This window comes from Balaenoptera musculus, chromosome 11 (assembly GCF_009873245.2).
Source record: "Balaenoptera musculus isolate JJ_BM4_2016_0621 chromosome 11, mBalMus1.pri.v3, whole genome shotgun sequence".
NCBI classification, from domain to species: Eukaryota; Metazoa; Chordata; class Mammalia; order Artiodactyla; family Balaenopteridae; genus Balaenoptera; species Balaenoptera musculus.
Window position 1 is genome coordinate 55,335,141 of NC_045795.1, and position 133,191 is coordinate 55,468,331.

Here is a 133,191-nt window from a genome sequence, read left to right on the forward strand (position 1 = left end):
GCCCCTAACACCTGCATTGTTCAGGGGTCAACTGTAGTTATTTATTTATTTATTTATTTATTTATTTTGGCCGTGCTGCGCGGCATGCAGGATCTTAGTTCCCCAACCAGGGATCGGGACCTGCGTCCCCTGCAGTGGAAGTGTGGAGTCTTAACCACTGGACCACCAGGGAAGTCCCCTGTAGTTATTTTTAATACTTTTGTTCTTTAACCTTTATACTAGAATTAAATGATTAACACACCACTATGTTACAGTATTAAAGTATTCTGAATTTGATTATATACTTACTTTTATTTTATATTTTCATATTCCTAAGTAGCATCCTTTCATTTCAGCTTTAGGAATACCTTTCAGCATTTCTTGTAAGGCAGGTCTATTGGCAATGAACGCCTTTGGCTTTTGTGTGCCTGGCAAAGGCTTTATCTTTCCTTTGCTGCTAAAGGACAAACAGCTTTGCTGGGTAAAGTGTTCTTGGTTGGCAGTTTTTTCTTTCAGCACTTTTATGTATCATCCCACTCTCTCCTGGACTGCAAAATTTCTGCTGATAGCCTGTTGAGGGTTCCTTTGTATGTGAGAATTTGTTTTTTCTCTTGCTGCTTTAAAAATTCTCTCTTTGATTTTAGACAGTTATATTGCAATGTGTCTTGGAGAAGATCTCTTTGGGCTGAATCTGTCTGGGGACCTATGAGCTTCATAAACTTGGATGTCCAAATCGCTCCCTAGATTTGGGAAGTTCTCAGCCATTATTTATGTAAATAAGCTTTCTGCTCCTTTCTCCCTTTCTTCTCCTTTGAGGACTCCAGTAACGCATTTTTTTGTCTGATGGTATCCTATAATTCACATAGACTTTCTTCATTTTCACTCCCTGTGATAGCTTCTTTGCTTTCTGGAACAACAAAGTATCCCAGGATCAACCTGTACATTTCTGCCCCCAACATGGAATTAATGATTTTCTTTAAAGAGTCCTGGCTCCTTGTATTGATAGAAAGGAATGTTGTTTAGGGATCACCTCCTGGGTGTCAGGGATGCATGTGGCTATTAAACCCAGCAATAATGCATCACATCAAGGATGAATAGAATGTACAGAGCCAGACAATAAACTGCAAGTTCATACTGATATTTCCAATTTAGTTTTCAGATTATAGAATTTTCCCTAACTTCTTTGATTTTATATTTGTATTTCTTTTCTCTTACACTGAAAATCTTGATTCTGAATGAATTTACTATAATTGATTATTTGCTTATTCTAACTTATACACATTACTGAGTAATAAAAATATTTCCAAGTAATATCTCTAAATACATGTTTTTAAGAATGTTTGTAAAACATACCAATATTACTTAGTAACAATAAGACTATGAAATTCAAGATTTCTCTGTTGATTCTTTCTTTCCCTTAGGGTATATCCCTTTGGTAAACAGAACTGTGTTTTAAAGTCACTTGAAATAATTTTTGTTTGGTTGTGCTACCCACTTGATATACAGTTAAGTTCATTTGTCTCAGTATGGTTTCAATTTTAGGAACTACTCTTCAGATATTAGATTTAACTTTTCAATTATATTAAAGGTTCCCATGGTTTCAAAGTCAAAACTATAAAACAAGGTGTATTTAAAGAAGCCTAGCTTCCCTATCTTTCCCCTCTACTCTGTTCCTCCTTATAAGTAACCACTTGTCTTAGTTTTTGGTTTTCCTTCCACTGTTTCAGAAAATATAAGCAAATGCATAAAAATATCCACCTCTTGTTATTTCTCTAAAGGTAGCATACTATAAACACTTTTTCCCACTTAGTATTTTCTGCCCACTAGCCCACAGTGTTTTATCCTAGTGATCCTCCTCATGACTCAGTGCACAGTTCTCTATGGTGTGAATATATCATGGTTTATTCAATCATTCTCTATTAATGTACATCTGGTTCCCTCATTCTTAATCCTGAGCAGATAACCATCTGAGGAAAATCCATAACAAGGAAAATAAAACAAAAAACAGAAACAGAAAAAGGAACCCGGAGAACAGAGCCTATGTAGAGAAAACAAAAACTACTATATCTGCAGGGAAATTAGAAAAGTTATGTAACCATGGAAAAGAGAACAGGGTACTCCAACAAAGGAATGCTTACAGAATAAGAAAGAGCTCTTGGAAAAAATCAAAGTGTGGAGTCAGAAATTAAAAAACAAAACAAAACAAAAAACTTCATTAAGAAGGATCAGAAGATAAAGTTGAGGAAAGCTCTCAGCAATTAGAGCAAAAAACCAAAAAACCAAAATCCCATAAAGATGGAAAATAGGAGAGAAGTGATTTGAAAATCAGGGGACTACATCATAGAGATCAGTCCTGGAAGTCCAATATTTGAATAATAGGATTTCCTAAAAGAGAGAATAGGGAAAATGGAGGAGAAGAAATAACAAGATTATTTAAGACAATTTCCAAGAACCAAAGAGCTTGAGTTTCAAGACTGAAAGAACTCACTCAGTATACAGTGGGTGGGTGAATAGGCTTGCATTACAGAATATCATTGTACAACTTCAAAACATTGGGGAGAAAAAGAAGATTTTTTTAGGCTTCTTAAAATTAAAAAAAAAAAGAGGTCACATAAGATGAGTAATTGAATGTTTTCAGAATTTGCAACAGCAGAAGTGGAAGCTAGTGGTCATTGGAGTAATAGCTTCAAAGTCCTGAGGGAAAATGATATCCAACCTAGAATTTTATACCCAGCCAAACTATATTGAGGGTGAAGGTTTTCAGACAAGCACAATCTAAAAAAAAAATTACCCGATGATGCATAAAACTGGGAAAAAAAACCCCCAATAACAAGAAGTAGAGTGTTATTTAGAGACACAAACACAGCCATCAAAATGATCAGCTAACAGAGGTAAAAGTGATTGCCCCTGGGAATAGATCATGTGGGAGGGGGGGAATGCTCTTTTAACTGTGAGAATGAGTAATTTTGATAAAAATATAAAAATAGCAGATAAAAAATATCAGAGAGAGAAGAAACAATTTTTTTTTAAAAAGATGACTTTTGAGAACTGTTTTAAGTTGATGTGACTGTTTTGAAGACTATGATAAAAGATACAGAGGAAGAAGTATGACTCTGAGATGTTTATGGAAACTGGTTAAAGCATCAAAGTTTAGAGGCACCTTTTAAACCATCTGCACTCACCAATCTCCTGGCTTGCCCTCCTTGATGTAAGAACCTGACTAGGCCTTCTGGAAAAAGAGACTCCTTGCAGTTGGCAAAAAAAAAAAAAAAAGAGAGAGAGAGAGACATGCTGGAAGAGGTGGCATGGGCCTTTCCTAAATACAGAACTGGGAGATGTTGGGAAAAACATTGAAGAAAGGATATGTCAACTTTCTTAAAAGTGAAAGGACCAGTGATGCCAGGGAAATGCCAAGTAGCTACAATGATTTGGAGACTAACAGTGTTTCCCAAATTTATTTCATGTTATAATCACCAGGGGAGCCTTTAAAAATCCTGAGGCCCATATCATACCCCATACCAATTAAATCAGATTAAGATTAAGTAGGAGTAGGGGCCAGACATAAGTATTTTTTTTCTTTTTTTTTGGCCATGCCGGGGGACTTGCAGGATCTTAGTTCCCCCACCTGGGCCCTCAGCAGTGAAAGCATGGAGTCCTAATCACTGGACCACCAGAGAATCCCCCGACATCAGTATTTTTTGAAAGACCCTCAGGTGATTCCTGTGTGCAGTCAAGTTTGGGAACCACTAGGGTAGAGTGTGTGTATGAGGAGGATAAGACTGGAAGGATAGGGTAAAATTGTGAAGGGTCTCAAATGCCCAGCTACTAGAGGGCAATGTAGGTGCCACTGAAAGCTTTTGAACTGGAAGTGATTCAGTGTGGTATATGGGGAGATTAATGCATAGAAGAAGTGGGAGGAGGTGAGTTCCAGAAGCACGGAGAACACTGGCTAGACTGATAGTCTAGTTCTTAAGTCAGAGGAAGCAGCGCAGAGAAGTACGCAGGCTGTGTGCGTTTGGTGTGTCCACGGGTCACCGAGTGCTCCCTGCCTCATTGGAAACTACTGTTCCTCTCTCTCAAGCTCCACGGGGCCCGTCCGGTGTAGTGGTCCGCCAGATGGGTGGGAGAACCACCAGGAGGCAGTGTCAGCCACAGCCCCGCCCAAGAGAGGGCGGCGGGCTCCGCTCTCTGATTGGGCCAGATCCCCGGCGTGGAGGAAAGTGATCCCCGTCCCAGAGAAGTTGAGGACCAAGCAGGGGCGGTGGGTAGGAGGCTGTGCAGCTTTTTGCGCCAACAACCGAAGGGGCAATGACAGCCTGAGGTCGTCCTAACTGCCCCCCAACTCCTTAGGTCGTCACTGCCCTTCCAGGAGGTTCCTTGCTATTCCCGTCTGCGGTGAGAGGTTCACTCCTCTGCCGGCGCCGTGAACAAGCCAGTGAGCGTCTAGAAGTCGGCGGCCTCGCCGGGCTCTTCCCACCCGAATCCCCAGCACCCCTACAATGGAGGGCCGAGCGCACAGTAAGTACTCCATATGCAAGGAAAGACTCAACGGAGGCAAACAGGAAGTGGGAGCTGCTGGGCACGAGGGGCGTCGACCCCGGGCTTGTCCCCATAGCTTCTTTGTTGTCGGGGACGGGAGGCCAGGGGCAGAGGCGGGCCAAGGCCGTGGGCTGACCATTTCCTCAGTCCCCCCGACAATCGCGGCGACCTAGCTAGGGCGAGAAGTCACGGTGACCGAAACCTGTCGGAGGGGTGCTGTATGCTCGCCCGGTCCCTCGTGGTGACCGGCTCGAAGCACTCGTTTTCCAAAGGCGGCCGAGAGCCACCCTATTGGAGCGCTCGCCCGCAAGATGGGATACATCGAAACGCCTCTTTTGAACACACGGTGACAAAGACCCCCTCCCACCCAGCGGCGACGTGCACGTGACAGTTTTCGGGCCGTCGCAACTACGTGGGAACATGGAATAGGTCTGCGGCTGCACACAGCCGGGCGCCGGGGTCCCCGCACCCACACCCCGCTCGTCAGGGCCCGGGGGCCGAGCCACTGCGGGCAGGGGACCCCCACCCCCACCCCCGCCGCGCCTGTCCCCCAGGAAGCGGCTCCCGAGGCGGCGGCGGCGGCCATGTGGGACTCTCGGGCAACCAGGTGCGTAGCGGCGCGGGAAGTGCGGGGGGCGCCTCCGGCCTTCCGGGCCCCGCGCCTCTTCCCGGAAGGAGGCGGACCCGCGCTGGGGCCGGCTACCCCCGAGGCGGCGGCCGTGCGGGCTGCCCTCGCGCTCATCCAGGTGCAGACTCCGGCCTGTTGCGCGGGGTTGGGCGCGGGGGGCGGCTACGGCCTTCCAGGCGAAGGGGGACCGGGCGCGCGCTGCGACAGGACTGCGACGGCGTGCGGCCTGCCTCGTCCCCACCCGGGCACCTAAGCTGAGGCTCCAGGGCCCACCTCCCGCCTCCTTCCGGGGACCCCGGGGCCGCGAATGAAAAGACCAGGGAACGCGCCCCCGGGGCACGCCTCGGGCTGGCAGGCGCCTGGGCGCGGGGCGGGATTTGTGGGGAACTTGGGAGAGTGCTGGCCCCTTCCCGGCCGGAGGAGGTTGGCGATTCCAGCTCCAGGCAGGCCTCTCCCCCAGCCTGCTGGATCGTGAGCTGGGCTTGCCCGAAAGGGGCTTCACGGCCCACCGTCCTCGGCTAAACGAGTGGGGGGAGGGGATTGCAGTAGGGGCTCGGGGCTCAGAAGCAGAGTCCCCAGAAGCCCAAGCTTCTGCTTCTGAGCGTTTGCAAACGCGGGCTCCCGGAGCGTGAGAGGCGCAGTCCGCCCCCTTGCCGCGCGCCCACTAGGAGCCCCGAGCATTTGCAACCCGGATGAAATTGTGCCTTTCTGCAGCCCCGCTCCCAGCTGGGGGCGTTTCTGGGAGGCTGCAAGCTTTGGTGCTTCCTAGGGAAAATTTTTCAGGAGATGTGCAATTTGAAAAAAACCCAAAAATTTAAAGAGGAGAGAGAATGGGGGGCTCTGAGGTCTCTAGTCCCCAGCCCAGTTGCCTGTGGTCCAATCAGTCCATACTCGGGAAGAAAGCAGGGAGCCAAGGGCCTTTCGTTCCCAGCACCCAAGGTTCTGCCCCTTGCCTGGTGCTGAGCCTCCAAGGTGGCAGACACCTTTCTGAAGAAAGGCTGTTACCCGGATGGCTTGGTCTTTTGTAGTTCACACTGTTTTGTGCTTTATAGGAAGTACTACCTTGTAGGAGAGTCAGAAGTTTGTTTCAACTGTTTTGTAGTCAACTCTGTTTTGTAGAATTGCAGGATGGATGCTTGAGTTCTAAGTACCCTGTGCCGGTCCTTGCATCCTCCACAGGGCATGGAGGTGGGATGGGTGTGTGTGGCATTCATCCCTAGGGTCAGATCCCTCTGCTTCAGGCCTATGATCTTTTCAGTCTTTTCCTGATCAAGATCCACAATAGAGAAGCACACCCACCCACATACATCTATCAGTACAAAACTGCAAGAAGAGCTTCACAGGATATTTTTTCTCTCTACAGGGAGAGGCACAGTGATATTTTCTATTCTATTTTCTGTTTTTTAAGAAAGCTAGTCATAATCCCTTAACTTGATTTGATGACTGACTAACCAATTCTACGTGGCAAGCTTTCTTTGGGGCACCCCCAGAGGGTCTGAGGAGAGAGCATCAGCATTTCCCTGGGAACTAACTTTGGAAGGGATAAGCTGGTTGACGAGGAGACATGAAGGAGGCTGAGATTCAAACTTGAGTAAGGAAATTCCTACTTGAGTAAGGAGAGTACTATAGGTTGTGGCTGCAAAGGTGGGTTGAAGGGTACTTCTGGTTACTCTGGTTCCATGTGCCTGGCCCCACCAAGCTGTCCGCCTGCCATAAACACAGTGAGAGGGGTCTTGTGTGAGTGCTGGGAAGGTAGGGGAGTAATGGCTTCTTGCCATTATGTCTTTTTTCTTTTCTTTTTGAGGAAGAAGGAAGGTGAGTGCTGAAAGGCTGCCACAAGCTCTGGATTCATAAATTCGAAAGGGAACTCTGTTAAGTCTCTGCGCAGAATTTCACAGCAGGGTCAGGAGCAGGACTGTGAATATTTTATAGATGAAGAGGCTAAAGCCCATCACCTGGTAGTCATTATAGCTAATTAGTAGTAGATCTGGGGTTAGACCGAAAAGAGACTTTGTCTTTGTGGAATTCTTAAACTTCTCCTTGCTGACCAGTTCTGTTTTCCTGCACTTGCTACCGAAGTCCCATGGCTATGCTGTGTACCCTCTTATTATTTTATTTTTGCTTCTTGGGATGAAGATTCTGTTAGCAGCCAAAGTAGAGCCTGCAAACCCCATGTTTGGGTGGGGAAGGTAAGTGACCCTGAGGATGTTTTTAAAAACTGAAGTGGGGTTGGGTTGTGGGCCTCTGGTCATTGTCATGGTGTGGCATTGCTTTTATTGACCTCGAGGAACAAGCTCTCCTCTGCCTTTCCAGATGAAGAAGTGGAGCTGACAAATCAGTGCCCTGCCTCTGGGTTTCCAGTCAGTGACACAGCTGACCATGGCTCCTTTTGTAGTAAGTTTCCTTGAAGTGTAGCCTGAGGTTCTTAAGGCCAAGAAATCTTTGTTATGAGAAATCTTTACAAGAAAGAAGACTTTGGGGGAAATGGACAGTCTCTTTAGCAAAGATGACACTTTACGTTACTGCTGAGATTGATGGTGTGGACGGTGGCAAGGGTGGGGAGAAAATTTGGGTTTAAACTTTATTTTTCTATTTTTTATTTTTGGCCATGACGCATGGCTTGCGGGGTCTTAGTTCCCCGACCAGGGATTGAACCCGTGCCCTCAGCAGTGAAAGTGTGGCGTCCTAACCACTGGACTGGCAGGGAATTCCCTGTTTGTTTGTTTTTTAATATTTATTTATTTATTTGGTTGTGCCAGGTCTTAGTTGCAGCACGGAGCTCCTTAGTTGGGGCATGCAAACTCTTAGTTGCGGCATGCATGTGGGATCTAGTTCCCTGACCAGGGATCGAACCCGGGCCCCCTGCATTGGGAGCACAGAGTCTTAACCCCTGTACCACCAGGGGAGTCCCTCCCTGGGTTTAAACTTTAAAAAAAAGGTATTGAACCAGGTAAACAGACATCTTGTGAACCCCAGAATCTCACAGTGCCCAAACCAAGAGCAGTGTTCTTCCTTTGGTTAGTGAGGTTGTCCATTCTGCCTGATCAGACATTTTTCTTTGTCTCAAATTTCCTAAGTAAGCATTGCCTTGTTTCCTTGATTTTGTGGAAAATCTGGAAGTGTGAATGAGCCTTACCTGTGACCCCCTGACCCAGCTTACCTGATCTACTCCATCTTTTGCCTGGGCGTTGAACGTCAGCATCAGTGCCCACCTGCACCCCCGTGGCACATTTGTCTGAGCTTCCGTGAGCCTGGTGAGCTGGTGGGACCTCCTGTGTGTCTGTTGGAGACAAGCCACGTCTGGGTTTAGCTATGTCTGTGTTTGAAGTTCCGATGACATCTAGACTGAGATGTTTTTATCTTTTAAGCACTGAGTCCTCCCATCAATGGGGGCAGCACTTGGAAAGGGGGCGGGATTGCTAGCCTTAGAAAATGGTGATGACCTTTTGAAGGTGTAGGGGCAGAAAAATGTTCCCTTCTTCTCTTTTATGTTCTTTGGCTGGTTCTAATAATTAAATTGACATAAGAGATTAACAGGAAAAAAAACAAATTTAATTTCCTGCATATGGGAGCCCCATAAAAAATATGAGACTCAAAGAAGTGACCAATACAGGAAGCTTTTATACCTTTTAGGCAAAGAAACAATACATTTGTGAAGCATTGACAAGACAAAGGGGCTTGGGGTAATAAATTGGTGAAAAAGTAACAAGGTTTGTTTATACAGCCCTCTTGGCCCTAAATTCCCTGTCTCTGGTGACAAGGATGCCTTCTACCCTCCTGGTACAGGGAGGGTGCCTTTCACATGGGAAATTTATTTTCTGCTTCCAGGGGGACAAAGGAGGGTCACAGTGTCCTTTTCGCACTGGCTGTTTGTCAAGTACCTTTAATTCGAAATAATCACTATGCCAGAGGGGCATATTATTGGGTGGCATATTCAGAGGAAACCATTGCCATTTTGGGGGAAACTGCACAACAACAGAAAATATAGAGAATTACGTGCTGTACTGAGCAGGTGGATTTACTGTGGAAAATACTCGGATCACAGCCTTGAACTGGGATGACCTTCGTGTCCACCTGCGGCCCCTGGGGCTGTCTCCTTTGGTCACCCTCGGGCCAGCTCATCCTCCGCCATCAGAGTCCACTCTACCTGGAGGCTCCAAAATGGGTGACTTCCAAGGCTTATTGGCGTCTGGGGTCTGAACTTACTGTCCAGGTACTAAGGGTCCCCGTAATCTGGCCTCAGACTTTCTCTCTAATATACCCTTTCTTCTCCCGTCAGTATCTCACCTCTTTTTGCTTTTCTGTTTTCCAAGGCAGTTTCTCTCCTCATATACCTGAGGGCCCGTACTGGCCGATTTAGGGTGTAAACACCCAAGACGTAGGCGCTGCTAACGGGGTCAGAACAGAGGCAGTGCCAGGCAGCCCTGTGAGAAGGGGTGAGTGGACCTGCAGACAAGCCCTCCAGGAGGGTTCCCAGATCGTGAATCCTTCCCAGGACGAAGTCTGGGAGGTCAGCTTTGAGCTGTGCCCGGACAGGTGGAGGGCACTTCCAGCAGGCAGACTGAGGGGCTCCAGGAGCGAGAGGGGACATTGCAGGTAAAAGGGGCAGCTTCTTATGAAGAATAATGGCGAGCACTGTTTCCTTACATACAGACTCGAGGTAATAAGACCTTGAGAGCGTGTTTGGAGGTTCTGACTGAGGAGCGCAGCCGCTTTTAAACCCTGACTGAAAAGTGGTCCTCCTCTATGGGGGAAGGGCGTCGTCTTCCCCGGGGCATGCGCAGGAGGCCGTGAGGGAGGAGCCGCGGCAGATGCCGTTTAAGGGTACAATCTTAAAACTACTAGTTTTGGAGACCTAATGCACAGCCTAGTGATTATAGTCAACAGTATTGTATATAAATCTAAAAGTTGCCAAGAGACTGGATCTTAGTTGTTCTCACCACAAAAAAGAAATTATACTTGTGTGTCATAATAGAGGTATTAGCTAATGCTATCGTGGTAGTCATATTGAAATAGATAAATATCGGGAATTCCCTGGGGGTCCAGTGGTTGGGGGTCCAGTGGTTAGGGCTCCATGCTTTCACTGCGGAGGGCGTGGGATTGATCCCTGGTCCGGGAACTAAGGTCCCACAAGCTGTGAGGAGGGGCCAAAAAAAAAAGATAAATATCAAATCACAGTGTACACCTTAAACTTACAAAAGGTTATATGTCAGTTACATCTCAATACATTTTTTTTTAAAAAAGAATAGTGGTGAGCAAAAGGCCTTATACGCACCAATATAATAATAATAATAATGATAATAATAGTAGTTGACTCTGTGCCAGGCTCTATATTAAGTGTATTTCATATATTATTTTATTTAATCCTCATAAAAATATTATAAGCAGTCTCCATTGTACAGGTTTATCTGCACCAGAATGTAAGCTTTATGAGGGCAGCAGAGGTTTGGGTCAGTCCTGCTTATTCCCATGTCCCAGCATCCAGCAGAGTGCCTGGCACACAGGAGGTGCTCAATACTTGTTGCCTGGCGGAGGAAAGAGGGAGTCCAGTCATGTAGGTGATACTGTCCCTGTTTTGCACTGAGGAAACTGAGGCCCAGGGTTAAGGGAATTGGCTACGTGACACCAGGCCTGGGAGAGGCCCAGTGGAACTGGATCCCAGGTTTCTGGACTTTCTCTTCTGTGAGGAGGAGAGAGACACTCCTATCCTCCCCGTGGTGCTGGCCCCGGCCCTGTGACACGCTGTGCAAAGGCACGTGACAGGGAGAGAGCCAGATGAATTTGGGATAATGTGGTTACAATATGGAGAAGGCTGGAAAGGGAAGTTGAAAGGGGTGTGTGTGTGTGTAACAGCTTTGTATTTTATTTAGAAGGCTGGGAGAGTGGATGACCACATCTTTTCAGCCTGGCCCAAGTTCGTATTTTTTTCAAGGCCAAGTGCAAAGCCCTGTGTTTCAGGAAACTGTCAGCTGGTGTTAGAACTTGGGCTAGACCTCAGGTCCCCCCATCACTGCTAAGGGATCTCCCTTCGAGGGGGTGCCCTTCAGGGACACCTGTAGACTCTTATTTATGCGGAGCTCCTGGGCACCTCTAGATCCTTCCCATGCCCCAGTGGATGGTGTGTCAGGCTCTCCGCTGGGTTTGTCTTGCCTTTCAGACTGAGGGGAAAGCAGGTTGCTGTGGTCTTAGGGGTGGGAGGTGGGACAGAGGCCATTAATCTGCATCTAAAGTATTACAGAGGGGCTTGGGGAGGGATGCGGAGGTGAGCCTGACTGGGCTGCTGTTATCCAACTTGAGTTCTCCTCTGAATGAGAAAGCACCTTTGTTCATGGGCTGTCACGGGGGCGGGGTGGGGGTGGGGCTTATGCCCTCGTAGGGGCTGCTCCAACTTCACAACTGTCTGTAGCTCCCAGGTGCTCTGAGGGAGAGCGGGAAGCCTAAATGAAGGGATTGTGGCAGTAGTTGGGCAGCCTGGATTTAGCACAGATACTGAGTCAAGACTTACGAGCAGCCTGAGCTGGCCGATGTGTAACTTCCTCATTTATCTTGGGGCAGAGTGTGGAATGCCAGCTTTTCATGGTCGCTTTTTTGCAGGTTTGATTTTAATTTCCAAGGCCACCCTTCCTGTTTCCCCCAGTCCGCCTGACTGCTTGTTCACCTCATCTCTCTGGGGTATTGTGAACACAGATTTTGGTATCAGACTTGGCTTTGTGCCTTGTTTGCAGAAGTCCCTTTTTTTTTTTGTCCTTTTTAAAATAAATTTATTTATTTTATTTTTCGCTGCGTTGGGTCTTTGCTGCTGCGCTCGGGCTTTCTCTAGCTGCAGCAAGCGGGGGCTACTCTTCGTTGTGGTGCGTGGGCTTCTCCTTGCGGTGGCTTCTCTTGTTGCAGAGCATGGGCTCTAGGTGCGCGGGCTTCAGTAGTTGTGGCTCACGGGCTCAGTAGTTGTGGTGCATGGGCCTAGTTGCTCTGTGGCATGTGGGATCATCCCGGACCAGGGCTCGAACCCGTGTCCCCTGCATTGGCAGGCGGATTCTTAACCCCTGTGCCACTAGGGAAGCCCCCCCACCCCTTTTCTTTGATTAAACCTGTTTTCTGATCTGTAAAATTGGGATCATAATTATACTTCCCTCACTGGCATTGTCAGGGACGTTTGATGAGAAAATGTCTGAGAAGGGCTTAGCACAGGGCCTGGCACATAGTAAGTGCTCCGTGAATGTTACCTGTTACCACACAGCTGCCTGGGACTACTCTCATTCGAACTGAGCAGTGCAAAAAGGCCAATCTGTGACACACATGGAGGAGAAATTGTGCCCACCCCTAGCCACCAACTGGGAGGGGGGGCCTCCTTATGGCCTTCGTCTTTGGAGGTCGAGTGATTGAGACTCCACTTCAGAGCCAGGAGTTGAGATGCATCCATCTTGGCCCTTCAGCGATATTTCTTGAGCATCTTCCAGGGACCCGGTGGTTTTAGGTACTTGGAACATCTGCCTCTCAGGGTCCAAACCATCTGCACTCTAGCCAAGACTAAAATGTGCTGGAAAGCTCTTAGCTCTTCCTTCCTTGAGAATGAATTTCTTTAGTCTGAGTTTACATTCTTCCTCCTATTTATTTATTTATTTATTGGAGTTAAAATACTCCTTCTCTTGTGAAATTATGGGGACAGCAGATGGTACACCTTTATTTATTTCTTTATAAAGATGGTACACTTAAAAAAATGTTCTGATTTGGCAAATTAAGGAGTTGGCAACCTTATTTAGATTCCCTTCGATTTCTTTTCTGTGTGTGCAAATGTTACTGTTTGTCAGTTCCAAAAGTCTACCAATGATCTACAGGGTTATTCTTTGCTTTTAGCATTTCTGAATCTCTGGGACTATCATTTCACAGGTGATACGTGGCCCTGTTTGCTGACTGTGAATTTTCAACAGGTGCTTATAAATTTGGGTAAACATCTTTCTCCTTTGTTTTCCCCAAATTGCCAACAGCTTTGGCAGTTTTATTTTGGTTGGAGTCATCCAGTTGTTTCTGGTTTGTACTTTGTGTGGTTGGCTTTTATTAAATTTGTGTCCTTCTCCGAGGGAACAATTGACGTTTCTTGGCTTTCCCAGAGATGGCCAGAAAGCCAAACCACCAGTGAAATCGGCTAGTTTAAATGAAACCCCCCAAAACCTTTCTTCCGCTCCCATTTCTCCCGCTTAATCATCTGTTTCTGATAGGTAAAGAAAGCCAGAGAATCATTTATTCAGGCAACAACGCTGAGTCCTCGGTTGCAGAAATAATAAAACTTAGTAAAACTTAGTTTCTGCCTTAAGGGTTCAGGCTACTGGGGAAAGGCAGAAAAACAGTGTCTAGCATGGAGCTTTTGAGACCTAGCACAAGGCCTGCAATATCGAGGTTATGGGGGAAATACATGTTGAAAGAATGATTAGATCCTAACTCAGAGCGTTAAGTGGTTATAAAAGCTACACACAGGGCCTGACAGAGGCGTTCAGAGCAGCAGTGGTGACTTCAGCTGGGGTGAGCATAGCCCTTGACAGGTTTGCAGGGATGTAGAGTGTAGGGGAGAAGGTGTCTGGGGAGAAGGGCCACAGAGTCTGAAAGTCCTTTGGAACTTTCATGGAACTTGTGCTTGAGAGGAGGTGGGGGTGGAGGAGGCCTCATTCATGATCCTGGAGGCTTTTTTAACCTGGGCACAGCACATGATCTGATGGATCTGGGGACTGTCTTGCTGATGGCGATGAGGAGGCTGAGCAGGAACTGGGTGAGTGCGGAGCAGGGAGAGCTAATTACAAGGCCGGTATTGTAGCAATGCAGGCTGATGGGGACGATGTCTCTGGAGGGTGTGTCTGAACCCAGCTTGGGGACACCTGTTCCGGGGCCTGCATGCCTCTTTAGGGGAGACAAAGCTGAGGGTGAGGTGGGGAAAAAGTGACTCGCTGTAGGGCACTTTGGGTGTTCATGCTTGGATGCACAAATTGATTTTGGCCCAAGTCTTTGTTATGCAAACTAGGAATGGCACACAGGATTCATCTGGGGCATGAAAGTGTGGCCACCTAGAATGAATGTTGCCAAAAGGATTCTGAGGCCTCCTCAGGCCCTGTGGGCATGAATACTGTGACCAGAGGCATCAGGTGGGAGGGGCAGGACCCCGGATAGGGACCCTTGCCTAACGCGAAGTCGTAGAGAGGGGTGAAATAGGCAAGCCATTCTCACTTCCTTCCTTTCTAGTGAATGAAAGAAAAAACTCCAAGGACTTAGGCCAAAGGTGGAAAGTTCTGGAAGGCTGCTGCTGTCTTTGGCAACCAGGGAAGGTACAGGGCAGCTGCTGGGCCTCAGAGGCAGGGGAATGTGGACTTGTGGGGCCCCAGAAGGCCCTCCTTCTCCCTCTCCTCTCTCCAGGTATAGGAACTGTCATCTCTCTCCCAGAGTGGTTTCTTCTCTGGGTTGGGGGTAAGGCCACATACACCCCTCTGGAGCCTCCTACCCAAGCGGCCACCACCAGAGCAACTTTTCCCAAAGTTCCAGTCCAAAACCTCCCCGGAAGGGGGACTCTCTGGCCTGGAGGTCTGGCACCCAGAGCCCACTCGAGGCCCTGGGCCTGCCTCCACATACTTGGGCCCGCCTCCACATACTTGGGCCCATCCTTTCAAAGGAGCAGTCCCAGTAGAGAAAGATTTGGGGCCATTTTCAGATGTTAACACCGCTGATCCCTCCCACCCTTCATTCAAGGCCTTTCTCAGCTGCTTAACTGGTAATTTCAGGGAACTCTGTGAAAACCGGCAAATCCTAGGGCTATGGCTTTGCCCCCCCTCCCCTCAGGGCTATGTATATATGCTTGTGTGTGTGTCTATATATATTTTTTTTTTTTTTTTTTTAATTGGAGTATAGTTGATTTACAATGTTGTGTTAGTTTCTGCTGTACAGCAAAGTGAATCAGTTATACATATATATATATATCCACTCCTTTTTAGATTCTTTTCCCATATAGGTTATTCCAGAGTGTTGGGTCGAGTTCCCTGTGCTATACAGTAGGTCCTTATTATCAATACTTACCTGTTTTAAGCCAGGACATGGAAGCAACCTAAGTGTCCATCGACAGATGAATGGATAAAGAAGATGTGGCACATATATACAATGGAATATTACTCAGCCCTAAAAAGAAACGAAATTGAGTTATTTGTAGTGAGGTGGATGGACCTAGAGACTGTCATACAGAGTGAAGTAAGTCAGAAAGAGAAAAACAAATAGCATGTGCTAACACATATATATGGAATCTAAAAAAAAAAAAAAATGGTTCTGAAGAACCTAGGGGCAGGACAGGAATAAAGACGCAGACGTAGAGAATGGAGTTGAGGACACGTGGAGGGGGAAGGGTAAGCTGGGACGAAGTGAGAGAGTGGCATGGACATATATACACTACCAAATGTAAAATAGATAGCTAGTGGGAAGCAGCTGCATAGCACAGGGAGATCAGCTCGGTGCTTTGTGTCCACCTAGAGGGGTAGGATAGGGAGGGCGGGAGGGAGACGCAAGAGGAGATATGGGGATATATGTATATGTATAGCTGATTCACTTTGTTATACAGCAGAAACGAACACACCATTGTAAAGCAATTATACTCCAATAAAGATGTTAAAAAAATAGTTTTCTATTTTATATTCAGTAGTGTGTATATGTCAATCTCAATCTTCCAATTTATCCCTTCCCCCCTTCCCCCCTGGTAACCACAAGATTGTTTTCTACATCTGTAGCTCTGTTTCTGTTTTGCAAATAAGTTCATTTGTACTGTTTTTTTAGATTCCACATATCAGCGCTATCATACGATATTTGTCCTCCTCTGTCTGACTTACTTCACTCTGTATGACCCCAGGGCTATGTTTTTAACAAAATATTTTCTTTTTGCTGGGTAAACAAAGCAAAGGTTCTGTAAATGCTTCAGGGATCACCATGGCCTGTACTGCTAACCTGAACCTTCCTGAACTGGGGGCAAGACCAGGTTCTGGTCCTGGCTTTCCTGCCCACCCACAGGCGGTGTGGCCCAGGGTGCTGGGTGGGGGCAGGAGTCAGCCCGGGTCTCACCCCTGGTGCTCACCCCAGTGTGACTGTGGTCAGGCCCCCGAATCTCTGAGCCTGGGATTCCTTGCTCTGGAAAGTTTAGTCCAATCATCTCACTTTCTGAAATCCTTTCTCTTTATATAATTCTGGGAATATATTCAGAGAGGTGTTGTATTATGTTCCTAGGTCTGCAGGAAGAAATTGTGCAACCACAAACTGGGTGACTTGACAGAAAGGTATTCTCTCCTCGTTCAGGAGCATCTTCCCCATTTTTTTCAGATTTGCTCCTCAGAGATCACCACTCGTATTCATTTCTTAAGTGTCTTTCCAGAAATTCTCCCAATAGATCAAGTCAACATATACACGTCCACAAATCTATCCTCACTCTCTCCAAGTTGTTCTACAAATTGTTCTCCAGCTGGCTTTATTCACCTTCATTGCATATCTTGGCATCTCCTCCTCTTCCTTTAGATCAGCCTTATATTTTTAACAACTATAGTGTTCTCTACTGAGCTGTACATTCTTTATATAAACGTCTCCACTTGTTGGACTTTTGGATTTGTATCCTTTTTGCCTTGACAAAGAATGAGGCAATTAACATCCTCATGTACTTGAATGAAATAGGTCTGTAGAACAAGTTCCGAGCGGCTGTGTGAGAAGTTTGTGCATTTCTGAAGACAGATGCTGCACCACTTAATCTTGCCATTAGCTGTATGTGAGAGTAATTCTCCACCAATAATCTTGCTACTTAGGGTGTTATTAAACTATTTTCAGGGCTTTTTGATGTACAGAAATTTTAAATTTTTAATGAATTCATGGCTATCACTATATGGTTTCTGCTTTTGGTATCATTAGAATGGCCTTCTCAAATGTGAAGATTACATACAATTTTTTCATTGCATTAAAACCTTTTCGAATTTATGTAATTCAAGAATCAAAAAATACAGAAAGGTTACAATGAAAAGGCAGGATTAGGTCTCCCCGCTCCCTCCTCCATCTCATACCCCAATAAAGGTAAATAATTTTATTTCTGGTGCATCCTTCCAGAATTTCTTTATGCATATATAAGCAATTGCAAATATATATTCTTTTTTTTTTTAAATGTGTACTCACAATTTCTTTTAAAATTTATTAATTTATTTATTTATTTTTGGCTGTGTTGGGTCTTCGTTTCTGTACGAGGGCTTTCTCTAGTTGTGGCAAGCGGGGGCCACTCTTCATCGCGGTGCGCGGGCCTCTCACTATCGCAGCCTCGCTTGTTGCGGAGCACAGGCTCCAGACGCGCAGGCTCAGTAGTTGTGGCTCACGGGCCTAGTTGCTCCGCGGCATGTGGGATCTTCCCAGACCAGGGCTCGAACCCATGTCCCCTGCATTGGCAGGCGGATTCTCAACCACTGCACCACCAGGGAAGCCCCAAATATATATTCTTATTCAGCCCTCCCCTCTGTCTTTTAAAAATTTTGCAGAAAATGGAGCATAATGTATACACCGTTCTGCATTTGCTTTGTGCAAATATATTTTTCAGATTATCCCAGATGAGTAAATACAAAGAATCTTCTTTCTTTTTTTAAAAAACTTGTGTAATACTTCACTGTGTGGGGGGGGGGTGCTACGCTATAATTTATTAAACCAGTCCTCTGTTGATGGGCATTCAAGCTGGTCCCACTCTTTTATTATTGTAAACAATTTGACAGTGAATAACGTTGTACATCTACCATTTCCTGTGTGTGCAATCGGTTTGTAACATTGATTCCCAGAAGTGGAACTGCTGGGTCAAAGGCCCTATGTATGTTGCACTTGATTAGATCTGACCAAGTTTCCTCCTGGAGCGGTTGAAGATAATCTAAAATTTGTAGCTGTGGTTTCTTTCTCTCAATGCTTTTTAAAAAAAATGAGATATTTGCATCTAATAAAAGGCACAGATTTTAAGGGCACTGTTCAATGAGCTTTAAGCAATGTATATACCTGTGTGACCACCATCCCAATCACAGTAGAGAACATTCCCATCCCCCAGAAAGTGCACTCACACCCCCTTTCCAGTCAGTCGTCCTCCCTCCTTCCCTAGGCAACCACTCTTCTGGTTTCTTAGATATGCCAGTTCTAGAGCATCAGCCAAATGGAGTCACACAGTATATAGTCTTCTGAGTCTGGCTTCTCTTGCTTAACATAATGTTTTTGAGGTTCTTTACGTGCTGTGTGTGCCAGCAGTTTCTTTTTATTGCTGTGGTGTCTTTCATTTTTTAACCTTTTTTTTTTAAACATTTAAAAAAATTTTATTTATTTTATTTATTTTTGGCTGCGTTGGGTGTTCGTTACCACACGAGCGCTTTCTCTAGTTGTGGCAAGCGGGGGCTACTCTTCGTTGCGGTACGTGGGCTTCTCATTGCGGTAGCTTCTCTTGTTGTGGAGCACAGGCTGTAGGCGCGCGGGCTTCAGTAGTTGTGGCACACGGGCTCAGTAGTTGTGGCTCATGGGCTCTAGAGCGCAGGCTCAGTAGTTGTGGCACACGGGCTCAGTAGTTGTGGCTCATGGGCTCTAGAGTGCAGGCTCAGTAGTTGTGGTGCATGGGCTCAGTAGTTGTGGCTCGCCGGCTCTGGAGCGCAGACTCAGTAGTTGTGGTACACGGGCTTAGTTGCTCCGCAGCATGTGGATCTTCCCGGACCAGGGCTTGAACCCGTGTCCCCTGCATTGGCAGGCAGACTCTCAACCACTGCACCACTAGGGAAGCCCCTGCCATGGTGTCTTTTTAACACTAGCATTTTTTTCATTGACTTAAACGAATTTTCGTATATGATGTATTAGTTTTCTACGGCTACCATATTAAATGTCCACGAACAGTGGCTGAAAATCATGCAGATTAATTACCTCACAGTCTGTAGGTGAGACATCTGGGTTTGTGCAGCAGGTTTTACAAAGCTGAAATCAAGGTATTGGCTGGCCGGGCTCTTACAGGGAGGGTCTGCCAAGAATCCTCTTCTTTTTTTTTTTTTTTTTTTTTAAATATTTATTTATTTATTTATTTGGTTGCACCAGGTCTTAGTTGTGGCAGGTGGGCTCCTTAGTTGCAGCACGTGGGCTCCTTAGTGTCAGCACATGGGCTCCTTAGTTGCAGCTTGCTGGCCTCTTAGTTGTGGCAGGCAGACTCCTTAGTTGCGGCTCACCGGCTCCTTAGTTGTAGCACATGGGCTCCTTAGTTGCCGCAGGCGGGCTCCTTAGTTACGGCTCCAGGGCTCCTTAGTTGTGGCATACATGTGGGATCTAGTTCCCTGACCAGGGATCGAACCCGGGCCCCCTGCATTGGGAGCGCAGAGCCTTATCCACTGTACCACCAGGGAAGTCCCCAGGAATCCTCTTCTAAGCTCAGTCGTGTTGTCGGCAGCATCCAGTTCCTTGCAGCTGTAGGACCAAGGTTCCTGTTTCCTGTCACCCAGGAGCCTCTCTCTGTTTCCAAGGCCACCTGCATTCCTCCCCACGATGCCTCCCCTCCATCTTCGAGGCACGAAGTGATGGGGCTAGTCTTTCTCGGGTTTCACATCTGCTGCTGCATCTCTCTTGCCTTCCTCTTCCCCAGCATCTTTCTGACTCCAGCCAGAGAAGGTTTTCTGCTTTAGAGGATTCATGTAATTAGATTGGGCTCACCCAATCCAGGATAACAGCCTTGTTTTACAGTCTGTAATCCTGATTACACCTACAAAGGCCCTTTTGCCACACAGTGCATTGACAGGTTTTGGAGATTGGGGCATTGACATCCCTGGGGAAGGGGGTGGGTGTGTGTGTGTGTCTATTATTCGGCCTATCAAATAGTATGAATTAGAAATTTAACTTCTTTTCCAGATATTTCACCAGTTGTGCCAACGGATTCATTCTTTCCCTATTTTAAAAGCTACCTTTTTCACACATGGAATTCTTTTATAGTGTATGTTTATTTCTGGATATTCTGTTTTGTTCCACTGATCTGCTTGCTTTCACGTTAGTATCAAACTTTAAAAATTAGTTGTTTTATGAATACATTTTAAAATGTTAGAGAAGGTTTTTCTCTCGATACTTTTCTTTTTGTTAAGAATATCTTGGCTATTCTGTCTTGTGTATTCTGAGATGAAATTGAGAATTCTTGCATTAATTTCTTTAAATATCCTGTTTTTTAATTGGAATTTTGTTGAAAATACATTAATTAATTTAGAGAGGATTTGATATTTTATAATCGTGAATTTCTCCAGACAGAATAATGAGTATTAAAAGTTAAAATTCAAGACTGTTTTTTTGCAGTAAAGTTTTATTTGTTTTTTTCCATATCAGTTTTGCAATTTTAAGAGTGCTAGTGGCTATTTCATAAGGAGATTTTTTTTTTAAGTTTCTATGAGAATTTTATGTGTAATATATACTTACTTTTTTTAGTTAAAATTTTTCTTATTACTCTGTTTTTTCTTTGAAAATCTGTGTCTGTTGCCTCAGGCTGGACAGATACAAGGTTTTTGTTTCTGCTTATTTGGGTTTTTTTTTTTTTTTGTCCTGTGTTAATTTAAGCCTGCAAACATCAAATTGTAAAGCAGTGTAAATATAACTGACTTCCCAGGAGTCCTGCTTCTGCTTTTCTCCACATAGTGACATGTTCCATTTGTAATCGAGAATTTAACAAAAAACATGCTTTGAAGTACTGGTTAGTTGCAGGACAGGAGTGAGTCAATCTGAGGTGAATCGAGTCTTAATATGAATATCAGGGGAAACAGGACTTTCAATTGGCAGTATTGACAGGTCTGAACAGTAGGGATCAAACTTGAATAGTGGACTAAAACTATTCTGTCCCCCTCAGACAGAAACCAAGCTGCTTCATGAAATCACGTCAGAACCTTTCCTTCTTTACGCTTGCTTCGCAAGGTCAGTAACAGCTTAATTGACTTGTATCTTGCTTTTGCACGTCTTTGCTCTGTTTAAGGGAATAAGTAGGATGGAAACTTAAGGTTGTGTATGTATGGGGAAGCTATGGAACAGTGAGCTAGTTTCTAGTTGTACTACTGCGGTCACTAAACGGAGGATATATGGCAACCTGTGACCCCACGTTATATGCCGAAATGTGGTGCAGAAGTAATTCCATGAGAACTTAGCTCCTGATGGCAGATATTATTCATCCCAATGTGTTAGATGTTGTGTGGGATAGAAAGACAGCACGGTGCTCAGAGGTGGGAATAAGATAGTGCAAGGAGCGTGGAAATTGCACCCCTTCCCCCAAGAGAAAAAGAAAGAAAAACAAAGAAAACAAATTGGAGTCCCTAGAATGAGTTCTGACTTTCGATATTTATCCTGGACTGTCTGTACCCGCCTTCCTGTGGGGAGCAGGAAGGAGTCGGTTTTAAGAATTGCTGTCTCTGGCCTCAGTCTGGAATTGTCTCTACACCCAGCTTTCCAGAGTTGATCTTGGATCATCCACTAATTTGGGGGTGTTTTGAAGGGATTTTAATTTTTAAAACAACCACCACCACCAAAAACCAAAAAAAGTAAACACATTTGCTGTTAGGATGTCAAGTCATACCCAGATAAGGGATAGGAGAAAAGTGTCTCTCTGCCACTTTCAGCTGCTCCGAGCCCACCCCAGTTTTCAGTTTTGCTCCTACAAGTCAGTTATAGAAAACTTCATGTGTGTATACACAATGGAACTATAATGGAAAAGAATTGAAAAAACAAGAATAGATATATACATATATATGTGTAACCGAATCACTTTACTGTACACCTGAAACTAATACAACATTGTAAATCAACTATCCTTCGATAACCAAAACAAAATAAACACACACACACACACACACACACACCCCCACACAAAACTACAACAACCTGCATCTGCTTTGTTTCAAACTTGCTTGTTTCAGAACCTCCCCAGTGCATTTGCATTTTTCTTGCATCTACTTCCTCCGTTGTTGCCAGGCAGCCCTGGCCACCTCCCAACAACTGGACCTTGAATCCAGTTCCACATAGTGAAACTGAGCAAAAGACAACTCTACCCCTGTGAAACTGCCTTTACATTCTAATCTTTTAGCTTTAGCTCCGCTGACAAAACTGAAAGTGCAGGGGTGTGATCGCTCCGTGCCAGCAAGTGTCCCACTCTGAGGGCTCTGGCTGCCTGCTGACCATTTAGCCTCTGCCTTGGCTCTTCAGAGTGGAGTCGAGCTCCCAAAGTCAGCCCACCTACGTTTGGATTCCAGCACTACCACTGTCCCTGGGACTATGGCAAGGCGCTTACCTCTCCTTGCCTCAGTTTCCCCATATTGTGTCAAATGGGGACACAGTCAAGCCTACCTCCTGGGGCTTCTTGTAAGAATGAAATGACGTGATGTTGTAAAGCATGTAGCAGGTGCTAACTACATATTCGTTCTCAAGGGTATTGGCATTATGGTAAATTATTACCACTTGTATTTAACGGTTTCATCCTATAAATAGACTGCTCACTTGTTAAAAAGAAGACTCAATAGCTGAGCCCTAAGTATTCGAAGACAGAGATATAAAGCATTCTCCCCTGCAATGAGGATGTAACTGTAAATAAATCCTACTGAGAAACAAAAAGCCTTCCCTGTGGTTGGCAATCTCCCTTTCCCCTGTCACGTGATTGCACCAAGAAAAAATAGAGATGTAAGTGGATGAATACATTTGATGTCTACTCACATAACGTTAAGAGCTCACTCTTGGTTTCTAGAGGAGTATGAAAAAAATTTCTGATGTGAATAGTTTTTATTGTATTTGTAAATACAGTGGAAAGGTTTTGTGTTTGAATTCTTCAATTAAGCCCTTAAAGAGTCTCATTTTAATAACATTTATGGTCTGATTATGAAGGTGGCACATTCTTGGGCAACTGGAAATTCAGAAAAGCACGAAGAGGAAGATTAAAACCCTGCCTAATCCCTATGGTGTGGCTGTTAACATTCTGGCGTGTTTTCAATACATTAGATGTGTTTAAAATTTAATTTGGGATTATACGCCTTTTTATGTAGACCATATCTTTCATTTACTAACTTAGCCTATCATTAAGTGTTCTTTTACAACATGACTTTAAAAATAACTGTGTGGTGTTCTACCATATGGATCTTGTACAACTAATTCAAATCCGTTATACATTATGGAATATTTAGGGTTATTTCTGGTTTTTCACTGTGGCGAACATCCATGAGGCTAAAAATATATCACCAATGTAGTATATTTACCCTGTAAGCAGGATACGACCGCTCCCACCATTTGGGGTCATTCTTTTAAGTATTTCCCAGTGGTACCTTGTCATTTTAATTCTTCATTTCTTTGCTTACTAGTGACGGTGGACCTGGGTATCCACTCTCCATGTATTTAGCAATTACTTGTATTCCTTTGTGAATTTTCTGTTTAGGGCCTTACGCATTTTGGTCAGGGTTGTTGGTCCTTTCTTGCAGTGAAAAGGTATTTATAAAAGAGGGGTATCGGGAATTCCCTGGCGGTCCAGTGGTTAAGACTCAGCGCTTTCACTGCCGTGGGCCTGGGTTCAATCCCTGGTCGGGGAACTAAGATCCCACAAGCTGAGTGGTGTGGCCAAAAAAAAAGGGGTGGGGTATTAACCCTTTGTCAGTTGTTACAGCCATTTCCTTTTTCTAGCTGTCCAAAAATGGCCAGTTTAAAATTATTTATTGGACACACTGGCCTGCAATATTTGAAAGAGAAACATGTTTTTATTCTCTATTCAATCAATTCTTTAAATTTTTTTCATGTTCTGTTCTGTCATCTCTGTATAAATGTGAGCCATAAAATTGAGAGATTATTTAATGCAAAGTCTAGGTGGAATTTCGTATTCTGACTTGTTTAGCAATCACGTGCCTCATTCTGGTACAGCTCTGCCTGAGGAACGCAGGAATGCAGTTCAGAAGCCCAATAAGCTCATGTGGGTTTAAAATAAGCCCCCACTTCTATCTGCTTGAGTCTGCTTCCCCAGCCCCAAAACCCCCCTCAACAAGATTTGAAATAAGAACAATAAGAATTATTCTCTATCCAAGAATTGTGCTGGTCGAGAAGGCCTTTTTTAATTGTATGACCCCACAGGTGCAGGGCCTATGCAGCCACCTGAAGTGTCCTCATTTTTAAGACCCTCCCTACTGCCTTGCCTTTGCTGCTGCCGTCTTGGGAGGAGAAAATTCTAAGGGACATCTCTTCTGACCCCTACCTTTTTTTTGGCCACAGCGCGCGGCGTGCAGGATCTTAGTTCCTCCAATAGGGATCGAACCTGTGCCCCCTGCAGTGGAAGCACATAGTCTTAACCACTGGACTGTAAGAATGAAATGACGTGACGGAGGTCCCTGACCCCCACCTGTTCCCTGCCTCGTTGGCAGCTGCTTCTCAGGGCTCTCCAAGGCCTCCCCTCTCCACTACCTTGGTTCAACAAACACTTGCTGAGGCCCATCAGGTGGGCAGGGCTCCAGGCCCTTCTCTCCAACCACCCAGGCCACACCAGAGAGAATCAGTAACAGCCTGTCTGAGTCTGGCATTCAAATTCATTACACCACAAATATTTAAGTACCCGTTCTGTGTTAGGCCATAGCATTACAAAATAAATAACACAAGAGTCATGAAAGAGGCAGGTGCTTCCTGGGGGATGCAGACAGGTAAGCGGGCAGTGGCAGTCTCAGAGACAAATACTCTGAGGCTTATTTTACTAGTGTTTTTAGGAAGAGAGGAGGGTGGGAGAGGCAGTGGTGGTGGCCCCGTGTCCTAGCCCCTTGAGGCCTTTAGGACTGTACCTCCCCTCCCCTTTCCCTCCTTCTAAGAGAGTGGAAGGACTGTCAACTCCTTGTATGAGTAGGTGATGCAGGACAGGGTCAAGGGCAGAAACTTGGAATTGGAGTCAGAATCAGGGAACGCCATTAGCAGATCCTTAGGCAAGTGACTGGAACCTCTTTGAGCCTCAGTTTCCTCATCTGAACAGTGAGGACAGAGCCTCCTTCTGGGCTGCTGTGATGGGTAAATCAGAGAGTAATACTAGTGGCGGTTATGGGAAGAGCTGCCACTAGCTGCCAGCTTTATGTCGTCTTGTGCATGGAAGCAGCCTCCTTGCTCAGAGCCTAGCTGGTCATTAACACAGAATAAATGGAATCATTCTGGCTGCTGCTCCTGAGGTCAGAAGAGAACTGAGGAAGAAACCATCTCATCAGAGCAGACACCCAGTCTGGTTCCCGGGTGGTGAGGGGTGTGGTCAGGGTGTAGCCTAGGCCGGTGGGAGGGGCCAGGATGAACAACCTGCCTCCCCAGACTCAGCGATGCAGATGTGGAGGGGAAGGAGGCCTGTTCAGGCGGGCAGCCAGCCTTTCCTCCGTCTCCTCACAGGATGGACCCCACAGCTTACGCTGAGCTGTTGAAAGAATCTGGCAACCAGGTTTTTAAGAATGGGAACTTCTCTTTGGCCATCAGAAAGTACGATGAAGCCATCCAGATTCTCCTGCACTTATACCGGTGGGGGTAAGTGTTTGGATTTTCTCCCTGCCTTTTGTTTGTTGTTGTTGTTTTTTTAAGTAAACGGGGACTCACGCTCTTACTCTTGTTTTTTTCTCATTTGTTATCACACCACCTAGTTTCTGTTTCCTTTCTCCTTCCACTTTCTATTTGTCTTCTCTGCAGTGTTAGCTCAGAGACTAGAGGAATTCAGGAAACAGAAAGTGAAACTCAGGGGACTGTTGATGAACATTACAAACTTCCGCTTCTGTCTGGTTCCAGGATCAGAGTTCCTGGGATGACTGAAGCCCCCAAGCCCCTCACTTGTCATTCATTTCATCTTGTTTATCCATGCCATCAACCCCCTGGCCACAGGGCACACCACCAGGAACTAAGCCTCACCTCTTCCCCTGCCCCTTCAACTTCTAGCAGACCTGTTCCTGAACATTTCAGGATCACGACTGCTTACAGGCAGGACCCCAAAGAGCTTTTGTTGATGTAGTTTGTAACTATCAATAAAGCCCGTATTAGAACTCAAAACTGAGGAACATTTAAAATATGTATTTATTCATCTTTTTAAAAATAGCAGTAATAAACCCATGACATGTTAACATAAGCAACATTTTTATGAGAAATAACTATTTTTCAAAATGAAAAATTTGGTGAGAAGAGTTTTACATTTTATATTTTCGCAAGTCTCTTTAATGTCTGTCTCAATGGAAGATATCTGTCTTCTCACATCTGCTTCTGCATTTAGTCTGTTGTGATGCCACACGCCAGGTAGCCTCTGGAAGATTCCCTATCCACTTGTGAGAGAATGAGTGTGAAAAAGGCACACACTGTCTTGGTATTAATTTTATTAGTTTTCTGTTGCTGCTTTAACCAATGACCACCAATTTAGCGGCTTAAAACAATACACATTTATTATCTTACACTTCTGGAGGTCAGAGGTCTAAAAGGAGTCTTACGAGGCTAAAATTAAGGTGTCACCAGGGCTGGTTCCTTGTGGAGGAGACTCCATTTCCTTGCCTCTTTTACCCTCGAATGGCTGCCTGTATCCTTGGCTTGTGGTCCCTTCCTGCATCCTCAAAGCACATCATTCCAGTGTCTGCTTCTGTCGTCACATCACCTTCTCCTCTGCTGTGGCCGGCTCCCTCAGTCTCCCTCTTATAAGGACCTTTGTGATTGTATCATAATCCAGGATAATCTCCTCCTCTCAAGATCCTTAAATTAATCCCATCTCTAGAGTTCTTTTTGCCATAAAAGAAAACATTATTTGACATATATACACTAATATGTATTAAATGGATAATTAATAACCTGCTGTATAAAAAAATAAAATTCTAAAATTCAAAACAAAAAAAAAATCCTTTGGAAACCGTTATTCAACCAACTACAATTGTGAAGATATTTTGACCTTGGGAACTACTTGAAATGGTCTTGGGGACCCCCAGAGGTTTCCAGATCGTACTCTGGGGACAGCTGTAGTAGAGGAAGCAGAGGTTGGCATTTGTAGGGTGTATGCAGCCTAAACGTGTACCGAGAAGTAGCACTGAGTTGAATTCCCGACACGTGGCTCCCACCTCCTCCCTCCTTGGTGTCTACACTCCAGCTGGACTTGAATTGACTGTAATTGGCCTGAGCCTGTGTAGTTCTGTCATTCTGCCCCCTCTTGGTTCAGGTCAGAGCTTTGTCAGAGCTGGGCCTAGAGCTCCTCATTCGGGGGAAAACATTGACCTTTCTTGAAAAGGTAATGTTGTGTCATGGTTGTGGCCAAAGACTGACCACACTGTGAGTACTCAGATCTCAGCGCCACCACTTACCAGCTGTGTGACCACTAACGGGACACCTGCCTGCACCCTCACATGCTGCCTGTCATGGGACCTTCCTGACACAGTTCCCCGTGCCCATCACTGCCTTCCTGCTGCTGCCAGCTGACATAGGGGTTTAGGGACTTGTGGTTAACTGAGCAGGTGCTCTCAGGAGAAGGGGACTGAGGGAAGCAGGATAGGGCAGGGATGGTGTCTCCGCTGGAGTCAGCTGCAGCCTGATCCCCTGGGGAGCTCTGGAGCCGGAGTTGTACTGCAGAGCTGTCCCACTTTGGGACAAGGAGGCTGACCTTTTAATTCCCATGTCAGTCAGTCACCGGTCGTAGGCTGTCTGGCCCCAGGAGTTGTCCTAGGGAGTGGGGCTGGATTAGTCAGCTCAGGCTGCAGTAACAAACTACCACTGACAGGGTGGAATAACAACAGAAATTTATTCCTCACAGTTATGGAGGCTGGGAAGTCCAAGGTCCAGGTGCCGGCCAGTTCACTTCCTGGTAAGTGCCCCCTTCCTGGTTTGCAGCCAGCCACATTCTCACTGCATCCTCGCATGGTGGAAAGAGAGAACGGAAACCCTCTGCTGTCTCTTATAAGGGCACTAATCCTATCGTGAGGGACCCACTCTCCTGACTTCATCTAAACCTAATCACCTCCCCAAAGGCACTCTCTCCAAATACCATCACTATGGGGGCTGGGGCCTCAACGTATGAATTTGTGGGGGGAGGGACACAGTCCCTAACGGGGGTGTAACTTTCTGGGGAGAGGGCAGCTCCCATTAGGCTGAGGATAAATCTCTGGAGAACGGGGCGTCAGGAGACCCTAGCTGTAGCCAACACTCATTCCTGCTGGGGTTGGCTGCACTGGCCAGGGTGTCTGGGCTGGACACATGGCGTCTACTACACTGTGGCCACGGCTCCATTGTCAGTTACCCTCTGACAGCCCCACTGCTTCTTCTGTGCTTCTGGGTACTCATCCTTCACTGAGAGGGAGTGATGGGCAGTGAGAGGAGCCGGATACACCAAGCACTGCGGGTAGGGACATAGTAGAGGAGATTTTTTGCTTTGCTTTATTTTCGTGGGTATCTGTATTACCTAACTTTTCTATTTGTATTATTTTTACAGTTAAAGTATTCAATAAAAAAAAAAGAAGCATAAGCCTTGCTTTTCCACCTTGTGTGTCTTGAATTCAACAGCACTTGGGCTTCTGTTGACCTATTATGGTATATTTTGTGTTTTGCTTCTTGCAGCCTGGTTTCAGCACTAACCTTGCATCTGTGTGACCCCCTAGACCCAGGCAGGAGGGGCCCTGCCCTGCCAGGCTTTACAGGCCTGCTTTGGCCGTCCTCCAGCTGTACCCTCCCCACAGGTGGGAGTCTGGGGCCAGGGGCTTTACCCAGCCAGAGCCCTTGCCTCCTCTTTCGTCCACACTGTGGGTACCAGGCCCCTGGAATTCCTGTCCATGGACCCTGCTCCTAGGGCCTACACAGGCCTCTTAGCCGCAGTCCATTCTTTGGAGCGCTGTCCAAGGTCAGGAGTGTGGACAGAGCTTGGGATTGTGTCTTCTGCAGTGCAGGATGAAGGCTGAGATGGAAAGAGAAGAGGGAGTGGGCAGGGGTGCCAGCTTGGCTCACCCTGCCCTGACAGTGCCTGTGTTCTAAATTTGAAGCTTGCCTTTCAGTTATTATAAAGTAGAAAGCTAAAAGATATTTTATTGAACATCTATAAGCTTGAGTTATGGCCTTCAAATACTTAGACTAGCACTGTCCAATAGGACTTTCTGTGATGATGCAAATGTTCTATAGTAGAGAATTTGGCTATTGAGTACTTAACAGGTGGCTAATACAACTAAGGTACTGAATTTTAAATTTTATTTAATTTTAATTAATTTTAATTTAAATGGCTACACATGGCCTGTGGCTACTGTATCGGACAGGGGTTAGCCACATGGTGTGAGGGCCTCCTTTTGCACTCTGGCCCCGGGTCCTGCACGCATTTGGGTGGCCCTGCCTAGGTAGTAGAACAGTGTTCATCCTGCATTTTTCGCAGGGTCCGTGGGGACAGTGTGGTCATGTGTTCTGATGAGCTCTGCCTCCGTGCATGTGGGGTGGCTCCCACGGAGTCTAGTCTCTGCGAGGGCTCGGTGGGAACGCCCATCCTCTCCGTCCTTTCGTAGCATCTTCTCCAATGGTCTCTAAAGGATAAAAAGACCTGTGGAGATCAGTAGGAGGTAGACCCAAGGTGTTGAGAACATTTGTCACGAAAAGATAGCAACAGGATTTGGGAGTGAGGAAGGGAGACTGGGGCATAGCAAACATCCCAGGCTTTCCAGGCTATGAGGGTCAGATGTCATAGGCATCATTGGGACACTTCCTGCTGAGACCCTATCACGATGGCAGCAACCAACACCAGAATGGTGGCCTTCAAGGTTCTGTATTTGCAGGATGAAAGAACTATTTACCGACCACCAGTTTGTCCTTTCTCACAGGGTTTCCTCCACGGACTTGGCTGTGCTGCTGTGCAACAAATCCAATGCGTTTTACAGCCTCGGGAAATGGAACGAGGCCTACGTGGCTGCCAAGGAGTGTCTCCAGTGGGATCCAAGCTACGTGAAGGTATGGTGACCGCCAGACGCTGCAGCTGCTGCCTCTTCCTCTTAACCTGCCTCCTTCCCTGCCTTCTTTTTAAAATGGAAATGCTAGGAGTGCTTCTCATTCAACTCTCTTTGCACTTAAGACAGATGTGCACAGAGCATGTGTGCTGTATCTGGAGAAGAGCAAAAAGGATGGTGGCCAAGTGTTGAAAGGCATTTGCAGGGGAGAGCGGAGCCGGGCCTTTTGGCAGATGGAGTCCAGTGGAGATCCTGGTGGAGCTCATTTTGTTCTGATGTAGTTGCACCAATATTCGTAGTCTGTTCATGTTCTTTGCAGTTTGCAAGTTTCACTGTCTTCTTTGTGGCCATAAGAATTCTCCGGGAGAGGGGATTTATGGCAATCTTTATTTCTTGGAGTTTCTGCTTCTAATCAGAGAAGAGAGGCTCCAGGAAGGCTCCTTTCTTTCTTTCTTTCTTTCTTATTTATTTATTTGGTTGTGCTGGGTCTTTAGTTGCAGCAGGTGGGCTCCTTAGTTGTGGCACGTGAACTCTTAGTTGTGGCATGCGAACTCTTAGTTGTGGCATGCATGTGGGATCTAGTTACCTAACCAGGGATCGAACCCCAGCCCCCTGCATTGGGAGTGTGGAGTCTTAACCACTGTGCCACCAGGGAAGTCCCAGGAAGGCTTCTTTCTGCATCTGTTGAATCTCACATGCCTTCAGCTCAAAAGAATCCTTATGCCAAAGTGTCACATTTTAGGGTGATATATTCTGATCCCCTTCCCCTCCCTCCAAAATAAAAGGTGAAACTTAGAACTGAGGAAGGCAAAGAAATGGGAAATTCTGTACCAGCTTGCTTGGTTGGGGGGGGAAAAAGAAAAACCACCTTTTTTTCTTTCCTTTTTCTGCTTGTTATCTACTGTTTTAGACTTTTAAATGACGGTGGAAACAAATCAGTAAATAATCAGAGATTTGGTATTAAGTGGAATTTCAGGTGCTTGCTTTTTTATGAACCCAGTTGGTGAACACCTTGTGTTATCTTAGACAGAAAATTGTTTTGGTAGCTCTTGATACTGATTCATTTTGATGGTTAAAGTGGGGAAAGCAGTACGAATCATTTTGTTCCTTCTCAAGAGTTTGACAGTTTGTATACAGGCAAAACTGACCATTTTCTTGTATTAATCATTGTAATTTTCCTCTCTCTCCAGAAACCAAAAAAATGTTTTGGCCTCTGGTGTATGTTGCCTATAATGTGGGGCTGGGTAAACCTCAGTGCTTGCCATTACCATTGGAAATTGTGTTTACTTTGATTGAAAGGAGCAGGGAACAACTCCTGTGCTGACATGACATCTCATTCTTTTCCAGAACACTGTATTCGTAGGATTGGTTTCATTCCTCCCTTCTTGGCCAGGCTGCGATTTGAGGCATGAATACATAAACCACACATGTCATTGGAACCAGGCCCGCTCCCTCTCTCTGGGTCCTATGTTAGATGCTGTACATGTCACGGACTCGAAAGGGATTATTTTCTTGCCAGTTAAAAAATGGCAGGAGCAATGTGGAAATCCTGTATCCAGAGCTTGTTAGAAATCTGTATGTACCTAGAAGTCAGACTCCTGCAGTCTGTTTCCTCACAGCCTCAATCTTGCCTTCAGCAGCAGGTCAGAAGAGATGCGGGTGTGTTAACGGTTTTGCTTTTCTTCATTGCAGGGATACTACCGAGCTGGTTATTCCTTGCTGCAGTTGCTCAAGCCTTATGAAGCTGCTCACATGTTTTTCAAGGGTCTGCGACTCGTGCAAGTCAACCAGGACCAGACCCAGTTTGCTGATTTCTTGGTGGGGGTCTTCACCACGATGGGCAGTAAGTCAGGACTGGGGGAGGCCCGCCCTCTTTCTTTCTTTTAAAGTGCTTGTGATTTCTTTGAAAGGCTCCTGGGGACTCAGATTTCTGGGGAGATAATTACAGGGTGTTTTTCTTTTTTTTTTTTTTGGGTGTTTTTCTTTGTGGCTTATTTATGTAGCTTGAATGAAACTGGTTTTTACACTAGAAAGCACATGGGAGGCTTTGTTGACTGGGGCCTTTGTGAAAACAACTGGGTCTTTTTGCACAAATCACTTAAAGCTGTCCCAATTTTCCAGTTTTGTTTCAGACTTATTAAGTTTTCTGTGTTGCTAGCCATAGGGATTTCCCTACTTATACTACGTGTTTTACGTGATTTTTGCATGTATCTCTCCAGTGTGTCAAGAAAATGTTCCTGTTTGCTATGAAAACAGTCTGAAAAGGCTGAGGGAGGGGCCTGTGGAAGCTGACAGTCTATGAGGGACACACCGGGTTGGGCGGAGGGTGGCGGTTTGCATCACTTATTGGGTTATTAGTCTGAAGACCTGACCCGTGAGACGGCTTTGTCAGTGGCCTGGAATTGGCAAAAATAGACAGTTATGAAACACAATGTAATATGCTCCCTGCCAGGGACCAAGGAGCTCTTTCCCTGGTTATCACAGCGCAGTCTAAAGTTCTGCCAGTGGTCAGGCTGTTGTTTCCAAATACTGTGTTTGGTCAAATTTAAGATTGCACTAATTCAAGATGTGCCACTAATTTATGTTCTGCCGTTGAGACAGCATTGATAACAGCACACGCCCCGATTCTAGAGATGGTAGAATGTGAACAACGGCACATGTTAGAATTGCTGGAGAATGCTCTCAGCTTCGAAATGGGGAAATTACTGCTGACGATAGATTCAACTGATATAGATCCAGCTCTTCCCATTGCAATTGTGGGGAAGCAACTTTTGTGGTCTATGGATGGGATCCTACAGATTTTTGGCAAGTTCGGCACAGAGAAGGGGAGAGAGCAGTGTCAGGCAGTGGGTGGGAAGGGGTTAGAGGTGGGCTCAGCTGTGTCTCCCGGCAGAGAAATAAGTGTCCAGACAGGTGCTAATGGGTCGCAGCTTTCCCGTCAGCCTTTTGCCGACAGTGACTAAAGCCTGCTTCCCTTTCCTCTGAACCTGATGGCTTGACCCATTCCCTACACTTCTTCATTGTCCTCTGTGTCTTTTAAAAGCCACTGTTCTGTCAGAAGCCAGGCCAGAGTTATGGGAATTCCAGACAACTGTCTCTTGGTGACTGCCCCTCTAAGAAATCTGGATCCTGAGGGGGGCAGTTAACAGGATTTCTTAGGGTAGTGCATCCCAGACTTTTCTACCAGAGTGTACCTGTTTGGAGGATGAATGTTATGCCCATGGCCCAATTTCTAAATTTTGAAAAATGTATTTATGAAAATTGTGTATCCTTTTTATACAATATATGTTTGTTTTGCTATTTACTCAGTTTTGGAAATTGATAATCCTAAAAGAGGTGCCATGTTATTCTGGCCCCTGACCTGTCGCCTTGGATGTTCTCATCCACGAGTTTGCAGGATCATGAAATGCAAAAGGCCACTAGCTTGAAAGAGTGCAAATTGACTCAAAGAGCTGCTCGACCTGGGTTCCCGTCTTGGTTTTGTCACGAACTAGCTGCACGATAAGCCACGAAGCTTGATCTCATTTCTCATAGTTTCTCACTGTTGGATGAAAATGATATTTGTCACCTTTCTTAAAGGAAGTGAGTTTTATAACTTCCCTTAAGCGCCCATTTCCTCCTCTGTATATGGAGGTAATAGGCACTGCCTTATTGGTTTGTTTGAGGGATTAGTATAACACCCATCACTGGGCTTGGCAAATAGAGAAGCTAAGTGAGTGTTAGGTCACATTATGCTGCCTTAGGGGACTGACTTTCACTCAAACTTAAAATGATTACCACTTCAATTATATAGGATTTTATATACTTTGAAAAGGCCCTTCTTTTTTTATTTAAAGTTTTAAAAATTTTTATACGGTTTTTAAAGGTTACTTTCCATTTACAGTTATTACAAAATATTGGCTATATTCCCTATGTTGTACAATACTTCCTTGAGTCTATCTTATACCCAGTAGTTTGTACCTCCTACTCCCCCACCCCTATATGGCCCCTCCTTTTTTTTTTTTTTTTTTTTGGCTGTGCCACGCAGCTTGCAGGATCTTAGTTCCCTGACCAGGGATCGAACCCTTGCCCCGCGCAGTGAAAGCATGGAGTCCTAACCCCTGGACCACCAGGGAATTCCCAGTTCTCTTTTCTTTTTGATATCTTAAATTTATCATTTGTCTATGTGTGGTTTTAATTGGACTACCTTTTCCTAGATGTTCTAGACTTTCCCCAAGTTAAAATTTCTAAATTCTGGAACTTTCTTTCAGGTGACCCTGTTGTTTTGCAAAGCTTCTTGCCCTGCTTTGATTATATTTTCACTACTGGATTCTCAACTGAAGTGTGGCAATCTGTAATAGAAAAGTTGGCAAAGAAAGGATTATTGCATGTAAGTGAAAGGAGATGGCTCTCTTGTGGGGAAAGTACATTCTTGCTTAAATGATTTCTTTCTGCTGGCACTGGGGGATTATAATTTAGTACTTGCTTATCTTGATGCTAAAGTAACTTTTAAACTTTAACCTCATTAAAGATGGAAAGTCACTGAGATATATTAGTTCGCCAGTTTCCATTTTTTAAGCTAGGAAAAGTTTGTGGCAGCCTCACTCTTTGCTGTGTCTCCGCTGTCATCAAAGAAGTGTAAAGTCCAGATGCTAATGGTGATGTGGAATGAGGGAAATAAACAATTGCCTATTCATCTTCATAATCCTCTTTATACGGCATTTGCTAGCCAGGGCCTGATAACGTGCCTGTGCTTCTCAGAGGGTTGCTGTATGATTTCAAGGGACTGTTACCCTCAGGTAGCAGCAAGGCTGTAGGACCTGAATCCAGAGCCAGGAATCCATAGGATGGAGGAGCCCAGTGGACTGTGGAAACTGGGCTTCAGTGCCACACAGGTGCCTCCGTGAATCCAGATCCTCCCCAGTCTAGTCTGGGCTAATTCCTTCCTCTCTGAGCCTCATTTCCTCATTTGGAAGTTGCAGGATGTAAACCTATTCCCTCCCGGTTGAGGTGAGGATTAGAAATAATGGACCAAAAGCACCTGATAATAATGTTCATTGAGGGTTTACAGTGTGCCAGACACTGAGCCAAAGGGGTTTTATAACACCTGGTACCTGTATGTTCAGTGCCCAATGAGTAGTAGCTGTCATTGACGGCAGCCTATAAGCGCTCTTGAGAATGGGCTGGCCCAGGCTGGGAGTTTGGTTAGAAAGGGCCTGCAGGCTTTTTAAAGCCAGGCAGTCCAGAAAAGTCACCAAAAGCCAGGGCAGCCTGTAAGGACTCTGGACCCAGGAAGGCTGGATGACTGTAGGATACAGGATTCTTCGGTTTTTGAGAAGGTCACGGGTGCTATTGGGAATCTAATGAAATCGATGGGACTCTCTTTGCACACACACATACACACAATTATGAGTGTAGCTTCAGGGAGTTCATGGGAACCCCCTAAAGTCTGGCCACGGGCTCCCAGAAGCACATCCCCATATTACAGTCTCGAGAACATGGCAGTGAGGGGGCGGAAAGCAGGCTGCACTCTTGGGGAACCAGGAATCAGAAATCCGGGGCCCTGTTAACAAGAAATCTGGGATCTTCTCTTTTCCGATAAGATGAGTAAACTAAGAGATCTTTCTAGCTTTATTTAAAAAAGTGCTAAAATTCTGTGATTCCAAGTGTTAGGATAGATCTGTTAGTGGGAGGCCCTAGGCCTCATTAACAGGAAAATAGTTCCATTTACAGCCCCCAGGAAAGAACCTTTTACGTCCCCTCTTCCCCACGTGGGATGAACGTGAATAGAGCTCCGTAGTCTATGTGGAGAGGGAGGGAGTGGGAGCCCAGTAGCTCCTGACGGGCTATCACCCAGCCACGGAGGCCCAGGAATCCAGCCCAAGTGGTGGTCCCGTATCCTACCAGCAGTGGAGCCTAGGCCATTTTCAAACACTGCAGACGGAGGCACCTTATAAAAAGCCAGGTCAGCCATCAGGATTGTCGGAGCCCTGAACCTGTCATCTGGGAGAGTCTGGGCAGTGGGGTCTGTTGAGGGTGAGCGGTTAAGAGTGGGCATCAAACTGAACGAAGCTGGAAGCAAGATGTAGCCATAGACTGAGCTCCTGTGGTGCCACGCCCACCGGCAAGAGCCTACGTCAGGGACGTGGATTCTGAGACTGGGTCTCCAGTCATGGCCATGCCAAGCCTAGAACTCCTGGACCGGCTGGCGTACCTGGATGCTCCCAGTAGGGGCCTCTCAGGATTTGCTCTCTGTGTGACCTAGGGAAAGTTGCTTAACTTCTCTGGGATTCAGTTTAGGGTCAGTGGTTTAACAACGGACTTTCTGAGAAAAAAAAAAAAAAAAAAGTCCTGATCTGCGGCATTTGCCACTTCCTGTAGCGTAAATTCTCTCGATTTCAATGGCCAATTTCAAGCTGCTAAGTCGACTGGAGGACTCAGATTTGGGAAGAGATGTGCACAGTGAGCTCTCACTTATAGGAGCTGCCCCAGCACACCACTCGATAGGGTCTCATGGACCCCAAATAGCAGTAATGTGCTAAAGAATTCATTGGGATGGGCTCTTTCAAAAGGATTTGATTCTTCTACTTGCTAAGCTTTAAGAACTTTGCAGGAAATTACTTGTTTACCTCCCTGCCCCTGTACTGTCCCAGTGCTGCCTGCCATCGGCTGCTCCTGTCCTCAGCAGGCTTTGAGGAAAGGTGGAGAGAGCTTAGCTCTCAGCACCCACAGGAAGTTTGCCAGACAGAGACACTTTGGTTATCATGGCTCAGGCTGAAGAGCTTGGCAGGTGACTTAAAAAAAGAGACAGGGCCAGAGGGTGTCTTGTTCTGTGTTTTTGTTTCTGTGTTTTAAAGCTCAAGGTTACTTTTGTTCTAGTAACCCATGTGGAGACCATTATTGTTCCAGCTTTTTCTGTTTCTCCCCTTTCATCAGTCATTTCTACTTCTGTCAGCGAGAAAAGACCGGCTACCGAGAAATCTCCGCGTCCCAAATTTATCACTGAGAAGCCTCTTTGAGGTAAGGTGGCTTCTGACACATACGGTTTCAAGTCAGGCCACTTCCGGCCTGTGGTGTTTGGGACCTTCCCCTTCAGCTACCTCACTGCAAATTTGTTACTTATGGTAATCTGAGGCTGGGGCCACAGCTAATCAGGGGTTTACTGATTCTCAACTTTATGGGTGGGGGGGTGGGAGAAGGGGGAATTGGATGAGGGCGGTCAGAAGGTAACCACTTCCAGTTATATGATAAATAAGTCCCAGGGATGTCATGTACAACATCATGAATATAAGGAACACGGCTGTATGTTCTGTATGAAAGTTGTTGAGAGAGCAAATCCTGAGCCCTCTCGTCACAAAAAGAATTTTTCTTTTTTTAATTTAATGTTGTATCTATATGAGATGGTGGATGGTCATCATTTCACGATGTAGGTAAGCCAAATCATTCTGCTGTACACCTTAAATATATACAGTGCTGTATGTCAAATTATATCTCAATAAAACTGGAAGAAAAAGAACCCCAAACTTTATGGGGAAGGAGTTTGAAGTTTCATATTGATATGGCAACTGCCGTAATTCTTCCTGTGTTTTTTTTTTTTTCCAGAAATATGTCTTCATTGGACTTTATGAGAAAATGCAACAGGTGCCCAGGCTAGTCCAGTGGCTCATCTCCATGGGTGCAAGCATCGAGACCATAGGACCGTACCCTCTGCATGCCCTCATGCGCCTCTGCATCCAGGCCAGTGAGTTCTCTCCTGGTGGTACGCCCACCACACTGCCCTCCAGCTCGGACTTCAGGGACTGCACTTAGCTCAAGTGAAACCAGAGTGTGGAGTATTCAGATGATTTGAATAGTTCATGATTTGATCATTCAGATGAATGAAGGCAGCAGGGAAACAGCATCATTGTTCTTTCTCCCAGGACCTCATAGCTAGAGGCCCACACTGAAAGGATTCTGTGTTCTCAGACAGATCCTGGCAGCAGAGTGGAGCCCTGGGATTCAAGGACGGGACTTGGGACAGACAGCCCTTGCTGGACAGAGCTCTCAGGGGAGCTGTGGAGGGAGTCTCCTCCCGGTGGCAAAGGCAGCCATGGTCTTTTTCCAAGTTCATTTCCTCTCGACTAGAGGACCAGCTACTGTGGGGAGTGGGAGGGGGGAGACCTCAAGGGAAACACTGGCTATTGCTGATACAGTTTGCTTGTGGTTCTTTTAAAGGAATCCTATTTTCATATATGTATATATAATTTTTCTTTTTTTAGTCTTCACCACCTGGCTATAGGATTTGAATTTTAAAATATTTTTATCATTAAAACACACACATATAATATCCACATTTACACTTTAGATAGAAGTCTGTTTTTCTTTTCTAAGCATATGTAGCTTCACTGTTGGACACTGACCCACACTATCTTAGAGCCAGAAGGAGCCAAGAGAACTTGTCTACACTGTCTTCCTCTTCTAGGCTGTAGCATCTCCTCAGGATGGGAGGGGGGGTGGCCAGTGGCTTGAAGACCTGAGCCCCCATCTCTGCTTCAGCCAGATTTGCCCTGTTGTTATACATTTCATCTGTTGGAGAATCCATAAAAGGTTTCACTCTTATACAGTGGATAAAACATGTAAAAGTATGAAGTCTGATTAAAAGCAATCTGATCCAATCCTCCCAGTTTCAAATTAAGTGTGCCTCTGGGTATGAAAGTCACAATTCCTCTCTGTGTCTACTTTTTAAGTTTGCTCCTGCGGTTAGAGGCAGGTGTGGATGAGATCAAGTCTTCAAGTTTATCCCCGATTCGTCTCTCAGAGGAAAACTGACATGGTGACAAATGGTGTCCACAGAGTTGGCAGAATTATGTGGCTTTCCAGGACCTACAAGGAAGGAGTCTGGGGAAAGAATTTGAAATCTTTGTCCTATTGATAGTAATGTAGTGGGGTAATGATTGTTGCCCTGCCCAGGTCCTCTTTACGACCAGTGCCCCCAGCCCCACCTGCTGCACCACAGCTGCCTCCTTTGCCAGGGAGCTGCTCTTTGCCAATAGGCACCATCTCCCTCTCTGGAGGCGGTTCTGTAGCTCTGGATTGATTGACACCGGGGTACAAAAGGTGAGCCCCTGCCTCAAGGTGGGTCAGCACTGTAGTGTAGTTCCTGCTCCACAGCTCCCCGTGGGATCAGGCTGAAGCCGACTCAGCTGAGGCCACATCTCTGCTTGCCTTCATCCCCTGCCCTGCCCTGCTTCCCTCCCCGTCTTTCTCCCTCTGTCAATAAATCACACGTACAAGAATCCCTGTCTCAGGCTCTGCTTCTAGGGAATCTGACTTAAGTTTCCTATGAATAACTTTATATGACTCATCCTTCCAGTGCACAAACTCTGTGTCTGCACACCTGTTTGTGGCAAGTGACAATGTGTGTTGGATGCCCCTTGGGTCCCCTCGGTGTGGTGCACAGTGATTTGCTTTGCAGCTTTTCTGTGTGTTGAAAATGACATCAGTAACTCATTCCTTCAGGGGAAAACCATCTTTTCAGGTGGTTAATGGACCACAAGCCCGAGTGGAGGGGTCGCATCAACCAGAAGGACAACGATGGCTGTACCGTCCTGCACGTGGTTGCCGCCCACTCCCCAGGGTACCTCACCAAGCGTAAGTGGCAGCTCCGTTCGGAGCTGTGCTGTGGGTGGCGTGACTTCAGGCGCTAGGGAACCCACACAACTGACCGCTTTACCCGTGCCATCCCGGGACAGGCTTTAATAGTCAAAAATACCAAATTATGCATTCCTTTTTTTTTTTGGATCATATGTTCAGTTTGCTTTTCAGAAAGAAGTTTACTCTAATATATTTTATCCTTGAAAGTCTTATCCAGTGATACTCTTCTTGAGCAAAAGTACTTACGTAGCTTTAAATTTTAAAAAACTTTCTGTGATTTAAGACTCTAAGCATTAATTTTTTTTCTGGATTTAATTATTACAAAATTATTATTACTACAGAGATCACCAAAGCAACATAAATATATTAAATTTTCTATAAGTAATTGTTAAAAAAAATAATTTTAGAGGGAGGTGAGAGAAGGATGTGTCATGGTGCCTTTTAAAAGGGGCTTGGCAGCTACTTAATTTTCCCTTAGGTTGATACTCTGGAGGTCAGGAGCTTTCACCTCCTTTGGGGCAATACTTTGGTAAATGCATGGGGTCTCTATACTATGTAACAAATCACCGTAAACTTAGTGGCTTAAAATGACACTCTAACTCTGTAGGTTAGTAGTCTGACGTGATCTGACTGAGTTTTCTGCTCAGTGTCTCTTGAGACTGTAATCAAGGTATTGGCTGAGGCTGCATTCTCATCTGGAGTTCCAGGCCTTCCTTCAAGCTCACATGATTGTGGCAGAATCCGGTTCCTTGTAGTTGTAGGACAGAGGTCCCGTTTTCTTGCTGGCTGTCAGCTTCTACAGATCGCACACATTCTTTGTCCTGTGGCCTCCTCTGTCTTCAAAGCCAGCAGGGGAAAACTTATTGCGCATCAGATTCCTCATACTTTGAATCTCTGCCCTCTCCTGTCTCTGACCTCTAAACCTTTGACCTTTAGGGCTCATGTGATCAGGCCAGGATAATCTCCCTATCTTAAGGTCAACTGCTTTGGGACCTTAAATACATTTGCAAAGTCTCATCATAGCAGAGTTTAGATTAGTATTAAATGGATAACTGGGAGAAGGTGTGTGTACACCAGGGGTTGGGAATCTCGGGGCCTGTCTAAGAATTCTGCCTATCACAGTGAGGTACTTGATGGGTAAGAAGTATGACTTTTTAATTTTGTCTTATTTTTGTAAAATGGGAGAAGAGCAGTTGTGACTGGGGAGATGGGGAAGGAGAACATCACCAGCAGGGCGATACCTGGAGTAGAGGTGCTTTGTTAAGGTGGTGAATTTTAGGAAAGCACGGGTACGGAAGCTGGGAATTGGGCATTGATTCCTTTAACCCTCTGTGCTCACATAAGTCTTGGTACCTCCAGGGATACACCTGTTACATTCTGAAATCTGTTGCACCTGTGATCACAGAGACACCTTGATGCTTGGCAAATAGATATGTCAAAGCAGCAAATGGAGCTGGCAGCCAGAGGTGGGGCTGCAAGCGTTGAAACAGTGACAAGAAGACCCTGATGCAAAAGCAATTGCCACCTCTTCTCTTGTCTCCAGACAGGCTTTTTTTCTGGAAGTATATTCTGTTTCCTCTCTAGGGAATAAAGAAATCTGAAGTCACAGCTTGCTGTCATCCTTACAGCTGTAACTGTTGCCTAGTAACCAGATTCCCCCTCTCCTTGCTTGTTGCCAAGGAGAGGGGAGAAAGGTAGAGGGGAGTGCACTTCTGAACCTCTTAAAAGCTATTGTCCTTCACACTCCACACAGGTCTCCTTGCTCTGGGGACTTGGCTGAATTGCCCAAGGCCAGCAGTTCAGTTTCTATAAGCAGAGGGACACTGGTCCCCTTGCCCCGGGCTGTTCAGGCCGGGAACTGGGAGGAAGTGCACTCATGGGGATGTCTCCTTACAGAAGCAACCATGACAAACCGCCCCCCCGCTTCTCACTTTGGCCTGCTCTAGGACAAACAGACGATGTGCAGATGCTCCTGAGCTTTGGGGCAGACCCCACTCTGCTGGATGGACAGTCCCAGTCCGCCGTGGATGTCCTGAAGAGGAGCAAGAAGTTCAAAGCCATTGAGAAAATCAACAGTCACTTGGAAAAGCTGGCAGCATGTTCTAAGGACCTCTCAGGTACAGTTTCCAGGGAATTAACTCTTTAGAGGGGGCAAAACTGGTACAAATCAGTTTATCTTTTCTTGGTACATGAAGATGGAAGTGAGCACCCCCCCACACACACAATCTTTGGAAAACTTGTTTGCTGTTTTTGAAAGATAGAATGAGACAACTCTTACTGTGAGAGTGTCTACCACTTTCTGGAAACTTGGCAAGTCTACCTTTGGGCAGTAAGGGTGATTTTTTTTTTTCCATGCGTGCACACAGTAAGAAAGAAAAAATTCAGACAGACCATGAGATAACAAAAATCAAGCCCACTTTTCAGAAACAACCATAGCTAACAATTAAAACTACACTTATAGCTCTATTTTTTGAGCTGTCAGTTTGGGACAGCATATATGGACTAACTGCTGTATAAGGTAAAGTGCAACAAGTCAGCCCTCGTTGTTGAATTTTGTCTAGTAAAGTTATTTGTGTCATTTACATCCTATTCCTTAACTCTGGGTTTTCTGTGCTTCATCTATAGATTGATTCTGAACATTGAAAACCATTAAATCACATTTACATGGTAGTATGATTTCTACAAATAGTAGCATAGTTGGACCCATAAAAAAGAATCACCAAATGCCCTGAAAACTTTGCTGTTTAAATGTGATACTCTTTTTTTTTTTTTTTTTTAATGTCTGAAACATTTATATTAACATATTTCCATACATATTTCCATACAAATACAAATATAAGATTTTTAGAAATTTCATGTAATGTCTGAAACATTTATATTAACATATTTCCATACATATTTCCATAGAAATACAAATATAAGATTTTTAGAAATTTCATGTAATGTCTGAAACATTTATATTAACATATTTCCATACAAATAACCCAATGAAAGTTTAGTATTAGTTGTTTTGTTTGTTTTTTTATACTGCAGGTTCTTATTAGGCATCAGTTTTATACACATCAGTGTATACATGTCAATCCCAATTGCCCAATTCAGCACACCACCATCCCCACCTCACCGCAGTTTTCCCCCCTTGGTGTCCATATGACCATTCTCTACATTTGTGTCTCAACTTCTGCCCTGCAAACTGGCTCATCTGTACCATTTTTCTAGGTTCCGCATACATGCATTAATATACGATATTTGTTTTTCTCTTTCTGACTTACTTCACTCTGTATGACAGTCTCTAGATCCATCCATGTCTCAACAAATGACTCAATTTCGTTCCTTTTTATGGCTGAGTAATATTCCATTGTATATATGTACCACAACTTCTTTATCCATTCGTCTGTTGATGGGCATTTAGGTTGCTTCCATGACCTGGCTATTGTAAATAGTGCTGCAATGAACATTCGGGTGCATGTGTCTTTTTGAGTTACGGTTTTCTCTGGGTATATGCCCAGTAGTGGGATTGCTGGGTCATATGGTAATTCTATTTTTAGTTTTTTAAGGAACCTCCATATTGTTCTCCATAGTGGCTGTATCAATTTACATTCCCACCAACAGTGCAAGAGGGTTCCCTTTTCTCCACACCCTCTCCAGCATTTGTTGTTTGTAGATTTTCTGATGATGCCCATTCTAACAGGAGTGAGGTGATACCTCATTGTAGTTTTGATTTGCATTTCTCTAATAATTAGTGATGTTGAGCATCTTTTCATGTGCTTCGTGGCCATCTGTATGTCTTCTTTGGAGAAATGTCTATTTAGGTCCTCTGCCCATTTTTGGATTGGGGTGTTTGTTTCTTTGATATTGAGCTGAATGAGCTGTTTATATATTTTGGAGATTAATCCTTTGTCCGTTGATTCATTTGCAAATATTTTCTCCCATTCTGAGGGTTGTCTTTTCGTCTTGTTTATGGTTTCCTTTGCTGTGCAAAAGCTTTGAAGTTTCATTAGGTCCTATTTGTTTATTTTTGTTTTTATTTCCATTACTCTAGGAGGTGGATCAAAAAAGATCTTGCTGTGATTTATGTCAAAGAGTGTTCTTCCTATGTTTTCCTCTAAGAGTTTTATAGTGTCCAGTCTTATATTTAGGTCTCTAATCCATTTTGAGTTTATTTTTGTGTATGGTGTTAGGGAGTATTCTAATTTCATTCTTTTACATGTAGCTGTCCAGTTTTCCCAGCACCACTTATTGAAGAGACTGTCTTTTCTCCATTGTATATCTTTGCCTCCTTTGTCATAGATTAGTTGACCATAGGTGCGTGGGTTAATCTCTGGGCTTTCTATCTTGTTCCATTGATCTATGTTTCTGTTTTTGTGCCAGTACCATACTGTCTTGATTACTGTAGCTTTGTAGTATAGTCTGAAGTCAGGGAGTCTGATTCCTCCAGCTCCATTTTTTTCCCTCAAGACTGCTTTGGCTATTCGGGGTCTTTTGTGTCTCCATACAAATTTTAAGATGATTTGTTCTAGCTCCGTAAAAAATGCCATTGGTAATTTGATAGGGATTGCATTGAATCTGTAGATTGCTTTGGGTAGTATACTCATTTTCACAATGTTGATTCTTCCAATCCAAGAACATGGTATATCTCTCCATCTGTTGGTATCATCTTTAATTTCTTTCATCAGTGTCTTATAGTTTTCTGCATACAGGTCTTTCGTCTCCCTAGGTAGGTTTATTCCTAGGTATTTTATTCTTTTTGTTGCAATGGTAAATGGGAGTGTTTCCATAATTTCTCTTTCAGATTTTTCATCATTAGTGTATAGGAATGCAAGAGATTTCTGTGCATTAATTTTGTATCCTGCAACTTTACCATATTCATTAATTAGCTCTAGCAGTTTTCTGGTGGCAGTTTTAGGATTCTCTATGTATAGTATCATGTCATCCGCAAACAGTGACAGTTTTACTTCTTCTTTTCCAATTTGTATTCCTTTTATTTCTTTTTCTTCTCTGATTGCCGTGGCTAGGACTTCCAGAACTATGTTGAATAATAGTGGTGAGAGTGGACATCCTTGTCTCGTTCCTGATCTTAGAGGAAATGCTTTCAGTTTTTCACCATTGAGAATGATGTTTGCTGTGGGTTTGTCATATATGGCCTTTATTATGTTGAGGTAGGTTCCCTCTATGCCCACTTTCTGGAGAGTTTTTATCAGAAATGGGTGTTGAATTTTGTCAAAAGCTTTTTCTGCATCTATTGAGATGATCATATGGTTTTTATTCTTCAATTTGTTAATATGGTGTATCACATTGATTGATTTGCGTATATTGAAGAATCCTTGCATCCCTGGGATAAATCCCACTTGATCGTGGTGTATGATCCTTTTAATGTGTTGCTGGATTCTGTTTGCTAGTATTTTGTTGAGGATTTTTGCATCTATATTCATCAGTGATATTGGTCTGTAATTTTCTTTTTTTGTAGTGTCTTTGTCTGGTTTTGGTATCAGGGTGATGGTGGCCTCATAGAATGAGTTTGGGAGTGTTCCTTCCTCTGCAATTTTTTGGAAGAGTTTGAGAAGGATGGGTGTTAGCTCTTCTCTAAATGTTTGATAGAATTCACCTGTGAAGCCATCTGGTCCTGGACTTTTGTTTGTTGGAAGATTTTTAATCACAGTTTCAATTTCATTACTTGTGATTGGTCTGTTCATATTTTCTGTTTCTTCCTGATTCAGTCTGGGAAGGTTATACCTTTCTAAGAATTTGTCCATTTCTTCCAGGTTGTCCATTTTATTGGCATAAAGTTGCTTGTAGTAGTCTGTTAGGATGCTTTGTATTTCTGCGGTGTCTGTTGTAACTTCTCCTTTTTCATTTCTGATTTTATTGATTTGAGTCCTCTCCCTCTTTTTCTTGATGAGTCTGGCTAATGGCTTATCAATTTTGTTTATCTTCTCAAAGAACCAACTTTTAGTTTTATTGATCTTTGCTATTGTTTTCTTTGTTTCTATTTCATTTATTTCTGCTTTGATCTTTATGATTTCTTTCCTTCTGCTAACTTTGGGTTTTGTTTGTTCTTCTTTCTCTAGTTTCTTTAGGTGTAAGGTTAGATTGTTTACTTGAGATTTTTCTTGTTTCTTTAGGTAGGCTTGTATAGCTATAAACTTCCCTCTTAGAACCGCTTTTGCTGCATCCCATAGGTTTTGGGTCGTCGTGTTTTCATTGTCATTTGTCTCTAGGTATTTTTTGATTTCCTCTTTGATTTCTTCAGTGATCTCTTGGTTATTTAGTAACGTATTGTTTAGCCTCCATGTGTTTGTCCTTTTTACGTTTTTTTCCCTGTAATTCATTTCTAATCTCATAGCGTTGTGGTCAGAAAAGATGCTTGATATGATTTCAATTTTCTTAAATTTACTGAGGCTTGATTTGTGACCCAAGATGTGATCTATCCTGGAGAATGTTCCGTGCGCACTTGAGAAGAACGTGTAATCTGCTGTTTTTGGATGGAATGTCCTATATATTATCAATTAAATCTATCTGGTCTATTGTGTCATTTAAAGCTTCTGTTTCCTTATTTATTTTCATTTTGGATGATCTGTCCATTGGTGTAAGTGAGGTGTTAAAGTCCCCCACTATTATTGCGTTACTGTCGATTTCCTCTTTTATAGCTGTTAGCAGTTGCCTTATGTATTGAGGTGCTCCTATGTTGGGTGCATATATATTTATAATTGTTATATCTTCTTCTTGGATTGATCCCTGGATCATTATGTAGTGTCCTTCCTTGTCTCTTGTAACATTCTTTATTTTAAAGTCTATTTTATCTGATATGAGTATAGCTACTCCAGCTTTCTTTTGATTTCCATTTGCATGGAATATCTTTTTCCATCCCCTCACTTTCAGTCTGTATGTGTCCCTAGGTCTAAAGTGGGTCTCTTGTAGACAGCATATATATGGGTCTTGTTTTTGTATCCATTCAGCCAGTCTATGTCTTTTGGTTGGGGCATTTAATCCATTCACGTTTAAGGTAATTATCAACATGTATGTTCCTATGACCATTTTCTTAATTGTTTTGGGTTTATTTTTGTAGGTCCTTTTCTTCTGTTGTGTTTCCCACTTAGAGAAGTTCCTTTAGCATTTGTTGTAGAGCTGGTTTGGTGGTGCTGAATTCTCTTAGCTTTTGCTTGTCTGCAAAGCTTTTGATTTCTCCATCAAATCTAAATGAGATCCTTGCCGGGTAGAGTAATCTTGGTTGTAGGTTCTTCCCTTTCATCACTTTAAGTATATCATGCCACTCCCTTCTGGCTTGCAGAGTTTCTGCTGAGAAATCAGCTGTTAACCTTATGGGAGTTCCCTTGTATGTTATTTGTCGTTTTTCCCTTGCTGCTTTCAATAATTTTTCTTTGTCTTTAATTTTTGCCACTTTGATTACTATGTGTCTCGGCGTGTTTCTCCTTGGGTTTATTCTGTATGGGACTCTCTGCGCTTCCTGGACTTGGGTGGCTATTTCCTTTCCCATGTTAGGGAAGTTTTCGACTATAATCTCTTCAAATATTTTCTCTGGTCCTTTCTCTCTCTCTTCTCCTTCTGGGACCCCTATAATGCGAATGTTGTTGCGTTTAATGTTGTCCCAGAGGTCTCTTAGGCTGTCTTCATTTCTTTTCATTCTTTTTTCTTTAGTCTGTTCTGCAGCAGTGAATTCCACCATTCTGTCTTCCAGGTCACTTATCCGTTCTTCTGCCTCAGTTATTCTGCTATTGATTCCTTCTAGTGTAGTTTTCATTTCAGTTATTGTATTGGTGATCTCTGTTTGTTTGTTCTTTAATTCTTCTAGGTCTTTGTTAATCATTTCTTGCATCTTCTCAATCTTTGCCTCCATTCTTATTCCGAGGTCCTGGATCATCTTCACTATCATTATTCTGAATTCTTTTTCTGGAAGGTTGCCTATCTCCACTTCATTTAGTTGTTTTTCTGGGGTTTTTTCTTGTTCCTTCATCTGGTGCATAGCCCTCTGCCTTTTCATCTTCTCTATCTTTCTGTAACTGTGGTTTTTGGTCCACAGGCTGCAGGATCGTAGTTTTTCTTGCTTCTGTTGTCTGCCCTCTGGTGGTTGAGGCTATCTAAGAGGCTTGATGGGAGGCTCTGGTGGTGGGTAGAGCTGACTCTAAATGTGATACTCTTTAAGCATCCTGGCTTGATGAAACATATACATACACATTATTGTATATGTGTGTGTATATATGTATGTACACACATATATTTTTAGACTTTATTTAGACTTTAGTTTAGACTGTAGCCCCAGCACATATATATTATGCTTCTTTTAGTTCTTGTGCTCATATGTGGCTCTTGTGGCTCACGCTGTCTGTCTAGATTTTTCTCTTACTCTGCTAAGTACCAACCCCAGTAAGTTTTTCATGGAGGAGATATGCATAGTAGACTCGTGGTGTTTTTGAAAATGTCTTTATCCTTAGATTGAGAATTGGTCTGCATATAGGCATTGTATTTTATCGATCCTCAGTTGCACTTTCCCCCCACATTTTGCCATCTTTGAAACTGGAATGTGTTTCACAATCAGTGACGTGTTACAGTTTAATGGCAGCGTTTTCTGGTGTGTCTGACAATCTGGGATCTCTTAGATTTATGAAATACTCTGTAAAACCTCGTTCCTTACAACTTTGTATTCTAGCCTCCGTTACTGATTAGGAGTGATGTCAGTTTCATTTATTTTCCCTTTTAGAATTTTCTGTCCTTAGAGTTGTGGAATTTCCCTGGGATGTGTCTAGATGTGGGTCCTTAGGCATTCTTCTTGCCTGGCACCTGCTGGCCTCTTTCAATCTAACTTTTTTTAGCTCAGAGAAATCATTTTCTATCATTTTGTTCCCTTCCAGCATCTCTTTGCCACCACTTTTACGTGGATGAGCTTCCTGAATTTATAACATGTCTCTCTACTTTCCCTAACGTTTTCTATCTCCTTGTTTTCTTTCGAGATCTTTAACTAGGACTTTAGCGTTTCCTTTTATAATTCAGCTTGCCTATTGCATTTTTTAATTTGGAAACTCAGTTTTCATTTCTAAGAACTCTTTCTGGTTCTCTGATTGTTTCTTATCTGTGACAACTTGTGCTTGATTGACATTTGCCACTTCTTCTTGAATGGCCTCTAAGAATGGTGAGAATTTTTTTAAAGACCGTTGTCCTCTCTTCTGTGAGTTATTTATGTTTTTTGGGGGCTTAGTTGATCCCTCTTCTTGCTTCTCTCTTTTTTTTTTTTTTTTAATTTTTTTTTATAGCTACTTTTATTTTTTTTTATTTATTTATTTATTTTGGCTGTGCTGGGTCTTCGGTTCGTGCGAGGGCTTTCTCTAGTTGCGGCAAGTGGGGGCCACTCTTCATCACGGTGTGGGGACCGCTCTTCATCGCGGTGCGCGGGCCTTTCACTATCGCGGCCCCTCCCGTTGCGGGGCACAGGCTCCAGACGCGCAGGCTCAGTAGTTGTGGCTCACGGGCCCAGCTGCTCCGTGGCATGTGGGATCTTCCCAGACCAGGGCTCGAACCCGTGTCCCCTGCATTAGCAGGCAGATTCTCAACCACTGCGCCACCAGGGAAGCCCGTTGCTTCTCTTTTGTGCTGTTGCTTTTCCTATTTTATCTTCTGATCTTTGGATGGTTTGTATTTATGAATGAACAACTAGACTTATTAATACTTAATAGATGGTTAGTGCGCATTTATTGAAGTTATTTGGATGTGTTTCTCCAGAAACACTCCCCCGCTGGAATGGGTGAGTAGGCAGCAGGTTGTAGGCAGCACGTGGGGTGTGTGTGGTGGGGAGAGTGGGAGGCACCCTGCCAGGCTGGGGATCGTGGCAATTTTCAGGGTCAGGAAAGTTTTATGTGAGGGAGATTGGAGCTGCTTTTCCTTTAACACTGCCCCCTGTTTCCCCATCTATGTTTTAATTTTTATTCATTTATTTAAAATATCTCCTGTTGTTTCTGTGAGAACATGGGAATAAATGTATTTGCAGAGTCCTGTTTTTCTGGGATGTTCTTTTAAAGCTGTGATATGTCATGTTTAGTTTTTAAATGACTTCTCTTTTAAGGAATTGTAATTGTAATTCTGTGAGGTGGTGTAATTAATAAATTATTGTGAGAGGCCTTCTGAGAGCTTATACCTGTAACCTCAGTTTCAGGATGGTTTTCTACTGTTTGAGAAATTGAAACTAACCAAACAGATTTCTCTGCCAATGAATTTCAAGGTTTTAAAATAAACTTTTAGAGAAGGACCACCAGTGAATGGTAGAAAATGGCTGATGTGCTTGCAAATTTATTGTTCATTAATTCTAATCTTAATTCTTAGAATGCTGTAGACTTTAGCATGTCATGCACTTTTGTTTTTGTTTTTAAAGTGTTGATTTTTTTCAGTTTCCTGGTATAATAGAATCTTAAATAGCTGCTGATTCTGCCTTTCTCACTAGCTGCTGGGGGAAGCCAGAGCCCACGGGGAGTGGGCAGGATGGGGGTGTGAACCTGAGTGGTCCTGGTTACCTGTCTTTCCCGGCCTCTCACAGCCACCACTAGATGGCAGCATGTCCACCTTCTCCAGCAGCTGATGCCCGACTGTCCTCAGGACCAACGAGATTGGAGTCTTTGTTTTTCTCGCAGTTGTTTGTGATTTTCTCTGATTCACTAGTGCGTGGCCTTTCAGAGTGAGAACGAATCCAGGCCTCTGAAGCCTTTCTCTCTGGTCCTCCTCTGGGCGCCAGCTGCTTTCTGCTCTGTGAAGGCGCCTCTAGCTCTGCACTAAGAGGACGCGGACCTTCTCTGTGTGTCTGTTTCCCGCATAAACGGAGCCTGTGACTCAGAGGCCATGGTGTGTCATCCTCAAATCCCTCAGCATCACACAATGCCCTGTTTTCAGTAAATGCAGATGTGCGGTATTGATGATACTTTTTCCTCATTATAAAGCAATAGATTCTTTTTTAAAAAAGAAAATTTACAAAATATAGGAACGGAAGACAAGAAAATATTAATTCTGCATAAGCCCACCTGCCTGAAAAAATTAGTATAGTTGTGATTTAGTCATTTACTCTTATTCCATGCATTTATAGTTACACATTTTTATTCTTTTATAAAAATGAGATGGTTACATAAATTTCAATTGATAAAACATATGTAATAAAACTTAGCAGTTTCACCTTTTTTAGCTCAAAAGGAAGATTTTATGCAAAAACAAAATCTCTTTGAAATGATTTATTTCTATTTTCTAACACTTCTGAGTGCTTGTAGCTTCGGAAGATCTCTTGTAGTTTTAATTTTTAACTTCAAATCTGCTTGTATATATCTACTAAATATGATCATTGTAGAAAATTTGTAAAAATTTCATTTTATATAAAAACAAAAATTTATTGTAATTACACCTGGGCATATTTTTATCCAGTCTTTTGGTTGCTGTTCAGTACTTACGTAATCTTTTTTAAAAACCTTGATTATCATGTATAAGCAACTTTATATCCTGATGTTTCTTTTCTCTCTTATTAAGCTTATAGAAAATTTAGAAAAAAAAAAAAAACAAACAGACAAGTTCAGAGTAATAAACAAATCACCCATACCTATCCAGGTATGGTGACCAGAGATGCTGACCTAGGGCTACCATTGTCAGTGTTTCAGCACCTTTCCTTTTATGCTTTTTTATGTTGTTGATATGCCACTCTGGTTTCTTTTCTGATTTCAGGACCCTTCTCTGATCTGACCGCCTTCTTAATTATTCTGAACCACACAACCATGCGTTTATTATACAACTGCATCTAATTGTCTCTTTTGTCAAGCTTGGTATATTTCTGTTCGGTTTCAAGTGACTTTTGTACTAAACTAACTGCCCTGGTGGAGGAATGATGCCCTGAGGCATGAGGCAGGGGGACAAGTGGCAGCTTTCCATCTGCCTGGTGGTAAAGGAAGTTCCTCCTTTACCAAGCGTCTATTTTCCTGATTCGTGAGTTTTCACTGTTTTCTGTGTCTTCATAGGCATTCTTGGATGAAGGTGGGATGCCGAACCCAGGGGTGCTAGTCGATCATTGGTACACCACACAGTTCATGTCCTTTGCCTCAGAATAGGCAGCTCACTGAGGTGATATAGTCTTCCTTTGCCAAGGTTTTCCATTTTCTTTTCTCTGGAGGTTAGTGCTAGGGTTAATGTTAGTTCTTGCTTCCATCTGGCACCGGAAGGTCTCTTGATTAGAGGGCAGTGGGCGTTTGCCCCAGAAGTTGGGGTGTGTGTGTGTGTGTGTGTGTGTGTGTGTGTGTGTGTGTGTGTTTCTGGTGCTCTGATCTGTTGAAAGGTGATCCAGGTGTGTATCAGAAGGCAAGCAGCTGACATCGGAACTCTGCTTGGGTCCCCTGGGTCCTTTCCCATTGTTGTGTGCTCCCTGGTGTGCCTTCACTTTGCAAAGCCAGCACCTAAGGCTCGTTCTCAAGGAGAACCGCCTATGGGTTTATGGAGCCTGTTTTGCTCAGGCTCCTTCAAACCAGAAGTGCCTGGGAATTTACATCCTCCCAAGGCAGGCTGTAGCCGGTGGCAGAAAGAGGTGAGAATCTGAAAGCCCGGTTCCCTTGCCTTGGATGGCACAGCTCTGAGGTGTGACTCACTCCAGATCCCCCCAGGTGTCAGGCAGTGCACCCCCCCACCCCCACCCCGTGGGACTCAGCCTGAGCTCACACCCTGCTTGGTTCCTCCCCGACCCTGACCCGATCCCCCCACCCTCACTGGTCTCTTCCTTCATAAACTACTTGCACACAAATCCTTGCCTCAGGGTCTGCTGTGGGAGACGTGGCTGATAATGGGATGCTTTTATTTTTGCCATCTCCTTTAAAGTGTTCCTGTTCTGTTAGAACATGACATTGAACATGCATTCACCTGTTCACCACATGATAGCACTTATGCTGTGGGCCAGGCCCATCTCATTGGGTGTGAAAACAGATGTCCAGTTATCTGTTCAGTAGGATTCCATTTTAACCAAGAGAGCTTTCTGAGTGTATAATCTGATACCAAATAAAACATTTGCCCTTTTTCAACCTTTCTTCAGTGGTTGATTTCTACTCATGACTACTTTCTCAGTAAATTGAACCAAGGGGATAATGTTTTCCCTCTTATGGCCAGAGAGGTGGCTCCTTACTCTTGGCTTTTTCCACTTGCCAGTTAGATGCATGGGTGGCTGGCATGTAGTTGGATGTTGCTGCTGCAGTAAGCCACCCTCCTGCCATCACTTCCCTGAACTGTTGTATCAGTTATCCATTGCTGCATAACAAACAGCCCTCAAACTTAGTGGCTTAGAGCAACAAGCACTTATTTAGCTCATGATCCTGCAGCTCAGCCATTGAGGCTGGGCAGTTCTCATAGCCTTAACAGAGCTCCTTCAAGTGTCTGCTTCTTGCTGATCTTAGCTGGGCTCTTTCACATCTATGGGGCTCAGTTTGGACAACTGAACTGATTCCTCTTTGTTTTATGATGTTTCTTATCTAGCCTGGACCTGAATAGAACTAAACAAGGCCTCTTGAGGCCCAGGCTCAGAACTGGCGCAAAAATCAAACCTGCTGCATTCTCCTGGTCACAGCAGGTCATGAAGCCAGGCCAGAGTCAGGATCCGGGAGGGGAACAGGCACTTCAGTCTCCTGGCTCCACAGAGGAGTGGAAAGGTGTGGTCATCCTTGCAATCTACGAGGCTGTGATCTCTGCAGTCACAAGCAGCACCCGGGGGTATTTTGCAGGACTGAGCAATGGCGAGGGACCAGCTAGCGAGGGCGACATTTTCCGGAAGGCCTCTGAGCAGCTAGTGACGTACATGAATTCCGGAAGCCGCGTGTTGCAGAAAAACTTTCTGAAGCAAGAAGTGGTTCAGCGGTTCTTGCGCCTCCTTTCTTCTCTGCAAGGTAAGGTTTCTCACAACCTTCCATAGTGTTCAAAGATGCTCTACGCACCTTAAAACTCTTTTCTACTATCTGTTTAAACATTGATTAAAAAATAAATGTCATGATCTACATGTAAAACATTCAAACAACACAGAACATTCTTCAGTGAAAAGTCGATCATCCACCCCTGAACTTCAGTCTCTAAATCTCATCCGCAGAGGCAACCTCTGTTATTAGTTTTTCATGCAGCCTCCTGGAATTTGCATATACTATCCTTACTTAAAATACCACAGATGTTTCTCTTTTCTATTGGCTAGAACTCTACACTCCTTGGGTATTTCCAACCTTCCCAAGAAGCTGCTGACACTGAGGTTCACACGTGGTTGAGTAGCATGACCCAAATAACTAAGTACTTGTTTATGGTTTCCCCACGTCTTAAAAATACTGATCTGTAACTTAGGGTGATGATGTCCCTCTGTGTTGGGTTTTGGCTGGGGACAGAAATCACATGAACCTTTTTCTGGAGTGTGGTGTATTCTTGTTTTTGAAAGAAATCCCTCCCGACCTGGTCTATGACATTGACCGCGACTGTGCCAACGCCTTCATCCAGTTTTTACTGGAAAAACAGAAATGGCCTGAAATGCTTCTGCTGCTGACCCGCAAAGTGAGCGGGGAGCCACCGTTCGGGGACTGTCTCATCAAAGGCTGTGACCTCTCGAACCTCGACCTCTGTGCCATCCTCCCCCACCTCAGCACCTGGGACCAGCGGAGGACCCTGCTCCTGGGCCACCTGATAGACCACGGAGGTGAGTCCCAGATGCTGAGTCAGCACCGGGGGGGGACATCCCAGGGGAGTCTAGGTGCCGCAGTTCATGGGGCTTTTTGCTTGATTTCAGAGATTCCTTTAAATTCTGCCTCATTCTCTTCCTCCTCCCTATCTTCTCATTGGAAACAGTGATGGGTTCGATGCCCTTTTGTGAATTCTTCCCTTTCTCTCTTGTGTAAGAAACCTCAGGCCTGTGGAGGGGGTCTGGGCCCTGGTGTAGCCACAGCGGTCATTTCCTCCCAGCCTCCAACTGGACTTTTCCCTGCACTCAGTATGCCACCTGGGTCCTTGTCAAACTCTGTGACATTCTTTTCTGATCCATGGATTGGGATTTGTGATGCTTGTTTTTTAAAGAAACAGCCAAATAATGGGTGGGTGGAAACATCTGCTGTTTTAATCAGCACAATCAGACTTGACTGGATGTATGTCTGGAGTGTGCAGACGTCTTGCTGGATCAGGTTTTATTTTAAAACGAATTTGGAAGCACTAACCTCCTCCTTACGCTCCCCACTACCCCCCACTAAGGCCACTACTAACTGGCCTTGGGCATGCTATTTATGCCTCCGTGTCCTCATTTATAAAATGGGAATGAAACTAGTCCCCCTTTCTTGGAGCTGTTTTGAATATTCAATGAGTTCATGGATGCAGAGTCTTGGCGGAGCGCCTTGGCTGTGTGGTTTTCCGCCTGCCTTGCCATTTAAGGGGAAATGACCTTCAGAAGGAGTGATGCCACATTGGTCCCAACTCTCAAAGTGACTTACAACGCCTTCAGGCGTTGGCTCTACCCACGGGTTTCAGGAGATAGATGGAAGGTCGCCTGTGGTTTATGTCTTCAAACCCATTCCTTGCGTGGAGTGTTACTACCTTTGCCCAGAAACGATGGCGGTTATGGAATTCCTGTTTTGTTCCTGATGAAGCAAGCACTTATTGAGGGCCTCCCTGGGGTCGGGTGCCAGGGCCCCAGGATGGACAGTGAACATATGGCTGCTGGTGGGTGGCAATGCAGGAGGGCTGCAGTCCTCGGGGTGGAGGTCAGGGAGCTGGCAGCGCAGAGGGGAGGTGTGGACTGAGCTAAAAAGAAGGTGATGTGGCAGTAGGGATGTGTCAGGGAACATGGCAAATGAGGGCCGATGGGCATTCTCGGGAAGAAGCTTCCTAGAAGCAGAGGATGTGGGAAGCACGCTCACGTCCTGGTCACCGAGTGTATGTCCAGGACTGTGTTGGGCAAACACTGGGAGTTCCGTTGTTCACGCCATCCCTACTCCAGTGCTGATGGTGGTCCTGTGGCGGGGTGGGAGGAGGAGCTGGAGAGACAGAGGAGGTGAGGCCCAGGGACAGGACACCTGAAGGGGGCAGGCTTTCCCTCCAAGGGCACTGGGAAACCCTTGCCTCCCAGAAAGGGGGCGTGGCAGGAGGGCCTCAGAAGTCAGGTCAGCACCCCCTCTTGATTTGGGATAAAGGGCAGAATCGCCCTGGTCCGGGAAGGGAAGATCCCACATGCCGCGGAGCAACTAAGCCCGTGCGCCACAACTGCTGAGCCTGCGCTCTAGAGCCCGTGCTCCTCGACAAGAGAAGCCACTGCAGTGAGAAGCCCGTGCACTGCAATGAAGACCCAATGCAGCCAAAAATAAAATAAATAAATTAAAAAAAAAAAAAAAGGGCAGAATCGGTCCCGCCCCCCTTAGGTGGGCCCTGCTGACCTTGGCTCAGGGATGCTGCTCACCGGGCCCTTCTCTCTGCCTCCCTCAGCCTCGCCCGAGGGTCTCCAGGGCAGCCAGGAGCAGCCGCTTGCCGTGTGCCTGAAGCATGGGGACTTCGAGCTGGCCTTCCTCCTCTTGACCAAGGGTGCGGACCCCCGTAGCATTTCTCTCACGGAAGGCGACACTCCTTTGCATGCCGCGCTCCACATCTTTCTAGATATCAAAGGTAGGCCTTTATTTTGTAAGCAGTCTTTTTCTTGAGGAGGAAGCTGGGTGTTAGAATGGATGCTGTGCTCCTTGGACTTTCCTACTGGGAAAAGTAACCATCTGGAAAAGGCCCATTTCTTGGCCAGGCCTGTATCTCCTGGCCCCTCACCCATAGCTTGATGGGAAGGAGTGACCATCATGGTGAACGGTCAGGGTGGGTTGATGGAGGAGGATTCTTAAGTTCCAAAGTCGGCTGTCCATAGCTGCAGATACTTTCCATTTATTTACACCATTTCAAGGGTCCTGACATAAAGGCTCTTACTGGAATATTTACGGTGATTTCTGGGTTTCTCCACCTTAGCACTATTGACAGTTGGGCAGGATAAATCCTTTGCTGGGGGCGCTGTCTTGTGTATTGTAGGATATTTACCAGCATCCCTGGCCTCCACCCACTAGATGCCAGTAACACCTAAATTGTGACCATCAAAAATGTTTCCAGACACGGCCACCTGTCCATTGGGGAGCAAATCGCCCCCAGTTGAGAACCACTGGGTTATCAAATCCTTGGGGAAGTTCTGTGTTCTGAGGACCCCTGGCTGGCGTCTCTCTCCCCAGAAAAGCCGTTCAGCACTCACGGGATTTTTGTGTCTTTCAGCTGACATCGGTTTTAACTTCCTCAGCCACCTGCTGGATCTGTTCTGGTCCAAGCCCACCGAGTTTTACTACCTCAACCCCAATATCCAGGACAACAGCGGTAACACGCTGATGCACATCCTCTTCCAGAAGGGCATGCAGAAGCGCATGGGGATGGTGATAGGTCTGCTAGTGAAATTTGACATCAACCTCAACCTGAAGAACAAGGAAGGCAGAGACGCCCGGTACCGGGTGAAGAAGAACGACGCACTGCTCTTGGCCTGGAACAAAGCGCTGCTGGAGAGCAGGCGCCGGGGCCGACAGGACGCTGCCGCCCACCCGGGGAAGCCCCCACGCTGCACAGCCCCGGCTCACACGGCTCAGCTCAAGGGCTCCTCCAAGTCGCTGCCCTGCAGCGGCACTGCAAGAGCCCCACCCAGAGGAGCCGGGGTCCCTGAGAGCTGGGAGACCCTGCCGGATGCCCAGACTACGAGGCCAGAGCCTGGGGCTGCCAGGCCCTGTTCGCGGAGAGACCGCCTTGTGCAGGACATCACGGCTTTGATTCAGCAGGTGGAATTGGATCCGTCCCTCCAGGAGGACTGTCCACAGGACTCCGAGCCTCTGGAGACAGGAGCTGGCACCATAGGAGAGAAACAGGAGCTACAGGGCGCCCCGGGGGTGGGGGGCTCTGACTGCAACGGGAACAGCCCCGCAGTCCTTGAGGCCACGGAGGGACATGCGCAGGCAGGCCTCGGGACCCCGCAGCTCGTGCCTGCTGGTCGCAGGGGGACAGAGGGCAGCGACGACCAGGACGACCAGAACGTGCCGGAGATGGAGGCCTGCCTCCTGGACTTCGAGAACATGACGTGGGAGATCGAGTGCACTTCGGAGATGCTGAAGAAGCTGTCCAGCAAGGTCATGACCAAGGTCATGAAGAAGAAACTTATCCTCGCCATCCAGAAGCTCGGCAATGGTGAATGGACCAGGGGCCTGCGGAAGCGGCTGAAGAACTTGAAAGGAAGCATCCAGCTCTTCGAGGCCAAGCTGGACAAAGGGGCCCGGATGCTGTGGGAGCTCGCCATTGACTTCTCCCCGCGGTGCAGCGAGAACCCCGAGAAGATCATGGCTGCGGAGCGCAGCGCGCACCCCACCGAGAAGGCGAGGCAGGTCTACACGGAAATCATCCGGATCTGGGACATCATCGTAGATCACGGCAAACTGTCGGACTCCATCAGGGCCATCTGCAGCGCCTACAACCGGGGCCTGTCCTGCATCCTGCGTAAGAAGCTGAAGGGTATCAACAAGGACCAGGTGTCCACCAGTAAGAAAATCCAAAAGCGGATACCCCGCTGCTACGTGGAGGACACGGAGGCCGAGAAGGGCGGGGCGCACGTGGATCCTGAGTACTTCCCCCCTGCCAGCGCGGTGGAGACGGAGTATAACATTATGAAGTTCCACAGCTTCAGCACCAGCATGGCCTACAACATCCTCAACGACACGATGGCCACGGTGGAGTACCCCTTCCGGGTGGGAGAGCTTGAGTACACGGTGATCGACGTCAACCCCAGGCCAGCGGAACCCATCATCCTCATCGGGCGGAGCGGCACCGGCAAGACGACTTGCTGCTTGTACAGGCTGTGGAAGAAATTCCACGGTTACTGGGAGAAAGCCGAGCAGGCGGGAAGTCCGCTGCTGGCCAGGCAGATCTGGCTGAAGCGAAGGTTGGAACTGGAACCCGGAAAGGAGGGTCCAGGTGGGGAGGAGGAGGAGGAGGAGGAGGAGGAGGAGGAGGAAGGATCCACTGAGGTGGAGACAGTGGACAGCCTAGAAGAGGAGCAGGAGAGTGAAGCCTGTGCAGGGGGAGCCAGTGGGGAGCCAGGGGACCCCGAACAAGGGGTGGAAGGACCCGCCCCAGAACAGCCCCACCAGCTGGAGCATTTACATCAGATCTTCGTGACCAAGAACCACGTCCTGTGCCAGGAGGTGCAGAGGAATTTCATTGAGCTTTCCAAGTCTACCAAGGCCACCAGTCACTACAAACCACTGGAACCCAGTGTCCACAAACTCCAGGACCTACGGGATGAGAACTTTCCTCTGTTCGTCACTTCCAAGCAGCTGCTCCTCCTGCTTGATGCTTCTCTGCCCAAACCATTTTTTCTGAGAAATGAAGATGGCAGCTTGAAAAGATCCATCGTAGGATGGTCCGTGCAGGAAGAGTTGACCATCACCAACTGGCAGGAAGATGAGGAGGAGGCTGAGGCAGACGACTACGGTGAGGAGGAAAAAACTGTGGAGACACGCCCATGTGACAGTCACCCCTGGGTGTACGTGACATTTGAGGTGTTTGCCAATGAAATATGGCCCAAAATGATCAAAGGGAAGACTTCCTACAACCCTGCCCTGATTTGGAAAGAAATAAAGTCTTTTCTGAAGGGGTCTTTTGAGGCCCTCAGCTGCCCCCAGGGGAGACTCACAGAAGAAGCGTATAAGCAATTAGGGCGGAAGCAGTGCCCCAATTTCAAGGAAGACCGGAGTGAGATCTATGGCCTCTTCTGCCTGTATCAGCAGATCAGGTCTCAGAAAGGGTACTTTGATGAAGAGGATGTGCTATACAACCTGTCCCGGAGGCTGTCGAAGCTCAAGGTGCTCCCATGGTCCATCCATGAGCTCTATGGCGATGAGATCCAGGACTTCACCCAAGCGGAGCTGGCGCTGCTGATGAAATGTATCAATGACCCCAACGCCATGTTCCTCACCGGGGACACGGCTCAGAGCATCATGAAGGGCGTGGCCTTCCGCTTCAGTGATCTGCGCTCTCTGTTCCACTACGCCAGCAAGAACACCATGGACAAGCAGTATGCAGTGCGCAAGCCCAAGAAGATCTACCAGCTGTACCAGAACTACAGGTCCCACTCGGGTACGTCCAGGCCTTGGGCTCTCCCTACAGGGGAGGTGCTTGGGCACTGACCTTGGGCTGCTTTTGAAGCTGTGGCCTAGCTTTTGTTGGGTTCTTGTAGCTAAGGATAATATTTTGGAGTTTGTTAGTAACTACCCACATGAACAAGAGATCTTATGAGTTTTGCCACTAATTCTTTTCTCTCTCTCTCTCTCTTTTTTTTTTTGGCCACTCGGCTTGTGGGATCTTAGTTCCCTGACCAGGGACTGAACCCGAGCCGTCCGCAGTGAGAGCGTGGAGTCCTAACCACTGGACCGCCAGGAAATTCCCCTTTTTTCTCTTTTTTTTATTGAAGTATAGTTGATTTACAATGTTGTGTTAGTTTCAGGTGTACAGCAAAGTAATTCAGTTATATATATATATTCTTTGTCAGATTCTTTTCCCTTATGGATTATTACAAGATGTTGAGTCTAGTTCCCTATGCTATACAGTAGGTCCTTGTTGGTCATCTCTTTTATATATAGTAGTGTGTATATGTTAATCCCAAACTCCTAGTTTATCCCCTCCTTCTTCCCCCTTTGGTAACCATTAAGTTCAGTAGTCATCACTACTCATTCTTAGGTTGATGATTTAAGCTGTGGTTGAATGGAAATGAACCTCTAAGTAATTACAGCTTAAGGTGTTGGCCATGACATGAAAACATTTCAAGGGAACATTTAAACTGCTTGAGAACTTTTGTTAAAGCACTTTGGAAGCACCTGCTTCTAAAATGTAAAGTAATACGTCAATTACAAGTCATTAATCCTGAAAGAAAGCAGCTTTTCTCCCGAAGAGAAGCAAGAAAATATGGGGGGTGGGGTGGGCAGGAGGTGGTGGGAGATAATGCACTCTCAGGTGCTTTTAATTTGTGCCTCACGTGTGCCCCTTCCCTGTGCCAGGCAAGATGCCAGGCAGTTGACATAGGTACCTGCTTTTTTTTTTCTTTTTTTTTTTTTTGACCATGCTGTGCAGCTTGTGGAATCTTAGTTCCCCCCAATCAGGGATTGAACCTGGGCCATGGAGGTGAAAGCCCGGAATCCTAACCACTAGGCCACTAGGGAACCCCCATGGGTACCTGTTTTTAATCCTCCCAACAACCCTACAAGGTAGACATCATTCCCATTTTACAAAGGAAGAAACTGAGGCACAGAGAATACTTCCTTTGTGGTTTATAGAATGCTCACCAATTCACCTCCTATGCCCTGCATGTGTCCATGAACAACATAGAGTATTGTTTTACACATTTAAAAACTTTGTTTAATGGACTCATACCAGACGTACCTTTCTGCAACTTCGTAATTTTGCTTATAATAATGTTTTGGGATTTCTGCATGTTGATACCATGGAGCTGCAGTCCGTGCATTTCTCAGTGCTGTTAGTAGTCTAGTTCATGCCTGCACCACGCTTTGTTATCCACTTTCCAGACAAAATTATTCTTCCTTTATCCCTCAACAAAAATATTTTCGTTTTTTATACTTCTCTTGCTGACAACGCATATCCTACTTGCTTTACACACTGAAATGCTTCCCTTATCATTTTTACATATTACAGTTTTTAACTTAAAAGACCTTAACAAAACCAAGAAACAAGTAATTGAGCTATTTGTTTATATCAGCATTTTCTGATTGGCAAGCGTAAGAACATAACATATTCCATAACCTCTAAAAACATATATTTTTCTCATAGCACAATTTCTTTTTAATGCGGTACAAGATGCTGTTTAAGGAACCCAAACATCTTTTGTAGTTCTGCTAATTAACCCAAGGCTGAAGTCTCAGGCAAAGTGGGCTGTGTTTGTATTTCAAGGACATGATAAGAGTTAACTTCAAGCTTTCTCCTAGGCATATTTTTGTTCTCTCAGGGTCAGAATTCTGAAAACAGTATTTTATCAAGCTAGCTTTCTCTAACTGCATATGCAGAAAAGAACCAGTTTAGAGTGTCAGAAGAGTTTCATCTTAACCAATTTTCTCTGGAGTCTGAAGAATACTGTTGACCCACAGTGTTAAAAAGAAAATCATCTTTTTCTTAGTCATAGGTTCATAGCCAAAATTTTTCTTAATGAATTGAACCTAAATTTCCCATTTTACAAAAAGCAACAAGAATACCAATCCCACAAATGGAATACACACTCACACACCAGAAGACAGAACTGTCACAAATGCTCTGAGAGGATGACGGATACGGAGTCCCAGACAAACACTTTCCAACACAAATGGTCCTCAACGTCAGACACACATCAGAACCAACTGGCAAAATGCCCAGATAGCACCTCATGCTCAAAAGAAAAGTTTGCCATGTGCGCACTGGTGCCCTTACTCAGTCTTGGAGCTCGTCAGCTCGTCCAGATGCGTGTTTCCATTGCACCAAGGAAAAGCATATGTTGGCAGCCAGTGCCGAGCAGGGAAGAAACAGGGAGGATCTCCGAAACAAATGGTTAGGGCAGCTGCTAGGAACGTCCCCGCAAATCCCCCTCCTGAATCCAGTGAGCCACGAGCAGTGGGCTCCTCACAGCCTTCCCAGCGCTGCTTCATGGCGGCAGCTCTTCTCAGGAAAACCCTGGAAGCCAGATATCGCGAGAGCGCAGCCTCACGTTGGGTGTCAAAAACTTACCGCAAGTGGGTCCAGCTGCTCGCTGCTCAAAAGCCAATAAAGAGGCAAGGTTGGGGGAAAGGAAAGTTTGCTTTATTTCAGAGGCCAGCAACCCGGGGCTGGGGTGTCAGATTCACGTCCCAAGGCCAACTCCCCTTCCCCCCACCCTGCCAATCAGTGGGCAAGAGCTTTTATAGAGAGGGAGGGAGGGGGCTACATGCAGAAACAGCACAGTCAGCTCTGACCGTCGTCTTGAAACTGGTCGTCTGTGGTCTGATGATGGTCTTACTTAAATCCTTCTGACCTGGGGTTAAGGTAACCTCCTATATAGTCTTTTAATGGTTTTAAATTGTGCTCCTTATATTTAGGTAGGTGTCAAAATTTAGGTAAATTTAATTAATTCAATTTAAAATGTGTGTGTGGTGTGACATTGTCTTTATTGAAATAACACTTCTGTGATCTAATTTTCCTTTTTTCCATAGGGATAAACAGTTGTGCTGATGCCATTTACCTCATGGTCCATCATTTCCCCTCATTTGCAATTCTTCCTTTTCAAATATCTGTGAGTCTGTTTCTGGGCTCACTATTTTATTTGATTTGTCTAATTTGTCTATTCTTGTACTATTATCACACTGTCTTATTTACTGTATTATCAAATTTCTCCAGTGACTCTTTGTAATTTTGATTGGAATTGAATTTCTCACTCTTTGGGAAGAATTCACGTCTTTACATTGTAGGGATTTCTGAACCATGACCTTGGCATATTTCTCTGTTCAGATTTTTTTTTTACTGCCTTCAATAATATTTTATAATTTTCCCCAGACATTTTACACAGCTGTTTGATTTGTCCCAGAAACCTTATACTTTTTTGTTACTATCATGGCTGCACCTTTTTTCTCTTTTTAAATTTTCTAGCCATGTCTTGCTGGTATAGAGGGATGCTGTTGGTTCTTGTGTATTGACCTGGTATCTCACAATCTTGCTGAACACTCTTACTACATTTACCATTTAGATTTTGACATTTTTATGCAGGTAAGGGCAGGTTTGATCTTCTCTTCTATACTTGTCATTTCTTTTTTGTATCATATTTTATTGGTTAGGACCTTAAACAGAAACAGTAACAGGCATCCGTGTGATATTCCTGAAGTTAATGTGAATATTTTTTTAACATTTCACCATTTAAGTCTGGTGCTTATTGTAGGGTTTTGATAGATTCTCTTTTTCTGGATGCATTTCAGGTAGGCTATGGTTTGATGAAAAGAGAAAACACACACAGACCACACACACGTACATGCACATACACACACACATTGGTACTCTTAACACCCTTACAGTGTAAAAGTAGATTAACATTCTGATTTGTTTAGCCAAGGATTCAGAAAACAATTAGAAGTCAGGTGGCCTCCCAGAGAGTAGCATACACCACACAGCTCAGCCCAGCTTTCCAGGGCTCTCACAGTCTTCCTGGTGTTGCCCGTCAATTACAGGGTCTGCCTGGGTCCGAGCCGCTCAGCTTCTTGCTCTTCCATGACTTTCTACTTGTGCTGTGCAGGAAAAACTGGCACAAAGAAGTTTATGCTCTTAACAGGAAATATGAGACTTCATCCATTCAGGAAACATATATTGAGCTCCTCCCCTACCTGGCACTGTGTGGGGGCTTGGTGACCAAGACGTTCACATTTCTCTGTCCCCAGGGGGTAGCTCCAGATGGCACCCCCTTTTTTTGTTGTCAGACTCTGTAGAGGGGACCTGGCATGAGTAGTTGAATGAGCCCCTTATTCTGGAGTGTACGTGGGTTCAGCACCACTGGTCTGGGGCAGCAGCCTTTATGATCAAGATAAGAGTATGGCAAAGGGAATTGTCCTGTGAGCAGTTTTTTTTTGTTTTTTTGGTTTTTTTTATGTAGTAAGCAACCCATCCAGATGATCACTACATAAACTCCATTTTCCACCTCCTGTCAGGATAGAGGGAAGACTGTGTGTAAATGTTTCTGTGTATAGAACCAGAAAAAGCCCCAATAATATGTATTAGATTTGAGAGACTTTAGAAAACACATAAAACGTTAAAAAAAAAATTCAAGCCCCCTGTAAGGCTACTCACTACTCACATTTTGTTTCATTTCCTTCTGATCTCTTTTCTGGCCATATACAAATATGCATTTATCACACACATTTATTGATTGATTATGTATATTTACATAATCAATGTTATGATTGATTAACATTGTTTAATCAATCATAATTTAGTGAATATTTCCCCCATCTTTTATTCTTTTTTAAATTGAGATTCACATAGCATAACATTCACCTGTTTAAAATGTGCAGTTTAGTGTTTTTTTAATATATTCATAAGGTTGTGCAACCATTACCACTATCTAATTCCAGAACATTTTTATCACCCCCAAAAGAAACCCCATAACTGTTAGCAGTCACCCTTATCCCCTCCTCACCCCTGTGAACTACCAATCTACTTTCTGTCTCTGTGGATTTGCCTATTCTGGACATTTCATATAAATGGAATCACACAATATGTGACCTTTTATGTCTGCCTTCTTTCATTTAGCACAATGTTTTCAAGGTTCTTCCATATTGTAGCATGTATCAGTACTTCGTTGCTTTTAATAGCTAAACCATCTTTTATTCTTTGAGCATGTTTGTATAAAAAATTTTATCTAGTTCCCTAGAAGGGCATTTAAGTGGATTCCAGTTTTTCACTGAAATGAACACTTCCATGCTTTTTTCTGATTCTCTCATTAATGTACATCTCTGAACCACAGTTGCAGCTGATCTGCTTAAATTCAACAGTTTCCACTTGTATTCTTGATTTCTTTATATTGCATAGTGTTAATAATAATAGCATTGGATAGTAAAATTTCCCTTTACTATTTGGTAATAGCAATGGGTACACATATGCCCATTTCATAGAATTCTAGCTGGTGTTGGGCAAAGGGCACATGGCCCCTAAGAATAGTGGGAAACCCAGGATGATCTGTATTCAGTCCAGTTTCTTTTGGAGGTGTTTACTAACTTCTCAGACCTTGGAGTCCCTGTTTGTAAAAGTGGGGTTGTCTGGTCTGTCTCACCGGGCTGTTGTGAGAATTAAACAGGTTAATCTTTATGAAGGTGCCTCTTGTTTAGTCGACATCACTGTCAGTGTTACTTCAGTGCTTAGACAAAAATGGGACCCAAGGAGAAAGCTCGTTGGAAAATCCTTTTAACAGCTCTGACAATTATTCTTAGTATACTCCTCTCTCCGCTGGGTATAAACCTGGTGGAAAAGGGCAATGGAAGCCGAGGTTGTTGCCCCACCTAACATCCAGCTCTTACCATGTAACGTCTCCAGTGCTCTAAGTACCAACGACAGGGGACAGGATAGTTCTTATTTTTTAACTGTGTATATTAGCCCCTGTATTAACATTCTAACAGCTCTAGGTGTTTAGTTACATTTCTGCCTTGACTCTTCTTCATGAGGTCATTTTCTCTCACATGAATATAGTCCAGGAATGAGATTTACAAAACCTTCTTAGGACAGCAAACACATCTCTGCCTTTGTCCGCGGTACCCGGAGTAATACAGCTCGGAGCCAAAGTGATAATCTAACAGGATCTGGAAATTGGCTGCAATCGTTTGTACTCTCAGGACCAATACTGCTTCTCAGGAGAAAAGCAAAACCAAAATAAGAAAACAAAATGTACGGGAGTTCCCTGGCGGCCTAGTTGTTTAGGATTCCGGGCTTTCATTGCCGTGGCCTGGGTTCAGTCCCTGGTCAGGGATCTGAGATCCCGCGAGCTGTGCGGCGTGGCCAAAAACAAAACAAAACAAACAAATCAAAAAACCCAGCTATGTTGGCGTGATGTACAGTGTCTGACTTGTTTTATCCCAGGAATCCTCAATCTGGCATCTGGAGTGGTAGATTTACTTCAGTTCTATTTCCCGGAATCTTTTGATCGCCTTCCAAGGGATTCTGGCCTCTTTGATGGTCCCAGACCAATTGTCCTGGAGTCCTGTAGTGTAAGTGACTTGGCAATATTGCTTCGAGGCAACAAAAGAAAAACCCAGCCCATTGAATTTGGAGCCCACCAGGTGAGTTTCTTGAGATTGTATGTTTTAAAATAAAAGGCAGTTTGCAGCTGAAAAAAGGTTTGAGAAGCTGAGTTCTTCCACAAGGTAGAATTCAGTAGCCCCTGTCCCAGAACGAGGAAGTTTCAGAGATGGGTGAGTGACTAAGTGTTATTAATACTCCCACCACGACGGCCGCTCCTCTTCAAAGACATTAATTGCCTCCCTCAGAAATAGACTCAGCTTTACTAGATTTCTCTTTGTACAATGTGAAGTTTTTTCTCTTCTGTCCCCCTTTGTTTCCTAGGTAATCCTTGTAGCCAATGAAATGGCAAAGGAGAAAATTCCAGAAGAGCTGGGATTAGCGCTTGTGCTAACAATTTACGAAGCCAAAGGCCTAGAATTTGATGACGTCCTCCTTTACAACTTTTTCACTGATTCTGAGGTATGTCATACTGAATTCTTTTTCTCACAGCGCATGTGTGTGTATGAGCTCCGCTTCCACTCCAGGAAAGAGAATTTTGGAGCTGAGTAGATGAGAGTTTGTCACAGGTGACCATTTCTCTTTTGGAGCACCATCCATTTGGTGTGGGGTTTTGTGTGTTTGGATGCGGCTTTTGACAATGTCTGTGGGTTGTTCCATAGTGTGTTGTGGGATGGCTCTCCCCGTGCCTTGCCCTTCCCTGTTTTCTTTTTTTTTTTTTTTTTTTTTTTTTTTTCACACACACACACTGTATCCCTGTTTTCTTGTATTCATCTTTTCTGAATGCCTGGTACCCAAGCGCCAGCTCCTGGTTTTCACTAGCTACTGTTATCCTTGACTCCCAAGGATCCTCAAGTTGGAGCAAGGTCTAAGGAGAGCCTTACAAATGAAGGCAAGGATAGCAGTGTCCACCCTATGAGGACAGAACCAGGCAAGGTCATTCATAGGGAGACAACTGCGGGAAGACACATGAGCCTTGGTTCCTGCCCACAGGATCAGGTAATGCAGGGGACGAGAACAGCCATCCTGCCTGAGCTCCCTCCGGGCATGGCTTTGCCACCACTGCTTGCCACCCTTGCCCACAATGGCAGCAAAACAGTCCCCGGACTGACCCCCAGTGACCTCTGTGCCAGCCCATTGTTTTGACTTGGCTCCTGAGTTCTTGTGATGGTTTTTCTTCCCGACCTCAGTACATTATAGGTAGAGCCGCCAGCTCAAGGCCATTGTCCTCAGTTTCATAGCCACTGCCGTCTCTTCACCACCGTCTTCGGTGGAGGCTCAGGTTGGCTGCTGACCATGCTGTGGGGTCTCCTTTGGGGACTTAGCTGGCTGTACCCTGGTCCCCGTTGCAGACTTCCCGCTGCACGCAGTGGATGCTTGAAGGGGCTGTTTTCATACCCAAGTCAGGAGCACCATTAGCTTTGACTCCTTAAAATCTGCCCCAGAACTGACCCTTTAAATGGAGTCCTTTGTTTTTTGTTTTTTTTTTTCTGGTCTTTTTTTAAATGTCACATTTGCCTCGATAATACCTATGACTAATATTGCTATGGATGTTTTACAGTTTATAAAGTGCTTTTTGAATGCATTGTCTCAATTTATCCTCCACCAACCCTCTGACGTTGTGTGTATCTTTATTACCCTCATTCTACACATAAGACTGAGGGTCATGGAAGTTACATAAGTTGCCTGTAGTCGTAATGTAGGTGGCAGAGCTCGGAGATGAACTCAGATGCTTTGAGTTCCAAATCTCAAGATCTTTCCACTGTACTCCCTTCCTTTTAATACCCTGCATGCAAATCAGCTTCCAGAACCTTCCACAATGAATATATCATTACCATACCTTGAGTGCACTCCTTTTCTATTGACTTTTCTGATAAAATCAGATGCACTCTCATTAATCCTGGAACCATTTTTAATCTCCGAGGACTAACTTTTTTTTTCTCATAATACATCCTTTGGTCATGGTTGGACTGAGGCTCTCCTAAAAGAGGAAGGGGTAAGACTTTGTTGTTCGTGTCCTTTATTAAGTGCCAGTTGTATGCTTGTGCTAGTAAGAAGCTCCAGGAGCTCTGGACTTATGGATCGGTAACTTGTGGTCAACTCTGTTTGTGAAAGAAAAATCCACTTAATTCTCTCTCACCTTGACCCTGGAATGGCACAGTCCTGGATCCCTTGACCCTAAGCTCCCACCAATGGATCAGTGAGTTGCATGAGATTAAAACAATCACAAATTAAGTCTTGTGGTAACATCCACTTCATCCTATACACAGAATGAGAATTCTAAAAAGACTTCTGATGTGATGCTTCCCAATTACCAGGGAATGGAATCGTGCATTCCCCAGCACAAAGCACACCCTCAGTTTATCATTTACAACCACAGGACCAAAAGGCACCAGTCAGCAAATGAGAGGAGATGCTACGATCAAAGGAGAGGAAAAACAGAGGTCACATAAGTCCCCATGCACCTGTTGTCAGGCTGCTCACATGGGGCTTCTTTTGGGGTGATGGGTGAAGGCTGCTGAACAGTACTTGCTGTTTGACACGGGAGACTGTGGAGGACTCCCCTCTCCATCCCTGGCCTCCTCTTCCACCCCCGTTTATGTGTCTGGCAGGTGCTGTATGTGTGTGTGTGTGTGTGTGTGTGTGTATGTGTGTGTAGGGGGCTTCTTGTTGCCCTGGCTTGTGATTTTTCTCTTCACTGTTACCTGTTCGACCACATGGACACCAGGGTCATCTTCTGAGATGAGGAAGGAACCGAGGAATGGTTATGTCAAGGCCTTCTCTTGTAGGATTTTGCCTCATGTGGGGGAGGGGCAGTCATTCTCTGGTCACCCCCAAACTCTCCTCCTGTGGGGACTTGGAGGGGTGCTTGCCATTGACACTCTGCCCCAGTGGGGAGTCCCTTCCTTCACACTCATGTGTGACCAGGACAGGAGAGACTTTCAAAACCACTACTTTTAAGGGTTGCGGAACTAACCTAGAGAACAGGCCCCACAAAAGAAGCCTTGCTGGTAGAGTCTAAGCCCTTTTCCTTCATAATTATTAATCCCCAGAGAAGAAGCTGGAAGACTTCTAGATGCTTCTTCCTTTTATTGCCGGGAGTGCTGCAGGCCTGTATTCTTGCCAGAAACACACGTGCTCGCTCCTGGGAGGCTCTGTCTTGAGAGGGAAATGTGTTTTATTCATGGAGACAGGTTAGTCGTGTGCCATACAAGCAGCTTCTGCGCCTCCTCCGAGCAGTTTTAAGATACAGGTGCTTCAGTGGCCCTTCCAAGTTCAGGCAGCCTGCACCTCTTGCTGTCTGCCGGACCTCCTCAGTTGTTAGCATGTGTGTCTCTTGCCTGCTTTCTTTGGCAAACAATTAAGTTGGGTAAACAGCTTTACAAAGATGAAAAGATAGTCAGAGATGTGTCCTGAAGATTTTTTTTTTTTTTAACTTCCAACTACTAAAATTGATTACATGACTCACATCTCTTCTCAGAACCTGGTGATTAATTCCCTAATTGGTTAGTAGCATAACCACTCTTATTTAATAGATAATGTTTAAAGCATTTAACCTAATGTTTTTTTTTAATTAGTTTATTTTATTTTATTATTTATTTTTGGCTGCGTTTGGGTCTTAGTTGCTGCACGCGGGCTTTCTGTAGTTGCGGAGAGCGGTTGCTACTCTTCGTTGTGGTGCGCGGGCTTCTCATTGCAGTGGCTTGTCTTTGTTGCGGAGCACGGGCTCTAGGCGTGCGGGCTTCAGTAGTTGTGGCACATGGGCTCAGTAGTTGCGACTCACCAGCTCTAGAGCGCAGGCTCAGTAGTTGTGGTGCACGGGCTTAGTTGCTCTGCAGCATGTGGGATCTTCCCAGACCAGGGCTCAAACCTGTGTCCCCTGCATTGGCAGGCAGATTCTTAACCACTGAGCCACCAGGGAAGTCCCTAACCTAATGTTTATAGAGTTTACGTTATAGAGGAACTGAAGGGAGGTAATGAACTGTATCCACTCCACCTTTCCATCATCCTTGAAAAGATACATAGGTGGCAAGTAGCGCCATTTTATAAAAAGCTGAAGGATAGGAGAATTGGCTACCTACTCCCCCAAGACACACAATAAAGTATGAAATCTGAAATTTCATGGGAATTCTTCACTCTAAATACTGTGTATAATCTGGTCACATTTGCCTCCCCAGGGTCTGCAAACCATGGCCCGGGGGCCAAACCCAGCTCACTGCCTGTGAGCTAAGAATGGTTTTTACATTTTTAAATGGTTAAAAAAATCAAAAGGAAAATCATATCCTGTGGCATGAGAAAATTGTATTAAATTCAATTTTAGTGTCAAAAGATAACGTTTCATTGCATCACACTTGCCCATTCATTTACTGTTGACTAGACAGTAAATGACTGCTGCTTTTGCTCTACAATAGCGGAGTAGAGTAGTTGCAGTAGAGACCATATAGCCCACAAAGCCAAAAATATTTATCATCTGACCCTTTAGCAAAAAAATTTACGGACCCTGGTCTACAAGTCACCGTGGTTTTGTGGTTTGATTTGGGTAAAGGGTAAAATGGCTAAAATGTCAACTCTTTATCAGGCATTGCAGAGACACTTGACATTGATTATCTCCTTTTATTTTTCCAACAAATGTGGTTAGTTCTGTCATCCACATTTTACAGAACAGGAAAATGAGACCTAGAAGAGGCATTTGTTCAAGGTCACATAATAAGTGGGCAAATTGGGATTTAATTTGTTCCGTCTGACCTCAGAGTCCACCTTGCACAGTGTACCCCACGGCTCCTGAATTTCACTCCATCCTTTTTTTTGAGGGGGGGTGGCGCCTTGTGGCTTGCGGGATCCTAGTTCCTCAACCAGGGATTGAACCTGGGCCCTCTGCAGTGGAAGTGCAGAGTCCTAACCACTGGACTGCCAAGGAATTCCCGAGCTCCATCCTTGATTGGATCACTTGGTTAGGAAATTTTGTCACGTGTCTTTTTTTTAAATCATAAGAAAATAATTTTAATTTTTTATTCTTACATTTCCTAACATTCATATTTTCAGTGAAAATGTTTCAAATTATTTACAGTTTGAATGCAATTACATCTCTTAATCCTGGGCATTTAATATAACACAAATTATGTGAAAATTCAGTTATAACACAACTAGTAATTTTGCTGACATAAGGGTAAGACTATATTTTGTAGAATAGATGTAAAAATAATTTATGAATTATTACATCTTTATTTTATTACTCATCTAAACATGGCTAAACTATCCACATGTAACAGCAGTAATTATATTTTTATTATCTTTGTTATTTGTGACTCTTAGTCATATGAAACCCAAAGCTTAACACAAATTATTTTGTATTTATATTTTTGAGACTTATTTTTTATTGAGGCAACACTGGTTTATAACATTATATAAGTCGCTCGTGTACAAGATTGTATTTCTACTTCTATATAGCCTACAGTATGCTTACCACCAAAAATTTAGTTTCTGGGACTTAGGGAACTAAGATCCCACATGCTGCGCGGCGTGGCCAAAAAATTGAAGGAAGGAAGGAAGGAAGGAAAAATAAAATGAACCTTAAAAAAAAAATTTAGTTTCCACTTGTCACCATCGAGTTGATATTTTGCCATTTGTGACAACATGGACGGGCACCATGGGTACCACCCTAAGCGTCACACGTGTCTTAATGACTGACCCTAAGTGGCATTTTTTAAACACATTGTGAAAAGAGGTGAGGACACTGGTTTTCTCTCTCCATTCTGCTTGTGGACATTCTTTCAACAACAGGAACCTCCAGGCCCTAAACACTCGTGCTAGAAGTGAGCACATGTGCCTGCTTCTTGGCCGTCTTAGCTGAGTGTCTGGGGGTCTTCCCGGTAGCTGCCCTGATCCCTGCCTGCACCACCTGGGCCCCAACCCCCACTCTGAGGCCATAGGATGGCCACCTCCTCACGGCTGGTGCTGAAGGCCTGGCCGCTGTGCCAGGCAAAGGGGGCTCAGTTCTCTGTGAGGCCCAGGGAGGCTGGGTGTGCACTGCAGAAGCAAATTCTGCTGGTCTTTCATTTGTCTTTGTTGTTCAGGCTTACAAGGAATGGAAGATCATTTCCTCATTTACCCCTTCGTCCTCTGAGTCCAGAGAGGAAAGCCGGTGGCTGATTGAGGTGCCCCTAGAGAAACGCAGCTCCTCCCAGGGCAGGGCTGTCATGGTGAATCCGGAAATGTACAAGGTGAGTATCAGCCACGGGTCCATGAGCTTGCTTGACAGGGAGCCAGTAAGCAGGGTTTGGCCGATAAGATGGTGTTAAAGATGGAGCCTGTGGTGCGGGTCTTCCTGCCCGTCAGCACTAGGGGGTGGAGGTTGGGAAAGGGAATGTGGGCGGCTCAGCGCTGGCGAGCCCCTCTTCTCAGCAGAGAGCCAGGCTTGATGGGGGGGTGCCGAAGGGGGAGGGTGGCACCTTCTGTTCGCCTCTGGAGCTCTGTTCAGAAACTCTGACATTGCTGACGGGGAACTCAGAAGTGAAGTCCGTGACTGTAGTCAGTGGAGACCATTGTCTTCCAGCCTTGTCTGTGAAGGGACCCTGTCTCCCTTCCCCTGGGCGTCCCACTACATCACCGAGAAGTAGGCCAAAGCTGAAAAGCTCTGTGGAGTTCTAGACCGATGGAGGCTGACAGAGGCCTCAAGAGTGAGGGCAACACCACAGAAAACCGAACCAGAAAAAACCAAAAGCTGTGGGAGAAACTACTGTCCTAGTTTTATGTCTCCTACATAGTAGAAAACAAATAAACAGAAGAGCAGTTACCTGGTTATTTCTGTAACTACCTGGAAGGCTCTGCACATAGATGTTAAATCATCACCAAGCTGTGCAGACCTCTGGGTAGCCACAAATCCGTTGTTGTTTTGAAATGTGCATGATTTAATCAAGGAGGTCCTCCCTGAATCTAAGACATAGTCCCCTTACACCCAGTGTCCTCAGTCATGGGGTAGGTCAGGAGTAATATAGTGCTAATAATTGTCACAATAGCAGCGTGGGACTGCTCCAATTTTTTTTTTTTTTTTTTTCAATTTTGGCCGCACTGTGCAGCTTGTGGGATCTTAGTTCCCCAACCAGGGATCGAACCCTGGCCCTTGCCAGTGAAAGTGTGGAGTCCTCACCCCTGGACCGCCAGGGAATTCCCACTGCTCCAATTTTTTAAAATAAGTTACAGTAATTGGATAGGATCTGACTCTTGGGGTAAACTGAGTGGAAGGTACACGGGACCTCTCTGCAGTATCTTTGTAACCTCCTAGGAATCTATAATTATTTCAAAGTGGACAAGTACAGCAGATTCAAGGGTGGGCCTGTACTGACGCTGCCCCCCTCGCTAGAGTTCGCTTCCCTGTGCTGCAGCCACAGTGGGCTCCCCACGTCCTGCTCAGGCCTGGGCTGTACTTCATAAAACGTACTTTTTGAATATTTCTCCAAAATCAGAATAAGGCCGTTGAAGTGAGACACGTTGTACTGTAGCCTGAAGGCTCATGCCTTTGTCCTGATCTTGTCTTTAGCTCCTGAACGGGGAGCTGAAGCAGCTGTACACGGCCATCACCCGGGCTCGGGTCAACCTCTGGATCTTTGACGAAAACCCAGAGAAGCGGGCTCCTGCTTTCAAATATTTCATGAAAAGGAATTTTGTCAAGGTCGTGAAAATGGATGAAAATAAAGGTAAGCGCTCATTAAAATATTCTGGCTGTTGGACAGAAAGCATGTTACTCTCAACTGCTCTATGGCCAGGGGTAAAGGGTATAGTTTTTGGAAAGCACTTTCTTTCCACATTCTTCTGAGAAATGAGTGTTCCTATTTATTGCTAAAGTGTGTGGGAGACTGAAGTTGTAATGAGATTGGGAGGGTTAACTCCTTCAGGGAAGAACTTTTATTTGTCCTTTAAAAGTAAGGATCATGGGCAAAGAATAGACAAAATAGGCTTTTTTGGGAAAATACAAATTAACTGTGGGCTTTTGGACAGCTGTTTGGCAATATCTATCAAAATAAAAAATGCACAGACCTTTTGACCCAGTAATTCCACTTCTAAGGATCTATCCAGAGATACTCTTTTATAAAATCTCCAAGATAACATGCACGAGAGTACTCGTTACAGCCCCGTTTGTAATCATAAGAAACTAAGAACGACTTAAGTGTCCATAAAGGTGAAAGTGTCTGCAGTGGCTCCTCTGGTGCTGGGACCGGTGGGTGTGAGGTTGTTAACTAGATGTGGACCTCTTTAACTTTTCACCATTTCTGTGCTGTTTGCAGTGTTTAAAAAGAAAAACCAACATCATTATGTATTGTTTTTCATAATTTACAAAGGCTAGCTAATTAAAAAATGGAATGAAGGTCTCCTGCTGGGATAACTGGGAGATAAATAATCAGCCCTCATGAAGGAGAACATTGTTCTGTTTCTTGGGGGTTAGCTGTTGAGTTGGCCGCTCCAGGCCATGGTGAATTTCTCCAAAGATGGGGGAAAGCCCATGGCCCTGTGGCTGCAGAGAGGTTTGTTGGTTTCCTGAGCATTTTCCAGCCAGTTTTATGGAGAGTGTTTCTGGTTACAGCCAATGGCTCAGTCAGGGACCAGGATTAGATGCTCTTTTCCTGGGACCTGACTGTGGTGCCATAATGTGAAAAGTCGAAGGCTTGGGGTTAACCTGGCTTCTCATTAGAACTTTCCACCTGTGCAGCCATGGGACTTAATTCAGCTACCACTTTCTCCCCCTGGACCTCCACTTCCTCTACTAAAAGGAAAACGAGTGCGTTGACCTACCGTGGTGGTTCTTATTCCTCCCATCATCTCAGAGTCCTTTTATTCTCACAATATGTTCTGGCAACCCATTGTAAGAGATCAAGATTGGCGATTTTTTTTTTAATTTAAAAGTTCAAAATGAAAAAGGATTACAATTAAAATTATCTCTTGTTTGCATTAAGAATGCAAGAAAAAGTCCCATCTTAATTGTGAGTTATGAATTGCACGTGGTAAAGTCTTTGAGGACATCTGTTCTCACTGTTCTGGGGAGCTGGGGACGAGTGTGGTGACTTTGCATTTGGGGGTCTCTTCAACGCGGCACCAGTAGAGGTCACCGGCCAGATGCAGAGATACTGTGTGGGGCTTTGCTGTGGGAATAAGATGTCACCTGGACACTCACAGTGCACACAGCACCAGAACAAGATGCTGCAAAGTCAGCTTTGCACACGGTGCGTGTGGGGGGCTGCAAGGATTGGCGTGTGTTTTTGCACCACCTAAACAAAGCTGGCCTGTCTGCCTGGCCCCTCTAGTTGACATCTGTTGGCTGAGGGGACTCTGACCTTCCGGCTCAGATTTGGCTTCCGCGTCGTCCTGATATCCAGCCTTCTGTGTGTTTCATGAAGCTGTGGCTCGGAACCCCCAGGGAGTGTCGCCTCTGCCCCCACCCCCAGCACCGCTGGCAGTGCTCAGGGGTCCTCAGCAAGGGGGGCCAGCGCAGTCACCGCCAGCTGCTGAGGCTGACAGACGGGACCAGTAGCAGGTGGTGGCAGTGGTCAACGTCCACCAACCAGAATGTGTCAGATTGCTTGCTGTGATGAGGGCAAAGTCTGCACATTTGGAAATACTGTCACATCCTATCACCTTGTCCCTTGCTAAGGCCCCCGGCATGGGAGTTTGCCAAGAGCTACATGGCTTTGGGTTTTCAAGGAGGAACTGGAAATTGCTGTCTGTCTTCTAATTCGTATCTCTAGGAAAGGAAGGCAGACCAAAGTTCAAAAATCAAACAGCATCTTTTCTCACCTCCACCTCCTTCTCCCAAAACCCACCACAACCTGGCTTGGTAAGCTACACTCTACCTTACATGAACGCTAGACAGACAACATAGGTGTGTTCGTTTGCTCAGGCCGCTATAACAAATACCACAGACTGGGTGGCTTACACAACAGAAGTTATTGTCTCAGTTCTGGAGCCTAGAAGTCTAAGATCAATAAAGCTGTCAGTGGTTTGATTTCTTCTGAGGCCTCTCTCCTTGGCTGTAGATGGCCTTTTCTCTGTGTCAGCCCCCTGTGTCTCTTTGTATGTGTTAATCTCCTCTTCTTATAAGGATGCCAGTCAGATTGGATCAGGGCCCACCCATATGACCTCATTTTACCTTAGTCACCTCTTTAAAGACCCTTGTCTCCAAATACAGTCACGTTCCGAGCGACTGGGGGTTAGGACTTCAACACTTGAAATTTTGGGCGTAGGGGAACAAAATCGAGCCCATAACAACAGGTTTCAGTGAAGGAATCCCCAGAGAAGCAAACCCACGTTTCTCTTTCATTTTAGACCTCGATGATAGCATGTTTGTTAAAACCTCAACCCCTGCGGAGTGGATCGCCCAAGGAGATTACTATGCTAAACACCAGTGCTGGAAGGTAAGGAGAGAGAGGTCTGCGTGACCTGTGGCCTCGTCAAGCCTCACCAGCAGGTTTCTCATCACTGCATTTGTCACCAGGACGGGGCGGGGGTCGGGGTCATGGTACTTGTGCTGCTGCCCCTTCTGCGACATCAGGTCACCCGCCATGCAGAGATCTCCCTGTCCCGCTCCCCACCACCCCCGTGCGGTCATGACAAGCCTGCCTTTTGGCCAAGTGCCAGCGTGTGATCATAGGAAGAGGAAGGGTCCTGGCCTCTGCCCGCTGAGGAATCCTTCTATCGGGAGGGATGGGGAACAGGCTGCATTCCCAATGGGGGAAGCTGCAGAGTTGCTCCATAAGGGGGCTAGGATGGATACAGAGAGGGGTGAAGGCCTGTGGTCACCCCTGCATTCAGGTGTAAGGGAGGAGAAAACAGTTTGCCCTGTTGTGTGTTTGGCCGTGTCGGGATAGTGTTTCCATAAATATGCAGCTGCAGAAGTTGACTGAGCCCTGCACTGTATTCACTGCCCATCCTTGTTGTAATTGGCAAGGAATACTAAACACCTGGCTGTTGTTATAAAACCAAGATTTTTTTTTTTTCAGAGAGGGGGTAGAGCGGGACAATGTGGGCAGCAGGTGTGGGTATGAAACTAGAAACCTATAAAGTCTTTCCCTTTCTCGCTTCAGAACACAGCTGGTGTTACACGCATTGCCCGTGGATTTCCAATTCTTTATCCCTTGAAAGATACCTTTTGAATGTTTGAATCTAAAATCTTTTGAGGGGAGTAGCACAGATGAGAATGTTATAAAAAGCCTCCTCCTCACCTGACTTTATTTTGACTCCACTAAAGGGCTTTGGGACTCAGGAAGTTATTGTTTTTGGCTGCGTGTCAGTAAGTGTCTCAGAACCACCGTACAAGTGGAAACCCTTGAGGTCCATTCATTCAGCATATCCTCTGGAGCTGTGGGCCCAGCATTGTGTTTAGGTCATGGGGATGTGACAGTGGGCAGGATAGGTGTACAGAAGAGGGCACAGTGCCAGCAGTTCCCGATGTCACATGTGAATGACAAGCTGCCTCCAGAACCGCCTGTCCTGGACGGTGTGGCCAGGGAAGGCTACTTTGAGTGGAAGCCTTGAGCTGGGACCTGTAGGGTAAATGAAGTTAACCAGGCAGAGGAGGGATGTAAGAGCATTTCACTCAGAGGGAAGAGTGTGTGCAAAGGCCCTGTGGCAGAAAGGAGCATTTCGTGTGTCACAGGAATGAAAGGAGACCCACGGGGCTGGGGAGGCTGGCACAGAGAGCCCGGGGGGAGAGATGCCATCCTGCCCGTGTTATCAGTAAGTGCCACTTAATCCTTCTCTTGCCCACACTGAGGCCTAATCTCTACGTGCTGGGCAGAACATGAACTTTCTGCCCTGTAGTCCATACTTGGAGACATGTCAGCAACTTTCTGCTGGTGGGGAGCAGGGAGCAGGCTGACTCCCGTGGGACACTTGTCTGCCCATCTTCTATTTGCTACATACAGGTCTGCATGTGCCGAGGATCTGCTCAGTTATCTTCTGGGATGTGTTGGGACACCATCTCTGTCCCCGTTTCTACCATAATAGGTGCACTGCTCCGGCTCCACCAACACTGCCCACTAGCCTTGGTCGTTACCAACTAGAGGGGACCTATGTTGAGCCCAGAAAAGCCACTGGGCAACCTTGGGCCAGTTGCTCCATGTCCTTGACCTGAGGTTGCTACCAAATACAGTGGGAAGGATGAAACATCTCACACGCGGCTATTGAAGATCAGATGAGGGTGTTATTATGGTGACCTGTAAAAATATGTCTGATGTGCCTTTTCCATGGCTCCTCGGTGTTTCCAAAGGGAAGCTTTGAGTCCAGAGTGTTAGCTGGTAACACAATTAGGCTTTATCCTCTGGGGCCGTTTTCTCTTTCCTTTTTTTAAAATTTTTATTGGAGTATAATTGATGTACAATGTTGTGTTAGTTTCAGGCATACAGCATAGTAAGTTATCCATATACATATATCCACTCTTTTTTAGATTCTTTTCCCACATAGGTCATTACAGAGTATTGAGTAGAGCTCCCTGTGCTGTATAGTAGGTCCTTATTAGTTATCTATTTTATATGTAGCAATGTGTATATATCAGTCCCAATTGAGGCTGTTTTCTTTAGTGTTTCAGCACCTTCCTGCCCCTCCCTCTCGGATTTGGCTGGGGTGAGGCCCAATGCTTTGTCCGTGCAGACATGGAATGCGTGCTTTAACTCTTGTTTCTGTGTCACCTCTGTGACCTTGCTGGAAACAGAAACCTTTGGTCTGTTCCAGGTTGCAGCCAAGTGTTTCCAAAAGGGAGGTGCGTTGGAGAAGGAGAAGCTGGCTCTGGCCCACAACGCCGCCCTGAACATGAAATCCAAGAAAGTCAGCCCCAAGTAAGAGCCTCGGGGGTCATTTCTGGTTTGCTCTGATGAGAGAGAGCTGCAGGTTCAATCTACTGGTACCATATTTCATGGAAACCCTGTTCTATTTCCCCCTCCCAGGGAAAAGCAGGTGGAATATTTGGAACTGGCTAAGACGTATCTGCAGTGCAAGGAGCCAAAGCTGTCCCTTAAGTGCCTGAGCTACGCCAAGGAGTTCCAGCTGTGTGCCCAGCTGTGCGAGAGGCTGGGAAAGGTACGTTTGGCCCACGGCTGCTCCTAGGAGAACTGGGCTCCGTGGGGCAGATGGAAGGGTGGCCCCCAGCCTCCGCCTGTGTCAGGAAGGGCTTCCATCCTCCCAAGTGGAAGAGGTTGGCCCTGTTGATTCTGTGGGTGGCCCTTCTTTCTCCATCTGCTCAAGCATTTAGATGGTTTCAATGACTGTGTGTGTGTGTATGTGTGTGTGTGTGTGTGTGTGTGTGTGTGTGTCCATGTCTGCGAATGTTTGCGACCCGTTATTAACCACAGGGAGGCCAAATGTTCACATCAAAGGGAAGACAGGTTTTAGAATATTCCTGCCTTTTCTTTCTCCATGTTCAGTCTGGAGTGAGCCTGGGTGGATGGTCTGGTAGTTACATGGTGGTTTCTCTGTGTCCCAGCAATTACTCTAGATCTGCACTGACCCATCTGGCAGCCACTAGCCACATGTGGCTACTTAATTAAACATTTAGGTTAACTAAAATGTAATAAAGTCAAAAATTCACTTCCGCAGTCTCACTAGCCACGTCTCAAGTGCACGTTGTGATAGAACATTTCCATTGTTCTAGAAGCGCTAGTGGACAGAGTTGCTGGTCCAGAGCACAGGGCTCACAGTGTGGTCTGCAGGCTGGCACAGGCCACAGACTCTTATTATCTGCAACAAGATTAACTCCAAAGAGGAAAGTAGACGGAGATTTTTATGGCAATTTGGCATTGCTGTGACATCGAGAGGTGATGATTTTCTTAGTGATTCATTTTTCTTCTTTTTATTGAGATATAATTGATGTATAATATCAAACTGGTTTTAGTTGTACAGCATAATGATTCAATATATACATAAATTGCAAAATGATCACCGCAGTAAGTTTAGTTAATGTCCGTCACCACACATAGTGATGATCTTTTTTCTTGTGATGAGAACATTTAAGATCGTTTTCATTTACATGTGGAACCTAAAAAATAAAACAAATGAACAAAGATAACAAAACAGGAGCAGACTCACTGATACAGAGAACAAACCAGTGGTTACCAGAGAGGAGTGGAGGTAGGGGCGAAATAAGTGAAGAGGATGAAGAGGTACAAACTACCAGGTGTAAAATAAATAAGTACAGGATGTAATGTACAGCACAGGGAATATAGCCAGTATTTTATAATAACTTTGTATAGCGTGTAATTGATAAAAATATCAAATAACTGTGTTGTATACCTAAAGCTAATATAATATTGTAAGTGAACTATTACTTCAATAAAAAATAATAAAACAAAAATAAATAAAAATTTTAAAAGATTACTTTCTTAGCAACTTTCAAATACACAATACACTGTTATTAACTACAGTCACAATGCTGTACAAAAGCAGTTCATTTTTTTAATTTTAATTAAAAAATTTTTAAATTGAAGTATAGCTGATGTACAGTAATATGTAAGTTACAGGTGTACAATATAGTGATTCACAATTTCTAAAGGTTATACTCCATTTATAGTTATTATAAAATATTGGCTATATTCCCCATGTTGTACAATATATCCTTGTAGCTTTTTTTTGATATATATATATACTTTTAAAATTTTATTTATTTAATTTATTTATTTTTGGCTGCATTGGGTCTTTGTTGCTGCACGCAGGCTTTCTCAAGTTGCGGCGAGCGGGGGCTACTCTTCGTTGCAGTGCGCAGTCTTCTCATTGTGGTCGCTTCTCTTGTTGCAGAGCACAGGCTCTAGGCAGCTGGCCTTCAGTAGTTGTGGCATGAGGGCTCTAGAGCACAGGCTCAGTAGTTGTGGCGCACAGGCTTACTTGCTCCACGGCACGTGGGATCCTCCCGGACCAGGGCTCAAACCCATGTCCCCTGCATAGGCAGGCGGACTCTTAAACCACTGCGCCACCAGGGAAGCCCCTATCCTTGAAGCTTATTTTTTACCTAATACTTTGTACCTCTTAATCCTCTACTTCTGTCTTGCCCCTCCCCGTGACTGGTAACCACTAGTTTGTTCTCTAAATCTGTGAGTCTCCTCTTTTTATGTTTTGTTCACTAGTTTGTTGTATTTTTTAGATTCCACATACAAGTGATATCATACTGTATTTGTCTTTCTCTGACTTTTTTCACTTAGCACGGTACTCTCCATCCATGTTACTGCAAATGGCTGAGTAGTATTCTTTTTTATGGCTGAGTAGTATTCCACTGTATATATGTACCACATCTTCTTTATCCATTCCTCTGCCGATGGACACTTAGGTTGCTTCCATATCTTGGCTATCGTAAATAATACGAAGCAGTTCATTTTTACCATATCCGTTGTAGTGGGTTGGACGTGAAACCATCCGGTCCTCACCACGGGTGCTGCTGTAGGGTTTCCGGCTGCAGCTGCTGCATTTCCTCCTGCGTCAGGTGTTATGACCGTCCAGTAGGGAGGGGGTTGTTCATGTCTGTATGTGAACTGGAGGAACTCCTGGACCCTCAGAGCACCCTGGGCATTGGGCTGGGTTGGGGTGGGACCTCCTGGGAAGTTTGAAGTGTGGCCCCAAGTCAGTGTCAGAGAAGATAAGACCGTCCCAAGGCTGCCCTCCCTGCCCCATGTTTAGTACGGGACGTGACTAGTTAGCATGTGGGAGAAGGGGGTGGAATGGGGATTTCAGCGTGGGAAGGAAGTTTGGGTCATAAGATTCCAGGAACTAAAACGGTTTCTGAACTCTCCATGTTCCTTTGTCCCCTGGCCTCCATCTCCAACGCACCCCCTTGGGCCCTAAGCAGTGACAGCGACAGGGGACAGGCCTGAACCTGTTGCTTTCCCCTGTTTGCCTGACAGCGCCCATCCCGGCTGAGCCAGAGCCCCCTTCCTTGTCTGCTCACCTTGCCTCCCCAAGGCCTGCGGAGCTCCACCTCTGAAAGCGGGGTGGGGCCCAGGAGGCCAGATGTCCGGCCCGCGTCCCCTTCTCCAGGACCTCAGTGCCTTCAGGATGTGGAGGCCGCCCTGGTCCTGGAGACACAGGCTGCCGGCCTTCCTCATGTCCCCAGGGTTGACCACCGGTGCCAGCTCCTTCTGCCTTCTCTCGCCAGCACATTCCAGTAGCTCTGAGCCCTAGCCGGGGAAGAGTCTGGTCCCTTTCTTTGCTCAGGCCCCTCCCTGGCAGGATATTCAACCCACAGACAGCATCAGACCTCTTGCGGTCATCCCACCAAACTAGCCAGCATGATTCAAGTTGACCACCTTTTGCAAAATCCTTAGGCCGCACCGCCTCCCTGTTTACGGTCCCCAGACATGTGCTGACCTTGGGAGAAGGGTTTGTGAGGCGGCTGTGGGAGCACAAGGTTTCCTTTCAGGGATTCCTCTGCCTTGCCTGCTTCCTGCCTCTCCAGAGGTCAACACTGGTTTCCCTGGAAACCTCTCAGGGCCCTTGCTCTGGGCGGCAGGAGCCCAGAGACCCAGGCAGGGGGCCTGCTTAGAGCCAGCCCTCCTCTCTCTCGACCCACTTGGGTGCACGCTTGCACCTAAGGGGGCCTGCGCTCACCCTGGGGGCTTTCTTCTGAGTAGTCAGCCTTGTCAAGGAGAGGAAAAGGTGGTTAGGGGTTATGGTTATGGGGTTTGATTGATGTGGCAAAATGGGTCTAGTAGCTCCCTGGTCTGTGAGGTCTCTGGACATAGAAGAACCTCACACCTGGATCTTGTTCGTATTTTGGTATTTCGTGTAGCTTGTCTTGTTAAATAAAACCCAGCTGAGATTTATTAGAGAGTCTGGCATATGCATTTTGTTTTGTTCCATTTTGATTCTGTTTTCTCTTTGGATGTCAGGTGCAAGCAGTTGAGTTAGGAAATGAAATATTCAACAAATAGGTAGCCCCCCGCTGCCCCCCGCCCAGTGTGTACCAGGCACTGTGGGCGCTTGGCAACCAACAGGCAGCAGAGCAGGGGCCTCTGCCTTTTGTAGTTTTCCTTTCTAGTGTGGGAGAGAGGTGACAGAGCCAATAGTACAGAAGATGTCAGCGGGGATGAGGGCTGGGGGAGGGGAGAGAGGGTGTCAAGCGTTGCCGTTTTAGGTGCAGGCGGGCTCAGGGAGCTGACTTCTGCAAGGAGACCACGAGAACAGCTGCCTCCGGAGGACATTGCAGATAAAAGCCCCCAAGGTGGGAGTGTATGGGCGAGTTTGAAAAACAGCAAGGAAGCCAGTTTGGCCAAAGCAGAGTGAGTGGGGTCAAACTGGTAAAATGAGCCAGAGAGTGTGGCAGGAACAAATCAGGTAGGACCTTGTGGTCCACGGTAGGGACTGGATTTGTTCCAGGGTGAGGGGGAGCCAGTGGAAGGTTTTGATTGGAGGGGTGACATGAAACAAATTATTGGGATGCTCTGTGGAGAGCTCTGTAGGCAGCAAAAGTAGAAGCGGAAAGGCCAGTTAGGAGGGGTGAACAGCGGCTTAGGCTGAGATGCTGCGGCTTGGATTGCCTCCATGGTGGTGGAGGGGCTAGGAAGGGGTCCTGTCTGGGAAATGTTGGGAGAGCCAAGCCAACGGGATTAACTGATAAGCTGGGCAGGAAACGTGAGAGGAAGAGGAGTGGAATATACTCTTCTGTTCACGCAAACCCACCATCATTTTATATTCTTCATCCTCTTCCTCCTCATGGCCATTTCCATTCTCTTCTCATTGGCTGCCATTCCAATGCGGTTAATATATGTCCCCATCCACATGCATAACCAAAGAATAAATAGTATTCTCTGTACATATTTATTTTAAGCGTAACTTTTTCCACCCTCTGCTATGGTGTTAAGGTCTGGCCAGGTTTCTGACCACTGTTTGTATTCCAGAATGGGCATCCACTGCGTTTGACTTACCCATTTCCCTAGTGGTGAACATCCGAGTCGCCACCAACTCCCAGCTGCCACACACAAGCACTGTGACACAGTGCATCCCCTTCCAGTGCTGTGAACTGCTAGGAGTGGGCTTGCTGACCCCAGGGGGTGCATGTGTTTTAATTTCACCAGGTGAAAGTTGAAAGCCACTTTGCTTTCCAGAGCAGCTGTACCACTCCGTGCATGAGGGGTCCTTGTGCCCCATATCCATGACCACGTTCAGAGGGTTCTGATTTTCTAATTTTTGCAGACCTCATGGATGTATCTCACTGTGGCTTTAATTTACATTTCTCTGGTTATTAGCAAGGTTGAGCATCTTCATTTATTTGTTAGTCATTTAAGATCCCCCCACTGCAAACTGCCAGTTCATACCCTTTGCCTAGTTTTCTGGAAAGTCTTTTTCTTGTGTTTGCAGGAATCCATTTTATGTTCTGGACCTGCCCACTCTAGTACAGTAGCCAGTGGCCACATGTGGCAATTTATATTAACATTAATTAAATGAAATCGAAAATACAGTTCCTCAGTTACACTATCCACACATTTCCTGTGCTCAGTGTTCACACGTGGCTAGTGGCTACCATATTGGATAGATAGATACAGAACATGTCCATCTTTACAAAAGGCTCTGTCTGACAGTGCTGGGCTAGATGTTAATGTTTGTCTTCTCTCTGTTAGCTTTATTTGATGTGCTCTTTGTTGAACAGTTTTGATGTACAGTTGACTCTTGAACAGTGCGGGTGTTGGGGCACTGACCCTTGGCGCAGCTGAAAATCCACATATAGCTTATAGTTGTCCCTCCACATCCAAGGTTCCTCTGTATCCTTGGTTTCATATCAGGAATTCAACCAACTGCAGATCATGTCACACTGTAGTATTTATTATCGAAAAAAAATCCTTGCATAAGTGGACCCGTGCAGGTCAAACCTGTGTTGTTCAAGGGTCAACTGTAATCAAATCCATCAATTTCTCCCCCAAAGTTTGTGTGTTTTGAGTTTTGTTGAAGACTTTCTTTACCTCAAGGTCACAAAGATATTCTCATACATTCTCCTCCATTAGCTTTCTCATTTAGACCTTTAACCCATCTGGAGCTTCCATTTGTGTATGGTGTGAGGTTGGGATTTCACTTTATTTTTCTCCCTATAAAGCAGTAGTTTTCCTAAATTACCTATGTTTTAGTATTTTTCACTAGATTCTAATAAATCACAGACAAAGGAACATCCTCTTTATTATTCATGGTGTTGGTTTACTTTTAAGATGAAAAGCTCTATTTACAATAGCCAGGACATGGAAGCAACCTAAGTGTCCATCAACAGATGAATGGATAAAGAAGATGTAGCACATATATACAATGGAATATTACTCAGCCATAAAAAGAAACAAAGTTGAGTTATTTGTAGTGAGGTGGATGGACCTAGAGTCTGTCATACAGAGTGAAGTAAGTCAGAAAGAGAAAAACAAATACCGTATGCTAACACATATATATGGACTCTAAAAGAAAAAAAAAAAAGGTCATGAAGAACCTAGGGGTAAGACGGGAATAAAGACACAGACCTACTAGAGAATGGACTTGAGGATATGGGGAGGGGGAAGGGTAAGCTGTGGCAAAGTGAGAGAGTGGCATGGACATATATACACTACCAAACGTAAAATAGATAGCTAGTGGGAAGCAGCCGCCTAGCACAGGGAGATCAGCTCGGTGCTTTGTGACCACCTAGAAGGGTGGGGTAGGGAGGGTGGGAGGGAGGGAGATGCAAGAGGGAAGAGATATGGGAACATATGTATATGTATAACTGATTCACTTTGTTATAAAGCAGAAACTAACACACCATTGTAAAGCAATTATACTCCAATAAAGATGTTTAAAAAAAAAAAGATGAAAAGTTATATTGTAAATACTCTGAGTAAAATTTTACTCTGTCCTAGATAAGAGATGCCGCCTCTTTCTATAAGCGAAGCCAGTGCTACAAAGATGCTTCCAGATGCTTTGAGCAGATTCAGGAATTTGATCTAGCCGTCAAAATGTACTGCCAAGGGGAACTTTTTGAAGAAGCTGCTGTGGCAGTGGAAAAGTAAGTGGTTTTATTCTCTTCCTTTCTCCCCCACATGCCCCCAAGCCCTGCCCTCCTGTTGCTCCTTGAGGAGGTGTTGTCTTGCTCTTCTGAAGTGGCTTGACCATGTCACCCTCCTACCACTTGGGTGGTGGCCTCCGTGCTGAGTCAAGAATTCCTTGAATACAGCGTCATGAGGAGAAGGGGCAGAAGATGAAGGGTGCGTTACGAGTGTCTATAACATGCCCAGCAATTTTGTGCTTAATGATAGTTCTGTCCTCTCCACCTTTACCTGCTGAGTTGACAATTTCACTGATGTGTGGATGGATAGAGGTCAGAGCACTAGTGGGCGGTCAGGATTCTGCTTCATCGTGATTTACTGACAGATGCCCAGCCAGGCCCTGATACATATGTGTATGATATGTATATACACATGCCCTCAGTTGTAGGACACACAAGTTTCATACATGGCCCAGTGGAGCCTCCTTGAGCCTTCAGCCTAACTGATGTTGCAAAGGTGAAGTGCAGACGGGTGGGGTTAATGGGTGACAAGTAATCTAGAAACAGCATGTGGTTGATGCCTGTCGGAGGTCTTCCTGGTGGCGTGCGACAGCTAGAATTGTAGAGTCTGCTGTTCTGTATTTCTGCTCAACAGCTCCTGGAAAAGTAGGCTGTGGCTTAGTTCTGTATTTTCTTTGCCTTCTACCAAATTATACATGTGACAAAATGAACATGATTGACCAGGTGTTCAAACTTTATATTAAGTTAGCATTTATATTAAGTTAGCATTTATTAAAGTATATCAGCCGATATATATATCATGTATATATATATATCATATATTTTTAAAAAGCACATAATTTTCACAAAGTAAATACACTTGTATAACCAACACCTAGATAAAGAAATTGAGTTTTATTTTTGGAAATGGAAAAGAAGGTGTCTAGTGCCAAGGTTGGTAATTGAGCATATTCCTTTATCCAGGTCTTTGGTTCCATTATGTGTAAGATATACACAGTGTGTATGTGTTAGTCAGCTCAGGCTGCCATAATGAAATGCCATAGATCGGGTGGCTTAAACAACAGAAATTTATTTTCTCACAGTTTTGGAGGTTAGAAGTCCACCATCAAGGCTCCAGTCAATTGGATTACTGGTGGGAGCTCTCTTCCTGGCTTTCAGACAGCTGCCTTCTTGCTATGTCCTCACGTGGACTTCCCCTGGTGTTTAAGCATGGAGGGAGAGGGAGACTGTGGGCGACAGAGAGCTCCCTGTCTGGTGTCTCTTCTTTTTTTTTTTCTTTTCTTTTCTTTTTTCTTGTTTGGCCGCACTGCACGGCTTGTGAGATCTTAGTTCCCCGACCAGGGATTGAACCCGGGCCTCGGCAGTGAAAGCACAGAGTCCTAACCACTGGACCACCAGGGAATTCCCTGGTGTCTCTTCTTATAAAGGCACTAATCCTACTGGATCAAGGCTCCACCTTTATGACCTCATTTAACCTTAATTACTCCCTTAGAGGCCTCATCTCCAAATACAACCACACTAAGGGTTAGGGCTTCAACATATGAATTTTAGGGGACACAAACTGTCATCCGTAACAGGGTGCCCCCTGTGACATTGATTGGGTGTTGTGTATCCTGAGTAACCAACCAGGCCAATGCCCTTGTGAGACCATATGACAAAACCACCTGAGAGGGTTTTTTTGTACTTTCAATTATTTAGTTAATCTGTTCTCACTTTTCCAGGAGAGCATTGAATAATCATAGATTTTCCCCAGAAACATTTTTTGGGGGTCTCTCATTACTTTGTTTATCTTTATCAGCTTTCCTGAGGTATTCAACTGACTCTTTTTAATAATATGTTGAGTTGAGATCTAGTGTCGTCAGTATTAATTGGAGCCTCGCACTTGATTTTTCTGAGTGTCTTTTGAATGCTCTACATACTGGATGTAGAATGCTCTACATACTGGATGTAGAATTCAATTGCTAACTGGCCTGACTCAAAATGTAATGAGGACATTTTAGATTGGAAAAGAAAATACCTAAGAAAATTTTCTTAGTTTAAGAATTTTTTTTTCCTTTGGCCACGCCGCGTGATGTGAGGAATCTTAGTTCTCTGACCAGGGATCGAACCCAGGCCCCCTGCAGTGGAAGCATGGAGTCTTAACCACTGGACCACCAGGGAGGTCCCGAAAAATTTTTAAACTTGCTGTAAATACCCCCTACTCCATCAGCCAAAGCTCACGAGAGAGGCTCATCCTCAGTTACACCCCTTCACAGAGGGCCTGTTATACGAAGGGATCTGATATTTGTGGGATGACCCTGGGACAGCAGGAGGTCCCTGGGCACCTCTCTGGTTGTGAGGAAATGTGTTTTGTCTCCTGTGAGAGTTCAGAAGTAAGCGTGTTTCATTGGATTGGCCCAATGCCTTGAAAATTCGTATGTGGGATATACTCACTTTGATCAGCAGAGTCAAGAGGAGCTTGACTTCAGGGCTTCATTCGTCTACACTAACTCAACTGCATACATTCCTGGCAAAAGAGAAAAGTCACAGCTTGGTTAATAAGAGGAAGATTGATGTAATGGCTGGTGTGTCTGCAGCCCCCATCTCCACTCTTTCTCATTAATCAGGTATCAGACTCAACAGGGTTGTGTACCCAAAGTGATTAGCAAGCTTTTATGCAAGTTTAAGGGCTTTTTTTCAAGGATGATTTTGGCTATGCATAATTTCTGCCTTACAGATTGAATTTCCAGCGTAACTGTCACTTGCCTAGGTTGCAGCTCCACTATATTTCTTTTTTTTCTTTTTTGTTTATTTTTTCTTTTTTTGTTTTTGTTTTTTATTTTTATTCTTTTTTTGGCTTTTGGGAGGGGTTCTTTTGTGTGTGTGTTTCTTTTTTGGTTTTTTTTCAGTATTTTTTCTTTTTCTGCAACTCCACTATATTTCATTAATTAAGCATACTATTGCTTGGTTCTTTCAAGGAGTAAAGAATTAATTTTATCAGTGTAAAATGAAGCCTTGATAAAGATGCTGGATAACTTTAGGTCCTATTCTGCAGGTCCTATCTACAAGTGGTCATTTTATGGTAAGTTGTTCTGTGCTGCATTTTGTAAATTTTCTATTGGGTGATACTGAGTTGACGTTGGTGTTGTCTGTCATTGCAGGTATGAAGAAATGCTAAGGGCCAAGACCCATCCCATTTCCAAGCTCTCCTATTCAGCCAGCCAGTTTTACTTGGAAGCTGCAGCCAAGTACCTGAGCGCGAATAAGATGAAGGAGATGATGGCTGTGCTCTCGAAGCTCGACACGGAAGACCAGCTGGTGTTCCTGAAGTCTCGGAAGCGGCTTGCAGAGGCTGCTGACCTGCTCAACAGGGAAGGTCGGAGGGAAGAGGCTGCCCTGCTGATGAAGCAACATGGCTGCCTCTTAGAGGCTGCCAGGCTCACCGCCGACAAGGACTTCCAGGCCTCGTGTCTCCTGGCGGCCGCCCACCTCAATGTGGCCAGGGATTCTGATGTCGACCATACCAAGGCCATCCTCAGAGAAGCCCTGGACCTCTGCCATCAGACCAATCAGGCGTCCGGCATCGCCGAGGCCCACTTCCTGCAGGGAGTGATCCTGAGAGACTTGCCAAAGCTCAAGGACGCCTTCCTGAGGTTTGGCACCCTCAACCACTCGGCAGGGGCAGTGGAGGCGCTCTACGAAGCCGCCAGCCGCTGTGAGGCCCAGCCCGAGGATGTCCTGGCCCTGGCTCCGGCGGGCCTGGAGGTCCTTCTCAATCTGGTCAGGGCCCTCAAAAGAGTGACCAACAACGCGGAGAAGGAGATGGTCAAGTCTTGCTTTGAGTTTTTTGGGATTTCGCAGGTGGATGCCAAGTACTGCCAGATAGCTCAAAACAACCCCGGACCCATATCAAGAATCATTTTTGACCTGGATTTGAACTTGAGAGAGAAGAAAACGAAAGAGCATTTCTTGATAATGACGGACCAGGTGAAATTAGCCTTAAACAAACACCTTCTGAGCAGGCTGTGTCAGATCACACGGAGCCTGCTTGGGAAGACCTACCTGGGCGTCTGCACGAGGTTTATCGTGGGCTTAAAATGTGAGGATGGACACTGTGAAGATTTCCACAGGCCTTTGCGGCGTCATGAGGCCAAGCGTTTGGTTCAGACAAAAATACACCTGGTGGCGATCAGCGGATTGCTTTTGGAAGCCAAGAAAGTATTCCCTAAAGTCTTAGCTAAAGAACTTGAAGAAATCGATTATATTTTGTCTCCGGATAAATATGGCCTTTGCAAATCCCTGCTGAATGTCCTCTTCCCTAAGCATTTCCATCAGAGAGTATTGTCAGAAAACCCCATGGCATGCAAAGAAGTCCTGAAACCACATTACAAATCCTTCCGGTCCTACAGGTCTGCTCTGAAAGAGTACATCCATGTCCTATTTCAAAACGAAGGGGCTCGAAGCCGTCGGGAGTCCACAGACCTGTGGCTGAGTGCCATGCAGGCTTTCCTTCTCTCTTCTAGCTACCCTGATGAGCTTGAAAAGCTGCTCCACCAGGAGGAGGACCGCTACAACCGGGAACTCAAAGCCTTCCAGGCTGAAAAAGAGGAAAGGGGCAAGGGGAGAGGCAGCAGGATGAAAGGAATAGAAGGGAAATTTGGCATGCTGACGCCCAACAAGGATGATGAGAGCGTGGAGAAGACCCACCTGTGCTTCATCCGGCTGCTGGAGGATTCCATCCACCAGTTCTACGTGTGCAGGAACCCAGAAGACTACAAGAGGCGCTTTTTCCGTTTCATGAACGTCCTTGTCAAGAGGTGCAAAGAGCCACTCATCCCCAGCATTGGGAACACGGTGGCCCTGCTGGAGTTCCAGTTCGTCCACTGCGGGGCGGTCCTGGCCCGCCTCTGGAAGAACGCCGTCCTGTGCCTCCCCAAGAGCTACATCGCGCTGTTGCACTACTGGGAGTTCCTGTTCAGCAAGAAGGACCGGGAGCCTGGGGATGTGTTCGCCATCATTCAGGAATACAGACCCAAGGATGTGACCAGAGCCATTCAGGATTTCCGGTTCCACCTGTCCTACCTCGTCAAGGTGCTCTGCGGCCGCGAGAATGAGAACTTCAATGTCCTGCTCGATGCCTTCAGTGAAATTGACTACGTGGTGTCCGGGGAGGCAGAGCGGACCCTGGTGCTGTGCTTGGTGATGCTCGTGAACACTGAGGGGGTGCTGCAGCCATCATGCAAGCCTCTTCTGTCAAGCCACTTCCAGGAGATCGAGGCCAGGCTGCAGCGGATGAGCACGGACTTCCCGAGCCAGGTCCCCGAGAGGCTCCTCAGAGTGGTGAAGCAGGTGCAGCTGGCAGTCAACGTGAAGTCTGTGGCGGAGGCGCTGCAGGACCTGCTCTTTGAGCGGGATGAAGAGTACCTGATGGACTGCCGCTGGCAGTGGGACAGCGGGCACGCCAAAGGGACCACGGTCCGAGGCCTCTACCACGAGGAGGTCAGACTGAACCACCTGTTCTCCGTGGACCCCGTGGGCTACTTTGTCGAACCCGAGTGCGAGGTTGGTCAGGACGAGATGGAGGAGCTGGCCTTGGAAGACCGGGACCACCTCCTTGCCACCATCCTGTCGCAGAAGCAGCGGAAGGCTTCTATCCAGCGGAAGCTGCGGAGGGCCTACCTGGTGGTGTCCCTGTGCGTCAGCTGGAGGAGGAGGGTGGGGGCCCAGGCCGAGCACTTCAGGGAGGAGGGCAGGGAACCCAGGGCTGGGAGCTTCAAAAAGGCCGACGTGGACAGGACCCAGTGCGACCTGTGTGGGGTGAAGTTTACCCACGGGCCCGAGAACTATTTCGGCCCTGATCAGGCATTTGAGGGAGCAGCTCCTGAGGCTGTGGCCCTTTCCGGGGCCGAGCTGGAAGACGAGCAAGGTCGGGAGAGGAGCAGTGAGTCTTACGAGCAGCACATCCGCCTGCAAAGCCACCAGAGGCAGCAAGTGGCCTACCAGAAGTACTCAGACTTTTTCCACAAGAAGGTGGACCCGGCTATTGATGAAGGCAAGCTGGTGGTGCAGGACATGGAGCAGAACATGTGGGTCCGCAGCCACCTGGGCTCCAAAGAGCACAGCCACGTGTTGCAGAGGAAGGTCCAGGAGAACATCAAGAAGGTCTTGGACATGGTGGAGGACCTCTACAGGCGGAAGGCCTGGGCTGGTGGTAAGGGCCCTCAGAAGTGGGGCGCAGATGGTGTCAGAACCCGGGCTTTGAGAACACATGTCCGACTCCAGTCCTTCGTAGTGATGTCTGACCTGGGGATGATGGAATCTTGGCATTAGCAGAAATACAAGTGAGGACCATGCGTTCTCCAATTACAGAAAAGCCCCGTTGTTTAGACCACCCCTCCCACAGTTAACAATGTGTCATCATCTTGGGTCAGGATGGTTTCCCCTGGCACAACAGACAAGAAAAGTGTTTGCTAACCAATTCTATGTAGAGGATAGAGGGGGAATGTTTCAAGTCTTGAGGAAACTCTTTAAACGTCCCCTGATTCATTAATTCAGTGATCGTTTCTTGAGCACCTACTATGTGCTGAACCCTTGACTAAGATCTAGAGGTGTGTAGCTGGTCTCTTCCGTTTAGGAGGGTCCTCACACCATACCCAGTGTGAGCCTTTAATAAGAATTCTTATGTGGTCTGTGAATCAGATTTCCTCTGACATCCTTATTAGCTACGACTTAGCAATGCTAAATGGAAGTTATGTATAAAATCAGTGAAATTGCATATTTTTAAATCGTTCTAGAATTCACACACTCTGGTTTAAGATAATAACAGTTTGAACAAAAGCTTCCTCGAAAGGCTTGCTACTGGCAGTGTCTCCAGACAGGCAGGACTGGTATCAGGCTGGCATCTACCTGTGGTTTCTGCTCCTGGTGGCAGACAGTGGCCTTATGCTGCCCTTCTCCACAGGGGAAGCAGAGACGAGCTCCCAGGAGCTGGGGGCTTTGGCTCTAGTACTGAGTGTCCTGGTCCCTACAGCCGCCCTTTCACTCAGAGCTCTCGTTCTTTGGTTCCCTAGCGGAGGAGGTCATGACTCGGCTGGTGAACGTCCTGATCCCGTCCGTCAGGGATGCGCGGGAGTGGCTGAGGAAAACAGAGCTGCACTTGAAGGAAGAAGGTGAGGAGTCCTTCACCCCAGGGTGATGCTCTGGGTCTTGTGGTCCTTGATTCTGCTGGCTCCCAGGTCAGTCTGAAGTAGGGCCGCCTGTGACGTGAGCAGTGGCTGCTCACCATCTAGAAGCACCGCCCCCAGTGACTCAGGTCAATAGTGATAGAGTGGCTGGGTTCCCCCATCTGACTGTGAGGGCTGTTACTCAGGGCTTCTGCCAGTTGCTTTTCCAAAAACGTTTGCCACTCATGAGCTGTTATCAGTGATGCTCTGTCACTACTCCCATGGTGGGCAAAGTGTTGCAAAGCCATCCCTAGATAAATGTTTGCCTGTGCAAACCATTCATGTAAGTCCATGAATATGTATTGAGTGTCTAGAATGTATCAGTACTGTTCTGGGCTTGGGGATATAAAACAAATTTGTGAACAAAACACATAAAATCATTGGGGAAACTTGCATACATCTTCCTTCAGAGGGTTTAAGGCTGGTGTATAGGGAGTTGAGTTTCTTTCCTGACAGTCAGACTTATCTTGCCGAGTTCTATTTGATGTGGAAAGTCTCCCCCTCTTGGGGAGACCTTATTTCTTCTTCCTCCCAGTATCTCAGCTGCCCCAGATTGCCCTTCTGTGAGTCCTCACAATCCAGATGCTGCTGGAAAATCCAGACCCCCGAGCTGGGGAAAACTGGAAAGGACTTGACACAAATGTCTGTGCCAATAAAAAATCTTTAGATTGTAGTCCCTGCTGGCCCTATGATTTTTGTGATTGTTTCAAACAGGAGAAGATAACTGGGATACCAACTCAAGGCTGTGGTTGATTTTAGGCTTTGTTTGACTAATTTTTCATTTAAAGGGCTTCTAAAATAAGGCCAGAGGAACTAGCCTGTAAAACATTCTGGAGAAGGGTGTTTACTTTGGCTCTGGCTTTTTTTTTTTTTTTCTGTAATTTAAAACGACGATTATAGAGACATCAGGTTTTACTAGGATGTTATATGTTGCGGTAGAGTGAAAAAGATCACCACTCTGCACTTCATTTCTGTTGTTTTGCTTTTTAAACAGGTGTCGTTCAAGAAGATGATTACGAAAATGAAGTGGAAGACTTTGGTGAGCTCCGTCCCAGAAGGCGTTTTCGGAAATGTGCAAAGCAGAGAAGGTGGTAACGTCCACGCGGCTGCTGCTTCCTAAACCTTCAGGACGTTCCATCCTGACTTAGAATCCCGAGTGCTGGGGCAGATGAGGAGAAGAATATACATTAGCATAAGAAGTGGCGGGAGGGGTCTAACAATGCCTTTGCTTTTCATTCTTGTTATTTCTCTCTCTGTGGTGGCTCAGGGTCTGACTGCTCCCTCAGAGCAGGGGCCTCTTAAGTGTTTTTCAAGTTCAAGTCCAGCAGTACTGGGTCCCCCTAAAAGAGGCTCAGGCGAGAGGAGTCATGGCTGGAGGGAACCTTGGGATCCTCCCCCCGAGGCCCCCGGGTTCTCTGGCTCGTCATCACCATGACACCGGTCATTAAGTAGCAGGGACCTCCCTCACCTCAGAGTTGCCACGGCCCTGGCCCTGGCCCGGGAACAGTGCCCCCAGATCCTCTCATCTCTCTTCGTGCTGCTGGCCACCCCCGACCCCAGGCCACACTGGTCACCTCTGAGCCCACCTGTGGCTTAATTCCTTCTCTTATATATGTTAGCCTTTTCTCTCGGTGACAACGGTTCTGCCTGCCTTCCCCCCTTTTTTTGAGACCATCCTCAGCTGCCCGTGCAAGTTGCGATTAGACTACCTCAGAATGTAGTCAAGAATTCCCCATTGTCTTCTGGGCAGCCAGCCTCAGGACCAGCCCCCTAGAATGAAAGGCTGGGGGATGTTGCCGGGGGTTCCCAGCCTGTCTCTCCAAGGTTGTCCCAACTCTACCTTGGCTCTGGTGCAGACATTCCAAACAGTGTTTTGTATGTAGCCCTCTACGTCTAGCTTCCTTGGGTCTCCCTGGCAAGTTAGCTGTCCTAGCTTAGCTTGACATTCCGATGAGTTTTCCCCCACTGAGCTCTCCACGGGAGCACCGGGACCTGCAGAGCTGGAGGCTGGGGACAGGTAGACAGAGGAGAAGCCAGCCTTGTGGTGCCCATCCACAAGCATTTGGCCATGAATCACTGCCCCGTGGCCAGCAGGTCTGGGAAGAAGGAGGGGCCGTGGGCCTGTGTGCAGGAGGCCGTTGCTGCCCACTGAGCCATCGGTCTGTCCCCTTCTGGAAGCTCTTCCGCCTCTCTCATGGTCACTTCCCTCCCTGTCCCCCACCCTTCAGCCCGGCCTGGTGCCAAAGGTCAGGCTCACATTGGTCCGTCGCTGTTTCATCACCACAGAACCAGCCTTCTCCCCATGCTGCTGCTGCTTTGGCTGATCTTTGTTTTTTTCTTCATTGTCTTTCTAAATGACTCTGTTTTCCTTGAAATGTATGGTTTCTAATTTGTATTAGTTTATGGTTCTAATTTTTATTCCAGGTGTTTTTATTAACTTCACTTGCCAAGAAAAAAAAAACAATCAAATCTTGCTGTATGATCACATTTTTATAAAGTTAAATCATTTCTCTTACCTTTCTCTCCACTTGTTCATTTTTCATCTCTACTTAGAGAGTAAAGGGGTAAATCGTGGAGCAGGTTCTTTCTGGTCACCTGGTGGACAGAAGCTTGCCGTGTCTTCTGAAACTGAGAAATCCAGGGGCCCACAGCTGCAGCTGACTGCAGCATCTCTTGAGGGCCTGCCTGTGTAAATTCTTTCCCTTTGGGTGTTTCCAAACAGGCAGGGTGTGGACTGGGAGGGGTTTTGTCCGTGCCCCACAACAGGAACATTTCCCTGGGAGACGGGAGACCTGGAATTGAATCCTGGTCCTGCCCCAAGGAGCTGTATAGCCTGGGGCAAGTCAGACCCGGCCCACACTCCCTGAGGGCTAGAATGCGGCACCACCCCCGAGGGACTGGGGATCTGGTGTGGCAGGTTTGGGGCACAATATTTAATAACAACACAGCATTGTGCCACTTGTGCTGGTCATTTCTCCTCACGCATCTGTCTCCTTCAGGGTTTTTGCAAGATGGGAATCTGGCATTCATGGGTTCTCCAGCCATGACACCATCTTAATCTCAATGCCTAACCTCTCTCTCTCTCTCACACACACACGCACACGCACACACACACACACACACTCACTCACTCACTCCTCCCTGGCCGTCTCCAGCAGGCTGACTCAGGGTCTGAGTTGCCTGCAGCGTGTTCCCAGATCAATACCATGTAGTTGCCAGAAATCCACCCCTGGGTCATCCTTAAGTTCCTGATCCAGAGGATGGGTAAATCAACACAGCAGGTAACGTTGCTCTCCCTCTGCCATAAGTATCTTTCCTCAGCCCTGAGACTGTCTTTGTCCGATCCTGTCCCTCTAAACATGCTTCGGAGATTCTGCCTGTAGAGTGCAAGGCAGGTGGGGACACCAGGAGCCATCTCCCCACCCAGGAGCCCCCGTAGCAGCCGAGAGGTCGAACGTCCATGGGGGGGGGGGGGCCTCCCTGTTGAACTTGACAGACCCGCCCACCTTACCACAGCAGAGACAGCAGGCCTGCCAACAGCAGTATAGAGCTGAGTCTCACTCCCACCCGCCGCCCAGAAAAACATCTCCTCGCCTGCTAAGGGGGAGGGAAAGCCATCAGCCAGGTACTGGGTGTTCTTTAGGTGGGTTGTTGTTGACAGACCTGCCTCCCGGTTCTGCAGAATCCTAACTGTACTCAGAATCCTATGTTCTCTGCTTAAGACACAGCATCTCACCCTCCTCAGTGGTGATGTGACCTGAGCATCTGATAGGACCTTGTGGGCGGATGGGCTACACTAAAAGGAGAACTGTCATCACGGGATCTTGGAAGTGAGCCATTAAGATAGAAATTTGGCTTCTTTTACTGGCCATGGGCATTCAGACATGTTATTTAAAATCTCTGAGCCCATTCAGGCATTTATAAAATGGAAATAATGACACAAGCTTGGAGCTTGCGTGTAATTACATTACCTTCCCTCCTCCCCTGCCTCCCTTCCCTAGTGGGACCAAGAACGCAAAAAGATTCCAGGCATCTATTTCCAGGGCAGGGAGGGGTGGCCACGAAGGATGATGAGCTCTGGGGACAGAGCTGGGTCAGCTTTGTGATGCCTGGACAGAGGTGGGGACATTTCTGAGAGGGCTTTGTTCCCAGGGGCCTAACCTTTTTAGAGACTGAGACTATTTTTAGCCCAAGTTTTTGTGATTCTGCAGGACAGCTGTTTCAGGCAAGTATGTAGGCCACCCTGTGGTATTTGGAGTCATTTTAAGGTTAGGGAGTGGGATGGGGGAAGAGAATGAGAATAACTCCCAAGACGTTTCCCTTGTGGCTACTCTAGAGCGTCTGGAGGGGCCGAGCAGGTGAACATCCTTTTTTTTTTTTTGGCCGCCCCATGCGTCATGCGGGAATCTTAGTTCCCCGACCAGGGATAGAACCCGTGTCCGCTGCAGTGGAAGCACAGAGTCTTAACCACTGGACCTCCAGGGAAGTCCCCAGATGAACATCCCTTTTTACACTTCAAGTTGAGAGTCAATGTCTGCCCTCTTTCCATTTTTCTGCCATTCTGTTTGCCAAAGCCAAATCATGATGGAGAAAAGATGGACGACACCCGCCCTGATGAGGCTGTAGGAGGTGGGCTTACCCATGGCAGCGGGAACAAAACCAAGACAGCCTTCCTGGAGGCCATGCGACAGTATCTGTTAAATTTAAAAACGGATTCAACTTTGGACCCAGCATTCCTACATTTTGTTTTTTAATTGCTATCATTTTTAATTGTGGTAAAATACACACAACACGCAATTTACCGTCTTCATTTTTCAGTGTTAAATACATTCACCCTGTTGTGCCCACCATCACCATCCATCTCCAGAACTTTATTACTTTGCAAAACTGAAACTCTGCACCCACTGCACAACAACTGCCCACTTCCCCTCCGCCCAGCCTCTGGCACCCTCCATTCCACTGTCTGTGTCTATGATTTTGACTGCTCTAGGGACCTCAGGGAAGTGGAATCATACGGTATTTGTCCTTTTGTGACTGGCTTATTTCACTCAATGTCTTCAAGGTCCATCCATGTTGTAGCATATTGCAGAATTTCCTTCCCTTTTAAGGCTGAATAATATTCTATTGTATGTATATTATCAGCATTTTTACTTCTAGGGATTTTTTTTTTTTTGGACTGCCAGGGAATTCCCTAGGGATTTCTATTAGCAAAACATTCCTACAAGTGCCCAAATAAATGTCCACTTCTGGAGCCTCCAAGAGAGCACAAAATTGCAGACAACTCAAGTATTCAGCTGGGGTGTGGCTGAACATTGTGAATATGGGTCAGGTTTTAGAAAGATGGAAATGTGCTGGCATGGAAATGTGGCGAAGGTCAATTGCTCCCTGAAAACTCAAGCTAAAGAGGAGGCTCTGTGGTTCAATCCACTTTTGTAAAACAAAAATTTAATTCCAAATTGTTGTTGATGGTGATCTTGAGTACTCTGTAAGACGTGGGATTTTAAAAATAGTTTGGAGTCTACGTGTGGTCATAAAAAATAAAGATATTTCTGGAGATCAAAACGGAGAGGTGCAGGAGGGCAAATATTTGTTGCTCAAAGAGGCAGTCAGAGAAGAACGTGCCCCCCATTGACTCAGGTGCTTACAAAGCGATATTAAGAGGTGATGATAATCCAGTAGGAAAGGATGCTCTTCAAGACACCCCTTGAGGCCTCACAGATCAACTCTGTCCTATGCTTCTCATCCAACTGATCCCCATCCAACTGGTGTGCATCTGCAGCCAGCAGTAAATAAGAGGGCACCTCAGCTTCTAAGGTTGTCCATCAATTACACCTTGAACTTTTATCACCTGACCCTGCTATGTCCTGTTCTTAGTAATCTTGATTCAAGGATACTCCCCGAGAGCATCCTTGCCCTTGAGTCTCCCAAATGATGGCATCTTCCTGCTGCCTTCCCTAGCTTCTTTCCTAAGCTCTAAGGACACACTCACCTAGCTATGGGGCTTGAGACAGAGCAAACAACAACAAGAACAGCTGTCGTTTAGTAAGTGAGTACTTTAGTGGTGGCTTATACAGGTACCACCCTAGTGAGTACTCATAGCAACCCCATGAGGGAGATGTCATGATCACATCCATCACACAGGTGAGAACTGAGGCTCTAAGAGCTCCATCTAGCCCCGTCCCTCAGGACTCTCCTCTCCAGCACCAGCCCGTGGGGATCACAGGTAAGTTTGTTTGAACTGTACACAGATAAAAAGGGTAGACGTTTTCTTGGAATAAGAACAGTTTTCTTCCATCTTCTATTCCACCAATTTCCTCCTCCCTTCAGTTTTCCTTCACGCAGATGTCATCGTGTTTCCAATTTTCTGGGGTCCTTTGACCATTCTGACTGCTGATCTTTCAGGTGCTAATTTGGCAGCGGTGGGGGGAGCATCTGTTTTTTGTCACTGCTCACAAAGTCCCTTTCCCTGGGTGAGAGCTTCAGGGCTCCTTTCCCACCATGTCTTTGGCCTCATTGGCCCAGGAGTGGGACCGCGGGGCCAATACAAGGCTCGGCCATCGCGGGGCCAATACAAGGAGGGAAAGAGCCTCTCACGTAGAATGTTCCTGACTCTACAGAGGAGGAAACACAACAGACCAGGTTGGTGACTTTTTCCGTTTTACTCAAAGCTTCTGGGTCAGAGCAAGGGGGAAACACTTTATCCCACCCTCTGGGGCTGTGAGATGTCTGAACAGCTGGCCGAAAGGGAGAAGATGCATTGTGCCTTCCTCAAGTTTGTGTGCCTGATGCCAAACATCGGAATCCTTGGAATCAACCACGGGATGGTTGACCTTGATCATCAATTCTCTCAGCTCATCAAAACTCAGCTCTTAAGGACCCAAGTCAGGTTAGAATTTTTAGGGACACCTGAGTTTGTAATTGAGGCATTTTCTGGAAGAACTCTAATCTTCCTCCTATCAAGGGCTTTCAAATAAAATTTTGAAAGAAGAAGAAATCCTATTAGAATAAAAGTAGACTCTGGAGATGTTAGTCTGTCAGGCTGTCTGTGCTGCAGGAGGGGGAATGTGGCCTGGCCCCAAGGGCACAGCTGTGAGTAGGCAGGACACGTGTGTGTGTGTGTGTGTGTGTGTAGGGACCAGGACATGGAGGAAGAAGGTGCATGTGGCTGAATTTCTCATCCCTTCTGTTCCTTCTTTGTATTTAACTCAAAGGAAAAAAAAATGCACAGGCTGCCCGGGGGTGTCCAGGTGGAATGAAGCCACCGCAGTTTAGTCCAAGTGAATGTCAATCCGCAAATATATCTGAGAAAGAGTCTTTGCCAAGGGACGAACACTGTCTACCCTTTTCACAGGAGATATTTTAAAAAATCAAGTGAGAGCCGGCAATCTGAAGGGTCTACACGCCCTTTTTTCACCCTGCACTGATAGGAGTAGGTGTGTGGGGTAGGGTCGTCAGGGAGGGGCAGGGGGAGTTCTGTGCAGTGCGGAGGCGGCTGCCTTTTCTTCATATGGAGAGAACTAGAGCCCTTCTTGGCTAGGGCTGTCACCCCACTAATGATAACCAGGTATATTAGTCTGTTTATATTGGGCTGCCATAAGAAAGTACCACAGATTGGAGGGCTTAAACAATGGAAATGTATATTCTCACTTCTGGAGGCTCGAAGTCTGAGATCAAGGTGTTGGCAGTTTGGTCTTTCCTGAGGCCTCTCTCCGTGGCTTGTAGACGGCCGTCTTCTCCCTGTGTCCACACATGGTCCTCCCTCCGTGCGTGTCTGTGTCCAAGTTTCCTCTTCTTATGAGGACACCAATCCTACTGGATTAGGGCCCACCCTAATGACCTCATTTAACTTAATCACCTCTTTAAAGACCCTCTCTCTAAACACAGTCACATTCTGAGGTACTGGGGGTTAGGATTTTAACATACAAATCTGGGGGAGGGGGACACAACTTAGCGCATAGATCAGGTTATGGCATCAGCTTTTCTGAGCCACTCGAGGAAGAAGGAGTTTGGTTGAACCATTAGCCTCAGTTGTCAAGTCACAGAGAGCAGAGCCTGGGATGAAAGTTCTGGCTGAGTGAAGGGGACCAAAGGCTTTAGTCATCTGGTCAACTAGGATGCTGCAGGTGCTGCAGGAGCTTGGACAACTGGCTGGCGGGGGCGCAGGAGCGGTAATAAATACTGTCCTTTGAGCTCTGCCTTCTGCCTCCCTTCTGTCTTTTCTGATCTTACTCCCAAACGTCTCCATTACTCCTGGGGCCTCAGTTTCCTTGCTGTGCTCACTTCTTGATCAAGTCTTCCTGTCCCAACACCTCTTCCAAAGACCTGCTGATACCTTCTTAAAGTTCAAGGTGTAGGAGGTGCCATCTTTCTGGGAACCAAGTCTTCTGTCACAGATTATGTGTCATTTGCTTTCATTTTTTAGAGAAAGCCTTCTTTCAACCATATCTTGACTTTTTCATTACCAGTAATTTCCATTTGTACTCTTCAACTTTTGTTTTCCTAAAGACTAAGATAGTGTCTGTTCCTGCAAGGCATTTGATTGATGTTAACCTTGTTTTGCACTAGAGATCTCTAGAGGTCTGAGGCACCAAGTTCTGTAGACACGAAGGAATACAATGAATCCCACCCGTCCCTTTAAACAAAAGTTATCTTGCTGCCAAGTGCTGTGGAATTATATAATTATCAGTTTTGCTTTGTTAGATAATTGTGATTTTTAAATGCTTTCCTGAAAATAGCTTTAAAAAAATCTACATTTTTCTACCTTCTCTGAAACTTAGGGATCATTTAAGGTTGTTTTTTTTCCCTCCAATTTTCTTGTTGCTAAAATGCTGCGAGAAATGACATTATTAAAAATGAACCAGAACAAAGTTAGGACATTTTTTTTTTTCCATATTCTCTTCTCTGACACAGAAGAGGCTCTTTCATTTCCCTGGGTCTCCTGTTCTCCACCTACTCTCAGTGTAAGTGGGATGGTCTAAAGATTCATGGAACACTTGCAAAATTCTTGAAATTTCAGACTGGGAAAGTTCTATGCAAGTGTGAAAAACAAAGAACAGGACTACACACAGAACAATGGCTATCCAGACGCAGCCATGGCTGCCCTGCTTTCATAACGCAAAAATAGCTGTGCTGCAGTCGCTTTTTGTTTGTTTTTAATATGCTTATTTGAGAATTTATTCTGTTTTTAAATTTAGACAACTCATGGGAATTTGGATCACACCATTTACCAATTTTAGGTTCAAAAAAAATCATCACAACTTTCAAATATTACAAAGCATGACATTAAAAACTCAAGATTAATAATAATAGTTTCAGATCACCTAAGAGAAGAGTACTTTTTTCCCCCACTAAGGTATCTATATCTGCCAGCTTGAATAGTAGGCCATGCTAACTCTCCAGCTGTTTTCTTTTCTAACTCTTTGCTTCTACTAAATCCTAATTTTAGGCACACAGGACACCAGCAGGTGTTTGATAGCTCTGTTAATTGGTTTGGATATTGGAACAACTTCTTACTGAAGGCTGTACTCCAAGCCTGCTAGGTCGACAGTTACACTGCATTGGGATCCCAGGAGGGTGAATGTTTGAGCCTGGAAGGGAACACTGCCTGCAGTCCTGTTCTGCCCTCGATTGACTTGGCCCAGGAAAGAATTTCTTCATGGTCTGGTACAGTGTTTGAATGTGACTTTTTAACAGGTTCAGTAATATATTGACTTCTTTCTCGGATGAATGAAGAAAATAAATGTTGAGGAAAATATCCTACTCGGTGATAGAGTCTTTTGTACCACAGTTCAACCTCCTTGTGAAATTCTGACACCTCTTTTTTTTTTTTTTTTGGCCATACCGTACAGCACGTGGGATCTTAGTTCCCCAACCAGGGATCAAACCCGAGCCCCCGGCAGTGGAAGCACAGAGTCCTAACCACTGGACTGCCAGGGAATTCCCCTGCTATCTTATTTTCAATATTTACAATTGTGAGGTTTGAGGTTAGAAGCTCAACCGTCTCTAAGCATGTCACTGACACTTGCCACTTGGAATCACAGAAGAAGTCTTTCTTTACATTATCAGCGACATGAAAAAACCATTATTATAACCTCATCCTCCTCTCCATAATTTAATGGAAGCACATCTCTTCTTGACTGCTATCATACTTGAGTATGTTTCATATAAATCATGCAAAACAGATTCTTGTTGCCCATTTCTTCTCACAGCATGCCGAGAGGGCAGAGGCTAACTCGCTGTGATTTGATCATGCTCGTGATTTTCAGTGGCTCCCTTGACATGATACCCCGACCAGATGGCATGTTGATGACCACTGCCTGACCTCTGTCAGTAAAGCTGTGTATGGACTGGCCTGCAGCAGCAGGCCCTGAACTGTACAGAAATACTCTTTTTTGCCTCAGGTGTGGCTGATGCTCCATTAACCCCCACCCAGCACTTGTTTTCTAGTTTACAACACAGCTGCCCAAACAATCTCTCCTCCTGCTGTATGAAAGTCACTGAGCGCTTCTCCCTTGCGTATGTGCCACGCTTGTGTCAACAGTTACATTACATTTTGCAGTGTTTTGTCCCAATCTGAGTTGAAGAAACTTCTATCGTGCACACACACACGATACAGATTGCTCCTTCCTCTTGTATGTCCCACCGATTTAACGGGACTTCCTATGCTGTCATTTGGTAAGGATTTTTGCCAATAACCATCTCTGCTTTGTTTCTAGGCATAATTTTGTCCTGACTACTGTGGTTGATTTTACAAGATACTTACTCCTGTTTTTGCTATAAGGAGTTCAAAGTGGAGTGATGCACAAGAGCCTTAGTCTTTTTTTCAGCCATTAATTAATAATTGGTCAGTTTCACACTGGAATATGTGACTTATTCTGGGGTGAGTGGGGAAGATTTGGTGTACCTGTAACTGTGGTTCTGTCACTGCGCTCAGTTTGAGAATAACAAATGTATAGATAACTTCCTGCCAACTGTTTGACAGTTTCAAGATAGACAGTGCTTGAGCATTAGGGGTCAGTAGATTGCCGATGCAGTGATGATCAGATTTCACATATTCACTGTTGAGCCTCCTACTTGCTTACTTATTTATTTATTTAAATTTTATTTTATTTTTTGGCTGCACTACCTGGCTTGCAGGGTCTTAGTTCCCCAACCAGGGACTGAACCCCGGCCCTCAGCAGTGAAAGCGCCAAGTCCTAACCACTGGACTGCCAGGGAATTCCCATCCTACTTGCTTTTTTAAAACAAACAACCTTTCTGACTGTGTGAAACCACATACCAGTCACTTGTTCCAGCACAGATCCACATTTGCTGTTTCTACTGGAATCTTCACTATTTACATATAAAACACTATTTAGAGTTGCAATGTGTATAATACTTTTTTTTATTTTACCACTTTGAGGATTCTCTGAAAGGCTTCATACAGCTATGAAGATTCAGTGGAAAGAAATAATATAATCATCCCTCAAGTAACCAGAGCTGCTGTTGGAAATTAAAGATGCTCTGTCAAGATTGCAAAATGAACTTCCAATATCTTCAGCATTAGACAAAAAAAAATTGCCCAAGACTACATTGAAGAAATAATGACACCCAAGTTAGAGACTAGGGAATAGTGACTATGTACGTCATCACTGTCTGGTGGGTACCATGCCAACAGGACACCAGAATTAAGTCTGGTATGGTGGTTAATAGAAATTCAAAGGTAATCTAGATTTTTAAAAACTAAATTGGTTTGAGAAATTGCTTTAATTCATGAGCCAGGTAACTTCTCTGATATGATGTCAACAGTCTATATATTATGCTTATACTTCAGGGTTACAATCTAATTAGTCAACACTACATCTTTTAGGAAGATATAATCATGGAACTATCTTTCATAAGGATATGGTTACTCTTAATTTTTTAAATTAAATTATGGATTGAGGGGATTCTGACCTGGGGGAGGTCACATCAATCTTACTTGAAATGTATCCCTGGTCAGTTCCTCTTCATTGTTTTTCGTGATCTTTGTGTCCTTGGGGTCTGACATAATGACTGAACGTAGCAGTTACCCCCAAAGTGCTCAGTGATTATCCACTGAGTGAATAAATGAATACATTGATCAGGCAGCGAGGTATGGTGGAAGGAGCATGTGCATTGGAATCAGACAGACCCGGATTCCAATTCTGCCTCTGCATCTTATTACGCTATTGTGTGACCTTGGGTGAGTTTCTTAAGCTCTCTGATTCTCGGCTTTCTCAAGTGTTTAAAAACAGGAGACAGCCTCAGAAGAATGGCAAAAATGACCCTATCTCACAGAGTTCTGGGTTTTAAAAGAGGGGTCCCTCTGTGGAAGCTCCTGTTAGATGGTTCAGAAATGTTCATCTCTCTTCCCATACTGGGCTTCTCCACTTGGTAGAGATTTTAAGAATATTCAGAGAAGGAGCTAAATCTACCAAGTGGGTTGGACACCAAAAGGGTTAGATTAAAGCAAAATGACTGTCGCAAACCTGAGAATGAGAAACTTTAATTTTTTTCCAAAAAAGTTCTCATCATTATTCAACACATAAAGAAGCAAAATTTGGTGGCTTGCACTTCTCCGTTTCATCCAAAGACAGAACACAGAATGTGCTGACACAACAGCCGGGGTCTGCAAACTTTTTCTGTAAAGAACCAGATAATAAATAGTTTTGGCTTTGTGGGTCGTATGGTCTCTGCCACAACTATTCAAAAGCAGCATAGACAATATGTAAATGAATAGGCATGGTTGTATTCCAATAAATCTTTATTTACACAGGTTGGCACCAAGCCAGATTTGGCTGCACTGTCTGTATAGTTTGCAGACCCCTGCCCCACAGCAGCAACTTTCAGCTAAATATAAGAATCAAGAAAGGTCTGTCTACTTTGTTTCTGTTTAGCTTTGAGGACAGCACTCATATCCGAGGTGAGCTTCTATCCTTTATATGATACTAAGACGAACAGGAAGAATTTATTTGAGGCCAACTGAATCACTAATATATTTATTTAAAATTTTTATGTAGGAGAATTTGAGCCCTAACTGAGGAATTTCTTTATAACATTCTCAGTTTCAGTGTGGCCCATACATAGGCATGAACCATACATCACATTTTGCAAACATGCTTGTGTATATGTACAGCTTTAACTTTGTGTGCCTACGTGTTTTATTCTGGAATCTTAGGACTGGATATCATTTACTTATTATCTCTTCTTTTTTGGAGGGCAAGTTTGGTAATTCAAGAGAGATTACACATATTTTTGTACTACAGTCTATCTTTTTCAGACTTAAGCCTAATTTTTCTAGCTTTTGTGCCTAATTATAGGCAGTGTTCTGAGAATGTCATGTCCTATGATACTTGAAATCTTGCCCTGAATCTGCTACTATACTGTAAGGGCTGGAGAATATTTCGGACTTGCCTTTTATTACCATTCCACATTTGAAGATCATTTAGTAGTTTTGCAAATGAGTTTGTTTTTATTGCTATAATACAGAAACAATTATCTGCATCTTGCTATTTACCACACCGAGTGCCATATTCTTGGGCATCGGGAGGGCCCAGATGGTAAGTTTAGCAGACATCGGAAATAAACTGATTCGTTTAAAAGCAGAAGCTTGTATCCAGGAAAAGTGGTATCGTATCTTTGATATATTCCTGAAATCATGTCTACACACAGCTGACACACAGTTATCTGAACCAGAGTGAGAAGAGTGATTGTATGCATCAATGTCCCCCACAGGAAATCCTTCATTTTATCTTAGGCAAGAGTTTTGACTTCTTCCTTGATTTTTGGTTTTTTGGCCATGCCGCTCGGCTTGCGGGATCTTAGTTCCCTGATCAGGGTTCAAACCTGGGCCCCAGCAGCTGAAAGCAGTGAAAGCGCTGAGTCCTAACCACTGGACCGCCAGGGAATTCCCTGACTTCCTTGTTGAAAGAAGTCTACTGGAGTGAGTGGACTTGGGTCAAATGGGATGAGTCTGCTGAAGCCAACCGAGGCATGCTGACTGACTTCAAGGTCGATAGGAATCACCGGCTGAATGGAATGTGCCGCTGACTGGGTCACTTTGTCAGTACTAGAGGGAAACCAGGTTGACCACGATGCAGCCATTTCAAACACCCTACTTTCCTATCTTCCTGCTGGTAGGGAGGGCAGAATAGTTAGGGCTTGAATCGTGCATTGGCAGTTGACTTAGGGTGAGGAGATGATGACTGAGTAAGGGCTGCACAGGGGCAGATGGAGCAGTGGATGGAAACAGATGCTGCCCGAGACAAAGCAAGGAATTTGCGCTATAGCTGGAGCCCAGAGCATCCCTGGGGGACTGGCAGGAGGTGAGGGTTGAGAGGTAGACAGTGAAACTGAGTCCCCCTAAAACGGAGTTCCCCTGCTAAGTTTCTATCCAAAGCTTTATTCCCTTTCTTCTCCCGCCCCTGTACCCCTCAGGATGGAGAAGTATTAAAGAAAAGGTGGGGGAGGGTAACACTGAGCAGGTCCCTGTGGGCCCTTTCCAGATACAAAAGTCCCCTGGGTCCCCTGTTTCTTGTTTGTAGAAAAAGGCTTTAGTCTCCTAGGCTTTTCCTGAGTTCCAAAGCGGACTCAAGCAGTTACTAATTAGGGACGTGAGGGAATGCAGAAACAAAGGAAAAGCAGTCAAGCAAGAAAAGTAAGGATAGCTTAAACGATAGTTCAATGATAAACAGAGCCCGGGTTCCTCCTCAAGGAATATACATAACAATCTGATGCATATCTGGTTTTTCTTTTTAACTGAACAACGATTTATTCACAGGAATACATGTAAGTAGAGAAAAATAACAGAAAAGCTAAACAAATGAAATGAAGAGGATCCAAACCAACTTTCACTCTATAGCTTTTTACTTGCACCCTGTGTGCATATATCTAGGGCACAGAGGGCCACCAACATGTGCCAGTACAGTGTAGGAAACCTGCATTACATCCATTAACTTAAACATATCTTTAAGATCATGCTTTGAACAAAAAAAGAAAGCTTAGAAGGCAATGTGTTGAGTGGGAATAAACATTGAAAGATAGCAATCATGTCTTCAACTTCTACAGTTGTCTTTATGTGCCAACTAACATTTATGCAGCCTCTTACAGATCCTTTACCATGTAATTTAAGTTTTAGAAGTTTTGATAAAATCACTAGTAGTATATAACCATGCAGAAAGCACATCACACTGACAGCACAGAGGCAAAGATTTTGCACAGGTATATCAGCTTTCCACATTGTGCAGGTTATACACAATACAATATCAATCTTATTCCTAACAGATCCTAAAAAGATATTTCAAGCAGGCCTAGCTGTAAACTACAGTACTTTATATCTATATTCTTAATAAAAATAAAATCCACAAATCTTAAAAAGGAATTTTAAATGCAGGGCTATATTGAATTGGTAAACTGGCGCAACAGAGGTAACTGAATACCAGTCTCACTCTATGTGATGCAAGCATGCTACTTTCCCACTAATTTAAGGTACTTTCAATCACTATGAGCCAGAATGCATGCCTGAACCTTAAACTGCACTTTAAAAATGACGTCTTGGCCGAGAAATTAAATCTAATGAAGTACAACCATCAAATTATATCCACTACATTAATGTCTTAATGCAAAGTCAAGATGTCAATCTTTAGTTTGTTATGTCCAACCCCATTTATTCCTCCCTCCCTGCCCATCCCACAGAGGTAAAAGGAGTGACTCATTTGGCATTTCACAGGGTGCTTCATTGTTTAAATTTGTTTTGTTTTGTTTTTCCAACTTTTTGGGGTACCTTAAATTGTAACTTCCAAGAACCTGCTTCTACTATGGGTAGGCAAGCTGATTTTAACTCTTACTAGCTTTCATTTGTGTAGTTCTTCATCAGTATGCAAAAACAAATCCCCATCATCTGGGAAATTTTATAAAAACCTTTAAATTAAAAAAAAACTTTACTGTTTTCTAATCCCCATTCTTAGGTTTCCTTCATTGTGCTATAGAATTTTTCCCCTTTCTCATCCCTATGCATCATTTCTTGTTCTTGTTTTGGTACAATTCCCCATAATATTCCAGAATGTATTGTTTTGTGAGTAGATTGAATAACTTTTTCTCTTTTTTTTTGCCTCTTCACATCTAGTGCAGAGTTGTAATTGGAGATAGATTTCCACCCACAAAGGCTCCAGATGTTAAAACATTTCCCAACAGTGACTTAATACAGTGATGGCAACACCTCCCTCCAGCCCCTCCCAGTAGGGCTGGGATTGTACCGTATTCCCTACCGGTTTACCCTCCCTCCCTGTAAAGGGTAACATCTTCCCTGGGTGCAGAGGCTCCCTCATAGTCTCCAAGACTGAAGGACCCCTAATTATGGGACTGCAGCGTAAATGTATGAGATTAAACACCATAAAAAGCTGCAAGACGCTCTTTTAAGGGAAGTGGAAACTGGTCAGAGAAACGCCTCCAATTTTCATCCCCAACTTGACTTTTAAATCCATGAAGGATCTTACAGAACATGTCTTGCAGATCATCTTTTGGATGATGCAAGAGCATCACAAAAAAATATAAAATCTTGGATTACTCCACTGGAATTCACACTGATCATGGTACAAATCCCACAAAATGCTGAATCCTTTTCCTCATTGTCCCTTATGTTTCTCAGAGAGGTGCACCAGGGTCTTATAAACTGCTGTAGCATGGGGGCCACATCTTGAGGACAAACATAACCAAGATGACCAATTGTTATTGCTGTATTCTCTAACAATGTCTTTGGCGTGTTGGGTCTGGTGCAAAACTGGTGCAACACCATAGGAATATAAGGCTGCATCTCTATACCCATTTGAATGGAGATTTCTCCAATTGCCCATGTGGCATTATTGCAGACTGAAATGAACTCTGGATTTAGGTAGGTTCCCAATATTGGCATGAAATCAGCTATACAAGGCTTAACATGCTGAAAGCAAGCTTTTGTCAGGTCACCTAACAGGGTGAAGGAACTCTGTCTAACATCTGGCATTTTATCCTGCATGCACTGATACTTTAGTGTTAGAGTGTTACTTTGGGCTACTAGCTGTTCAATGTTGCCTCCAAGTCCTTCAGCCAGGCCCCTGAGTAAATCAAGAGCCACTATCATAAAATCTTTATCTGGAGCCTCATACTGATCTCGTTGAGCATTGTTCAGCATTGCTTGTGCAAGAGTCTTCTGTACTAGGTTTACACAACGCTGATACACAGGTTCACAGTATGGAAGGAAGCCAGACTGCAGGGCTGTGGCAACTGAAGATAGGCACTCAAGTAAAGGGAAGAGATCTTTATCTTCATCCTTTAACATGTTCCATTTCTGGATCAGTGGAGGCATTAGCATCTGAATATATTCAGGTTTGTTTAAGTGATGTCCTACTGAATCTGCTAACGTTCCTATGGCATCATAAAAAATGAGCAGGTTTTTATGCTGGTATTTACTAAATGCAAAGACCAAGGTATCAAGTATATAAGCAAGGTAAGGAACAAGTTCTGTACAAGCCTCCTCTTCCAGGGTAGCAAAGGCACTGCAGGCAGCTCCTTGTACTCTCTTGTTGCTATCCAGGATACGCTTTAGCAGTTCTGTCATTAATGGCTTCAGGTACGTGTCAGGGGGCTGGCTGACCACCCCGTGTGCATAGCGGCTAAGAGTCCAGCACGTTATGGAATGCACAAGAGCCTTTTTATCAGAGAGGCACTGAATAAGGGGAGGAATGAGCTCAGGTTGGTATGGAATCATGCCCAGCATGCAATTTTCAGCAATTGTTCCTAAAACCAAGATGCCTGATTCTTTAACAACCCATTCATGACGACAAAGTAATTCTTTCAAAAGGGGCAAAATATGTGGCAAAAGCTCATCATGATACACATTTGCAAGAACATCTAGGGCAGCCGCAGAACATTTTCTTAGATTCCAGTCAGAAATTGTATCATCATCATCAATTTCATCGTTATCATCATCTTCCTCTTCAATTCCATCTTCGTCATGCTGCTGAGCCACTGTCCTTGATCGATGAAAACGTGGCCTTGTATCCTGTTCACTCTGAGGAATTGTTTCATCTTCTTCAACATCACCCTTAAGTAGGATAATATCTATATCTGAGTATTTCATGCCATTCACTAACACAGGAATCAACTTAGGAAGATGCCTTATGAGTACATCTTTGCATATTGGTTGCTTAGCCAAAGTAAGCCAGAATTCGCAGCTTTCTAAAGCCACATTTTCACCTTGATCTTGGGGCCTCTGTAGCATGTACTCAACTATATTATGCATGTGAGGAGGCAGGCGATCCATTCGAACTTCAAGCAACATCACAAGTGCCTGGCACACATTTTTCTGTACCTCTGGTTCTTCATCACCAGCCAATGCAAAGAGATTCTCAATAAAGGAATCAATGTGCAACATCAGAGCTTGAGTTCTACTGATGATAAACTGATTGACACATGCAACAGCATGAGACCTTATTTTTGGACTACTGTGCTTGAAGAACTGTAAAAATTTAGGAATCATGCTGTTGAGAGGACGATCTAAAACATCACTATCTAAAAATCTCAGCAGAATCTTCACAAATCTTCTGAAGGGCACCAAATGCTCCCTCACAAGTGTTGTAATCTTCATAATCCAACAGGCTACAGAGTTTTGGTAAGAGGTCAGGCCAATTCTGCAGTTCTCCTTGGAGGCTATAGTTGTAATCAAAATGCCTACAGTAGCTCTAATCAGAGGAGAGGAGTCACCAATAATGTTTAAACATTCACTCTTAATAAAGTCTGTTACACCATTTGGGAAATACTGAAAGTGTGCTTTCACTTTATTCTTCAATATGAGACCACTCAATGATCTTGTGGGTTCATCTTCAGATTTTAATTTTGTAAGAATAAGAATCAGGTAGTTGTTAAAGTCTGGATATTGACTGAGTTGTTCCAGTTTCTAGAATGGTTCTCTGGATGGTGGTGTCGGGGGGTTGGGACTCCTTCAGCAGCTGCAGGATCTGCTGAAGCCCTTGCTCATCAGGTTTCCACTCATATTCCATCTTGGTTTGCTGCCTGGGGTGCCCTGAAGGAAGTCTGGGTCGGTGAAACCCAGGGGAACTGATCCTAGCAGCTGGGCTGCCAATGTCTGCTGCTGCTGCTGCCGCGGCAGCCGAGCACAAGGAACCAACGCATATCTTTAAATTGTTCTGCAGAAACTGAGACCAACTACCCAGATAGAGGATGGTGACTATATGCTGACCTCAAGCAAGTAGACCCCAGACGGGTTGGAACCAGAAGGTTGATGATTAAGATTCCTGAAACATCACCCTGTTACCTTACCACCAACTAATCAGAAGAAAGTCCACGAGCTGCAACCCTCATCCCAAATGTTGCCTTTGAAAACCTGTCCCTAAAAGCCATGGAGGTGTTCAGGTCTTTTGATCATGAGCTGCCCGTTCTCCTTGTGTGGTGTCCTGCAATAAACACTGTGCTTTCCTTCATCACAATCTGGTGTCAGTAGATTGTCTTTGCTGCGTGGCAGGTGAGCGGACCCTAGTTTGGTTCAGTAACAAAGGGAGGCTAGAAAATCTATTCTTTATTCTAGGTTGCAGTGTGGTCAGCTTAAAATTGGGGTCTGTTACTAGGTCAGAAAGGGAGAATAGGAGTAGGTAACTAGCATTTTCTTCCAGTGTTCAAGAAGATGTATCATGTTTAGGGACTTCCCTGGCAGTCCAGTGGTTAAGACTCCATGCTTCCACTGCAGGGGGCATGGTTTCGATCCCTGGTCAGGGAACTAAGAATCCACACACCGCATGGTGTGGCCAAAAAAAAAAAAAAAAAGGTGTATCATGTTTATCCTCACTGCTGGGAGGTAATTGGATAACTTGAGCTAAGTTGTTCCTTGTATGTTTAATGTGTATATATAATGAACATATAAATGATTATCTAGCCAGTAATTAAACATTGCTGAACTGCTGGTTTTACAAGAAAGAAAATACAAGTCATCTGAATTCTCCTCCATGAGAGTTAAACCTTTCCCTAAAACTCAGTTTTTAAAACTTCTGTTTACTCCTAAATCATAGGGCCAGGAAGAGTAGCTGCAATGGCTTCTAAAAAGGAAATATTTAAGTAGCTGAGGGGCACTTACCTCCAAGAGAAATTTCCAAATAGTTTCTTCCTTCAGGCTTTTGGTCAAATGTCACCTTGTCAGTGAGGCCTTCCCTGTCTGCCCAACTTAAAATAACAACAGTCCCCACTCCCTATTCCCTTCTCCTTCCTTTGTTTTCTCCACGCCATTTATCACCCTACTTGCTATTTCATTACCTGCCTCCCCTAACTAGAGGGGAGCGACTGGGAGGCAGGTCCTTTGTCATTTTGTTCACTGTTAGTGAACTGGATTGCTGAAAATGGTCCTTGATGATCACTTTGGGTTGTCTGGCCATCAAACCAGCTGGAAGCAGAAGTTCCTTTGCACACAATGGCTTCCAGAGGTTGTTGCAGCCATTTTGTGACCCTGAGGCAACAGTCTTGAGTCTGAGGAGAAAAGGCAATATGTTGAAGGGGGCCATGTGGAAGCCTGGAAAGAGATTTATACCTAAGGTTACCCCTGAGATGCTGAACCAGCACGGAATAGCCTTCTCCTAGACTTCTTGTTATGTGTGAGGAAGAGAAAGACAGACCCTGACATACGGGAGCAGATCTGGCCTCAGTCTTGGTGTTCTGCGGAACGTGAACAACTTCACAGAACACCAGCATCAGACAAGGCCACTCTGTGACCTGATGGATCAAGGCAACATCAAGATCATTGCTGTAATCATGTCAGTGGCCATGTGGAGATGTGGGTGTTGGGGAGAAACAAATTTTCCTCTACCTTCTAGGATTTTCTGGCTGGTCTCAGAATTGACATGAGACAGACTAACAGGAGAAAAATCAAGCTAAGTTGAATAACATGTATACATGAGAGAGCCCCAGAAAAACTTGAGTAACTTTCCAAATGGCTGAAGCCCTCACCTTAAACACCATCCTCAACTAAAGACAAAAGAGGATCTTGAGGGTGTAGAGATTACCATGAAAAGCACAGTAAACAAGGGGAAGGTTGTGATGCAGATTTGTCATTGCTTTCTCCATTGATTAGAATTTCTAGGGAATTCCCTGATGGTCCAGTGGTTAGGACTCCGTGCTTTCACTGTCGAGGTCTGGGGTTCAACTAAGATCCCACAAGCCTCGCCGCAGAGTGGACCAAAGGAAAAAAAAAAAAAGTCTTTAAATACCTTTCCTTAGTTCTTGCACATGAACTCTCATTTATTCCTTCTATAGAACCATTTCTTCATGATATATTAATATAACTGTGTGCTCAAATAATTTTGGAAAATAATACTTGCTCTATATCAGGGCCTTTTAAAAATGTTGAGAAATAACAATATATGTTTCATATAATAATAAAAAAAGAAAAACTCAGAAATGAGGTGACAATACTCAGGAAAGACCTAGAAATGAAAGAAAAAAAAAGAATTTTGAGAAATTTGGTCCTTCTCTTCCAGGTACAGTGAAGGAGACACCTAATAAATGGAGATTTCCTTTACAAATGTAAATGTTTCTTACACAGGGGTAACTCCTACTTGGTTTTCAGAGTTTTTCCCATGTCTGCTGTTTCTCAGAAAATAACCAGCTTAAAATAATATCCCAAAGAGACATAGTTTGGGGTGGCAAATTCTGCTCCCCTACATGGGCATGGTCTGCCCTGCATTAATCATCTCTCCCAGGAGGGGCCTGGGAGCCAGTCTTTGAGGAGATGGGATTGTGACTGCAGACATGGGGGATCTGCAAGTGGGAGGATTAGATCTGTGGTGGGCTTGGAAGGGGTAAACAACGCAAGGGGCATTGAGCAGCTTTTAGATGGTACCAGGAAGACGTGAGGCTGGAGGGAGGTCTGCAGGCTGTATCTTTGAGGTCACGGGTGTGGACGGAGTGTGAGCAGTTCTCTGAATCTGTGGGGCAAGCAGGATATAGGATGGCTGCAGGGTCAATGTGTGAGCGTAGCGGGGATGGGGTAGGAGGAAGGGATCAGTGAGGGAAGCCTGGTCTCTGAAAGACCAGGAGGGGCGAGGACTGCCGGGGTCCTGGGGACGCCTTTGGTCCGCCACCCACAGAGAACGTGGGCGAGGCTCAGTTTCAAAGCCCTACCGCGCCTGGCTCTAGGGCACGCCCTGCGAGCAGAGAGAGGCGGGCTGCGGAGGGGTCCCCGAGGGCCACCTCGGGCGCTCCCTGGAGAAGACTGGGAGTGCGGGAGCAAGTTCATAGCGGGCCCCGCCCACCTGCAGCGCCTGGCTCGGCGCGCGGAGCGGGGCGGGGCGGGTGTGGGTGCGTGGAGAGAGGCTGGGCGGCGCGCGGTTGCTAAGCAGGCGCCCCCAGAGACGTTCCCCGTGGCTGTTGACCGGCGCTGCGCGGCGCGGGGCGGGCGGCGGGAGGGAACGAGGAGAGAGGGCGGAGCGGGTTCCTCGCCGCTCGCGCCGCGCCCGCTCCGCCGTCGAGCCGCGGCCCCGCGCCTCCAAGCCCCGCGCCTAGCTCCCGGGCCTCCGAGCCATGCCTGCCGCCGCGCCGGCCCCGCGCCCGCCACCGCCCCCCGCACGACCCGCCCCCAGCTGCCCCGCTCGGCCCGCCCCGGGTAAGTGCCATGCGCTCTGGCGCCCACCAGGTCGGGGCCGCTGCCGGGGTAGGGGGAGCCCTTCTGTCTCCCCAACTCGAGGCCCCGCTCCGTGCGCTGTGGGGCCTCAGTGCCGGTCCCGCGGGGGTGCCCGGAGCAAGCGCGGTGTGTGTGTGTGTGTGTGGCCACACCAGCCGAAACTCGCCTGCTCGGGGTTGGGGTTAACGCTGTCCCGATGTGGGTTCCTGTCCCTCGCTGTCCAGAGGGGCCGGCCTGGGAAACGCGGGGGCATCCTGGGAGGTGCGGTGGGGCTGTCGGAGAGGGAAGGCGCCCGCGAGGGAGCCGGGCTTTATTGAGCATCTCGACATGTCAGGTGCTTTACCTAGAGCTGACCTCATTTCATCCATCCTCTCCACAGACCTGTAAGGAAGGTGGATTTATCCCCATTTGTCAGATGAGAAAACAGAGGTTCCCAAGGTCACATGGCTTAATAGCGGCCAAGCTGGGATTTGAACCCAGGTTTCCACAGCTCTTGTGACCCAGCTAAAGGAAAGGAAATTCTCCTTAGAACTAGATAAAGAAACACACAGAAGAACTAAAGACTATAGGGGAAAAGGCTAGAGGCAGAGAAAATGAGTTCGTGAAATATCCCATCAATTATTTCAAATATAGGACCGCATTTATACTGCCTTGGGTGTCTGGCTCTGGGGGCGAGGTGTTGTGAGGTGGGGAGAAGACTGTGCAGGGCTGGGCAGAGGCATCTGGAGACACCTTTTCGGGGTATCCGCCTGCTGGGAGTGGGGGGTGAGGAGAAGTTGTGGAGAGAACTCCGCTGTTATTCATTTCCAACATTAGTTCTCCCTCTGTCTTACCCCCTTCCCTGTGGATTCCATCTCCTTTCATTTACTTGCTGTGTTGTCCAAGATGACAGCTGTCAACCTGAAGCTGGGTCCTTCCTTCCTGATTGTCTTGGCATTAGGTGGTCCTGGGCCTTTATGGTTGTGTTAGGAGCTGTGAAGTTAGTCCACGTCACTGCTTACAGAGGTGATCTGTTGGCGAATGTTGAGCTGACAATCACAATCACAATGAATGGGGCATCTAGAGTAGTAGCCAAGCATTGTGCTTATCCTTAAGCGGCAAGGTAGCAAGAAACAGGGGCCCCAGGAAGAAAGAAAAAAAGGAAAAGGATGTTGAGTTTGCCTGGCAGCCCAACTTCATAAAAGCATTTCAGTTTAATATTTGGATTGCTTTGGGTGGTGCCAGAAAATGCTTCCCTGGAAAAAGAACAGAGAGGCAGAAAACGATATCTGAAAGATGCTCTGTAATTCATTCCATGAAGGTCTGAACGGTCTTTGAGCCAGGTACATTTATGGTGAGCTCAAAGAAATGTGAGAACCCCGTGAGGCCGCAGAATAGCTGAGATGGAGTCAGCATTATCATGGTCAGGCTTTGGGCAAAACTTGGAGAAAGGAATAGTGGACCCTGGACTGTCACAGGTACTTCAGTGTGACACAGTGTCCCCTCAGAGCCCTTTGTGCACACTGGTACCCTGGGTGCTTTCACTCCCAGCCGCCAGCCCCTCCCCTTCATTGGAGGATGACCCTCTTTGTTGGGGCTGCTGGAGTCTGCTTGGTCTGAAGGAGCTGAGAGCAAGGCGGGCCTGGGAGTTGCCATCTCCCCTGGGGGCAGCCCCTAACCAATGCCTGATGGGTGCCAGAGTGTATATTGTCCCACTCCCTTGCCCTTGATTGGGACACAGCCAGGTGTGACATACTCTGTCTGTAGAAATCCACTGTGGAGTGGTGTCACATTGATCTCCAGGGGTCATTGCTGGGCTTGCTTCTCTTTCTGGACTCACTTCTTCACTCCCCTACCAGTTTCTTCCTAGGAATACTTCCCAATAAAACACTTTCCTAGGGATTCCTATCTCAGGATCTGATTCTAGGGAACCCAATCAAACATTTCTCGAGTAGGGCGGTATCATCAGCACTGGGTAGCCTGCACTAGCCTGCAGGGTGCCTTGGTGTGAATTTTCACAAGGTGCCTCCTAGCAGATGGAGCCCTGTGCCCAGGCCATTAACTTCTCATCTGGGTGCCTTCGGCGGTGCCCAGTGGGTGGCATGGTGCTTGGGCGTAATGCTGAGAAAAGCAAAACAAAATGGAGAGTTGCTTCATTGTCCCAAGATCTCACTCTTGGCTTCTCTCATCCCCCTTTTAACCAGTTCAAGGGAAATTTCCCTCCTATGTTTTCCTAAATATTTGAATATTTCAGGCAGGTGTGTTGCTTTTCTCTGGTTACATGTGGAGCTGATTAAATGTCTTAGCTTCTTCCTAAAGACAATAAAGGGAAAGAAAGGGCTGTCTTGATCAGTGGAACCACAATACCACAGACTCCAGGGAGGGTGAGTGTGTCTCCACCAGTCTGGCCTTCCAGGGGGCCTCTGCCTTGACATGGGGTCATTGTGAGGGGTTTGGATGGGCTTCATTAGTCAGAGGCTCTTGCCTGATGATGTTTCCTTTCCTTGCATCCAGGGGGCTATTGTATCTGGTACCCAGAGTTTCCCACCTTTTCCTTTGGTGGCCTCCTATTAATGTCTAAATTTGGCCCATCTGGTGGTAACACAGAGCCCCTTTTGAAGATGCGTATATGGGGGAGTTCTTTGACAAGGATGTTTTTAACTGCCTGGTAATGTAGGTCAGAAGAGGGAAATACAGGGAGAGTGGAAGGGTGGGGAAGAGGACGTCTGTCCTGGGAGTCAGGGAGTTCAGTTCCATCCTATCCCCAGAGGTCTGAGGCTTCCTGGTGATCTGGTGCAAGTCACTGAACTTCTCTGGGAACCTCGGTGTCTTCACCTTTCTTTACTTAATAATAATTATCCAGCCATCCTCAGAGGGTTGTCTGATGATGAAGGGGAAATATTTTCATTGACTCATCAAACAATCATTTAGCAAGCTCATAAAATCCTTGCCCAGGGAGAGCTGGCAGTGTCTCAGGGACAGTGGTGTATGTGGAGGCATGGTGGTGTTGGAAGTAAGTGATGGAATAGAGGGAAATACTGTCCAGTGGCTGTGTGAAGGGGCACGGAGGTCTCCAGAGCTGGTCTGGAAGGCTAAGTGCTTGTGAATGGCAGGGTGCCGTGTAGTGGGTGGTGATGGGGGTTACAACTCTTGAGTCCAGCAGAACTGCCTTCAAATTCTGACTCTGACTCTTCAAAGCTGTTTGATGGTGGGCAAGGTACCCAGACACTTTGAGCCTCAGTTTCCTCATTGGTAAAATGGACATGAGCGAATTGTTCCAAGGATTGAGTGATACAAAGCAGGGGTCCCCAACCCCCAAGCTGCGGACCTGTACCAGGGCTTGGGAGGGGCTTGGACAGGCTTCATTAGTCAGAGGCTCTTGCCTGATGATGTTTCCTTTCCTTGCATCTAGGGGGCTATTGTATCTGGTACCCAGAGTTTCCCACTTTTTCCTTTGGTAGCCTCCTGTTAATGTCTAAACCATCTGGTGGTAACACAGAGCCCCTTTTGAAGATTCGTATGTGGGGGAGTTCTTTGAAAAGGCCGGTCCGTGGCCTGTTAGGAACCGGGCCACACAGCAGGAGGTGAGTGGTGGGCCTGGCAAGCAAAGCTTCATCTGCCGCTCCCCATTGCTCCCCATCGCTCGCATTACTGCCTGAACCATCCCCCACCCTCGCCACCCCCCGTCCTTGTCTTCCATGAAACTGGTCCCTGGTGCCAAAAAGCCTGGGGACCGCTGATGTAAAGCACTTTGCAGATATTATTACGAAGAGAAAGTATTGTTATTTTTTTTCATGAGTTTGTTTCTTCTTCCAGTTTTATTGAGATATAATTGCATACATCAGTGTATAAAAGTATTGGTATTAAAGTTACCTTTCAGGTTGGAGGGATTCTGTTTGGGTGCCTTGGGCCAGTGCCTCTCAAATGTTATTGGGTATATGAATCATTTGGGGATCTTGCTAAAATGTGGATTCTGACCCAGGAGTTGGGCTGGAGCCTGAGGTTCTGCTTTTCTCACTAGCTCCTCAGTTCTTAAGTGTGGACCACACTTTGAGTACAAGGCCCTAGGCTGCTCCCCTCATCCCCCGACCCCGCCGCCCCCGCCGCCCCAGGTAAAGTCTCAGTCCTTCCTGGGGGCTGAAGAGCAATGTGTTTGGGGAGATGATGGGGAGGGTTCAGGATTCCTTGGTGGGTCTGGCCTGGGACTGGGGCAGAGACAGCTGAGACTCACTGGACTTGTTGCTGTTGAGTCAGGTGTTTCCTCCAGGGGGGTGATGGATCTAACTTAACTTCCTTCCAGTGCCTTAGGACCAGCCCCCTGGAGGAAGCTCTTCCTGGCCAAATGGCCAAATGCTGCCTACTTCTGCTGCATGCTGGTCTTGATAGTGTGGAGATGAATAAGCCACTGACCCTGCCACAGTGTGTTTGGAGATGGGGTAGGGACAGGCATGTAAACATGTAATTATCACATGGCAAGATAAGCATTCTGTAGAGTTAATGGGTAATGGTGAAGGGGGGAAGAGGGTTGGAAAAGGGAGGAAAATGTCCTGGTGGTAATTATATCTGAACTAGGTTTTGAAGGGTGAATCACAATGGCAGGATGGGGAGGAGGGCAGAAGAGTGTGGGGAATGGCATTCTAGGATTAAGGAAAGCATGTGCAAAGGTGAAGTGGTGCCATGAAACAACTTGATGTGTTCAAGTCATTGAACTAAAAGTTGTTTGGAGCCTGGAGTATGATGGGAAGGGCTTGGTCAGTGAGGTAGATTGCTGTTCCTGAAGATATATTAGTCAGGATAGGCTAAGCTCTGCTGCAGTAACAAATCAACTTCATCATCTAGTAGCTTCACACAACAACAGTTACTTCTCACTTCCACTATGTGTCCTTCATAGGTCAGTGGAGGGCCAAGCTGACAGAGCTTTCCCATCTTGCAGCCACACCATTTGGAAAAATTGGCCTATGTGGTCACCAGCACAGGAAGAGATCGTGGGAGAGTTGCTCTCTGGCTCTTCTGTGTTTCAGCCTAGAGCTGATGCATCGTTGCTTATGCCACAGCCCATTGGCCAGAACCAACGGTGAGGGGGCTGGGAAACAATGAGGGGTGTGTGGATGAAAGTTCAGAGAATGTCACTGTCTCTCCCACATATGCCTTGTTTTGTAGCTTAAACCTCATTCTGAAAGCCCTAGTTTCTCAAATGGGAGTAATATGTGAATTTATTTAAAGGAAAAAGAAATCTTATAACATCTAGTGGTGGCTTAAATTATTTTTATTATAGTGCAATTCAAATATGTCTAAGCACTTTATATTTAGAGCTCTCATATGACCATGAAACCAAAACAAATATATGAATAAAATATCAACACAGCTACAAATCGAGTAAATTCAGATTAACTCCATGAATTTAATGTGATGGATGAAGTCATTCTTGCTAAAACCAAGTCACTGTTTCTGGGTCTAAAAACAGTTGTTCCATTCTTATGGGAGGCTGTGTGCCGTACCACATGGGTTATATGATGGCTCAATTTTCTCATCAGTTTCCTTTGTCTGTATTAAGTCTGATTTGTTGTTTTCTCATTAGCCTGTGACAATTAAAATAATCATCATCATCATATTTCTTATTGCCAACTATACCATAAATGCGGGAATACACGCAGTGGAATTATGTGGCAGCACTTGGTCATGACATGCTCATTTGGATGTTCCAGAATATGTTTCTATTGATATTCTATTAAAAAGATGCTCATTAAAGTGAAAGCACAAAGTTAAACAAAAAATAATTTTGGAGAACTTGTGAATCCCCAGAATATGTCTGAGGATCCCCCAGAATTTGAGGGACAGGTGGAAACCCACTGGAGTGTTTAGTTGGGGCAGAGGAAAGATGACCCACTTTATGGTTTAGAGACCTCACTTTGTCCAGGTGTGTGGGTAGGTGAGGGGTAGGAAGAAAAGCCAGAGACAGATGGTTCAGGTCCGATGTCATGGTGGGGGAGGGGGCATTCAAGCAGCAAGTAGTTAAAAGAATGGAGAGGAGGTGTCAGATTTGAGAGACATTTAGGAAGTAGAGGGAGCTCCCTGGCGGCCCAGTGGTTAGTACTTGGCACTTTCACTGCTGAGGGCCCAGGTTCAATCCCTGGTAGGGGAACTAAGATCCCGTAAGCCATGTGGTGTGGCCAAAAAAAAGTAAATGGCATCTCCAGGACTTGGAGTGGAGATTGACTGAATGTGGGCAGTGAAGGAAGGGAATGGGAGTCCCAGCTGACTCTTGGTTGGGGGGGGGGAGGGGACAGGGTTGATGGTGCCGTTGCCCAGGGGGAGGAGGGGGATCACCACACGCATCCACGGGAAGAACATATGAGCTTCAGGGCAGAGCTTTGTTCAGCCATATCCACCATCCCACCTTTGCTAACTGACTTGAGCCCTCCTGAACCAGTTTCCTAGGAGCTGTTGCATCTTGGGGTATCTGCTTTTTCCTCTCCAGGACATTTAGTTAGTGTTCATTCGGATGCTCTGAGTTAGCCTGTCTCTTGTGAGTGCTGCTTCTGACCCGTGGGAGAGGGCTCTGGCAACACTTTGCCTAATTAATCACACACTTTTTTTGTCTTCTGTATGTTTGAGGAAAGTGAAAAACATTTGAAAAATTGGGGATGGTTTTGAGATTGAAGCTGTCATCCCATATCATGTGAGCTTAGTGATCTGCCTTCAGTTTTTAAGAGCAGCAACGATTCACTTTCCACTCTGTGTTTTTGGACAGAGAAGCTCAAAATTCTCCGAGGAGAGAGCAGGCGTGCTGCCAGTTAAATGATCTCTAGGTAATTACATAACAAGAAGTATGGAAACTGCACTTTGTTGAAGCAGAGGGCAGAAAACACGAGGCCACCCAAACACACAAGTAAAAATGTCACAGAAACAAACCTCTGGTGGTTAGAGTGAAATCTTGTGTTAGTGAAAGTTTTCAGCATTAATTAATTTAAAAGGTAACTTGGTATTTCCTCTCTGTGTGAATTACTAACCTAACACACCAACGGGACCACGCTGCTGGAAGTGGCTTCCATCCTGCCGTCCTCACACCTGACAAATTTCCACTTGTCTCCTGGCCTCTTCGTAGGCATCACCTTCATGGCAGCACCTCCCAGGCCCTCCAGAGATACGTGTGCCCTTCCTCTGCTCCGTGTCTTTGGAACTTGTGATAAATGGTTTGTAAGCAAGTGCTTACTGGTCACCCCCAGAGACCACATACTACTTGTGAACAGGCTTGGAATCCCCCCAAACTTGTGGAGCATTTTTCCTAACAGCCATCTCCACACCCACAAACTAGTCCAGGGCACCCTTCAAGGAGCATCTTTGGACCTCAGGGCCGATTGGATGAGCAGATCTCCCAGCAATAATAGCCTTGGTTTTAGGAGTGTCTTTCCAGGAATGGGTTGGATGAAGCTGGTTGTTCAGTTTCATTCACATGCTGTGTTGGTTTCGGATTGGCTACAACCAGAATCCTCTGGAGCTTGGGTCTTTATAGGGAGACAGCTGGTGCTCTCCAGATATCCACATGCTTCCCTTCTTTAGCAGATGCTATAAGTCCCTGCCCACAGTCCTCGTTCTGATGTTTCCCCTACAATGCACTGCAGTCCTACTGGAAGGCTTTCTCTGGTTGCAGGGGCATGGTTGGACCATTCTTGGGGAAAGCCAGAAGTTCTGGGCAGTTAGTGTTCCTAGAAGCAGCCTTGAACCACTGATGGAGGGAAATGGGTGGATACATATCACAGTTTCCTTGCCGCACTGGTGGGCCAACCCTTGGGCATGCTCTACCTGTTCTCCCCAGAAGTTCCCAGCAGAACTGAGTCCAGGTTGCTCACAGCAGTAACCTGCTCATTCATGCTGCTGTACTGCCTCATTTCTTTCGCCTCCTCCAGTACATCCCAGGATCACCTCCCCAGTAAACCCAAATCCTTTCCCCAGCCTCTGCTTTGGGGAGAGTCCAACCCAAGACCTTTGGGTTGGTTGGGGCCACTGGACTATGGGTGGAAGTGCTGTGTGTCACTTCTCATGAAAGCAGGCACTGCCACTGTGTCTCTCCCACCACTGCGGCAACCCGGGAGGATGTGATATGGAGGAAGGCTGCTTAGTCCGCATGAGATTTCATAGGAGCAAGAACCTTTTATTATGGTAGCCACTGAGCTTCTTGGCATTTATCAGTTGAGGCACCGGCCTGACACATAGCATCAGCCCTGTCCCTGTGGGGTGCCAACACTTAAGTTAGCCCATCCTTCATTTCTCCATCCTGTTCTGATACATAAGAACTCTTGGGATCTTTTACCTGTGACCTCCTTTAATGTTTCTAATTTCCAAACTTGTTCTCTCTTCAGTGGCTTGATTAATATTAAAGTACAATTTATTTACGTTTGTCTATGGCTTTTGATTCGTCTGGAATTTATTTTGGTACATGCTTGTCAAATAAAAATCCAAGAGCATTTCATTTCCAAATTATTATCCAATTGTTCCAATATTGAATAAAAATTGTTCTTCCCTTCCCAATTACTCTGTAATGATCTTTCATTATACATTAAATTCTCGTGTGAAGTAATATCTATTTTGGGGCTACAGTTTTCTTTTTCCTTAAATTCAGCTCTTTTTCTGTCAGTACCAAGATGTTGTAATTATAGCTCTGTAATATATTTTATTATCCTCATTACTCATTTCCCTCCTGTCTTCAAAAATTACATTAGTGCTTAAACTGCATCAAACTTGCAAATCCCAATTGAAAAGAACTGATATGTTTAACCTATTAGGACTTCACATTCTGGAACAGACAGTCATTTAAATGGATCTTCTATTTCCTCTCTCAGTTTTGTAGTTTTCCTTATGTCAATCATATATATTTCTTGCTAACCTTATTCCTAGGAATTCTATGTACGTTGACATTATATATGTTCTTACTTTTAAAATTGTATTTTCCAACTTACTTTTGCTATTATATAGGAAAGCTTGATAGAAATATAATTTTAAAATGTTGGCCTTATAGCTGGCCACTTTCTAATTATACTTTGAAGTGAAAAATATTAAACTTTCATCAGGTTCCATGTGCTCTAATTGCCTTTCCAGGTGGCTCCGAATAAACAAATGGATATATTCTAGAATTGAAATAAATTCAGGGGAATTCCCTGGCGGTCCAGTGGTTAGGACTCCGTGCTTCCACTGCAGGGGTCACTGGTTCGATCCCTGGTCAAGGAACTAAGGTCCCGCGTGCTGTGCAGTGCGGCCAAAAAAGAAAAGAAAAGAAAAGAAAGAAATTCAGGGAGGGAGAGAAGGAGGGATAGAGAAAAGGTATACAAAGGAGTTGGGCACATGGTAAGAATCATCAGACCCCACCCACAGTCCAAGCTCAGAGTTACAGATGCCATGAGACAAACAGCTTGGGTTCATTGTGTGTTTTCTCTTTGAGACATAGTCTCTCACGAATTTCAAACTTGCTTGGAGGTATCTCTGACTGGTTCTAGGCGTCAGTAGCTCCAACGTCATAGTCTTCCCTTTGACGATTGATACTTGTTAGTAATAACATGTTTATATTTTAAGTCTGGATAATAAAAGGTGATTTCAGAGGATGCCCGCAGTGATGCTAAAGACAGGCCTGGCAGATCAGACTGGTTAAAGTAAAACAAAAGTAAAAAGAGCCCTGGTCAGGGTCTCACCTTGTGTTTGAGTTAAGAAAACCAAAATCATTGGACATATTCATTTAAAAAGAAAAAAGTAACAGGAAGAAACCAAGTGCACTAGATTGAAGCTCCTTCTTCTTTGTAGAACTTGGAGTCAAGCGATGCCCAGGGGTTGCAGACCTCCCCAGTAAACTAATTAAGAGGAAGCTCCCAAGTGCAAGGTTATGTGTGCTGTGTGCTGGCTGTTAGAACCTTCAGTGCTTTCTCTTTAATGCCACTAATATTAAATTTAGAATTCCAAGGAATTGCTCATTTTCTACAAGAATGGTATAACGGAAGAGGTTTGCTGGTTTTGAAGATGGTATTTTCCAAAGCTATCCTGTAGCATGAATGGAAAACAGGAGTCCACAGTCACATTAAGGAGAAATGGGGAATAAGTAAAAAATCTTGAGACCCAGTGGAAAGACCCCTGCGGTTTCCACATTCTCAGGAAGGTTTGTTAGTTATTTGCCTTTTTTTTCCAGTTGCTTTGTCTATATTACAAAGCAAAGACAGCATTGGCTGCCTGGTTCTGTATGTTTAGTGTGCTTTCTTCATCAGAGTACAAAGTAGGTGTCTTTGTTAAGGGGTTTTCTTAGAAAGGCAAGTGGAGTCTTTGTGTTGAGGTGGGGAGGGGTGGGTTAGGAGGCAGTCTGGTATCTCTTTCTCTTGCCTCAGCCTGTTCGTACGGCCATACACACGTGTGGGCTTTTAAGTGTTCTTAAGTGAGGATGTTAACAAAGGAAAAAAAATACATGGTGGCTTTTTATTCTATGGGGAGGAGAGAGTGGGGTTTGAAATATCTGCCCATCTCAAGGGGAAAAAAAGGAAAGTTTTCTATTTTCCATGCTGCCTTCAATAACTGTCAGAAATTCTCAGCAGTTTCTGGCTAGCTAGCTGTCTCCATCTGGAGGCTGGCATTGTGTTTTTTTAACTGACAATTAACTACCCTCCGCTAAAAATTCAACCAGTAATAGTCATATGCTTTCATAGGTTTTCAGGGAACTTTTTCCTAACAGTTCTCACATTTCTTTTCCTACCCTTGAGAATAGTTTTTAGTGTAAAAAGTTACAAAATTAGATATTAGGAAATCAGTGATGATCACCAGGAACCGTTCTTTCACTTACCTTTATTTATTTATTTATTTTTAATTTTTATTGGAGTATAGTTGATTTACAATGTTGTGTTAGTTTCAGGTGTACAGCAAAGTGAATCAGTTATACATATACATCTATCCACTCTTTTTGTTTTTTACATTCTTTTCCCATATAGCCCATTACACAGTATTGAATAGAGTTCCCTGTGCTATACTGCTGGTTCTTATTAGTTATCTATTTTATATATAGTAGTGTGTATATGTCAATCCCAATCTCCCTATTTATCCCTCCCCCCCATCCCCTGGTAACCATAGTTTGTTTTCTACATCCGTGACTCTACTTCAGTTTTGTAAATAAGTTCATTTGTACCCTTTCTTTTGGCTCACATATATTTATTGAGTGTCTACTATATGCCACTGTGGTAGGCACAGCAATTTTTTTTTAATTAATTAATTTATTAGTTATATTTGGTTGCATTGGGTCTTCGTTGCTGCGCGCGGGATTTCTCTAGTTGTGGTGAGTGGGGGCTACTCTTCGTTGCGGTGCTCAGGCTTCTCATTGCGGTGACTTCTCTTGTTGCAGAGCACGGGCTCTAGGCCGTGTGGGCTTCAGTAGTTGCAGCACGTGGGCTCAGTAGTTGTGGCTTGCAGGCTCTAGAGCGCAGTTTCAGTAGTTGTGGCACACGGGCTTAGTTGCTCCATGGCATGTGGGATCTTCCCGGACCAGGGCTTGAACCTGTGTCCCCTGCATTGGCAGGCAGGTTCTTAACCACTGTGCCACCAGGGAAGCCCCCACAGCAATTTTTATTAATTTCAATTTAAATTGAAAATAGCCACATGTAGCTGATGGCTATTGTATCAGAACAGACCTAGAGAGCTGGGGAGACAGATTAAAGCATCTGTAAATGTTGTAGAGCAAAAGCAAATGTTGTAACACCAATAGTGGTAAGTTTCCATGAAGAAGCAAGATGAGTGAAGAAGGGAGGTGGAGCCGATTGAGGGTCTTCATACATGTTACATATACATATTCATACATATTGAGAGTGGGCTGAAGGCTTCTTGGAGAAATGATATTAGATCCATCGCAGACCTGAACAAAGATAAGAATGGTGTGTGAAAGAAATAGCTTGAAGACACTCCAGGCATCTCTGGGTAATTAATTGCCTTTTGTTTTTAATGAAACACAAGAGAAGGAATGCCTTCTACTTACGAATTCGGAAAATGCCACGAAACACAAAACACTTAGAGTTCATTCTTTTTTTCAAATTTAAAGACATCTTGGGACTTCCCTGGCAGTCTAGTAGTTAGGACTCTGCGCTTTCAATGCAGGGGGTGAGGGTTCCATCCCTGGTTGGGGAAACTAGGATCCCACATGCCGCTCAGCGTGGCCCCCCGCCAAAATAAAATAAAATAAAATACTAAAATATAAAGACCTCTCATAATTTGGGACAGTGGTGTGGGTCTGTGTTACCTAGAAGCAGAACCTGAGACTGGGATTCTTGTGCATGTGATTTTGGGGGGAGGGCTGGCAGGAGAAGGGGGTAGGGGAGCGAGGTGAGCAGGAGACGCAGCTAAGCAAGGATGTGGTCTCAGCTGGGAGTTCTGGGGCTTGCACTGCACCAAGGAGCTGGTCTCACCGTGGGGTAAGGAGCCTGTCTTTTGTACCCTTCCTGTCACCATCCGTCATAAGAGCTGGTGGGTGGCAGCCGCTGCCTGGTAAGAGCATCTGGGTGGGCACCTGCAGTGTCCATGCCTGTGCTGACCCCATAGTGTGTTGATGACTGAGTAGCTTTCGATAGATTTGGGGGCGGAAACAGCTGAAAAATCCTGAGTACAGGACTGCTTTGATCACCCGGCACATTCTGAGGATTGTGAACTCAACTGCGAGGCTGTTTTCCTGCACACGGCTATGGATTTACTGGGTTCATTCATGCAATACCTGTTTATGGACAGTCTACCACACGTGCCTGGCATCAGGGCTGGGTGTTTGGAATCTTGCCAAGCAAGGCCCATTTACTTAGTAGACTCCATCCCTGCAAATCATATATTTTTGGGCAAATGCCAAGAGATAGCATTGCAAGGGATCCTGAAGAAGCTTAACCACAGCTAGAGAAGCCAGAGCTGCCAAGGTCTACCCCTATCAAGGCTCGGAAGGCAGCAGTCTTTGTGGAAATATTTGTAAATGATGCTCTCGAAAAGCCTAGATGCAACAGTCGGTCTGTTTGAGTGAACCGCCTAAGTTTCTGCGCACTGAGATTGGCTTCTTTTTTTTTTTTGGCTGTGTTGGGTCTTCGTTTCTATGCGAGGGCTTTCTCTAGTTGTGGCAAGCGGGGGCCACTCTTCATCGCGGTGTGCGGGCCTTTCACGGTTGCGGCCCCTCTTGTTGCGGGGCACAGGCTCTAGACGCGCAGGCTCAGTAGTTGTGGCTCACGGGCCCAGTTGCTCCGCGGCATGTGGGATCTTCCCAGACCAGGGCTCGAACCCGTGTCCCCTGCACTGGCAGGCAGATTCTCAACCACTGTGCCACCAGGGAAGCCCGAGATTGGCTTCTTAATAGAAGAGCTGTTGCCTTGGTGCCGCCGTTGTCAATCTGATTTAACCACAAGGAACTGAATGCTTACTATATGCAGGTGACCTTCTGCCTGTCATCTTGCTATGGTCTTTGTAGCCATCCTGGGAGGCGGGGCTGGTGGTGGCCATGCAGGCTCCCATGGCAGTGAGGACCACCAGGTACTCTGCCAGCAGAGGTGTAGGCGAGGCCCCCCGTGGCTCTGGCACTCAGGGTGGATGTTGGGGCCACTGGTAGAGCTTTACGGAACCTGTTGGATGCACTCAGGGTCTTGGCACTGTGATTTCCCCTACTTTCCAATGAGAGGAAAACCAAACCCAGTTTTAATTCCCTAAAGGAAAAAAAGTTTGTACCTTAATCTGCTTTCCCCTAGCATCACTCTTCTTTGTTTGGAATCTTAATTCACTTCAGGGAGTTGCTTTTTTAGATCATCCTGTCTACGGGGATATCAGGGACGAGCTCACTTGTTTACTTGTAGCTGCAGGAACACTGGGTGACTTTATTTTGCCAGGTTGGGATGCTGGATGGCTTAATAATTGGAGTAAAGCTAAACTGAAGCTGCTTTGCGTAGGTATTGTTGCCTGTTGATGAGTCTGAGTCCGGCTCCATTTCCTCTGGATGATCCCGTGAGCTTTGCTTTATTCCATGGTTACAAATGACTCCCCCAAACCTGTCTGAACCATTGCTCCAAAAGATTCAGGATCTGTGGAAGAATTCTTTCAGTTCTTACTAACTAGCCGTGTGGCCTTGGGCTAATTACTTACTCTCTCTGGTCAGCAGTTGTATCTAAAACTTGCGGGTGTTGGGCTACTGGCCCTTTCAGATCGAACACGCAAAGATTTTCACCCACACGGCCTTTGCGTCCAACACACGGGTCCTTCTTAAGATCCTCCTTTGTATCTTTCTTAGATTGGATCCATGGCATTACTTTTGTTTACAAAAGATGCATATTTCCACATAAGCAATTTACCTGTAAATCCAATCAATCATGTAATGACCATGCCTTAAATATTTATTTAAAGTTCTTCCTCAGCCTGGTGTATCTAAACCTCAGATACTTAGGGTATTTATTTCTTCTTAAGTGAACTTTGATAATATGTATCTTTCTTAGGATCCATCCATTTCATTAAGTTGTCTTATTTATTGGCTTAAAATTATTCATCATATTCCTTTATTATTATTTTACATGAGCAGCCCCAGTGTTTTCCAAATGTGTCACTTCTCCTGAATATGAATGAAAACTATGTATATTTTTGTAACATTTCCTCTTAAATTGTTTTACTCGCTTGCTATTTAATTATACGTTGTACATGGAGGTTGTCTTACCAAGAAGTCAAAATCGTTTAAAAACCACTTTCTAAAGAATCCACAAGCTCTTTGCCTCCTCTGTCCTTACAATAATGGCAGGGTTTTTTTTTATTGTTTTTTGTTTTTTTCCACACTGCACAGCATGTGAGGTCTTAGTTCTCCAACCAGGGATTGAACCTGAGCCCTTGGCAGTGAAAGTGCAGAGTCCTAACCACTGGACTGCCAGGGAAGTCCCAGTAATGGATAGTGGAGCTCTGTGCCTGCCGCTCAGATAAGCATCTGATAATGAGGGGTAAGAGTCTGCAGGGAGGCACTGGCAGATGGTGCAAATATTCCAAGTGTCTTTACATCAATCTAAGATCCGTCCAACCAAAGCACAGAGATGTAGAAATGAATGAGAAGTGCTCATCTCTCTAGAAAAAAGATGATGGAGGAGTTTGCTTTTAGAATGATTTCTGCAGCCTCACCTATAGGGATGGAGTGTGGTAAAGCTCTGTCTAGCCCAGTGTTTGAATGTTGTTGTGACACAGTCCCGTGGAGATCAGTAGGCCGGTGAAGGCCTTGGGGTGCGATAATCAGACAGAAGAAGGAAAATAGGAAGCCTTGCAGGCATCAAGTCAGCTGGAGACAGGTCCCAAGGTGGGATGTACTTTAGTGCTCCCTTTCCAAATAAACACACCCCCTTGAGCCTCCCTGAACAGTACTGAGAAAGGCAAAACTCAGCCCAAATCAAGGTTGTTATGAATCTCTGATCTGCAACAGACAATTGGGATTAAAAATCCAGATCATAGGAAACCACAGCCCGGCCTGGGAGCCGTGCCCTCTTGGAATTTTACTGAGTGAGTGGTGACACCCCAGGGATGCGATCGTGGGTGAGTTGGCAACTGTTGGGAGGAAACATTAAACCCAGGGGTCAGACCGAAAGAAAAGCTGTCCCCAGGGGAAGCCTCAGTCAAAGCAAACCTGTATCGGATGTCACAAAGGAGGACAACGTGAGGGACAACAGTGGCACACAGGGCAGCAAGCAAAAAGAGGAGCGTGAAGGCTTCGTGTGACGGAATAATCAGAAGGCGGGAGAAGGGTTCATCTGGAGGACCAGCAGTTGGAGAGAAGGTTATTGTCGTGGTCACTGGCATGTCCGAAGCCTCACCAGCCTGGGGGCAAACGAGGCCATGTTAATATTAATGCCCAGCGTGGAGTCCCAGCGGCCCTGCCTGCTCTCACAGGACCTCAGCCTGAGTCCTTGGAGTCCCCCGGGGAGGACGTCACCTGTGCTCAGGTGCAGCGTGGCTTCTCTTCTTCCTCCTGTCATGATGTCACTCCTCACTTCCCCTGGCCTTGCTGTCCCCTGGCTGCCAATGTGTCCCCAGGGCACCGCCTTGCCCCCTCCTGCTGTGCTGGGGAGGCAGGGGGCTGGTTCTCTGCTTACTCTGTTGTACCTCCGCATTTGGGTCCCAGTGCTTCACACAGGCTTTCAAAACACATCTCCCTCAGCGTCCATCCTTAACCCTGTGCTCCAAGGCTTGGAGGGCAGGGCATAGATGCCAAGCTGTCCCCTCTTTTGTCATTGCCCCTCGGCCTGATCTCCTCCCAGGTGTCCGTGATACCTGGGCACAGAACATCTCCTTTGCCCCCTTCGCCCACTCCCTTCCTGCCCATTTGGCAACTGGTGCAAATAGGTCCCGGCCCTGGGCCACTGGCTGCCTTGGATCCCAGTTTGGATTTGATTGCGTCACACTGCCATGCTCTCGGGGTTAATCAAATGGATACGTACTAGTCCAAGGACATTCTGATCCCTCCCGTTGTGTTCTGTATATTTTGGTTCCACTAACCGGTTTGATGAAGTAAGAGACAGTCCAAAGCAGTGCTCCTCAAACTTCAGTGTGCATCGGATCATCTGGGGATCTGTTAAAATGCAGAATCTGCTTCTGTAGGTCTGGAGTGGGGTCTGAAATTCCGCATTTCTAATGATCTCCCAGGGGATACAGATGCTGCTGGTCTACTCTGGGTAGTCAAATCCTTCATCACTCCCTCCCCCGTTTCTCTTTGCCGTACTTGAAAGAAAACCGTTTGGCAAGGAAATCATGAGTGGATTTTGTGTTCCACTGCACGGGTGATGTCCTGTTTTGACTACCTATCACACATCACTTATTCACATTATGAAAATAAAGATTCTGTTTGTTATAACACTACTTTAGGGAATCGTTTATGGGCTGCTTTCAAAATGCTAATGGTTGAC

The 133,191-nt window shown here is 45.5% G+C and overlaps 2 protein-coding genes and 1 non-coding gene across 7 annotated transcripts; 1 reads left to right on the plus strand and 2 right to left on the minus strand.

Moving 5' to 3' along the window:
* Positions 1-4,246: 4,246 nt before the first annotated feature.
* On the plus strand, positions 4,247-96,137 carry TRANK1 (tetratricopeptide repeat and ankyrin repeat containing 1). 5 transcript variants are annotated; one of them, XM_036868812.1, is made up of 27 exons: positions 5,241-5,264; positions 7,198-7,540; positions 21,012-21,076; positions 25,532-25,663; positions 27,906-27,956; positions 29,944-30,070; positions 31,759-31,909; positions 34,317-34,435; positions 36,982-37,065; positions 37,648-37,786; positions 39,544-39,675; positions 41,625-41,795; positions 53,409-53,570; positions 54,101-54,355; positions 56,125-56,301; positions 56,938-59,832; positions 66,322-66,521; positions 66,805-66,942; positions 72,555-72,701; positions 74,018-74,174; positions 76,795-76,883; positions 79,198-79,301; positions 79,410-79,542; positions 86,310-86,455; positions 89,596-92,645; positions 93,505-93,603; positions 94,652-94,752. In XM_036868812.1, exons 2-27 carry the CDS (start codon positions 7,526-7,528, stop codon positions 94,750-94,752), a joined length of 9,039 nt encoding a protein of 3,012 aa, XP_036724707.1. In that variant the 5' UTR covers positions 5,241-5,264; positions 7,198-7,525. The 5 variants fall into 5 exon arrangements, with proteins under 5 accessions (XP_036724712.1, XP_036724707.1, XP_036724710.1 ...); XM_036868817.1 differs by lacking the exons at positions 5,241-5,264; positions 7,198-7,540 and adding an exon at positions 4,247-4,497; XM_036868813.1 differs by lacking the exon at positions 5,241-5,264 and having other exon boundaries at positions 6,779-7,540; positions 94,652-96,137.
* Positions 71,326-71,398, minus strand: TRNAG-UCC. Its single transcript has one exon. It is a non-coding gene; the product is annotated as a tRNA-Gly (tRNA).
* A 13,782-nt stretch (positions 96,138-109,919) lies between the features above and the next one.
* LOC118903604 (transportin-1-like) lies at positions 109,920-112,697 on the minus strand. The gene is given in 5 exon segments (XM_036868818.1): positions 109,920-110,179; positions 110,181-112,207; positions 112,209-112,336; positions 112,339-112,589; positions 112,591-112,697. Coding segments are annotated over 5 exon segments (2,649 nt in total). The 5' UTR covers positions 112,692-112,697; the 3' UTR covers positions 109,920-110,037.
* Positions 112,698-133,191: the final 20,494 nt, after the last annotated feature.

Coding starts and splice junctions, on each gene's coding strand:
- TRANK1 (XM_036868812.1), top strand. Junction 56,302..56,937: donor CATCTTTCTAGATATCAAAG/GTAGGCCTTTAT, acceptor TGTGTCTTTCAG/CTGACATCGGTTTTAACTTC. Junction 92,646..93,504: donor GCGGAAGGCCTGGGCTGGTG/GTAAGGGCCCTC, acceptor TTGGTTCCCTAG/CGGAGGAGGTCATGACTCGG.